Source organism: Gossypium arboreum, chromosome 1, assembly GCF_025698485.1.
Source record: "Gossypium arboreum isolate Shixiya-1 chromosome 1, ASM2569848v2, whole genome shotgun sequence".
Taxonomy (NCBI): domain Eukaryota; kingdom Viridiplantae; phylum Streptophyta; class Magnoliopsida; order Malvales; family Malvaceae; genus Gossypium; species Gossypium arboreum.
The window spans coordinates 2,698,697-2,807,099 of record NC_069070.1 but is presented as its reverse complement, the minus strand read 5'-3'; the positions used below and the strand labels follow the sequence as shown (position 1 = coordinate 2,807,099).

The 108,403-nt window shown below is 31.4% G+C and overlaps 9 protein-coding genes and 1 long non-coding RNA gene across 10 annotated transcripts; 7 read left to right on the top strand and 3 right to left on the bottom strand.

Annotated features, from left to right (window-relative positions):
• Nucleotides 1–28,213: 28,213 nt before the first annotated feature.
• On the top strand, nt 28,214–31,964 carry LOC108483549 (hydroxymethylglutaryl-CoA synthase). Its single transcript, XM_017787005.2, has 12 exons — nt 28,214–28,479; nt 28,977–29,083; nt 29,245–29,377; nt 29,682–29,825; nt 29,936–30,094; nt 30,316–30,389; nt 30,517–30,592; nt 30,697–30,752; nt 30,843–30,930; nt 31,015–31,155; nt 31,249–31,398; nt 31,500–31,964. The coding sequence occupies exons 1-12, from the start codon at nt 28,417–28,419 to the stop codon at nt 31,704–31,706; spliced, it is 1,398 nt and encodes a 465-aa protein (XP_017642494.1). The 5' UTR covers nt 28,214–28,416; the 3' UTR covers nt 31,707–31,964.
• Nucleotides 31,965–38,447: 6,483 nt separating this feature from the next.
• On the bottom strand, nt 38,448–40,382 carry LOC108483598 (bifunctional dTDP-4-dehydrorhamnose 3,5-epimerase/dTDP-4-dehydrorhamnose reductase). The gene is made up of 2 exons (XM_017787081.2): nt 39,838–40,382; nt 38,448–39,209 (listed from the first exon to the last, which is right to left on the bottom strand). Exons 1-2 carry the CDS (start codon nt 40,285–40,287, stop codon nt 38,757–38,759), a joined length of 903 nt encoding a protein of 300 aa, XP_017642570.1. The 5' UTR covers nt 40,288–40,382; the 3' UTR covers nt 38,448–38,756.
• A 9,694-nt stretch (nt 40,383–50,076) lies between these two features.
• On the top strand, nt 50,077–53,184 carry LOC108481329 (putative disease resistance protein RGA4). Its single transcript, XM_017784477.2, has 2 exons — nt 50,077–52,784; nt 53,024–53,184. Exon 1 carries the CDS (start codon nt 50,230–50,232, stop codon nt 52,777–52,779), a length of 2,550 nt encoding a protein of 849 aa, XP_017639966.2. The 5' UTR covers nt 50,077–50,229; the 3' UTR covers nt 52,780–52,784; nt 53,024–53,184.
• A 3,328-nt stretch (nt 53,185–56,512) lies between these two features.
• Nucleotides 56,513–56,902, top strand: LOC108481330 (putative disease resistance protein RGA4). Its single transcript, XM_017784478.1, has one exon. The coding sequence runs from the start codon at nt 56,513–56,515 to the stop codon at nt 56,900–56,902; it is 390 nt and encodes a 129-aa protein (XP_017639967.1).
• A 736-nt stretch (nt 56,903–57,638) lies between these two features.
• LOC128284191 (uncharacterized) lies at nt 57,639–59,464 on the bottom strand. Its single transcript, XR_008274596.1, has 3 exons — nt 59,347–59,464; nt 58,829–58,897; nt 57,639–57,882 (listed from the first exon to the last, which is right to left on the bottom strand). It is a non-coding gene; the product is annotated as an uncharacterized LOC128284191 (long non-coding RNA).
• Nucleotides 59,465–64,357: 4,893 nt separating this feature from the next.
• Nucleotides 64,358–67,765, top strand: LOC108481331 (putative disease resistance protein RGA1). Its single transcript, XM_017784479.2, has 2 exons — nt 64,358–67,148; nt 67,255–67,765. The coding sequence occupies exon 1, from the start codon at nt 64,598–64,600 to the stop codon at nt 67,142–67,144; it is 2,547 nt and encodes an 848-aa protein (XP_017639968.2). The 5' UTR covers nt 64,358–64,597; the 3' UTR covers nt 67,145–67,148; nt 67,255–67,765.
• A 5,338-nt stretch (nt 67,766–73,103) lies between these two features.
• LOC108481332 (putative disease resistance protein RGA3) lies at nt 73,104–75,473 on the top strand. Its single transcript, XM_017784480.2, has 2 exons — nt 73,104–75,118; nt 75,197–75,473. Exon 1 carries the CDS (start codon nt 73,104–73,106, stop codon nt 75,111–75,113), a length of 2,010 nt encoding a protein of 669 aa, XP_017639969.1. The 3' UTR covers nt 75,114–75,118; nt 75,197–75,473.
• Nucleotides 75,474–87,255: 11,782 nt separating this feature from the next.
• Nucleotides 87,256–90,446, top strand: LOC108480603 (putative disease resistance protein RGA1). Its single transcript, XM_017783652.2, has one exon. It carries the CDS (start codon nt 87,603–87,605, stop codon nt 90,147–90,149), a length of 2,547 nt encoding a protein of 848 aa, XP_017639141.1. The 5' UTR covers nt 87,256–87,602; the 3' UTR covers nt 90,150–90,446.
• A 458-nt stretch (nt 90,447–90,904) lies between these two features.
• On the top strand, nt 90,905–94,201 carry LOC108482317 (putative disease resistance protein RGA3). Its single transcript, XM_017785441.2, has 2 exons — nt 90,905–93,673; nt 93,803–94,201. Exon 1 carries the CDS (start codon nt 91,334–91,336, stop codon nt 92,069–92,071), a length of 738 nt encoding a protein of 245 aa, XP_017640930.1. The 5' UTR covers nt 90,905–91,333; the 3' UTR covers nt 92,072–93,673; nt 93,803–94,201.
• A 1,760-nt stretch (nt 94,202–95,961) lies between these two features.
• Nucleotides 95,962–100,237, bottom strand: LOC108483606 (homeobox protein HD1). Its single transcript, XM_017787091.2, has 5 exons — nt 99,354–100,237; nt 99,117–99,237; nt 96,722–96,912; nt 96,433–96,564; nt 95,962–96,343 (listed from the first exon to the last, which is right to left on the bottom strand). The coding sequence occupies exons 1-5, from the start codon at nt 99,666–99,668 to the stop codon at nt 96,203–96,205; spliced, it is 900 nt and encodes a 299-aa protein (XP_017642580.1). The 5' UTR covers nt 99,669–100,237; the 3' UTR covers nt 95,962–96,202.
• Between the last annotated feature and the right edge of the window lie 8,166 nt (nt 100,238–108,403).

Below are 108,403 nucleotides of genomic sequence, written 5' to 3'. Positions count from 1 at the left end.
TAGTTTTGATCTTGAAAGCTACTTTGAGAAAATATCATACGTACCAAATTGTAAATTAATAATAATCAGTCAAGACATTGCGTCAATTGCTTTTAATTTTAAAAATTATACTTTTTTCCCACCTACCACCAAATATATTTGGCTTTAATTGAGATAAGGAAAAGAATTTGAACATGTTAGTTTGATGGTTTGAGTGTTCACTGTCTCAGATGTGGTCTGGATTTAAGTCGCACTAATCATGTTATTGTTAAGACTTTACCTTCCTCTTCTAATTCATCAAAAAGAATTCTTTATCCGCCGACTTATTTCATCAATTAATTTCTTTTAATTAATTTAAATGGTTCAAAGTTTACCATGGCTAAAACGCCTAACAAGAAGGGCGGCCCATAAATAGATATAAAATTCATGAAAAAAGAATAAATAAATACAAGATGGAGTAATTTAATTGGTTTAAGATTTTGTACCTCAATTTTATAATAAATGTGAGATTAGCCATTCGTATTATAAATTTCATATTTGAATATGACGTACAACTACGAATTTTGATATGATTTTTAGTTCAATAAATTCATGCATGCCCTGTCAGTTCAAATTAAATTAAATTTAATATAAGATTTGATTAAATCACACATGAGATGGTGTAATCCAAGTTCATTGGATTAAAGTGTACTAAGACTTCAGTTACTAGTATAGATTTATTCAATCTCACCCTCCCTCTTTCTCTCTTGCTCTCCTGGCAATTCTGGATATGATTTTATAGATTTGGAGGACCCATTTTTCGCTTATCGATTGGTTAATATTCATTATTATGACTATGTTTAACCACTCAGATCTCCGGTTGAGGTCTTGAGTGACTAAGATTAGACTTCAGCTCAGTGGCAATATGGTGGCCGGTTGTATAGTAGTTGAATAACTGGGCACCATATCCCCACCACCCCTAGCCAAGTCCTTGAAGCTGGACTTCAACTATTTTTTTTATAGAGAATGGACAGGTTGTCAGAATAATAACATATTTCTAGTCCGTAGTGTGGGCCGTTAGAATAATAATCTAATTTTTTTTACATTATTAAGACAATGGTCAAATTTCAGTTCTGGCCTAACTATTCTACAACTTGAGATTTTAATTTTAACATAATTTGGTCCTCTATTTCTATAATATCATTAGTTAATCTAAATCTTTAATATTGTTAAATTTTCTTAAGAACACTAATCTAACAAGAAATATTTTATCATAATAAATTCGAACAAATATTTTTCAACATTTTTATGACTACAAACTGTTTTTTTTTCTAATTTCAAAATTCAACACCACTGAATTTAATAGAAAATTTTAATGATGGTAACAATTAGACATGAATTTGTAAATCCGAAAAGTAAAGGATTAAATTTCTAAAAAAAAAAGTAATATGACTATATTCCAAATATACGAAATGTATAGAAATTAACTTACAAATAATCAACTCAATACGAAACTTGAGTTGAGAATATATGTCTTGACATTAGCTGTAATGGTCATAAACTTTAAAGATAAAACTATTGACGGAATAAGTACATATTCTAAAAAGATTAATCTCTACGAACTGTAAAATTAAAATGAAATTTATAAAAAAATATATAACATGGGAATGATCCCTAATTTGTTGCGGATGGTTTAGGGATAAACTGAGTGAGTAGAATCGTAATACAAAATGTAATAATCACGTGATTGATGGACAGATTAGTTGGATTTGTTTCTGTCATATTGAAGTTTAGATCTGCATGCCTTAAACCTATAATAATAACACACAAATTAAGAGGATTAGGCCTTGAAAACCCAACCAAACTCTTTTGTCTGCTATTTAATTTTAGATGCCTTTCGATTCAATCCATCTTTGGTCTGTTCTGCTATCTGATTATGTGTTTTAAAATTTTAAATTTAATTAATTGAAAAGAATGTACAACTTATAAATATAGATGTTAGTATACTAATATTATATATAAAGTTATTTAACTCCTAATTAAAAATTAAAATTATTAACTTAATTAACAATTCCAAATATTATAAATAATAAAAATTTTCAGAGTCATAATTAAAGCACTTTTACTATATTTGATGTACAATATAATTTTATTTGGTTTTTCATAAAAATAATATAAAAAGTAAATAATTATGAAAATGAGATTGAGAAAATTATTTACGAGAATCAACTGTTTGTTATAGTAACTGTCAAGTGTCGCCGTTGTGCTACAATCATCCGGCAATCATTAGTTTTTTTTTTTTATAATTTTGGTGCCGCCACTATGTCTGGAGGCACTTTTATGTACTTTTGAAAATAGCCATGAAAATACAAGTATACATGGTGGGAGAAAAAAACGATTTTTTTAATGGTGCCATCAATGTGTCAGGTGACATCATTTTTTTTAAAAAAATTGCTGTCAGCGAAAAGAAGTAGAGAAACTGAAAAAAAAAATTTAGTGGTGTCTCTGACGTGTCAAGTAGCACTGATTTGAAAATCTCATTCTGCGACACTGCTAGGCGGCACCACCTAATATATATACACCTCCCTCGGTCAAAAATTTGTTTCTATGAAGAGAAGAAGAAAAAAAAAATTGTGTTTAGTAGAAGGGGAGAGAATAGAAAAAAGAACTAACACTTTGCTGCCGACATGATCGATCAGTCATGGGCTCCCTCCAATTAGCCTTTAATTTATTATAATATTTTTCTCTTTCTTGCCACTTTTCTTAAAATATAATTGGTGTCGCCTAACACACTGATGGCACCAATAAAAAAAAAAATATATATATATTTTTTTCATCTAAGTTCTTTTTTCTCTAACATGCATTCTTTTTAAAAAATTTAATCAGTCAAAAGTACATACCTATGCCACCTGACACATTGGTGACACAAAAAATTTATTTTAAAAAAAAGAATTATTGCTGGATGTTTGCGGGAGGGTACCGCCGGTGTGTCGGGCAACATTGACGATCATTGTAGCAATCAACCCATTCCTTTAAATAAATTTTCCCCAATCCCATTTTTTAATTATTTAATTACTTATATTATTTTATAAAAAATTGTTTTACTTCAGTATAATTAATACAAAATCATTATTTAAAATTATAACTAATAAATACAATTAACATACATTAATTATTTTGACCATTTATATATACTGTTAATAAAAAAATCCTAATCATTGTCAAAGCATTTGCATAAATTATAAAAGAATTGATATATTGTAAATTAATTCTTCGTTATTAATTTTTTAATATTCAATAAATTAATAATAATAATTCATAGATAACATATAATTTTATATATGAGATATAAAGTTAGTAATTATATAAATAATTAAAATTTATTATTTAAACAAAATTCTTTTTACGTTTTGGTTAAAATATAATAATTTAAATATACTATATAAATTTAAACTTATCACAATATTATCAATTTGAATGAAAAATTCTTAGAATTTTGATATCAAACAATTTTCCTTTTATCTTATGTGAGCTTTTGGGCCCGATAGCATTTTTCCTTTTTTTTAATAAAAGACATTACTATACTAATTTACATAGGAAAATATTAAGGGATATATATATATATATATATATATTTCTTTTCCTATCCGCTTTAGAAAATTCTAACACTTCTCGTGGAGGGCCTCAAACAATTGCAAGTTCTCCTTTTCTGCAAAGGCTAATTTAACTAAGTAGTCTATACTTTGATTGTACTCTCTAAGAATATATTTTAATTGTAGCGACGTAAAAATTTTGGTTTGGGGTCGCTAACTGATATTGGAAATTTGAAAAAACTGACTTTCATTTTTGAAAAAAGGGGAGTCGCCACCGATCTTTTTTTTATAGGTGTGATCGGACACCTATTAAGTCTATTTTTAAAACAAAAGAAGGCTAAGTTCGGGTCTACGTCGAAATCCAGAGAAAAAGTAGGGCTCGGGAGTCGGTTACGCGCAAGGAAGGTATTAGCACCCTCGCGACGCCCAAACTTGGTATCTCACAAACACGTGTTGTCTTGATTGTTTAAAAAAATACGAGTTCAATATTAAAATTTAGTTGTGATCCGATTAAAGGAAGACGGGAAATTTTAGTTTATTCCGGTTTTTGAGAAGGATATATCGCTTTAACACGAGTCAATTGACGTTCACCCAACATAGCGATGAACTCGATGACTTAATGTTAAATCAGTATATTGCCTTGATTGTTGAGATTAATTAGAAGGACATGGATAAGATTCTTGAAGTAATGTAAAACAAAATTGAGATGAACTAAAAAAAATAAATAAATGAAAAAAATTAAAAATATGCTGAAGCAAATAACATATAAGGCAATAATGCAAAAATATTGAAAATATATAATATATAACACATAGGCGATATATGCATATACATTAGAAATAACAACAATATAAAATGGACTTACTAACATCCTCGTAGACATATACATTCATAGATATAAATAATAAGGATATTAGAAATACTAAGTATATAATGTTGGACTAAATACATAATATAAAAATTTGTAGAATGTAGTATTAAAATATGCATACGATATATATATACTTATTTAAAAATAATAATAAAACTGTTGATAATATTTCACAAATATATATATATATGCTAAAATATACATAACAATATATAAAGTATAATATATTAAAAACGTATATAAAGCATATAAAGCGAAAATACACATGTTAAATAATATTAAAATGTTTACATAATGCATGCATATAGGGAACAAGCAGTTAATAATACATGGATATGTACATAGGCATATTAAATATATATACATATACTCGATATAGAAATATTAGAGTAAAGTAATTAAAAAGTAATGCTATGCACAAATAGATATATACATATATAACAAAATATATACTATGGTTAATGATAATAACAATGACGATATAAAGATGTATACATACAACAACACATTCACTACATTAACAACCATAATAATAATGGCATTAAAATACGAAGAACAACAATGTGACACAAAAATACCATATATACATAAATCTATACACATAAATAAAAATATACACTATTATAATAAAGATAATAATAATATATTATTAAAATATATAAAAGCAAGCATAACATTTAAATATTAAAATAAAGTAGCTAAAATACTAAACATAAATACATATATGTATATGCATATAATGAAAATATATAATAATAATAATAATAATAATAATAATAATAATAATAATAATAATAATAATAATATGAAAATGCAAGAAAATTTAAATAAAATTAAAGACAAACGAAAAAGGACCAAAATTGGATTAAAATCGAAGTTTTGGGGCCAAATCTAAAATAAAAATAAACCAGGGCCGTATTGCAACATCGCTTGAAACATGGGGACTGAATCGATAATATTCCGTTCTATCAAAACGCAGCAGCATCAACAGGAGTATATTGCAAGTCGATTAAATTTTAGGGCGGATTATAAACAAAAATAAACTGATTTAAAACATTGAAAATGCGGAAGGATCTAATGCGGAAATATACCATTGAATTAAAAAACACGCGGATCGACACAGTGCGGGTCGGGTCGACCCGACCAGCGTCCAAAACGACGTCGTTTCGTTTATAAGCGAGGGGGACCAAAGCGGTGCGTTTGGTCCCTATAAAACTCAAAAATTTTGTAAAAATCATTTGAGAAAGGAAAGGAAAAAAAAAGAGAGAGAGGAGAGAAAAGAAAGGGAGAGGAGAGGGAGCTCGGTGGGGCTCGGCCGAAACCCGATCACGGACTGACATTGAGCTTCAGCCGTGGCCGAAGCAAACACCACCACCGTACAGTGGTAGGAAAATCAAAAAGGTTAGTTTTTTTTTTTTTGTTTATTTTAATATTGTGTTATATTTTTAATATGTAAGAATGATAAAATGAGCTTAAAAGCGAAATGAAAATGCAAATAAAAACCTTTAGGCTTTGTTAGTTTCGATTCTTGGTCTTTTATCTACTTGCCTCATTGTTTTTTTGTATCTAAACACCGATGATGTTATTATTATTGCTCGGATGGGAAATGATTCTCTTTTCTTGTGTTTTCAAAATGCCGAAAATCAAACCCTTACATTGTTGTTCTGATGGCTATTTATAGCCTATATTTCTTACATACTTTATTATCATTTTGCTATTCTATGCTTCTGCTTTGCTTCTATTGTTTTTGCAGGGTATGGGGCGTGATGGCCGAGGTCGAGGCGTGCTAGTGGGGTTCGCGGTCAGGGCGGCATGGGCGTGGTGGGTGAGTGGGGTTCGGCGCAAGTGGGCAAGTGGGGGCTAGGGTTAGGGTTTCTGCTGGGTCTTGGGTAGGTTAGTTGGGTTTTTAGTCCTTGGGTTAGGTTGGGTTATGGGCTAAGAGATTGGTTGGGTTTAGCTTGTTGGGTCTGTTGTAAAAAGGTAATTGGGTTGTTTGGTTTAGGGCCCAAAATTGGCTTGTACAGCTGCCCCTCTTTGCTCATTGTCGTGTAACGGGAATAGAGCAAAGACATAAAGAAAGGCCAATTTTGCTCCGTCTTGCCGAGTCTTGACTTCATCGGTGCTCTTCTTGTTCAAATAGTTTCCTTCCAGTCCATCTCATATTGTAGCTTTGGTTCAATCCACCGCATTTTCTGATATATGTCTTGTAACTTCAATCTTCTCTAATGTAACTTTAAGGATATGAAATTTGCGGCTTCAATCTGCTCTTTCATCACTTCAGTGAGATGAGATTCGTGATCTTCTCTTCTGTAACTCTAGCGAGGCAAGATCTGATATCCTCGATCAGCTCCACTGAAACTTCAAGGAGACCGGACTTGCAACTTTGACCTACTTCACCGCACTTCAGGGTATCCAAATCTCGGTGGTGAACTGAGGCTCAACTCATTAGTCTTTGCTTGGTGTGTGACCTTGAGTTCAACTCATTTCTCATAATATGAAATGACTCTTTAAAAGCGGACATTAAGAACAAAATTGAAAATACCTCGGTGGTGAACCGAGGCTCAACTCATTTTTCATAATATGGGTTGATTTTTGAAACATAGAAATTAAAAGCGAAATTAAAGGCTCAACTCACCTCTCGCAATATGAGTTAATAATTTGAAAAGTAGATTTGAAAACGGAAATTAAAGGCTCAACTCACCCTCATAATATGAATTGACTTTTGAAAATAGAATTTGAAAATACCTTGGCATGCCGAAGGCTCAACTCGCTTCTCGCAATATGAGTTGATTTGATTTAATAAAATTGGAATTACCTCGGCGTGCCCCAAGGTTCACTCATCTCTCATAATATGAGTTGATTTTTGAAAAACGAAGTTAAAGGCTTAACTCATCTTTCGCAAGATGAGTCAATTTTCTAACATAAACTAAAAATACCTCGGCGTGCCCGAGGCTCAATTCATTTCTCGTAATATGAGTTGATTTTGGAACATAAATTGAAATTACCTCAACGTGTCTTGAGGCTCAACTCACCTCTCATAATATGAGCTGATTTTGGAACATAAATTGAAATTACCTCAACGTGTCTTGAGGCTCAACTCACCTCTCATAATATGAGCTGATTTTTGAAACAACAGAATTAAAAAGTAGAAATTGAAAATACCTCAGCGTGCCCTGAGGCTCAACTCACTTCTCGCAATATGAGTTGATTTTTGAAACATAAATTGAAATTACCTCAACGTGTCTTGAGGCTCAACTCACCTCTCATAATATGAGCTGATTTTCTTGGAAAACATGAATTAAGAAGCGAATTGAAAATACCTCGGCGTGCCTCGAGGCTCAACTCACTTCGCGATATGAGTTGATTTTGGAAAAAACAAAATTGGAGGACGAAATTGAACATCAAAAATATCAAAACCTGTCATTTGGTAGAATTCAAGTGTCTTTTCCTTTGATTCAATGTGACTCTCATTCCAGTTTCTTGCTTTCTTTGGAGTACTGTATATGCCATGCATGATGCACACGTTTGTCTTAAATACCTTTATGCCTACATGATTATGCAGTGCTCTTTAAGTATGTTTGTCGTATGTCTTTTTTCGTCTCGATTCTTGTGATGGTCTACATTCATTACTTCGGCTCTTTGCCATGTACATGTCTTCAAGCTTCACGGGTAATCGACGTTTCTCAGGTGTCACTTTTTTTATCCCCAATTGAACTTTGTTCCTACTTTGAGGCTCTTGCGCTTATTAAATTTTCATCCGGGTAATGCTTAACATTTCTTTTGTTTAGAGCATGTCATTTCACCATTTATCATGTAAATAAACACATAATGATATGCATGAAAATGGTCGAGCGGGGACAAAAGGATATCTCATATTCCTTTATTTCAAATGTGGCAAACAAAGAAAGTTAACTAATGATAGTACAAATGTGCAAAGAAAAATCGTATTCAATGAATACAAATGCTTTAGATATTCGACACATGAACACTTCACGCTCCTCAATCAAGAATCTTTTAGAGTATGGCTCATTCGTAGAAGATTTGAGCTTTGAGAGATGCTTCAAATCTTGTAGTCTCACCTTGTTTGTCGTCTGATTTAGAACGCCTTGCCTTGTAAGCGAATATTTGCTTCATTAGAACGCCTCTTGGGTTTTCATCCTAATCTTTTATGTTTAACCAAAGCGCCTTTTCGGGTTTTCGCTCGATTTTTTTTTTTTTTTTTTTTTTTTAGATGCCCTTTTGGGTTTTCATCTCAAGCATAATATTTCTTCTTTGCATCTCGAGTTTCTTTGGATTGGTAGCTCCTTCCCATCCATCTCATGAAGGATCAAAGCTCACTTTGAGAATGTCTTTTTACAACGTATGGTCCTTCCCAATTTGGTGCCCATTTTCCTCGCAGGTCTTTTGTATTGGGAAAATATTTCTCAAGACGAGTTCTCCTTCATGGAATTCTCTTGGTCGTACCTTCTTGTTATGGGTGCGATCATTCTCTTTTGGTACATTTGCCCGTGACAAATTGCCCTTAGGCGTTTTTCTTCAATGAGGTTCAAGCGATCATATCGAGCTCGAACCCATTCCGCTTCCTCTAACTTTGATTCCATCAATACTCGAGAGAGGGATCTCGACCTCGATAGGTAGCACGACTTAGTTCCATAGACTAGAGAAAGGAGTTGCTCCGTAGATGTTCGACAGATGTGCGATATGCAAACAAAGCAAATGGAAGTTTCTCGTGCCAATCTTTATATGTCTCGATCATTTTCCCAATGATCCTCTTAATGTTCTTGTTAGGCTGCTTCAATGACCCGTTCATCCTTAGGCGATAGGCGAGGAATTATGATGCTTTATTTGGGCTGCCGCACACTTCTTTCATCATTTTATTGTTCAGATTCGTGGCATTATCTGAAATGATTCTTTCAGCAAACCATACCGGCAAATGATTTCCTTTTTCAAAAACTTGCAAGCTGCATCCTCGTCACATTGGCAAATGAAGCGGCTTCTATCCATTTTGTGAAGTAATCGATAACCACAAAATGAATCGATGTCCATTGGATGCTTTTGGAGAAATTGGCCTATAACATCCATGCCCCATATAGAAAAAGGCCAAGGAGAAGTCATGGCGTGAAGGGCGAAGGGCTACATGAATTTTGTCGCCATAGATTTGACATTTGTGACATTTTCGCAAAACTAATACGATCGCTTTCCATCGTCAACCGAGTAAACCGAGTCTCATAATCTTTACGGCCATCTTGAAGCCGTTGGCATGTGTCCCATGATTCCTTCATGGACATCTTCAAGTATCTTTCGGCTTCGACATTATCCACGCATCTCAAGAGTATTTGATCCTTTCCCTTTTATATAGGATATCCCCATCAAGAAGGAATCCTGCGCCATTCTTCGATCGTTCTTTTGTCGTTCTCATTTGCTTGTTCGGGATAGCTTTGATTCTTGATATATTCTAAGATATCGTAGAACCATGGTCGTCCGTCGCCTCTTTCTCAATGCTACAACAAGTTGTGCGGGGACCTCGTATATGCTCATTTTGAGGGCATTATTTCGCTTTTTACTTGCTTTGAACATTGAAGCCAAAGTGGCCAAGGCATCCGCCGATTGGTTCTCTTCTCGTGGGAAGTAATGAAAAGTTATTTCTTTGAATTCCTTGATTAATCCGACCACTAAATTGCTGTACTTAATCAATTTTGGGTCCCTCACTTCCCACTCTTCACGAATTTGGTAAATCACTAGGGCTGAGTCTCCATACACCTCCAAGATCTCGATATTTCGTTCGATAGCTGCACGAAACCCCATGATACAGGCCTTATATTCTGCGATATTATTGGTACAGAAGAAGTTCAGTCTTGCGGTGAAAGGATAATGATTCCCGTCTGGTGATACCAGGATTACTCCAATTCCATGCCCTAACGCATTCGACGCACCATCAAAGCACATCTTCCATGACCTCTCTTTTGATAACTCGGATTCTATTTACGAAATGCACATTAAGTCTTCGTCTGGAAATCGAATCTTAAAGGCTCATATTCTTACATTGTTCGAGTTGCTAGAAAATCAGCTATTGCGCTTCCTTTTATCGACTTCGACTTACATAGGCAATGTCATATTCGAGAGGAGAATCGCCATCGCGCCATTCTTCCCGATAGTCTTGGCGATTCCATCATGTATTTTATCGGGTCCAGACTTTGAAATCAACCATATCGTATAGTACAACATGTATTGTCTAAGTCTCCGAGCTACCCAAACCAAGGCACAACAATATTTCTCAATGGATGAATACTTTACCTCATAATCGGTGAACTTTTTTTGAGGTAGTAGATCGCTTTTCTTTCTTTCTCGACTCGTCGTGTTGCCCCAATATGCAACCCATTGAACTTTCGAACACGGTCAAATACAATATCAAAGGTCTTCGGGGTTGGCGGTACTAACACTGGAGGACTAGACAAATATTGTTTTATCTTATCAAAGGCCACTGGCATTCCTCGTTCCATTCTCCGGGTTATGTTTTGAAGAAGCGAAAGATTGGGTCGCATTGGTTGGTAAGTTGAGCGATAAATCGGGCAATGTAGTTTAATCTCCTAAAATCCTCTAACTTCCTTTTTAGATGCGGAGGTGGTAATTCTTGGATGGCTTTTATTTTATCCGGATCAACCTCAATACCTCTTTTCTCGACAATGAAGCCTAGCAACTTTCCCGAGGTAGCCCCGAATGTACATTTGGTTGGATTAAGCTTTAGTGAAACTTTCTCGACCTCTCGAACAACTTCTTGAGGTTCACCACATGCTCTTCTTCCCTCGGATTTAGCAATCATGTCGTCGACGTAGACCTCTATTTCTTTGTGCATCATGTCATGGAATAACGTTACCATAGCCCTACGATATGTTGCCCTGACATTCTTTAACCCGAATGGCATCACCTTGTAGCAAAACGTTCCCACATTGTTATGAAGGTAGTTTCTCCATATCCTCGGGGCCATCTTGATCTGATTATACCCGAGAATCCGTCCATGAAAGAAAACAATGAATGTTTTGCCGTGTTGTCCACCAACGTGTCAATATGTGGCAAGGGAAAATTATCTTTTGGGCTTGCTCGATTCAGGTCGTGGTAATCCACGCACATTCGTACTTTTCCATCTTTCTTTGGTACCGGGACTATGTTAGCCACCCATTCTGGATATTTGGAAGATTGTAGGAAGCCAGCGTCAAACTGCTTTTTGACTTCCTCTTTTATCTTCAATGACATTTGGTCTCATCCGTCTTAATTTTTCTTTGGATGGGCTTGCATTCGGCTTTAATGGGAGCTTATGGACCACTAAATCTTCATCTAGCCTGGCATGTCCTGGTATGACCATGCGAAAACATCTTTGTATTCAGCGAGTAAAGTGATCAAACTATGCAGTACTCTCTCGAAATAGAAGTCCCAATCTTCACTTCTTGTTTCCTCTCTTGATTGCCCAAATTTATTGTTTCCAGATTCTTCATGAGGCGAATCTGTTTATCCTCTTGCTCCACCATTCTTAACAATTCAGAGGCGAGACATAATCTTGACATTTTCTTGACTTCAAATTCTCCTAAGCAAACAGCCTTCTCAAAATCGATTTGAGGATTAAATAGCGGGCTTATTCATGTCGTCAATATCGAGCACTGAAAGTTGAAATGGAAAAGGAAGTTATAGGGGACATCCAAGTATTGGAAATAACAAACAAAATGTTATGTCATGGTAATGAGGCAAATGTAAAGATAGGCTATGAAATGAGAAAATGATCATGAAATTAGTGATAACGCGAAAAATCGTGACAAAATGCATCTTCATCGATATTCATTTAAATGATAAAGAAGCGAATGAAAGCTCTTACAAAAGAATTCTATTATATCTAAGGACACAATAGAAGGTTAATGTTTAGCATTACTCGAAGACTTATAAACTACAAGAAGCTCCTCATGAGTCAATTGTTCAACATAAAACCGGGAGGGCAAAGGCGTATCCTCGAGACATCTTTACTTGCACCGGCTTCTTTGTCGATGACACTTATCTCGACATTCGAAAACCCTTTCAATTAACCCCAAGCATGTTTCGTGGATCATCTTGTCCGGTACCACATTCCGCAGATGTAAATATTTTTGACAAATGAGGGTACTCTATCGGTTCCCATTCGGTTCTCGGCCTAAAGTTCTTGCAATTCTTCTCTCTTGATCCTTCTTCCACTGTCTTCTTCTTTGACTCATGTCGTTGGAACCCCAAACCGTATCGGGCCTTGTGGTGTGCGCCTTAAAGCCCTAACTATTCCTTGTAGATGTCTCCCTAAACCTCTTCTCTTACGAGCTCCTCTTCCTACTGATCAACTTGACACCCATTCGGTATTTTTCGACGGTTTGGCATCGAATTTTGTTTCCTTCAGCGATGAAAGTGGCATTGGCAATTCGAGGATCGAAAGGAACATTCCACTGCGTCCTTACTTACTTCCGGTATGGCGCATCGGCGAGAGATAGATGCGACAATGTCTTCTTCACCCGACCGTGACCAAACAACCATCCATGATAAATTTCAACTTTTGATGGAGGGATGATGGAACTGCTCCAGCAGAATGGATCCAAGGTCTTCCCAAAAGGCAGTTATAAGAGGGTGTAATGTCCATGACTTGGAACTCGACCTCATAGATGTAAGGGCCCACTTCCAAAGGATTTCGATCTTTCCCATGACTTGGCGCCTCGTCCGTCGAATGCCCTTACCATGGAATGACGGGGCCTTAAGTAGGACAAATCCATCGGATTCGAAAGCGTGGCCAATGGCATGACGTTTAATGCTGACCCATTATCGATGAGTACGTTCGGTATTATGTAGCCCTTGCAGCGAGTCGTGATATGCAGCGCTTTCACCGAGCCTCTACCATTTGGCGGTATCTCATCATCACTAAAAGAGATGAAATTGTCCGCATTCAGATTGTTTACCCATCTATCAAGCTTTTCGACAGATATGTTGTTGGCCACGTAAGCTTGATTTAACACCTTCAATAAAGCATTCCGATGTGGCTCTGAATTTAACGAGAGATAGAGGCGAGATTCGTCTTTGTTGCTTGCTCAATTGTTCCACCACACTATACTCGCTGTGCTTAATAAATTTCAAGAATTCTTGAGCTTCTTCCTCATTCACAGGTTTTTTAGTTTCTTGCACGGGTGGAATTTCTTGCTCGACCTCGACTTCGTGCATCACTGCTTTCCCTTTTTGTTTCAAGTCGCTACTTTTCTTTATCGGTTCAACTTCTTTAGAATAACACCGCAATCACTGCGGGTAAAATGACCTACTTCCCCAATGTCTTGATTGTGGCTTCAAGCTTTTCACCTTCGGTGTAACGATGTTGACATCGTACTTCCAGATCTTGTTTATTGTCCTTATAAGGAAAGGAGATGGTACTTCAATTATCATTTTGGTTTCACGGCTCCTTTTTCGCGTCATAATATATTATTAACGATTCGATCGACGCTATATGGGAAACGATGATTGATTGTCGAGGCACATATTTCTCCTTTGTCGGCCTCTTGCTTTACAAAAGATCTCAATCTCCTTATTGTCCATCATACTTTGCGATAAACTTGAATTTCTTACGGATGAATGTTATGCTCCCCAATACCATGGAGCTTGCAAAAGCGTGACCTTTGCATCTTCTCCTTTGGATACTCCGTTAAAGCGACAGAGCAACCCTTTCTCACTTAGTATCTCCAGATTCTCTGCAGAGGTGTTCGTACTTGAAACCCATCTTCTATTTTGTTGTTTATCCTCCTCTCCTCTGGCTCACATTCCCTTGGTGTGGTTTGGGAATGGATTCGGTCTTCTTGCCGTACCATCGAATCGCAAAATGCCCGCATCGATGAGCCCTTGAACTCTCCTTTTGAAAGCAAGACAATTCTCGTAGAATGCCTGGTTCCCCGCATGGTATGCGCAACTAGCATTTGGATCGTACCATTTTGGGTATTGAGGTTTAAGGGGGCCATGTAATGGGGAGATATCAATTGTTTCTCCGAAGTTTTGGGTACAGTTCCCCATATGATCTGAGAATAGGGGTGAATTCTTCATCTCTCGGATTAGGCCTTGTTGGTCTTGGTTCATTTCAGGTTGGCTTTGAGTGGGCGAGTGTTTTGTGGAAATGCGGTGCGGGCCTTTGGTTATTCATGGCGTATCTGAGGTAGGACGGATGTGATGCTTGGTAGTAAGGTGTTTGAGGAGGGTAATGGAAATTGGGGTGGATAATTTCGAGGTCGGGGTTGGTTAGAATACAAATTGGGACGTAATGACTCCAGTTCCCACCATGTGGGCTTCGCTCTTTCTTCCTTACGGTCTTCGCTTTTCTTGAGCCTTCCGATCCTTCCATTCGCCGCTCTTGACGGCATTCTCTATGAGTTCACCAGATATTACGATATCCGAAAAATCCTTCGTAGCACTTCCCACCAACTTGTCATAGAATGGTGCTTTCAGAGTATTGATGAAAAGGATCATTATCTCGGTCTTAGTCGATGGAGGCTCCACTTGGGCGAGATATCTCTCCATCTTTGCGCATATTGTCTAAAGGATTCTGCTGGTTTCTTCTCCATCATTTGCAAGGTCATCTTGTCGCACCATCTCCGATACATGCTTATCTTGATCGCAAAATCGACGCCAAGTCTTTCCGGGATCGAATCTTTTCTCTACTAAGTTGATTGTACCACGGAGAGTGACCTGTTAGACTATCTTGGAAGCAATGTATGAGTAGTTTATCCTCGTTCACATAACCAGTCATTTTTCGACAAAACATGACCAAATGCGCCTTTGGACATCTTGTCCCATCATACTTCTCAAAATCAGGTACTTTAAACTTTGGGGGCAAAATCAGATCGGGTACCAGACTGAGTTCTTTGGCACCTAGTGCGGAGAAGACTTCAGTGCCTTCTATCGCTTTGAGTCTTTCCTCTAGACTCCTATATTTTGCGTCATGGTTATCCGATTTCAACTTGGCTACCTCTCTTTGGGTCATCCAGTGCGGAACTAGTGGATCGCAGGACTATCCCCGGCTTGACGCGAATATTCCTTGCCCCAAATTAGTGGGTGGAGCGGTGGCATGGGTCGATGTTCCAAGCCGTGGGTTCCCCTGGGTGCACCCTCTTTGTGTTGTATATGCGAATGGTGGAGTGAATCACGGGGATAGAGTGGATCTGATCGTGGTGAATTCTTGATCGAGATTCTTCAATGTCGGGGCTCACATGGGTCCTTTCCCTTTAACTAGAGTGACATCATCTCCATCATTTTGGCCATTTGATCTCTTTGCTCGAGTGATTCCTCTCGAGATCTCATCATTAGGTCTCTCGTCTCTTGTTGTGATTTGGCCATTGCTCTTGTAATTCTTTTGAGTCCTTTCCATCCTTTCAATTCTCTCATTGAATTGACTTCCATCACTCTAGCTTGTCGGTGCGTTTTATCTTGATGACGTGGTTCCATCTTGTGGTATTACAAGCTGCGAATTATATATTTTGTCTTCATGACCGAGTATGGGATATGCAATGTATGGATGAATGCATGAATGAATGTATGAATGTCAAAATGTTAACATGTTAATTATGCAAGGAATGCAAAAAATTGGTGTTAATTTCAAGGTAGCCCCATATTTAGGCATTTCATTGATCAACATAGCCTATTACACAAAGTTTCCATTTTTCAATGGTTACACAAATTTCCTAGCCACATTGTCTTGTTTCTTCACTTGTTCTAAAAACTCTGATATACTCGATCTTGACTCGGAGGAATTGGCGGTGAGGACTTGACTTCATCGATAATTGGACAACTTGCATAGCCGCTTTTTAATTTCATTGATCAAGAAGTCGAGTTGCATTTCTTTTCTTTGAGAGTTCCTTCATACGCGTGAATGTCCCTATCGCATCGCTCACTCTTTTCTCCTAGAGCCTTGAAGGTTATCTAATTGTTGTTGATGAGATTGCAAGCATATCCGTGTTTTCCTTTTTAATTCTTGATGTTCGATCGACTATTCGCCAATTCTACGATCGCTATTTCATACTCGGCGTTCTTCCTTCTTAACTCTATATCACGTATGCAGCCTTTTCCTCCTCTTTCTTTGCTTTTCCTTCCAAAACTCCATTTCTCCCTTGATATTGCTAATTTCTTCCTTCCATTCTCTGTCGACTTGCCCAACCCGCTATTCTTTATAGTGTTTCTTAATTTCTTATTTTCCAAATGAAGGTCCTTAAGTCGTTTCTCACAATCTCGGCTTCTCTTTGTACCTTTTCGATTCGGATCTTTCAACTTTGAATTTCAATCTTGAGTTGATAGTTTTCTTCTTGAAGGGCACTAAGGTCTCGAGACATCTTGGCCTTTTCTCGCTCAATTCTTGTCTTGCCATTTCTAGCTCGACGGCATTTCCTTGAGAAAGGATTCGGATGGGGTGGTTTGTTGACGAGATTTCTCGACTATTTACCGTTGCTTCCTCCATGCGTCGTAATCTTGGGTAAGGTATCGGCATACAAGGCTAATTCCATGAAATGAATTTCCTTCCAAGACTTTGCGATGTCTCGGACTCTCTTCATATATCCTTCACCCGTGAAAGCGAACTCGAATGTGCTAATCCTCCGCTATGGGGAGGAATTGTCAAGAAAATTGCCTTTGGACCAATAGCGGAGCATATCCGACTCCTCCCCATAACCCAAGTAAAGGTACCCAATCTTGGCTTCCACATTTGTATAGCGATCTTGAAGGACGGATCCGAGGTGCTCTCCATGTTATATCCTCTGCTTGAAGGTTACGAAAGATCGATACCCAATGTTGCTCGGTGACTTCCTTGGCCATTCTTTCTTGAGGAAAGCTTTAGCGGGAGAATGTTTTAGAAAACATATGGAATGGAGGCGCTCTACCTTCCGAAGTGACTCAAAATCCAAACATTGAGCAAGCTGCGCAGATCCGATAAATCGTCCCTCCTTTTCTTCGACAACTACTCGGGGACCGAAGGTCTCGGCTAGGATGGTTGGGACGGGGTTGATTCCTTGTTTTAACCTTTCAAGAAATCAACTATCGCCACTTCGAGATGTCCGAGAACCTTTGGGAAAATAACCGGACCATAAATGGCCAGCGAATAGATTTACCCTTTTCAAAGATGTCGGGATGGTTGAGTCAAATCTCGTAGGGAGGACCATGGAATGCAAATGGTTTCGTTCTTCTTCTTCATCTGTTTTTCAGCCCATGCATCGGTCATGTCTGTCAGTCTCACTAACTTTTTCTTGAAGGTCATCGGCTTAGGCTCCTTCACATATATTTTGCCGAATTGTACATTGTCGATGCGGAGTAAAGCAGCATACTCTTCTATGGTTGGGGTCATATCTTCTTGATTGAAGGTGAAACACTGATAAGCTGGGTCCCAGAATCGAGCCATGGCTTGAATCAACTGTTCGTCTACACGGATGGTGATCAGGTGAGCTATATCTCCATACCTCTCAGTGAAAATGTCTCTAGTGTCTGAACCCCACTGATTCCAAATTTGAACCAAATCTTCGAGGTTATTTTGGCGAACATTCGCAGTTATTTGTTCGGGCAAATTGGCGACACACCCTTTCACTAGACTATCCCCCTTTTCTCTCTGAGTTTTTAGAGACCAGTCCCGAACCACGGCATTCTTCTCGGTTATTTGTGTAATTGACTCCTCCATCGAAACCCGTTTTTGGCAACCAACCTTTAATCAACACCTTCCTAATATGATGCCTATGATGCATGATGAAAATAAAACAAACAAACTTGGTTAGTAAACACAACAAATATAATTTAAAAACTAAACTACCCAATCCAATTATTTTGCATAAGCAGTGTAAATGAAAGGTAAAAGGCATTTTCCCGTGTACTTATTTTGGTGACTATAAGCGGATGAGAGGTTCGGCATGGCTCTAATTGGATAGCTCGTATGGTTCATTATATGCAGTCTCGGTTCTAGACAGTACTCGAATTGCTCGTACTATTATCTCGCTAAGATTAGCACGAAGCCTCGGTCATAACCCATCACAGCTCACGAGTTCAATTCGAGGATTACATTTATTTATGCCTATGCGGAGGGACAAGTTAACTCACGAAAGCATAAGTCATATGTAACCCGAAAGTATTCACTAGCTCATGCGGAGGGACGAGTTAACTCACATGGCGAAGCGTTTACTTTCACTTAAACGGACGGGGCCGGGTAAAGAGCTCATGTTATGCGAAAATGCAAGTGCATGGTGTGTGGGGAAAACTCATGAACCTTTACGTTTTACTTAAACCAAACCAAAATTAAAACCATAAAAATCGAAAACTAAAAAACAACCAAATAAGCAAGTTAGAAGAAACATTTACGACATGATACAAATGCATGAATTTTGAAAACGAGATTTTCGGATCACGACCAAATATTTACTTTGAACAAAGAAATTTGAAAATTTTGACAAAACGTGTTTGATTCGACTCGACTCGCAAGGCTAGGTCCCCAGTGGAGTCGCCAGCTGTAGCGACGTAAAAATTTTGGTTTGGGGTCGCTAACTGATATTGGAAATTTGAAAAAACTGACTTTCATTTTTGAAAAAAGGGGAGTCGCCACCGATCTTTTTTATAGGTGTGATCGGACACCTATTAAGTCTATTTTAAAACAAAAGAAGGCTAAGTTCGGTTCACGTCGAAATCCGAGAAAAAGTAGGGCTCGGAGTCGATTCTGCTGCAAGGAAGGTATTAGCACCCTCGCGACGCCCAAACTTGGTATCTCACAAACACGTGTTGTCTTGATTGTTTAAAAAATACGAGTTCAATATTAAAATTTAGTTGTGATCCGATTAAAGGAAGACGGGAAATTTTAGTTTATTCCGGTTTTTGAGAAGGATATATCGCTTTAACACGAGTCAATTGACGTTCACCCAACATAGCGATGAACTCGATGACTTAATGTTAAATCAGTATATTGCCTTGATTGTTGAGATTAATTAGAAGGACATGGATAAGATTCTTGAAGTAATGTAAAACAAAATTGAGATGAACTAAAAAAATAAATAAATGAAAAAATTAAAAATATGTCAAGCAAATAACATATAAGGCAATAATGCAAAAATATTGAAAATATATAATATATAACACATAGACGATATATGCATATACATTAGAAATAACAACAATATAAAAATGGACTTACTAACATCCTACGAGACATATACATTCATAGATATAAATAATAAGGATATTAGAAATACTAAGTATATAATGTTGGACTAAATACATAATATAAAAATTTGTAGAATGTAGTATTAAAATATGCATACGATATATATATACTTATTTAAAATAATAATAAAAGCTGTTGATAATATTTCACAAATATATATATATATGCTAAAATATACATAACAATATATAAAGTATAATATATTAAAAACGATATAAAGCATATAAAACGAAAATACACATGTTAAATAATATTAAAATGTTTACATAATGCATGCATATAGGAACAAACAGTTAATAATACATGGATATGTACATAGGCATATTAAATATATATACATATACTCGATATAGAAATATTAGAGTAAAGTAATTAAAAAGTAATGCTATGCACAAATAGATATATACATATATAACAAAATATATACTATGGTTAATGATAATAACAATGACGATATAAAGATGTATACATACAACAACACATTCACTACATTAACAACCATAATAATAATGGCATTAAAATACGAAGAACAACAATGTGACACAAAAATACCATATATACATAAATCTATACACATAAATAAAAATATACACTATTATAATAAAGATAATAATAATATATTATTAAAATATATAAAAGCAAGCATAACATTTAAATATTAAAATAAAGTAGCTAAAATACTAAACATAAATACATATATGTATATGCATATAATGAAAATATATAATAATAATAATAATAATAATAATAATAATAATAATAATAATATGAAAATACAAGAAAATTTAAATAAGAATTAAAGACAAACGAAAAAAGGACCAAAATTGGATTAAAATCGAAGTTTTGGGGCCAAATCTAAAATAAAAATAAACCACGGGGCCGTATTGCAACATGCGCGAAACATGGGGGACTGAATCAGTAATATTCCCGTTCTATCAAAACGCAGCGCATCAACAGGGAGTATATTGCAAGTCAGATTAAATTTTAGGGCCAGATTATAAACAAAAATAAACCTGATTTAAAACATTGAAAATGCGGAAGGATCTAATGCGGAAATATACCATTGAATTAAAAAACACGCGGATCGACACAGTGCGGGTTGGTCGACCCGACCCGCGTCCAAAACGACGTCGTTTCGTTTATAAATAGAGGGGACCAAAACGGTGCGTTTTGGTCCCCTATAAAGCCAAAATTTTGTAAAAATCATTTGAGAAAGGAAAGGAAAAAAAGAGAGAAGAGGAGAGAAAAGAAAGGGAGAGGGAGAGGGAGCTCGGTGGGGCTCCGGCCAGAGGCTTGGTCGTGACGGACGCCCGAGTTTCGCCGGCCGTGGCGTGGCAACCGCAAACCACCGTACTGATGGCGGGAAAATCGAAAAGGTTAGTTTTTTTTTTTGCTGTTTATTTTAATATTGTGTTATATTTTTAATATGTAAGAATGATAAAAATGAGCTTAAAAACGAAATGAAAATGCAAATAAAAAACCTTTAGGCTTTGTTAGTTTCTGATTCTTCGGTCTTTTATCTACTTGCCTCGCTGTTTTTTTTGTATCTAAACACTGATGATGTTATTATTATTGCTCTGGATGGGAAATGATTCTCTTTTCTTGTGTTTTCAAAATGCCGAAAATCCGACCCTTACATTGTTGTTCTGATGGCTATTTATAGCCTATATTTCTTACATACTTTATTATCATTTTGCTATTCTATGCTTCTGCTTTGCTTCTGTTGTTTTTGCAGGGTATGGGGCGTGATGGCCGAGGTCGGGCGTGCTAGTGGGGTTCGTCGCCGGTCAGACGGCATGGGGCGTGGTGGGTGAGTGGGGTTCGGCGCAAGTGGGCAAGTGGGGGCTAGGGTTAGGGTTTCTGCTGGGTCTTGGGTAGGTTAGTTGGGTTTTTAGTCCTTGGGTTAGGTTGGGTTATGGGCTAAGAGATTGGTTGGGTTTAGCTTGTTGGGTCTGTTGTAAAAAGGTAATTGGGTTGTTTGGTTTAGGGCCCAAAATTGGCTTGTACATTAATATTCACTGATCTTCTTCAAATAAAATACGATAATCTCTTCATATGAGTATGCCGTATTATTTTTAGAGTGTTTGATTTTGTATATGGATATTTCTTACAATTAATATTTTAATTGGATGCATTTATATGAGGATTGGCCTATCAATAAATTGAAGAAAAAAAAGCATTGACTAATTGAATGAAGGCTCCACAAGTCTTTTCCTTCGCCTAAAAAAGTTAATGACATCTTAAATAAATTTCGTTAAGTAGTTATGAGTATAATCGCTATATTCATTCGTGGTAAAAGGTGTATCATAAACCTCTAAACAACCCAATAAATTGCTAAATGATTCTTTTTAATAAAGTTTTTATTATTATTTTTTTAACATTAATCTCATTATAGATTCTTGTCATATCTGTTCATTTTGATACAATATTTAGAATTATTTATGGCCCATCCTCAACCCTTGAATAGGAGAATAATGCGTTTCAGCACACTCGAACTTATGTTTTTTTACATTAACAACAATATAAATACCAATCAAACTAAAAGTCAATCAGCTACTATTGTTTTTAAAGTGTTGCACTAAGCTTATGTTTAATTTCTTGGTGGATATATGATATTAGCAAGCTTATGAAAAATATTTTCCAATGCTTTAATTTGAAATTTCGTTGACTTAATAGAAATTGTAAGTTTATTGAGTTTATTCCTATTGCATTTGACTTCAAGATTTTATTAGGAATTTTTGCTATAGGTTGCTATTTTCTTACCTCTAAATGATTTGAGTTTTTCAAAGTAAAATGATTTGGGTGAACTAGAAAGGGAAATTGAAAGATAATGTGAGAATCCATTACTTTGAACTATTGTATACTTAAGGACAAATATAGTTTAAATGTCCTCAAATGTATGAGTTTTACTTTTATATTCTTTAGTATTTACATATGTTCTGCTTTAATTATAAATATTCAGATTTGTTGAATATATATATGGTATTCTACAATTTAGAATATTTATCTTGTCAATTAAATTTTTTTAAATCTGTAATTATTATTGATTATTCTAATACTTGTAATGAATAATATGATTGAATATAAATTATTTATGCAGTTCATGTCGCGTGGATATGTAACATTTATCTAAATAAATCTGAGTTATGTGTGTTTTTAGTTAAAATTAGGCTGGTTTAAATGTTCATGTTATTAATAAATTAAATTCTAGTTACTTCATTTCAAGGTTATTTGCTAGTAAGCGAAATAATTTCAACTAGATTTCCTTTATTATATATATATATATATATAAAAGAAGAGATTAATAACTTTAGCTAATATATTAAATACGATTGAAATTATCTTTGCATCAATAATAAAAAACATGAATTAAAACTAAGATTTCATCTTTGACTAATTTCTTATTGTATTGATTTCTTAAAATTTATTTGTTATCTTCCCTTTTAGTAATTTTAATTTTAAACCCCTTTTTTTACTTTATGTGTTTTTATTAAAGAAATAACCCAATTATTGTGGATATGACAATCCTTATTATTATCTACAAAACTTTATTTTCTAATTATTTTTATAAAATTTGATACATTTTTTAGTAATTGTAAAGGTGATATGTTTTTATAATTAAAATTTTAATATTTTGTTCTTAAAAAACCAAAATTTCAACTATTTTTGCAAAATAGAAAAAAATAAAAACAAAAAGACTTGAGGAGATTTGTTTTTTGAACAATCTCATTATAATTCTGATTATATCTGCTCTTTTTTATATAATATCTAGAACTACTCATAATCTCTCCTCAACTCATAAATAGGAGGATAATGTGTTTCAATACACTCAAACTCATGTCCTCTTATATTAACAACAATGTCCATATCAATTGATTTAAAATTCAATGGGCAAAATTTCAAAATCCATAGTCTCAAGTTTCAATTATTTGCCTTTACAGATATATCACATATTCAAACTAATCCCAATTCTCAAGTCAAAGTCACCTACAATTTCCATTATTGAAAGTCTTTCCTTTTAGCACTATAGTGTGTTGAGATACACACTCCTTAACCTTGGCATAATGACATGTTTGCACTTAGGTTTTATAAAATAAAAATTATTTTAGGTTTTTATTGATTTTTCGTCTCTTTTAATCCTTAAAGTTTTATTTTTTTTTTTGGTTAAATCACCTCAAAATAGATAAAAAAAAATTAACGTTTGTTAACTTTATTGATGTGGCATACACCTAAATTGTCATGTGGATGGTATGTCAAAATTTAATTATTTTTTATAATTTTTAAATAATTTTTCATTTTTAAAATAATTCTTATAATTTTTTGAAATTTTAAAATTTTAAAAATTAATTAAATACTGATGTGGCATACACATTGACACATCAATAAAATTAGCAAACGTTAAATTTTCCATTAATTTTGAAATGATTTGACAAAAACTTAAGCTTAAGAGCTAAAATAAAAATAAAAAATTAAATGGAGGCTAAAATAAATTTTTCTATAAAGTTATAGGGCAAAGTAAATATTGCACTAAATTAGTTCAAAAATTTCCTTTTAAAATTTATTCCACACAGTGATAAAGAATTTATATGTAAATTTTGCGATTTTTAATTCTTTTATTTAAAGATTATGTAAAAGTATAAAAGAAATATGTTTAAAATTGAGATAAAGTTTTACAAATACAAATTTACAAATAATATATATGTGAAATGTAATAATTATTTAGAGCTACATAATAATAAATTAGAATAAGATTCATATATTATAAAACTTAAATTAGAATATATTTAAATTGAGAATAACACACAGTTTTACATTAATTGAGACTTAAATATAGAATCTTTGAAATTTCATTAACTTAATATTGTCATTAAATCAATATCTTATCAACAATATTAAATTGGATATAAGTCTGTAGAAGTCTTATATTAGGAGTCAGATTGCATTTTGTCTCCTGGTTCTTTCTGTTAAAAATTTCATCCATTTATACTATTAAAAATTAATGTAACTGACGAAATAACTAAACATTAATACATGGTGTGTGATGCGTACCTTATGCTAACGTACTAAGATCAATTGTTCACAATAAAAATTGATGAAATTTTTAACAAAAGAACTAGTTTGCTCCTGGGTCTAATATACATGAACTAATTTACTCATTTTTAAGTTGGAAGAGCAAAATACAATTTAACTACTAATACAAAGACTTCTATAATACTTTTACCTATTAGTACGAAGAATAAGAAGAATTCAAGAGGAAAATAAGAAAAAAAAGAATAAACCCTAAATCCCATAAATAAAATAAAATAAAAATATGGTCAATTAATATTTTGTTCAACAAAATATGCTGAATTAGATCGTCATATGTTTGATTTTGTCGACGACTTGCTGGACTTGAAGATAATCTATTTTTGATGCTTCCAAGTTTGGACTTTCAGACTGCGTATTTTACCAACCAAGTCAGCCGCCTTTGTTTTTCCCTCAAAGTTATACCATCCTCATCATCTCTCTTAAACTTCTTTCACCATGCAATTTTTTTAATTACAATTATTTAATAATTATTAGAGTTATGTGATTCAAATCTTATTTGATTCGGTTTGAAAAGTTCAAGATGTAATTCACTAGTTAAAGAAAATAAAATAGAGAAACAAAATTAAGGATTTGTGAGAGTGACGGATCGAGGGCCAATACAAACCTTGCTGCACAAGTTGAATCTATGTAGGATTATTAGACATTGATTATAACATGGTCGTTTAACCCTTAAAAACGTGTGTAATCGAAAACCTCTTGCGTTGTTGTTTTTCAACATTAGTAAATTTCTCTTCCTTTGACCATGATTTTCCTCAATAAAAATTTTCTACCCTTAAAAATATATGTAATTGAAAACCTCTTGCGTTGTTGTTTTTCAACATTAATGAATTTCTCTTCCTTTAACCATGATTTTTCTCGATAAAAATTTTCTATGTAAAATTTACGTGTGTAACTTTTTTTTTATTATTTTGCGATCATTCCTACTATCATTTTCAACGTATAATATAATAATAATAATTATAATAATAATAATATAAACTATGTGTTACTTAAAAGCATATGTTTTTAATTATAACGTGAAACTATATATAATAATTCTACGTGATATGTTGATCTTTGTAATTTAATAATTTTGAAACATCCAAGTTTTTAAGTACTCTTTTCTTTTTATTTTAATTAATTAAAGTTTTAATTGCTCCTGCCAATTTGGAAAAATATTACTATTGTTTCAATGAGAGTCAAATATATTATGCCATGATCAACATTGGTATGCTTATATAGTCATTTATATATGTGTGTTGTGGAATTTCTTCCAGCCCCCTTATTGAACATATTAAATAATCAAAGCCAAAATCCAAAACAAGGTTTTGGATGTTAAGACTTCGTTGTTTTTTTATTAGATTTTTAATCCTTTATATTATATATATTTGACTTACAGAGTTTGAGTAACTGCCATCTTGATATTAAGTCAGGACATATCACTAATTTCATAAAAAGTTAAGTCAAGCTAACAATTTCATTATAAGTTCTGATTATATATGATTCTTTTTGACATAATATTTAGAACTAGCCATCACCTCTCCTTAATCCATAAATACAAATATAATGCGTTTCAGCGCACTTAAACTCACGTTCTACTGTATTAATAATAATACCAATGCCAATTGAACTAACACTCAATTGACATTAAATCAAAATATCTTAGAATAAATTTAAATATGAAATAAACTCGGAGAATTTGAATAAGATATCATAATTCCTAAATCTCTTCCTCTTTTCTTTGGGAGTCAAGGGATCTTGACTTCCAAAATTTTAAATTTTTTTCAAGCCTCTTAAATATATTGAAAATTTCATTAAATTTTCTAAAATTTTAATTAAATCCTAAATTTTATTGAAATTATCATTAAGTCCTTCATTTTTAAAAAAATCATTTAACTCTTAAAATTTCAATTAAGTCAAAATCCACCACTAAATTAAAGTTTGGTCAATTGAGTTACTAATAGATTAAGCAATATAATGATGTCATCACATGAGAAAATTCAAGATGAAATGTCAATTAAAAGTACGAGTAATACTAGTTTAGTATTGAATGAAAATGTTGCCATTTATTATTTAATTAAAATAATGTCGTTATTTACGATTTTATTTTTAAATTATTTATTTTCTCACTTTAATACCTAATTTTTGGTCTCATTTTAATACTTAAATTAATTTTCTATTATAGATTTTAGTCCAAAAATTTATCGGAATAATGAAAAAAATCAGAAAGATTTTGTTTGAAAACAAAGCATAATGAAGAAGAATTTTCTCATTCTTTTTTATTTTTGGGTTTTCTGAACGCTCTTAAAAATTTGGACTAAAACCTATAATAAAAGATAGTTTAGGTACTAAAATGAAAAATAAATTAGATACTAAAGTTGGAAATCAGACATAATTTAAGGACTAAATAATGAATAAAACCTAAAATAAAAAACATTTTAATTCTTAATACAAAATAATTTTTAAAGAAACAAACAAAGCATATTTGTTATTATAATTTATCATGAAAAATAAAAAGTGAAATACAGCGATCAGTCCACGTGCAGTTTGAAGCATAGTCACGTGCTGTCATGCTTGACCTAATTTTCCCAACAACCCCCAACTGGGTCCTTTCTTTTCCCTCATACATTAAAATAAAATTTATTAAATTGTAAAACATTCATTAATTTTAATTAATATATAACTTTAATGTTTAATATTTTTTCATTATTTTAATATATTAAATGAAAAATATTATTTTTTAAAATTTAAAATAATTTTTTAAAACCCTAAATTTCAACACTCAACGGCTTAGTTTTGGGATGGGCCGTTCAACACTCAATAAAAAAATTAATTATTTCTTAAAATAATTATTATAATGCTGTCAATTTTGAATGCCCACAAAAATATATATTTCATCTGATTTACAAATTCAACCAATTTGGCTATTATTTATTTATTTTATTATCCATCCATAAATAAATAAATGGGTTTTTTAAATATTATTATTTTTTTAATAAGAGAAAACATTATTAATGCATATTAAATATATTAATTAATAACTTTTATGAGAACATGATTTTGGCCTTATTAATTATTTCATACTACATGATTTCCTTTAAAAATTTCGGATTCAATTAGAATGGTTATTGTAATTAATTTTAAAAATTTCGATTTAAATCTCAACTTAAATTTATTTAACTAATTTAAAATTTATTTCACATTAAATTTTTGAATCAAATTTAAACTCGAGTTTATTTTACGAGAAAAAACATCAATCATGAAAAAAACTTTTAAAGGTATAGATTCACTTTTTTTGTTACAAACATATTTTTCCTTTATTTTTATTAAAATAAAAAAATAAAAAAAAGGGACAAAAAGACAATGAAAATGCTGGCAAAACCAGACAAACAAAAATCTAAAAAAATACCATTTTCCAACCTGACATGATGGCAATCAAAGTAAATAATTAAACGGGAAAGGGTAGAAAAGAGAATCATAATATCTTCCAACAGTGGCCAAAGGGGGAATAGTAATACGAATTCATGAAGTCTGCATTTTGCCTATAAATACCGGAAAACACCGCATCTGATTTCCCTCATCAACGGTTCTCTCTGCGAATTTCGGGGATCAAATACTCTTTCACAAAAAGGAGAGAATATAAGTAATTAATTAACACAACTTTTTTTCGTTGTTGTTGAAAAAGCTCATCTTTTTTTTGATAGTTAGAGTGAGCAATGGCTAAGAATGTGGGAATTCTTGCTATGGAAATCTACTTCCCTCCTACCTGTGTTCAACAGGTGAGTTCATCTCTTCCCTTTTTTTTTTCCTTTTAATTTCTTCGAGTTTTTGAGTTCTGGGTTCTGGTTGGGTAGCTGATTCAAGTGAGAAAAATGGGTCAAAGGTGGAAATTTTTTTTTTGGTTATTTATGGTGAATAAACTGATTGCCTCCAAATTTAATTTTCTTGGTGTTTTTTTTCTTGTTTCAGAATTTTTAATTGTATATCTGAAAAGTTCATCTCATTTGAACTCTATAATTTGGTGAAGTCTAATTACAGTTAAAGTGTTATGTTTGATTCCTTACCGTTTGATGTGAATATATGTACTGGATCAATGGGTGTTAATTATAATTTTCCCTAGAAAAAAAAATTCTAGTTTTGCATGATCATATGGTTATGAATACTTGTTTTAGTTTATAGTAGAATGATGGCTTTTTATTTGATATGTTATTTATTCATAGATTAATGTAATATGAGATTAATTTTATGATATTCATTTCTTTTTCCTACAAAACAGGAAGCATTGGAGGCTCATGATGGTGCTAGTAAGGGGAAATACACCATTGGACTTGGACAAGATTGCATGGCCTTTTGTACAGAAGTGGAAGATGTTATCTCTATGAGGTTACAAATTCTACATTTTATATCTACTCTTCTTATATGTTATTAGCATCACGTAATACTGTTTTACAGTATGTATAATAATGACTAAGATTTGCATTGTATGGATGGTTGAAATGAACACTTTCTTCGATTTTACTAATGTGGTTATGTTTGATCTGCAGTTTAACAGCTGTTACTTCACTCCTTGCAAAATATAAGATTGACCCCAAACAAATCGGCCGTCTTGAAGTTGGTAGTGAGACTGTGATCGACAAGAGCAAGTCCATTAAGACCTTCTTGATGCAAATCTTTGAGGTACCCCCGATCATCACGATTTCTTATCTAGGATAGTTGTCCCTTGCTAGCTGCTAGCCATTATATGGGGTCATTTTGTCAAAGGCGTTATCTCTATACGGTCGTTGTGACCTGAACTTTTTTCTTGGGAAAATCCATGGTCCAACCATGTTTTATTGCACCCGTATCACTCTTAGATATCATCCTGTCCTGTTTGATTGCGGTTCTGTAATGTGTTGTTTATTTCTTAGGATGAACTTTGGTGCAGTTTATGGTGAAATGCATGTTCTTCACATTATGCTCTTTTCTCGTGTTAAACAAGCAGAAATCTGGAAACACTGACATCGAAGGGGTTGACTCAACTAATGCATGCTATGGAGGGACTGCAGCTCTATTTAACTGTGTCAATTGGGTTGAAAGTAGTTCATGGGATGGACGATATGGTCTTGTTGTTTGTACTGACAGTGCGGTATGCTCGTTTCCTGTACTGTTATTGCGAAATTTCCCTATCTTTTTCCGGCTACGGTCTACAAGCGCAATTTTTTGTTTTTGGTTTTCTTACCGGACTTTTGTTTTCAGGTCTATGCAGAAGGACCTGCCCGGCCGACTGGAGGAGCAGCGGCAATTGCCATGCTAATAGGGCCTGATGCTCCTATTGCTTTTGAAAGCAAATTACGGGGAAGTCATATGTCCCATGCCTATGACTTTTACAAGCCTAACCTTGCTAGTGAATATCCGGTAATGCAACCAAATTGCCTGTAAAGTTTTTCTACTTGTATGGGAAATAATTGTTCATATCATTGTCGTCATTAGGATTATGTATATGATGAAGTTCCGAGGACAAATTTCAAAAACGACTGTTTATAGCAATCATATAATTACATAATAATCAATTATGCTATTCTTGTTCGTTAAGAATTCTTGTTTCAGTAAATGATTCTATCCATTGACATGCATAGGTTGTCGATGGGAAACTTTCTCAAACATGCTATCTCATGGCTCTCGATACTTGCTACAAATATTTCTGTCACAAGTAAGTCATTTTAGAAGTAATCGAAGCATTTTGTCTTTTTCCTTTTCGGCCGATATATTCTGTTTTCTTTGTAAATGTGGAATTTAGACTAGTTATGCTTGGCTAAAGCCACTATGTGTCGCTGCAGGTACGAGAAACTAGAGGGCAAACAGTTTTCTCTTTCTGATGCTGCGTACTTCGTATTCCATTCTCCTTATAACAAGGTAGCTAATTTGAGCTGCTATTGATAAATCAATAAATTTTCTTTCATTTAATAACGGGAATTTTGGAATGTCTCTGATAACTTTTTCTGTTTCAACTGCTGCAGCTCGTGCAGAAAAGTTTTTCTCGTTTGTTGTTCAATGACTTCTTGAGGAACGCCAGGTTTTTTCCTTTTCTTTGATGACTTCAAAGATTATACTTACCATATCATCTCTGTTTGGTGTTATTTACTCGGTTTACCTAAATTTGTAGTTCTGTCGATGAAATTACCAAGGAAAAACTGGCTCCATTTTCAACTTTGACCGGTGACGAAAGCTACCAAAACCGGGATCTTGAGAAGGTCTATTTTGAACTTTCATAACAATTCTAAGATTTGACATAATAGAACTTCATGCTGATACCGATCATTACTGTGCATTTGCAGGCATCCCAACAAGCTTCAAAGTCCCTTTACGATGCCAAGGTGCAACCAACTACCTTGATACCAAAGCAAGTTGGCAACATGTATACTGCATCTCTTTATGCTGCCTTTGCATCCCTTATTCACAACAAACACAGTGAATTGGTAATTTATTGCATCTCTTTTCGAAAATAAAAATGAAAATCTTCAATCTCTGCTCTATTTCCATTCACATCTGATATATTTAATAACATGCAGGCAGGAAAGCGGGTGATTTTATTCTCTTACGGAAGTGGTTTAACTGCCACAATGTTTTCATTGCGATTCCATGAAGGTCAACATCCCTTTAGCCTATCGAACATTGCATCGGTGATGAATGTAGGTGGGAAATTGAAGTCAAGGCACGAGGTAATTCTTGCACTTCTGTTCTAGCCTGTATAAGAAGTACATGGTCATTCTACAACCTTCATTGCCTGAGTTTTGGATTGTAACCGAGTTGTTTTCTGCAGTTTCCCCCTGAGAAGTTTGTTGAGACTATGAAGCTCATGGAGCATAGGTATGGAGCCAAGGATTTCGTGACAAGCAAAGACTGTAGCCTTTTGTCTCCCGGAACATACTACCTCACCGAAGTTGATTCCATGTACCGGAGATTCTACGCAAAGAAAGACGGGGACTTTGCTGCTTGCGACAATGGTTCCATTGCCAACGGTCATTAGTGAACAGATTTATCATGCCCCCAATGCAATGAAGAAAGCATTTTTGTTAGATGTGTTTGTGAGTACCAAAATACTGGGTTCCATGTGTATGTTAAAAAGCAAAAAGCAAAAATAGTTTGATTCAGCATCAATTTCAGCATTAATTTTCTTTTCATTTTATCTTGTAATAAGTTATTTTTCTAGAGCAAGATATGTTAAAACCCAAAGCTAGTTGGCAATCTCTTTGATGATAATATAAGATATTTTTATTTCAGCAAAGCTCCATTGTTGTAGGTTCAAGGGCTATTATCTTGGTAATAAATATTTAGTGGTAATGAAGATTGTTATGTTTTCATGGGACCACTTTAGATTTCAGAATGAAAGAAAATCAAGTGATTAAAACTCTGTAAAGGACATTTTTGATACCATTCTGACACAGCTCTGCAAATATATTGGTGGAGAGTAGACCCTGTCTGTGTTGTTGACAGCTGATGGTCACATGTTCATGGTCATCAAGAGGGACCCTCCACTTGTCATTCTTACACTTCCAGCTCAGCTCCCATGCCATGTAAAGTGTCTTAAACCAATGAAAAAAACCGAATCTCTCATTATAATGAGAGTGCAATGTATCTTCAAAGAAAAGTGGGGTAACTCTATTCAAATTTTAGAAATGGCATTGTTACGTTGAGGAAGAGGTTGTCATGAGCCTCAAAAAATTAATCTTTACAGGATACCTTAGTAAAAAAAAATTAAGTTAATTTTGTTCTCATAAATTTGATTTTTGTTCTAATAAATTTGATGATTATATCTATTTTGGTGGTGCATTTTAATATTTGAATATGAAAATTGTTTAATCATTCAACCATTAATACATTAAAAAAAGCTTATTTATCCATCTCAGCCAATTAGCTCTTTCCATGAATAATATCATAATTGTTGGCTCAAATAGTTGTTGAGGCTGAGTTATATGCTGGGTAGAAGTGGTTGAAAATGATCATTTCATCAAATATTGCGATAATTAGGGGTGAATGTTCGATCGAATCGAGTTGAATGAAATGAAATTGTTCGAGTGACAACGCAATATTGATTGAAACTATTCGTAACGGGTTGGCTACAGTAAGTAGTGTTGCTGAAGTTAAACAAATTCACGATTGATGTTCCAAAAATTGGGAAGTCAAATTTTGATATATTCAGAGGAATGTCAATAAAGTTGCTGATTGCATAGCTAAGGCAGATGGAGGTGTAATTGAGCAGCTGGTTATCTTGGAAGATCCTCCGCATTATGTGAGAGAGTCACTGGTGACTGATGATAATTTTCATTAGGATGAATGCTCGCTTAATTTTCTAAGCTTATGTTCAACAATAAAAAAAAAATTAAACATGTTAAATTAAAATCTTGTTACAGTATAATTAATTTCAGATTAGAGCACATAAATTTAAAACTATATATATTTGAAAACTTTTTCAAAACAAAATAATAATAAAAAAGATACTTTAGTATATAAACTTGAATCATTAATTAACTTATTTAGGTCCCAAAATTATTATTTTAGAAATTTTTAAAATTTAACTTTCTTTATATATTTTTAGAATTTTTTAAAATTTTAGAGTTTTTTAAAAATAAATATTAAATTTTATAAATATTTTGAATTTTAAAATTATTTTGAAATTTTTGCTAAGAGAAAGGCCAATTTGCTCATTTTCAAAATTGATAGGGATCAAAAGGATATTTACATCAATATGTTATTTGAATTATTCGAATTGTAAAATTCAACTCGACTCGAACTCGAAACTCAAATTACTTATTCGAGTTTACTCAAATAACTCAATTCGATTAACTCAAAATTTGAAAAAAAATTAATTTTTTCTCATCAAATCGAGTTTTGCTCACCTCTAAGGATAACAAGAATAAAATAGGGACTTAAAAATTGTTTGTACAGTTTAGTTTCTCTATATTTGCAAAGCCTAATTTAGTGAGAAATATTCACAAATTTCAACACTTATAATGACAATTTTCTCACTTTTACACCTTGAAGATTGATGTAGCCATTAGATTTCCCCTATGAACTTAGCATGTAAAACCACAACATAATACATTTTACAATCACAATGCACTTATAAAAAATAAAATTGCTCACTTGAACAGATTAAGTGTTCTATCTTTCTGTATAATAACCTATACAAGTCTATCAATTATATAGAATATTTCAATACTTGTTAACATAGGGGTAACCAAAACTCAATTTGATTCGAAAAATCGAAAAAAAATTTGAATTTCGAGTTATTCGAATTATTCAAGTCAACTCGACTAAGTAATTCGAGTTTAGAGTTCGAATTGAATTGAATTTTACAATTCGAATAATTCGAATAACAAATTAGTGTAAAAACCCTTTTGATCCTTGTCAAGTTTGAAAATGAGCAAATTGGTTTCTCAACAAAATTATAAAATAATTTAAAATAATTTTAAAATTCAAAATATTTAATATTTATATTTTAAAAATTATAAAAATTTCAAAAAATCTAAAAATATGTAAAGAGAGTTAAAAATTAAAATTTTTCTAGAACAATAATTTTGGGATCTAAATAAGTTAAATAATGATGCAATTTTATCATACTAAAGTAATTTTTATTATTTTGCTTGGAAAAAGTTTTCAAATATATTTGGTTTTAAATTTATATGTTATAACATGAAATTAGTTATACTCTAAAAGATTTTAATTTGACATGTTTAATTTTTAATTTAACTCGAACAATTTCACTTGATTAGGTTCGACTCGACTCGAATTTTATTTCATTCAATTCGATTCAAAAAAAAATTCAAATCAAATTAGGATGATAAAATAGGACTAGTAAACTTGATTAAATTGAAATTTTTTCATTCGATTCGATCGAACGCTCACCCCTATGCTAACATAAAGAAGACATACCAAGCTGAATACAATATAATAATAACAAACAATGTAAATAAGGACTCTTGGCATCTAAGTAGAGGTGATCATGGGTCGGGCCGGGTCGGGTTTGGGCCGGGCTCAAATAAAATTTTAGGCCCGTATACTAGGCCTGGGCCCGGCCCGGCCCGAAATATGGGCCTAAAATTTTGCCCAAGCCCGGCCCGAAATAAAATTACTAAGCCCGAGCCCGGCCCATATTATTTTTTTTCTTATTTCATTAAATAAAAAATTTAAAATATAATAAATCAAATATATTTAAAAACATAAAATAAATATTAAAACAAATAAAAATAATACTAAAACAATTCTTAAAACAATACACAAATTAACAATATAATAAAAATAGTTATATTAAAATTTAAAATAATTAAAAATAAAATAAAAAATATATTAATATATAATTGGGCGGGCGGGCCGGCCCAGCCAAAAACTCTTACCGAGGCCCGGCCCGTTTTTAAACGGGCCTCGTTTTTGCCCAAGCCCATTTTTGGGCCTATATTTTACCCAAACCCTCCCATTTTTGAGGCAGGCCTTGGCCGGCCAATTGGCCGCCAAACCCATGATCAGCTCTACATCTAAGATATCAAAGTTTCAATCCAATATCTTCGATCCAAGAGATTTGATAAGTATGATCCAATGTGATCCAATTCTCTATAAATATTTTTTTAAATAATATGATTTTTATTGATGGGCTAAATACATTTCACAATATCAACATAGTCTAAAAATTCAGTTTAATAAAATTACCAACAACACAAATATAGAAACAGTCTCGATTGTCTTTCATATTTTTCAACAATAATCACTAAATTTTAAATAAAAAAGAATTTTGTTGCAATTGTTGGAGATGGTAACGATTGGTTTGTTAAAGGGATGACGAGTTTTACGTTGGTTTTGATGGAGCCCCATGTTGTTGAAGTTGTTTCGATAGGAGAAACTTTATCTTGACTAAAATCACTGCACTTCGATAAAATTTATTATTGAGTCACATTGCATGGGGGCCATTTAATGCTTTGGGGATGCCTAGCATAAATATTTCGAAGGTTGGTTTATTAATTAAGGATTACTTAATGTTGAAATCTGATTTTCTTCGCATCGGGATGCTAATAAGACGGTCGACTTCGTGTTTAGGTAGCTTAGTTATATACAAACCATCATGATTGGAATACTATTCCCTCTAATCTTGCCTTTGGTTTAGATGCTGATATTTCTGCTACACAATGAGAAGCAGAAGTGAAGAGAGTGATTCAGTTCAACTCTTTTGAGTTTTGAACAAAAGAAAACAAGAGTCCCATTCAGATGAAAGGCATCAAAATCACTGACCCAATCATAGAAAACAAGGAAAGCAGTCAAGGACTTCAGTTTTGTAACCAACGAAGCCTCAAAACGCCAAGAAATTCTCTTCCTAAACGATTTGAAATAAAAGATGCAATAAAACTCTAGATAAATTCAAGTTTTCGTAGAAACTCGATAGATCATAAGTTGCTGAGGACTTAGAGAAAACGGGTCACTATAAGATTCAGGTATCACGAAAAATACCACATGACACAATGACCCAAACCTAAATTCTCAATATCCATTTTAAGGTAGTTAGTATTGTACCGAATGACATATCATTTTTACGTACAACTACTAATCTATTTGGGTGTACTATTTCAAATTCAAATATCAAATAATGAAATTAAATAAATATAAAATATAAATGCTAATCAATTATATAAAATATTTTTAATAAGGTTTGCAAATACAATTTATCGATAAACAAATTCATAAATAAACAAGTGAAAAATTATTCCTTAAATTAAAAATGATATCATCTAATACTATGCATATAATAATCCGTGATTGAATAAATTCAACGTAAATAATAATAAAAATAAATTTAAAATTCATTTTTATTTGTACTGACCGTACATCATATTCCAATTGGTACAGGTAAAATCAATCGATACATACCAATACAATAAACACCAATCAAAATTTACACCAAAACAAAACTTAAAATTTATTATTTTGATTTACTATCGAATCGTTTTGTCCCGGACCAATATAAGTAGTACAAAAATAGAATTAACAATCTCCATCATTACATTAACATCAGTATTAGGGTGTTAACCTTTTGAATTTTGTAGGTGTAATGATTTTATGTTCAAATAACAAAATGGACCACAAAAGATTTAGATTTCAATGTTGAAGGTAAAAGAAAAAACTGGTCATCCCTATAGGATTTATCTCAGTGCGACAAACAAGGAAGAATTTAGACTGTCGGCAGAGGCCAGGCTAACAACCTAAATGTTGTTAAATTTCATTTTAACCCCTATTAAGTTTTATTTTTTCCAATTTTATTTTAACTGTATAATCATTATCTAAAATTGTGGCAATTTTATGTATGCCCTCTCAAAGTTTTCAAAAAAATTTAATTTGTCTTCTTGTATAGAATTTGTAAATTTTAATGATAATTTTGATAATATTTATAGTTTAATTTGATAAACTAATACAAAACAGTATTTAGATAAAGTCGGCATTCTCTATAACAACCACTCTTTGTAGCGACATTTTATTATAATAATTAAGTCTGATGTAGAATTAATTTTTATGTTTTATTTTTATTATCTATAACAACTTTTATCTATAATAGTAACAACCGTATGAAGTACACTCTTTATTAAAATAGTTCTTTATATCGCCTCTTGTCACATGTTTTAGTAAAATTAATTTTATTTCTAAGTTAAAATAAAAATAATAATTTTTAGTTGAAATGCTATTTTAATAAGATTTTTAAATTTTATATAAAATATATTAATAATATTTTATTAAGTAAATATAATATTTAATAAATGAATTTATATTTATAAAATTTATTAAAGATATGATCTAAATCTCACTAATTAATAGTATTAATAATATATTATAGATTTTAGATTTGAAATTTTAAGAAAATTTAAATATGATCCAAATATTAAATATTTGTTATAAATGTTTCAGACGTTGTTATAGGTGTATAACTACTTCTCTATAACATCAAAAAATTTGGGTATACAAATGAAGTTGGGGTTGCCTATATTGAATTGATAAAAAAAATTAAAGTTAAATCATTGTGGTATCAATATAAAATAATATCTAAATATTAATTTGGTAAAAGATTAAATCAAATAATTGCATTATCTAATATAAATTTGTTCTACAACTTGGTTTATCTCCGAGGTTTGTGATTACACCTCTCAATAAAATCATATTCAAAGTTCGAACTTGTATTCTCTCATTGGAAATATAACGTGCCTTACAATTGAAATATTACTTTTGATGGTAATTATATAATTGTTAAAATATATCATAAGCCAATGTATTATTTATAAATTTAGAATTTAATTTTTGTATTTTTATTTTTAAAATTCAATTGTTTTACTTTTCAAATTTCAAAATTCAAGTTCAATTGTTAATAATATTAAAATTATTTTGTTAAATTCAAAAATCACATTCTAACCAAAAATTTTAACCATCTTAATGATTGAACTTTAGAAAATAAAGAGACTACATTCTTAAAAATAAATTTGTGAAGAATATAAATAATGAGGGCATATTTTAACCTTGAATAAATCTATAAAGAGGCAATTTCCATAACCTTTAAGGAAAGTGGTTCTAGTTTATGGTATTAAATTGGGTATTTTGCAAACCCAATTTCAATTCAAAATGAAACGTTTTGACCAAAATATCTACCACATTAAGGTGTTGTGCTAAATGAAACAAGAAAAATAGACTAAATTGAACACGAGCCAAAAGATGAAGCCAAGCAAAGGAGGCAAATACCAAATATAAAACTCAAAATGCATATTCATTACCAGATAAAACCATTTCCAACTGACTTATTCAAATGTTCATATATGAATACAACATTCAAATACAAAATACCAGCAATCTTTCGAGTCATCTGGGAAGAGGCATGCGTGCGTATCGGCCGAGGTTATCACCATCCATATCGACCCACACGAACCAAATTCATAAACAAGATGATAAAAAAAAGAGAGGAAAATCAATGAATTCATAACCTAAAATCTCAAGCTCAACTAGTCTCACATAGTTTACCTTTGAAGACAAACTTTTTATCAGGCAAAGTAACTGATCAAGCTCCACCAGTCTTCTTATTCGGTTCGAATACATACTTAATAAGAGACTCTTTAATCGAAAGGAGCTCAGGGAATTCTGTCTTCAATTTGGTGGCATCGAGTTCGTTGTTGCTTCTAGGGGCTACGATAACTTTGGCCTGCTCCTCGAGATTGAAGTTCTTCCAGGTGAAGTTAGGGTCAATGTAGTCACGGTACATTTCTAATATCTCATTGTGACTGACCACTCCCGGGTTTGTAAAGTTCCAAATGCCGGTCAAGTTCCTCTTTCCCATCTCGATGGAAATCGGAAGAAGCTCATCGAGGATGGTCATCGAGTTAGGAATGTTAACCACTTTATCGTACCGAGTTATTTTTGTGATGAAGTTTCGGGGATTGGCTAAATCCGATGAAATAGGCATTCTAACTCGCAAGGTACATACATTTTCATAATTCTTGAGCAATTCCTCCACCTTTTTTTGAATCATTAACAAAGATCCCATTATTAGAACAAGAGCACAATTCAGATCTAAATACATTAAACTACAACAAAAGGAAGGCAATGCTAAAAGTTCAATAAAGGCCCCTGTACTAAGAGTCGAGTTGCATTTTACCCCTTTACTCAAAAAATGAGCAAATTAGTCCCTATATGTTAAATCAAAGAGCAAACTGATCTTTTTGTTAACTTAGTTTTTAAAAACTGATCTTTACAATACAAATAGATGAAATTTTAACAAAAAAGACCAGTTAGCTCTTTGATCTTATTTACAAGGACTAATTTGCCCATTTTTCAAATAGCGGGGCAAAATGCAATGTAACTCTTTAGTATTAAGATTAGTACAGGGCCTTGCAATGCAGATCCAAGTGAGATCAATACCAATAGATGCAATAAGCAAATATGAATACTTTGAATGTGAAAACAATGAAATTATCAATAAAGATTAGAACTTTCTTGCATTAAACAAACAAATCGATCAATCATAAACAAAACCCAACAACATTTCAATGAAATCACAAGATCTGAAAGGATACCCATATGAAAAAGAACAGATCAAATAAACAAATTATCAGATCTAATAACATAATTGAAGCTTTGCTTACCATAGCTTTGGTCTTAGAATAAAAGGAACCGATGAAATTCGGAGTATCCTCTTCCTTAAACCCGATACCCGTTCCGATCTGATGAGTCTCATCGTACTCAAAGATACAACCTGTAGCATAATTAATCAAGATGAGGCCTTTGTCTCTGCAAACGTCAGCGAGGGTAAGGGTCCCGACCACATTGGTTCTGATGGTCTCGACCTTATGGGATTCGCACCAATCGACGTTCGGACGACCGGTGACACCGGCGGCATTGAATACATGGGTCGGTTTCACGTTGGCTATGTCGGACTCAAGTGAAATCCGGTTCTCCAAACGGCCGGAGCCATACTCGTAATCGATTCCCTGGGATTCGCAGAGTTTGCCTAATAAACCACCGATCCAACCGGTTCGACCGTAGATCAGGAACTTCAATGGTTTGTCCGATGAGCCATTTGCCGGAAACCCCATCACTTATTTAGAATTTTTTTTTTTGAATTTTTTGGTTGAAAATGCAGGGTTTGAATTTGAGGGAGTGGGCAATTCACAGATATGTATTTATATACAGAAATGATGAGGCCATTAATTTTTTACTTAATTTTTCTCTTAGTCCCTATACTCTTTATAATTTTAAAATTAGTCCTTTTTCCCAAAAATTTACTCCCTCCCTGCTAATTAATTTTAATTAAATTTAAATATGTAATATTTTAATATTCAAATATCTGATTTAAAAAATTAACATCTATACTTATTTAAATTTAACAAAAGTCAATTAATAATATTTTCGACCAATTGGGGGATCGAATATCAAATTAGGCTTTTTTTATATAAATATAAATAATTTTAATTAAAATATACCCTAAATCATTTTTTATTCCAAGTATTTAGTTTTTTTATTTTAAAATTTAAAATACAAATCTAATTATTAATATTGTTAAAAAATTTAGTTAAAGTCATTCTCGTTATTACATGACAATCTAATGAAATTCTTTTTATTTCATAATGTCATATTAATAAATTTAACAAAAACAAAATTTACTTCATTACCAATTGAATATTCTAAAAATAAATAAATCAAATTCCTAAAATAATAATAAATTAAATTTCAAATAATAAAACGAATTTTAGTGTAAAATTGTAAAGCTCATCATGATTAATTCATGAGCTTAAGAGTCGCTTCCACATTAGTTTTCTGTTGTTAAGTTTTTCTTTATGGGAATAAAAGTGTCCTCTCTTTTTCTTTCGTAAAATATTAAATATTAGATTTTTAACATTAATTCCATTATAAATTATTATCTTTCGTAAAATATTAAATATTAAATTTTTTAACATTAATCTCATTATAAATTATTATCATATATATATATATATATATATATATTTATATAATGCCTAAAACTAAGCATAATTCCTCCTCAACCTTTAAATAAGAGAATAATACGCTTTAGCACACTCGAACTAAAATCTTCCTAAATTAATAATAATACTAATATCAATCGAGTTAAAATTCATAATACACTAACTTTATTTATCACTTGCTAATCATAATTAATTTATATAAACGAAAAAGAAATACTAATATTTGAGTTGATATTTGCCTTCCTACCTCTATATTTTAATTTTGTTTTCGTGTTCTTTTTATTATTGTTTTCTAATAAAGTTGACTAAATATATATGAGGTAGGGGAGGACGTAATTTGTATAATTTTAAATGTGATCATTACATCATTATAATAATAGAGTAAATTATACTATTAATCATTAAATTATAGGTAAGTTTTTGTTTTAGTCACTGAATTATTTAAAAATTTTCATTTAAATCACAAACTGTTAAAATCGTTGTTATATGACTTTTTACTATTTATATTGTCTGCACCAATCGAAAGTTCTCTTTTCCCTTCTCTTTTACAATTCAATTTTTTTATGAAACAACTTTGGACGTCACGAATCTGTAAACTAAAATTCGAACAATTTTTTTCTTCGATCTTCGACACTGACTGTCAAATCGACTTGGATTTAAGGTATGTTCTTCTACTCATCAATGGGTACTGATCTACTGTACCAATTATTGAATCGTCGTTTGAATCTCGTTTGTGAAACTTGTAAAAAAAAAAACTTAAACATCCAAATAATTTAAATAAAAACTTTTGAATAGTTCAATGAGTTAAATAAAAAAATTTAATAGTTTAATAACTAAATTATTAATTTTTTTAGTTAAATGACCAAAGTAAAAATTTACCTATAGTTTAGTAACTAATAGTAAAATTTACCCTCGTTAACAATTAAAAATATTTAAGATCGAAGATTCATAGTTTTTGTTAGATTTCATATCGTACACACCAAAAAATTGTCATATAATTAATTAATAAATTATTATATATATTGTTGGGTGTCGGCTTGGTGCCTTTTTTGTAGTTTTGTTTTGAAACCTAACAAGAAAGTCAGTGGTCTATAAAACATATGAAGACATCAGCGATCAGACACACATGTTTAATGTTGTTTCAGCCGTTGATCTCTTTGTGGTATATATGAGCTTAACTACGGCACGACACTGGAATATAACCCAATGGCGATCTTGAATGGGTCCAATTATGATTTTTGAAGATTTGATTTTGTACTTTAATTGGGTTTAATTGCACCATATCTTTCTAAATTATGACTTTTTTTAAAATTAGTCCCTAAAATTTTTAAAAAAATTAATTATACCATTCCATTAGTAAAGTTGTTAATTTAACTATTAATTTACACATCAAATCTCATATAACATAATTTAACTATTAATTGAAAAGCTTCTGAGCAGATGAAGAGATGTCAAAGGGGCTTCTTACTTCCTAAATGGATCCTCCTACATCAATATATAAACGCTGGTTTATCAAGAATACGCAAGAAAAGCACTTCGAATTATTGATTCATCGCCAGAGATGGCTTAGAACCAATAGTTCATTATCTAATGGATTTTTCCGTTCTAATACTCCATCCGAAAGTTATCAGTATATATCAAATCTGTTCCTATCTAACGGAAGACTATTGGATCAAATGACAAAGAAATTGTTGAGAAAAAGATGGCTTTTCCCGGATGAAATGAAAATTAGATTCATGTAAGAGGAGAAAGGTTTCCCATTACTTAGCCGGAAAGATATGTGGCCATGAAATAGGGATTAAGTGGAACGAAATTGACTGGGTGTTAGAGTTGTGGAAACACCTGTTTCTTCCATATTTTGGACCTTAGCTCCATGAAATAATATGCTACTGCTGAAACATGGAAGAATTGAAATCTTAGATCAAAACACTATGTATGTATGGTATGAACTGCTCTTCGAAAATTTTAAAACAAAGATTTTTACCATATTCATTTTCATAGTATTTATTTATTTTTTAAACGTTTTATTTTAAATTATGTCATATAAGATATGACGTCTAATTTAACATTAAATTAATGATTTTAATAATAAAAGGAACTTAATTATTATATAATCTCGATAGTTTAGAGATGTAATTAGAATATTTTAAAAATTTGAGATTAATTTAATATAAAAGTAATAATTTGGGATGTCTTATGTAATATAATACAAATGTGAACAAAATTAAAATTTAAAATTATATAAAATTAAAATATAAATAGTGAAATTTCAAATTAAGGACAGAAATGATCTAAAAACAATAGGTGGTTGAAAGAGCTTATACATAAAACAAGGAAGAGCAGGTTGAGCTGGGACCAGCACCCGCTTTTCAAATTCTTGGTGTAACTTATTTATTTCATGCATATCATAAAAATATTTAAGCCACCTTCTTTAGGTGAATTTGGTTAATCAGATTACGTTTTGTAATAAGATTATCGGAATATAAGACTACAAATAAAATATAAGATTACTTTATTTCATTCATTTCGCTGTAATATAAAATTTAAGTGTTTGGTTGGCGAGATATAAAATTACTTAGAAGCACATTTTATTCAATTGTCACTTTGTTATAGAATTTTTTTAACGAGTTTAGTTCCTTTAATATTTTTTAGTCTTAATTTTCATAAAATTTTGATAAATTATTATAATTATTACTTTTTATTATAATTTAGATATTAATAAGTAAATATATTATGTTGAAATAAATTTATAAATCATAATTATAATAATTCATGAAAAGTGATTGTAATATCAACCATAAATATGGTTATCACCATAATTAATATATTAATAAATAGATTATTAAATAAAATATAATAATTTTAATTTTAATGTATGATATCTACTAGTTCAATATTAAGAAAAAATATATTTTTATTTTTAATTAGCCTTAAATTTTATTTAAGAAAAAAAGTCTAAGTTGATTAGAATAATAAAAACAAAAGGTAAATAGGTCCAAAATTTATGATTACGCCCGTAACCTAATATTACTTAAGGAATGGGCCGTAATGAGATTACACTTATATTATGGGATGGCTATAATGTGAGATTTCGAGATGATTGGAATGTTGAAATCTAAACAATGTAGTCTCATTCTGGAATGTAACATTATGGGCTGTAATGTTACATTTGGCGAACCAAACACCCCATTATAATGTTTATTGTTTTATTTTCAAGGTAAACTACACCATTAGTCACTAAACTAGGGGTCAGTTTTCATTTTGGTCACTTAACTAAAAGTTTCAATTTGGTCATTGAACTATTCAAAAGTTTTCATTTAAGTTATTGAGCTACTAAAATCATGCTATATGGCTTTCTCTATTCGCACTGCTTACACTAATCGAAAGCTCTCTTTCCCTTCTCTTCTACAATTCAATTTTTTTATGAAACAACTTTGGACGTCACAAAACAATGAACCAAAGTTCAAATAACTTTTTTCTCCCATCTTCGGCATTGATCGTAAATCGACTTGGATCTAAAGTATGTTCTTCTACTTGATGATGGGTATTGATCTACCGCACTGATCGTCAAATCATCGCTTGGAGCTCACTGGCGAAGCTTGAAAAAAAAAACCTTAACAACCCAATGACTTAAATAAAAACTTTTGAACTGTTCAATGACTTAAATGAAAACTTTTGGATAGTTTAATGGCCATATTATAACTTTTTTTTTAGTTAAGTAACCAAAATGAAAACTTACTCATAATTTAGTGACTAATGATATAGTTTACTCTTATTTTTTTATACAATATCTATTACTAATGATATAGTTAAGTCTCACCATATGCAATTACAATGTGTAACTCTCCACACCACTTTGTGCATGTGCCATGTGTGGGTTTTCTCCAATTATTTCCAATTCTTTATTTGCTGTGCTTTGTACTAGGTTGATTTTACATGCTATTGTAGTTGGTCGAATATGTATTTGTGCTTATACTTACAATTTGTTCCTATGTTGTGCTTGTAACTATACCTTCTTGTATTAGTGAAACTTTCAAAAAATATTTAAATCGGAAGATAACATGTATTTAAGCGTGATTAAATCTGCATCCTTCTACATACATGTTACAACAATAACGATACCAATTAAACTAAAGCTCAATTAGTGCATTTTTTTTTACTTCTTATTATATCTATTGTAAATAAAGTTGTACTTATATAAAGCTCATAAATTATGCATTATATAATTATTTCTAGTTATGCTGGGTTAAAATTCCATTCTGGTTAAAGTTAGTATATATTGATTTGATAATTATAAAGAAAATATGTCTGAATGAGTACATAAAAATATTATGAAGGTTTTTGTAGATTATATTTTTTCCTTTATTAAAAAAAATGGTCAAATTTTCCTTTATACATAAGATCAAAGCTCAAACTAGTATTTCAATTAAAAATTCAATACATTTTTACTATCAAATGTTTATGTAGTTGATGGAACCACCAAATAGTGACGCTTGGCATGTCACATGTACCTTATACCGATACAAAGGAACTAATTCAAACAAAACGAATGGAAATTTAATAGAAAAAATAGATCAAACTTTTTATAGATAGTGAAATGGATGAAATTTTGACATAGAGAGACTAATTCAAACAATCGATAATAAGTGAATAAAATTTTTAACGAAATATCAATTTACTTTTTTTTATCTAACTTACATAATTTAATTATTATTTTTAATAAAAAATGAAATTTGACTATTAATATATAAATTTTCATCATATTATTACCGAATTAATGATTACAAGACATAATTACGTAGGATTAATTGAAGGGATAAGTTACAAAAATAGTCACTTTTGTTTGCCTCATATTACATTTTAGTCACTTATGTTTGAAATGTTACGATTTAGTCACTTACGTTATCGTTTTGTTACGAAGTGGTCACTCTGTCTTTAAGTTTCGTTACCTCACTAACGACAATCCTACGTGGCAATCCAAATGAGTTTTAAATGTCAACTTGGATGCCCAATTGGGACGAGAATAGGTTTTTAATTAAATAAATTTAATTAATTAAAAATTTTAAATTAATTACACCTTAAACTGAAAAAGAAAAACCGTTCGTCTCCTTTTTCTTTGAGTTTTCTTTTTCCATTTTGACTGGAAAACTATTCTCATCCCAATTAGACATCCATTTTGACTGCCACGTAGGATTGCTATTAGGGAGGTAACATAACTTAACGGTAGAGTGACCACTTTGTAACAAAACAATAACGTAAGTGACTAAAACATAACATTTCAAACATAAATGACTAAAATGTAATATGAGACAAATAAAAATAATTATTTTTATAGTTTACCCTAATTGAAATGAATTTTTAAATAGAGAGAAAGAGGGGCTCTTAAATGCAGTCCAAATCTGATATATTATTATATGGTTTATTAGACAAGCTTAGGTTTTAGTCATGTGAAGTTTCATGGGAAAACGTGGCCTCCCCAAATCACCACTTTCAGGGTTTAAATCTGAGGGTCTTTCATTGTGGGTGGTGTGGTTAGAATGTGTACACGTGAATTTACGTCCCCAATAGAAATTTTAATCCATCCCTACACCAACTTACTAAACTTTTGGGTAAACTACGTTAATAGTTATTAATCTATAAGTAAATTTTCATTTTGATTTATTTAATTAAAAAAATTATAATTTAGTCATTAAACTATTTAAAAGTTTTCATTTAAGTCATTAGATTGTTAAAATTGATATGGCTTTCTTTATTCGTACTGCTTGCACCAATTAAAAGTATTTTTTTCCTTTCTCTTCTACTGTTCATTTTTTTTTTTGAAACAATTTGGGACGTCATGAATCTGCAAACCAAAATTTAAACAATTCTTTTCTCCGATTTCCGACATTGATTGTAGATCTACTTGGATATTAGGTATATTCCTCTACGTGTTGATGGATATTGATTCACTGTTCCGATCATCGAATTGCCGCCTGGAGCTCACTGGCAAAACTTTTTTTGTTAAAAAAACTTAATAACCTGATGACTTAAATAAAAACTTTCAAATAGTTTAATGACCAAATTGAAACTTTTTTAGTTAAGAGACCAAAACCAAAACTTACCCATAATTTAGTAACTAATGATATAGTTTACCCTAAACTTTTTTAAAAAAAATTCAGAGTATTAGATGTAATAGTGAGGTTGATTGCACTTTGGGTTAAATCCAAGGAAGTCAATATCGTATTAGTAGATGTACTATTTTTCTACTAGTATTGGTAGGTAGCAGTATTAGTGTGTTTTGAATTTATCACTATTTTTATAAAAGATTTGATATATGCATATAAAAGGTATTTACAAATATCAAATAATGAGGTTAAAATAAATCCCAAATACAAAATGCTCATAAAAATAAAACTTTAATTGGAGTGGTAAAAAGGATTTTATAAACTTCACAAATACAATTCATCATAAAACAACCTCAAAATAAGCAAGTAAAAAATTATTGCATAAATTAAACAAAAAATTATATCTCATTCCATACATATAACAATTTATAATTCAACAATTCCAAAAACAAATAATAAAAATTAATTTAAAATTAAAATATATTTTAAAATTATTTTTGGTACAAATAAATAATTTAAATTTAAAATTATTTTTTGTTACTGATCGATACACCATATTTCGGTTAGTACGAGCGAAATCAGCCGATACGCACCGATATGGTTGGTACCAATAGGAATTTGCATCAAAATGGAACCTAAAGTTTATTGTTTCGGTTTACTACCATAACAAAATGTTTTGGCTTATACGGGTAGTACCAGAACGATACCAACTACCATGTGGGGTAAACTTAACAATTACTCTTATATTGGAGTTTGAACTTTTTTTTAGTTCAATTTTGTCTCTAAAGTTGACAATTATTATCATATTGAGACTTGAACTAGACAACTCCACTCACATTGAGGCCAAAACTTTATTTTATCCAAGTTAGTCCCTGAACTTAACAATTATTCTCATATCGGAGTATAAACTTGACAATTATTTTCATATTGTGCCTGAACTTTATGGTTTTCAAATAAATATCAGGGATTAAATTGGACTAAAAAATTCAACCCCAAATATTATTATAAAAATATCATGGTTTTCAAACCTATATATCAATTATGCATCAAATATTATTTATTATTATAAAATGAAATTTAATAAATTTTAATATTCATAATTATTTTTAGAAATAACATTTTATAAATCTAAACCTTCAGTATAATACATTCAAGCATTTACACATTAATGTAATGTCTATTCAATATATTAGAAAAAAGTAGCATAGCAGTCAGTATAATATATCTCAAATTGTATTTTGGTCCTTTATTTAAAAATGGTCAAATTGGTCTCTGTACAATGAGTAAAATAATCAATTATTAAAATTATGATGTTAAATGCTTCTTTTCATGTTTTATATATAAGATAAAATAATATAACTAGCTCTCGACTTTCACAATTTTATTTGATTTGACCCTTATTCTTTTATTTGGAGCAAATTAATTATCTATCTTTCATTGCTAATATAACACCATTTTATTGCTACACCAACAAACAATTTAAAAATTATGAAAAAGCTCTTCAAAATTAAAAAAATTAAAATTTTCTTAAAAATAAAATAATTATAAAATTTTTATAATTTTCAATAAAAATTTAAACCCTAAACCCCAAACATTATTAGTCTTTTTAAAATCCACCATAACAAAATTTATTAGAATCATGCATACTAATGCAATTTCTATTCAAAATATTCTCAAATTCTCGCATAATATTATGTATAACATATGAGAGTAAGTGGCCATAAAAAAAGGTGGTTTTTGGATCATTAATTTCCAGAAATGTTGCTTAGAGGGATCAAACAAAGAATTCAATCCCCAACTTTCTGATCTTTAGTTGGTGGATTAATGCAAATTAAAGATTTTAGACATTATAACTTATATGATCCTCTAACATTAAATTTTTTTTATTTTAGTCCTTTATTTTAATTGTCTCTTTTAGCTCTTAAATTTGCGTTGTTTGTCAAATCACCACAAAATAAATAAAAAAGTGAACGTCTGTTAACTTTGTTGACGTAACATACTCGTGAATTACCATGTGTATGTCATATTAACAATTAATTAATTTTTAAAATTAAAAATATTTTTTACTTTTTCAAATAATTTTAATAATTTTTATTTTTAATATTTGTTTATAATTTTTTTGAAATTTTTAAAATTTAAAAAATTATTGACGTGACATCCACGTGGTAATCCATGTGTATGCTATGTTAACAATTAATTAATTTTTAAATTAAAACATTTTAAAAAATTAATAATTTTTATGCTTTTATACTTTTTAAAACGATTTTAATACTTTTTTATTTTTAATATTTTAATATATTTTTAAAAATTTTAAAATTAAAAAATTAATTATTCACGTGACATCCATGTATATTGTCACATCAGCAATGTTAATGAAGTTAACTTTTCATTCATTTTAAGGTGATTTAACAAAAAAATAAATTTAAAGATTAAAAGAGGTAAAAATTCAAAATAGGAGATTAACTAACTTTATTTTAAAATTGAGGATCAAATAAATAATTATGCCAAGATTTTAATCCTATTGAGGAATTTTAGCTAAGAATTTCTCAAATAAACTTTTATATTTATAGTTACATTTACTTAATTAAAATCTTAAAGTGTCTTCAAGCAGGAAAGCTTGATATAAAACCTTCTAATTTCATGAATTCAGGGTTTTGTAATATTTAATTTTGTAATTTTAGGATGCCCCATCCTCACCAATGAATAAATCCTTTACCCAACCAACACTTCAAACCTTATTTTGCACCAAAAGGAAACATTAAGAACATATGCCTCACTTCACAAACTTTGCAATCTATGCTGCAACACACACAACCCAAATCATTCCTTTTTATGTTCCTACATATATACCTTCAACAATGGCCCCATGTCCGCTTTTATTACCTTTTAATCCCAAATTTCCTACCGAAAACAATAGCCCATATTACTTCTATTCCTCCACCTAAACAAAATGGCTCAATTCTTTGCATTCGGGATTGCCGGAAAAGTATTGGAGAAACTAGGCAATGTTGCTTACGAAGGAATTTGCTCCGCATGGGGTGTTCGAAATGAGTTCGAAAAGCTTAAAGACACGCTAGCTGCTATCAGAGCTGTGGTCCTGGATGCTGAACAAGAACAGGCTCTTACCCAGGAGCTCAGTCTTTGGCTACAAAGGTTCAAAGATGCTTGCTATGACGTGGAAGATTTGATAGACGAGTTCGAGATCCAAGCATTGAGGAGGCAAGTCCTGGAACGGGGAAGCACTGGAAGGAAGGTACGCCATTTCTTTTCTGGCTCTAACCCTTTGGCATTTCGCTTTAGGATGGGCTGTAAGATCAAAAAGGTAAACGAGATGTTGAATGAGATTGCGGCTAACAAGGCCAAGTTTCATGTCACTCAAAATCATGAAACTAACGTCATACATCGTGGGAGGGAAACCTACTCCTTTGTTAAGACATCTAGTGTCATCGGTCGAGATGAAGCTAAACAACACCTACTAAACTTCTTAATGAATCCAACTGATGGGGAAGATATCCCTGTCCTTCCCATAGTTGGGATCGGAGGTATTGGGAAAACTACCCTTGCCCAATTGGTGCTTAACGAGGAGAGTGTGAAGTCGCATTTTGAATTGAGAATTTGGGTGTGTGTTACAGAGGATTTTGACATCAAACAACTGATGATAAAAATCATTAAATCTGCCACTGGTATGAACTGCAAGGAGAAGAATAAGGAGGAATTACATAAAGTTTTACACGATCGTTTGGATGGTAAAAGATTTTTGATGGTACTAGATGATGTCTGGAACGGGGACAAGAAGAAGTGGAGTGAGCTGAAAGATTTGCTGTGTGCGGGAGCCCAAGGGAGTAGAATAATTGTCACAACTCGTATCCGCAAAGTGGCTACAATCACAGGTACAATCCCTCCATATGATTTAGAGCATCTTTCTTATGACAATTGTCTATCATTGTTTCTTAAACTTGCCTTTAAAGAAGGCGAAGAGAAACAACATGACAATCTTGTAAGAATCGGGGAAGGAATTGTTCAAAAATGCAAAGGGGTTGCTTTGGCCGTGAAGACTTTAGGCAGCCTACTCTGTTCAACTAGGGAACAACATGATTGGGAACGTGTCAGAGACAGTGAGCTATGGAAATTGAAACAGGAGGAAGATGACATACTGCCTGCTCTAAAACTAAGTTATTATCATTTGCCCTGGTATTTAAAGCAATGTTTTGCCTTTTGTTCAGTTTTTCCAAAAGATTTTGAATTCTATCCAATCTATTTGATCCGATTGTGGATGGCAAATGGCTTTTTGCAATCACCATACGAAAATGAAGAGCCAGAAGATATTGGGAATCGGTATATACAAGAGTTACTATCAAGATGTTTCTTCCAACAAGTTGAAGAAAAGTTTTTTTTTTCCACCTTGAAAATGCATGATTTAGTACATGATCTTGCATTATCAGTGGTGCAAAACGAGGAGAATTCATATAACCATTATTCGACTGGGAATGTTCGATATTTATGGTTTGATAAATCAAAGCAAGCTGCTTCCCAGTTGCCAAATAACTTGGGCCGTCTACAATCATTTTTCTTGTTAGATGAAGGCGGCAATGCTGATAGCGAATCTCTTATTGCAGAAGTCATCTCAAGGTCTAAACATTTGAGGGTGCTACATTTGTCTGGCTGCAGTTTTGAGCATTTGCCAACCAATATACGTTATTTAAAGCAGTTGAGAGATTTGAACCTAGCCTACAATGGAAATATAAAAAGACTTCCAAATTCCATTTGCAATTTGCAGAGTTTGCAATCACTTGATCTTGCTGGATGTAGGGGAATTGAAGAGTTACCAAAAGACATAAGGTACCTGATTAGCCTTAGAGAATTAACGGTAACAACAAAACAGACGAGTTTGCAAGAGAATGGAATATCGTGCCTAACTTCTCTTCGAAGGTTGATCTTTTCTGAATGTAAAAATTTAGAAAAATTGTTTGAAGACATTCAAAAGCTCACAGCCCTTCGAGAATTGTTCATCGAAGAATGCAACAACTTGGTTTCATTGCCACAAGGTTTAAAATACCTAACTGCATTAGAAACTTTGGCAATTTTAAATTGTGAGAAGCTTGATCTCACTATGGAGGAGTTGGAACTTGAGAGGAAAGAAGGTGGTAGCCTTAGAAAATTGGCAATCGGAGGTCTGCCAAACCTGGAGTTACTACCCCAATGGATTCTTCTAGGATCCACCAAAACCTTGCAGCAATTGTATATCCAAGACTTACAGAATCTCTCGACGTTACCAACGTGGTTCCAACATCTCACATCGCTTCAATGCCTCTACATTAGAAATTGCTTAAAGTTGTCGTCTTTACCAGAAGAGATGCAACACCTCACTGCACTCAAAAAATTAAGCATTGCAATGTGTCCAAAATTAAGTAAAAGATGTACCGGTGAAGACTGGCATAAGATTGCCCATGTCCCTGAGATTTATTATGATGTTTTTAAGACAACAACAAATGATGAATAGATAAGGTAAGTCACCAAACACTACACTTTTTTTTTTCTTTTTTTTTTTGTGAATAAACACTACACTATTAGATACATATATCTTATTAACTTTTAAATCAAAAAATGCACTAAATATTACTTTATTTCTCATTAACATAATCGAATTTTATCTACTCACCAAATAAAACTTCACTTTGAAGTATAATGCTTCAATTTAATGTTATGGTAGTGTTCTTCTAACATAACTTATTTATCTATTAAAGTGGCAGGTCAATTGGAGGACGTTGAAGTCTTTGAGTTGTTCGATTTCCGTTACTTGTTTTTAATTTGATTTGTATCAAAGACCATTGATATAATAATATGTTCTGTGATATGTTTAAATGTAATCATTCTTTGTTTCCTTCATCACAAATAAATAAAATCAAATTTTATGTTGACTTGACTTGAATAGCTTATTTTATTTTATTATTCATCAAGACTTAATTGAAATAATGGTTATAATTTTTATTTGGTACTTTGATAATACAAATTTAAATATTTCATTTTGTTAATATTATATGATTAAAAAACTCTACTTTTTCATGTATGGCATGTAACACTTTTTAAAATAATTTCTAATGTCTGTGATTTTATGCGTTTAATATTTAATCAATTTTGTAAAGATTATATTTTAATTACAATAATTAACTCGTAAAATAATATTTTTATTTAAATTGTTGAATATAATTAAAACATATTAACTTATCAATTCAAATGTTATAATAGAAAATTTTCAAATCATAATTAAAACATTTTAATATATTCAACATGCAAATATACAAAATAATTTTACTTTATGTAATTAATGCAAAGTAACCTTATTCAAAACAATAATAATTAATATAATTAAATTAATATTAATTAAGTGATAATTAAGATGCTTAGAATTCTATTCAAGTAATAGCTCTATTTAACAAAAATAAAATCAGCACAACTTGTTTTATATATTTTATACTTAGAGTTCTCTTCAAATAATAATTTTATTTTAAAATTAACCCAAATTTTAACTAATAATTGTAAATTAAATTATAGTTTTTTTAAATATGTGATTATCACAGCGGCTATTAAATTATAAATATTTTTAAATGGATAATTATCACAACTTCTATTTTATTTCAATTTTAATTTTAAAATGTAAATTTAGTAATATAATGGAAAATAAAACGTATTCTCGTCAATCCAAATGTTTTTTCAAACTCGTGCTTTTTTAAGTTATATAAATTGTAGCGACGTAAAAAAAATTTAGTTTCGTTTGGTCGCTAATTGTGGCGATTTATTAAACATTTGAAAACCAACTTTCGATTTTATTAACAAAGGGAGTCGCCACCGATCCTTTTTTATAGGTGTGATCGGACACCTAATAAAGTTATTTTAAAACAAAAAGAAGGCCAAATTTAGGTCTACATGAAAGTCCAGAGAAAAATTGGGGTTCGGGAGTTAGTTACGTGTGAGGAAGGTATTAGCACCCTCGCGACGCCCAAAATTGGTATCTCATAAACATGTGTTGACTTGATTTTCAAAAATACGAGTTCAATATAATATTTAATCGTGATCCGATTGAAAAATGAGAATTTTTAGTTTTCGATTTTTTTTTTTAGAAAGGGTGTCCCATTTTTTAACACAAGCCATTTAATTTCACCCAACATAGCAATAAAATCGATGGCTTAATATTAAATCGGTACATTGCCTTATTTTTGAAATTAATTAAAACATGAGAAAAATATTCCTAAAGTGAGAAATTAAAATAGATAAAGGACGAAAAAAAAATGATATCATTAATGAAAAATATTAACATGGAATACTAGAATATTAGAATAACAATAATAATGATATTTACAAAATAAAAACAAATCATGTACTAATAATAAAATAGGAAAAATGATATATCCGTAATAATAATATAAAATAATAATATGTACATAAAAATACATATATATATATATGCATATAATAAAAGTATGTAATAATAATAATAATAATATCTACAATAAAAGAAAATATTAGGAAACGTACATAAAAAATATATACATAAAAAATTTACAACAATAATATAAAATAATGATATGTGCAAAAATATATATATACATATGTACATAAAATATACACTAATATAATAATAGTTATAATAATACTAGCAATAGTAATAATTTGTAATAATAATATATACACAATATGGTATTTAAAAATATATATATATATATATGTATATAATAGTATTTAAGAATATATACATAAGAAATATATAACTAATGGCATTAAAAAATATATACATAATATATATAAAATACCTAAAAAAAAGAAGGGGGAAAGAAGAGAGAAGGGAGGGGGGAAAGGAAATCCGGCCAAGGGGGGCCGGTCACCGGTCGATCATCGGTCGCCGCCCGTCGTCGGCCACCGCCGGCCACCGTGGGCGGTGGCCGGAAAAGGTAAAATTTTTTTAACAATATATGTATATATAAAGAAAGAAAAAAAACAACACAAAAAAAAGAAAAAAGATTCGAAAGAAGAGGAAAAAAGAAAAAGATGCAACCTTTTTATTGATGTTTCTTTTGTGTTCAAAATTTGAAGGGATTTTTGTGTTTTTTTTTTTCAATCTTTGTAAAATCCCCCCTTCCTTATATGATTTTTGAATGGCTTTTTATAGCCATCTTTTACATGATTTTCTATTATTTCTTTTTCTATTTTGTAGGTGGTGGTGGTAGACAATGAATATAAAAAATGGGAGAAAAAATGGGGCAAGTGGGAAAGTGGCTAAGTGGCTAGGGTTTCTTGGTTTTTTTTTGGGGGGGTTAGGTTTTTTTTTTTTTTTTGGTTAGGTTTTTTTTCGGGGGGACTTAATGGGCTTTTGAATTGGGTTTAATATTTGGGTTTTGTAATGGGTTTGGGTAGATGTAAATGGGTCATGGGTTAAGGGTTTTAGTGGGTTTAGAGGTTTGATTGGGTTTTGATATAATCGGGCCCGGACAATTTGGGCTTCTACATAAATGAGTTCAAATGTTTTAAATTATAACTCTTAGTTAAAATATGCTATAAGTCTTTTTACTCTTTGTAATTTGAAATTTAATCTTTTTATTTTTTTAAATTTCAAAATTCAAGTAAAAATATTAACTCTTTTAAAATTATTTTATTAAATTCAAGCTATTATAAGGTTACTTTTTAGTTAAAATTAATTTGTTAAAGTTATTTTGCATTTCAACTACAATATCATGGCAAAAGAAACAGAGATTATGACTTGGTTAAAAACTCGAATCTACATACATATTTTTTTTTAGATCATCCAACTTCCCATATTCTTTTCAGCACCTTCACAGCTCACATAATAAGCTATACCCCATCATCAACATGTTGGAACTTGATGTCTACCATTTCCGCCTGGACTTCAAGGAGTTGACCGATTGAGAATTGCTGTGCCAGTTGCGTTTCCTTTGGTTGATTTGCTTTAGTTGTAATCCAGTTTCTCCTGGTTATTTTTCACCTGTTCTTGAGCACTGCGGTTGTGTCACTTGCTAATTTTTCAGCCATTCTTTAGCGTATATTTCCTTCCTCAATTCTTGATTGAAACCCTGTTGAAACATTTCAAAACAACTATGTTAATCATCAAACTATATCAGTTAATTACCGAATTAATCATTACAAAAGTCAGAATTACATAGGATTAATTGAAATGAGTTACCACTTTCAGAGTTTTAAATTGTGAGAAGCTTGATCTCACTATGGAGGAGTTGGAACTTGAGAGGAAAGAAGGTGGTAGCCTTAGAAAATTGGCAATCGGAGGTCTGCCAAACCTGGAGTTACTACCCCAATGGATTCTTCTAGGATCCACCAAAACCTTGCAGCAATTGTATATCCAAGACTTACAGGATCTCTCGACGTTACCAACGTGGTTCCAACATCTCACATCGCTTCAATGCCTCTACATTAGAAATTGCTTAAAGTTGTCGTCTCTACCAGAAGAGATGCAACACCTCACTGCACTCAAAAAATTAAACATTGCAATGTGTCCAAAATTAAGTAAAAGATGTACCGGTGAAGACTGGCATAAGATTGCCCATGTCCCTGAGATTTATTATGATGTTTTTAAGACAACAACAAATGATGAATAGATAAGGTAAGTCACCAAACACTACACTTTTTTTTTTCTTTTTTTTTTGGTGAATAAACACTACATTATTTGATAATATATCTTATTAACTTTTAAATCAAAATATGCACTAAATATTACTTTATTTCTCATTATCATAATTGAATTTTATCTACTTACCAAATAAAACTTCACTTTTAAGTATAATGCTGTTCTTCTTACATAACTTATTTATCTATTAAAGTGGCTGGTCAATTGGAGGACGTTGAAGTTGTCTTCAATCAATTTTAATGTAACACCCCTTAACCCCAACCTGTCGCCGAAATAGGGTTATGAGACATTACTAGAATTAAGCACTAATAAACGAACAAAACCGAGTTATAAATCTATAATTCAATTTAGAATTTATCAAATTCTACCTTTAAGTCCCTAATATGGACCTACCGGGCCCAAAATATACTTAAGTGTTTTGGGACTAAACCGGGAATTTTGGAAACTTTTCTTTGAGAATAGGGGCACACGCCCATGTGGCCTGGACATGCCCGTGTGGCCTGCCCGTGGGGCTCAACATGGCCGTGGGGCCAGCCCGTGAGCAGATCTGTTTTTCTCACACGGCCGTGAGACTAACCTGTGGCCAATTCTGACTTTGCCACACGACCTGGCGCACGCCCATGTGACTTGGCCGTGTGAAAACATGATTTTTCACCATTTTAAAGCTATTTTCACATGCTAAAAACACCTAATTCATGCCCAAAACATTTACTTATAAATCTTGATCAAATAACATTCATCAAACCTTTCAAACTTAGCAAATATTCATTCATTCATTTCATTACCTCTTAAGGATTATGCACTACATTTACATTCAAAATATAAAACATTTACAAGTGACAAACACCAAATCTAGTACATGCCACATTTCTAAAAGATAGATACATCACCAAAATTGAGTTGAGGTCGGGATTGACTCGGATGCTTAACTGAACTTCAGCTTTACCTAACCTGCGCACGGAAAACAACCGTACGCTGAGTATTGGAAATACTTAGTGCTATTATCATAATTCAAATTATAACAACAATAAAATATCATAACATACATAGATAATTAGTAAATCATACATATAAATTCATACCAAACTATCATATTTCCATTATATCATTTCCAATGTTAGATCTAATAAATCATTAATGTGATTTCAATTAACTCATGAACCTTTGATTCATCTCTCAACCACATATAATTATTCAATTCTCATTTCAAATATAACACTTCATAAACCTTTGGTTCATGCCTTCAATCTCTTTACAAGTTTCATCTCATATTCCATCTTACAATATCACTTTCTCATTTTAATCGACAGCTCGATTAATCAAATTCATTTGATTTATTTATTTCACTTATTTTCCCCTATTAATATGATTCGGACTTTGGCGGATACACGGATCCAACCAAACACACCAGAATGGCGATCAATGCCTCATCGAATAGTTCGAAGCAATAAGTGACGACCAACGTCTCATCGGCTAAGCAGAAGCAAAGTGGCGACCACCGCCTCATCGAATCTATCCTAAGTAAATATGACACACCAAGTGTCTCATCGACTCGAGGTCGAAGAATCCCTGAACTCTTCCTATCCTATGGCATGCCAACTATATCCACTCTAGCCCGACTAGCTAATAGGGTATCAAAATCACATATTCATATCACTTTCACTTTTAGTTAATCGTAATCATTCGAATTCAAATCCATCGCAATAACAATTCATTCACAATTTCAAATTCACCACAAATCATTATACAATTCAATTTCACACATGTATACATTCATCAATCAAATCCAATTTTCATTCAATTCAAATATCACTACTTACCTCACATTCAAATTCCATACACATATATTAAAATTAAACATTTAATAAGAAATAACTTGAATTATGATAATACAAACCGATATTTTTCTCGAGCTATTCCTCAATCACTTTTTCCTTTCCCTTCTCAATCAACGACGATTCCGGTGCTACGTTAGTTACGAACAATTATACAATTAAAATTTATCAATACACTAATTCATAAATCACATTTTCACTATCTATCAAACTTTTACAAAAATTCCAATTTCGTCCTTTTTCCATAGCCAATCTTTTTCTTTAACCTAATCTTCATATTTTCATTTAATCGTCTCATTAATAAATTCTAGCTCATAAAATTCATCATAAAGCATAAATTTTGAGCTCCTTTCTATTTAGTCCCTACTTAAAACTAACTTAAAATTCTTTTAACAATTCACTCATTTTTCACTTCTAACTTAAATTTCTATTAAATTAACCCCTAAATCCTCAAATTATTCATCTAAATAAACATCTAAAAATTCATTATTTTTCTTCATATTAACCTCATACATGTAGAACTTTGAATTAGGATTTCATACACATAAAAATCACAAGAAAAAGAACTAAATCAACTTACCAATCAAGCTTTAAGCCCTTAACCTTGAATTTTCCCTTTTTCTTTTTCTTTTCTTCTTTCTTTCTCTCTTTCACGTTTCTTTCTCTATAACTTTCTATTCTTTTTCTTTTGTTTCTTTATTTCATTTTATTTACTTAATTAATATTTAATTATAAAATATCTATATAATAACAAATAAAATAATACATGTGTGTCCATACACACATGCACATATGTAAATATTCATCGCCACACATTTGTCATTATCTCAATTATTTGATAAAAATAATAATAATAATAATAATAATAATAATAATAAATAATTAAATATCTTTTACTTAATAAATAAGTAAATATATATATAACATACATTTGTACTAATAATTTAAATACACATGTATTTATTCTCTATCTTACACATGTCACTAATTTGGTTTAATTACTAATTTAGTCTCTTGTCATTTTCTCTATTTAAAATTAATCTTTTACGCTCTATTCAATTTAATCTTTTTAATAATTACTTCTAATTAAACTAAATTCACCTAATCAAAATCTAATTCAACCCATAACAAACTTCGTAAATATTTTTAATAAATATTTACGGACTCGCTTTCTTAAGACGGAGGCCCTAAATTCACTTTTTCGGTGCTCGTGAAATATGGGTCATTACATTTTATATATGTTGAAGCCTTTGAATTGTTCGATTTCCGTTGTTTGTTTTTAATTTGATTTGTATCAAAGATCATTGATATAATAGTTTATTCTGTGATGTGTTTAATGTAACCATTCTTTGTTTCATTCACCATAAATAAATAAACCCAATTTTTATGTTAACTTGACTTGAATAACTTATTTTTATTTATTTATTCATAAGACTTAATTGAAATAATGGTTAGAACTTTTATTTGGTATTTTGATAATACAAATTTAAATATTTTATTTTGTTAATATTAAATGATGAAAAATCTCTACTTTTTCATGTATGGCATGTAACACTTTTTAAATTAATTTCTAATGTCACATACGTTGCATGTGATTTTATGTACTTAACATTTTATCAGTATTGTAAAGATTATATTTTAATTACAATAATTAATGTAAAATAATTTTTTATTTGAATTGTTGAATATAATTAAAACATATTAACTTATCAATTCAAATGTTATAATAGAAAATTTTCGAACCATAATTAAAACATTTTAATATATTCAACATGCAAATGTACAAAATAGTTTTACTTTATGTAATTAATGCAAAGTAACATTATTCAAAACAATGATTAATTAACATAATTAAATTAATATTAATTACTATGCTTAGAATTCTATTCAAGTAATATCTTTATTTAACATAAATAAAATTAACACAACTTGTTTATTATATTTTATACTTACAGTTCTCTTCAAATAATAATTCTATTTTAAAATTAACACAAATTTTTAACTAATAGTTGTAAATCAAATTATAATTATTTTTAAATAGATAATTATCACAACTTCTATTTTATTTTTAAATGTAAATTTAATAATACGATGGAAAATAAAGTGTATTCTCATCATGTATATAAATGAGTTCAAAGGTTTTAAATTATAACTATGGGTTAAAACATGCTATAAGTCTTTTTACTCTTTGTAAATTTAAAATTTAATTTTTATAATTTTATTTCTAGGAATTTAATTGTTATTATAAAATTTTCCATTAGGATTAATTGAAATGAATTACCACTTTCAGAGTTTTAAATTGAGGTTCTTTCATTGTGGGTGATATTGTTAAAAGACCTACCTCCAAACTTTTGGGTAAATTGATTACTAAATTACAATTATTTTTTATTTTGGTTATTTAATTAAAAATTATAATTTAGTCATTGAATTATTTGGAAATTTTCATTTAAGTGGTTGGATTGTTAAAATTGATGTTATATAATTTTCTTTGTTTGCATTACCTGCACCAATAAAAAATTCTCGTTCCTCTTCTCTTTTACAATTTAATTTTTTTTCATTAAACAACTTTGGACCTCAAGAATCTATGAATCAAAATTCAAACAACTTTTTTTTCTAATCTCCGACACTAATCATTAGATCGACTTGAATATAAGGTATGTTCCTTTATGCGTCAATGAATATTAATTCAGCAAACCAATTATTGAATCGTACTTGGAGTTTACTGGTGAATCTTTTTTGTTAAAAAACTTAATAGTTTGGTGACTTAAATAAAAACTTTTGAATAGTTCAGTGACTTAAATGAAAACTTTTGAATTATAATACCCTCAAATTTGGGGTTAGAAGTTTTGAGGTTGTGACTAGGGTCATTGAATAGCTCGAGCACTTGAGTGGGTTTTTGCGTTTTAATGTTAGAATGAGTTTGCTAGTCCGATGGTGGTAAGTGTGTTAATTTACCTTTGGGTTTTAGGTTTGAGTCCTCATATGTGTTTTGAGGAATTAATTTATTTTGGTTTTGCTTTTAAAGTTTTAAAGAATTACTTTTAAAATTTGAAAAAGGAGTTTTTTTTAGTTTGACGCTCTTTTCCCATTTCCTTTTTCATATTTTTTCTTTTTGTTCCCTCTGTTAATTGTCGATACTTTCCCCAAATTTTAGTTCTTTTGATTTATTGTTTCTTCTGTTTCACTCACGTTACATGTTGTCGTCAAGTTTGATCGTCCTTGTGTGTTTCATTTTATCGGAGGTGAAGCGGGTAAGTTTTGTTCATGAGGGTTTATGTAACACCCCAAACCCGGCCTAGACATATGACCGAATCTAGCGATGTCACATGTTAGGGTGTTTGAAAACTAAGTGTCTACGATAAGTCCATTTCCATTTAGTTACTTTTCTTATCTCTTATTATTTCCAAAATCCTTACTCGTTTAATCGATTGTTTTAAACATATACATTGCGGAAGCTTTTAAAACCGTTTTGAGTAAATCGCGTGTTTAAAGAAAACTTGCCTTTTTGAAAACTGAGTTTTCCTACGTCTAGCATCTATAAATCCATAAGAATAAATAAAACCAAATTTAAGCAAAAGTCCCAAAAAGTCCCTAAATTACATCCAAATAAACCACGGTAATTAAAACCATAAATAACCAATTTATAAATCGTAATTGTCCAAAAAATGTGGTCACATCGAGTCTTTTGCCGCACCGATCCGGCTAGGTCTGGGGATTACCTATGCACATTAAACAGAGATGGGTGAGTTTACATAAACTCAGTGTGTAATCCTACAGAAAACAAACAATAATAAATACAGTGCACCGTCAAAAACAGTCTTGGGCCTAAGCCCCTTTCAGTATCAATATGCACAAGGGCCTCAGCCCATCACCGTATCAATAACAGATATACAGTATTCAGTAACAAAGTCCTACCCAACCAGCCTCTACACACCATCTCCGTCCAACCCTACATTCCATGTTGGGATTAAATCAACCCACCCATCCCTACATTCCAGGTAGTACCGAATTCGGCACAAAATAGTAGTTTGCAGTTGAGCTACCAGTATATTAGGCTTAAGAGCCTTTCAGTACACTTCCTCCAAATAAAACCAACCCAACCCCATGCAGTGTAACATATAATACGTGACATGCTATCTCATGATATCAGTACATATAATCAGTAAATGTATACATGCATACTATCATCATACTCAATATATACATATCCATCAATCAGTCAGTTCACACAATTAGGGGTCTAAGTAATGCTTACTGACCGTACAGTAAGTTTACAGTTGACTTGGGCAACCTGTGCAACCTTAGCAATCAATTCAGTGAAAATGGGCTCACACGCCTATGTGGCCTGCCCGTGTGGCCCACACGTGGCCCAAAATTCCACACGCCCGTGTGGACTGCTCGTGTGGCCCACACGACCCAAATCAGTCTAACCCGTGTGTCACACAGGGCCGTGTCTTGTGCGCATAGCCTAGCCTCGTCAATCACACACCCGTGTTATGCCACGCGGCCTACTAGGCAACTACTCTCACTTGCCTTAGTCAAATTTTTAGTTGGTTCATGAAGCATCACTTATATTGAGACCTGAACTAGGCAACTACTCTCACATTGAGGCCAAATTTTTCTGTCCAAGTTAGTCCATGAACTTGGCAATTGTTCTCACATTGGGGAATAAACTTGATAATTATTTTCACATTGCCCATTAACTTTAGGGTTTTCAAAGAAATATCAATGATTAACTTGTACAAAAAAAATTTTAAGCCCCAATGTGAGAACAATTGCTAAGTTCTAAGACTAGCTTGGACAGAAGAAAAATTAAATCTCAATGAAGAAGTAATTACCAAATTCAAATCCCAAAAAATATTTAACCCTCAAAGAAAAAAATTCAAATTCAAATTCTGAAAATAATCATAAACTTAAAAAAGAATAAATAAATTGAAGATGAATGATACTATAGAAGAAAACAAAATATGTGTAACGAACTTTCAATCTAGCAACAAGATAAACACACATATGGCCATATATTTTATTCTTTATTTTGAAAACCCAATAGTGTTGGTTGATATTTTGACATACACATGTGCACTAAAATGTCTTAAGAATGTAACCTAATACTCATATGGCCATATATTTTATTCTTTATTTTGAAGATTGGATCTACCTCGGTCAAATTTTGGTTTTTGTTCTTCTATCATACTTGATTTTTTTATTTAAATTATAAATTAAAGTATTGAAGATTGTGGTAAAAGTTTAAATTTATATCTTTGCGTTTTCTTTAAAATTTTATAAAATATATAAATAATAAAAATTCTAATAATAATGTTTATTATTTTATAAAAATAAGTTTTAATAATTTTTAATTAAGTTGAGATTTAGTTGATAGGTGATATTAATTTAGCAAGATTTTTAAATTATAGTATAAATAATTTTGTCTATGTTCAATATGTAACTAATTTTTTTCTTATTTTTAATTAAAAATAAAGAAACAGATAAAATAAATAAAAATACATTAATAAATTATGAAAGTAAATAATTTTAAACGGAGTTTATAAGATTTTCTTCAAACTGATGAAGATAAGTAGCTATTGTTCAACGTAAGTGTACCTATATTAAGTCGAGTGGCTAGAAGTCTTACATTAAGCAAGTATAATTACAGGTTTAAAATTGATTAATTTAAATATCTCACTAATATAATAATTCTAATATGTTCACATAGTTCAAGAAATCACTACTTACTTTTCATATTTCACATTAAAAACTTCTGCTTTTGCCTGTTTTAATATTTTGAGCTTCTTTTCTCTGTTATTCGTGAGTTTCCTGTTTCTTCTCCAAATATGGCTGAATCCTTTGCATTCGAGATCGCCGGAAAAGTATTGGAGAAACTAGGGAGTGCTGCCTATGAAACAATTAGCTTGCCATGGGGTGTTCGAGAGGAGTTTGAAAAGCTTAAGCTGACCCTAGCTGCTATCAGAGCTGTGGTCCTGGATGCTGAACAACAACGGGCTCGTAGCCTGGAACTCAGTCTTTGGCTGCAAAGGTTCAAAGATGCTTGCTACCACGTGGAAGATTTGATAGACGAGTTCGAGATCGAAGCGTTGAGGAGGCAAGTCCTGAAACGGGGAAGCACTGTAAGGAAGGTACGCCATTTCTTTTCTGGCTCTAACCCTTTGGCATTTCGCTTTAGGATGGGCTATAAGATCAAAAAGGCAAACGAGATGCTGAAAGAGATTGCAGCTGAAAAGGCCAAGTTTCATCTCACTGAAAAACATGAAACTAATGTCATACATCGTGAGAGGGAAACCTACTCCTTTGTTAAGACATCTAGTGTCATCGGTCGAGATGAGGCTAAACAACACCTAATAAACTTGTTAATGAATCCAACTGATGGGGAAGATATCCCTGTCCTTCCCATAGTTGGGATCGGAGGTATTGGGAAAACTACCCTTGCCCAATTGGTGTTTAACGAGGAGAGTGTGAAGTCGCATTTTGAATTGAGAATCTGGGTGTGTGTTACAGAGGATTTTGACATCAAACAACTGATGATAAAAATCATTAAATCTGCCACTGGTATGAACTGCAAGGACATGAATAAGGAGGAATTACATAAAGTTTTACAAGATTGTTTGAATGGTAAAAGATTTTTTATGGTACTAGATGATGTCTGGAACGAGGACAAGAAGAAATGGAGTGAGCTGAAAGATTTGTTGTGTGGGGGAGCCCAAGGGAGTAAAATCATTGTCACAACTCGTATCCGCAAAGTGGCTACAATCACAGGCACAATCCCTCCATACGATTTAGAGCATCTTTCTTATGAGAATTGTCTATCATTGTTTCTTAAACTTGCCTTTAAAGAAGGTGAAGAGAAACAACATGACAATCTTGTAAGAATCGGGGAAGGAATTGTTCAAAAATGCAAAGGGGTTGCTTTGGCCGTGAAGACTTTAGGCAGTCTACTCTGTTCAACAAGGGTACAACATGATTGGGAACTTGTTAGAGATAGTGAACTATGGAAGTTGAAACAGGAGGAAAATGACATCTTGCCTGCTCTAAAACTAAGTTATGATCATTTGCCCTGGTATTTAAAGCAATGTTTTGCTTTTTGTTCAGTTTTTCCAAAAGATTTTGAATTCAGTCATCTCCTTTTGATCTCCCTTTGGATGGCAAATGGCTTTTTGCAATCACCATACGAAAATGAAGAGCCAGAAGATATTGGGAATCGGTATATGCAAGAGTTACTGTCAAGATCTTTCTTCCAACAAGTTGACGATGACCTTTTTTTTCCCACCTTGAAAATGCATGATTTAGTACATGATCTTGCATTATCAGTGGCGCAAAATGAGGTGAATTCATGTAACCATTATTCGACTGGGAATGTTCGACATTTATGGTTTGATCTATCAAAGCAAGATGCTTCCCAGTTACCAAATAACTTGGGTTGTCTGCAATCACTTTTCTTATTAAATGAAGATGGCAAGGCTGATAGCGAATCTCTTGTTGCAGAAGTCATCTCAAGGTCTAAACATTTGAGGGTGTTACATTTGGCTAACTGCAGTTTAGAGCAATTGCCAAACAACATACGTTATTTAAAGCAGTTGAGATGTTTGAACCTAGGCAACAATGGAAATATAAAAAGACTTGCAAATTCCATTTGCAATTTGCAGAGTTTGCAAACACTTAGCCTTGGTGGATGTTGGGGAATTGAAGAGTTACCAAAAGACATAAGGTACCTGATCAGCCTTAGATCATTAATGGTAACAACAAAACAGACTCGTTTGCAAGAGAATAGAATATCGTGCCTAACTTCTCTTCGGACGTTGATCTTTTCTGAGTGTGAAAATTTAGAAAAATTGTTTGAAGACATTCAAAACCTAACAGCCCTTCGGGAATTATTCATAGTTGAATGCAACAACTTGGTTTCATTGCCACAAGGTTTAAATTACCTAACTGCATTAGAAATTTTGGTAATTTTCAATTGTAAAAAGCTTGATCTCACTATGGAGGAGTTGGAACTTGAGAAGAAAGAAGACGGTAGCCTCCGGAAACTGGCGATTGGAGGAGTGCCAAAGCTGGAGTCACTACCCCAGTGGATTCTCCTAGGATCCGCCAAAACATTGCAGCGCTTGACTATAGGAGAATTAGAGAATCTCTCGATGTTACCAACGTGGTTCCAACATCTCACATCGCTTCAAACTCTTGAAATTGGTGATTGTCCAAAGTTGTCGTTTCTGCCCGAAGGGCTGCAACACCTTACTGCACTCAAAAGATTACATATTGGAGAGTGTCAAAAATTAAGCAAAAGATGCATTAAAGAAACCGGTGAAGACTGGCCTAAGATTGCTCATGTCCCTGATTTTTATTGTGACGAAACAGATGACAAATAGATAGGTAAGACACCCAATACTATATTTCATATATATATATATATATATATATATATATATATATACACTCTATTTTTCACTAACATGATTGAGTTTTATTTACTCTGAAGTTCATGGGTGCCGAGGTACCGACCCGATGTTGTTGTGAACTGATAGCAATAAGTACATCTTGCGGGCATGTCTGATCATTTATTGAGGTGAAACCCGGAAGGTATAGAGGCTCTTCATTGTCCTCCCCAACATTGATCATGGAGTTTCTTCCTTTTCTTAGCCGCTTAGTCAGTAATTGGGACAACTGACTCATCACATTCCTTTGGGACTCTAACATTTGGTCCCTCATGTCTTGTTGGATCTTCGCCAGTTGCTCTTGCATTTGCAGTTGTAACTGGTCTTGCATCTCTTTTTGAAGTTGTTCCAGTCTTTCCAATCTTTGATCCATATCTTTTGTCCTTTTCCTTGTACCGTAAAGATGCCTAGTCGCTTGACTTTTATCGGTTCCCAGGTTAACTAAAATAATTTTACCTAATTAGGGTCTTTTTAGGGAAAGTCCAATGCAAATAATGCAATGCAAGTGCAAATGCATGGAATGAATACAAAAGAAAGGAAGGCGTTGATTCTGAATTCAATTCCATTAGAACAATTTTTCTAGAAAACAAATTCCTTTACATAAAACAGATTACATATGCGACCTTTCTCTCATATTCCAAGCGAAGATGCCTATCTTCCTCTTCATATCCAGATGTTATGGTTGACTCCAAAAGATGTCCCTATCGACTCCTTTTTGCTTGATCTAGGCCGCCACTCGTTGATACTTATTGTCGCGATACTCGTCAGCTCCTTTAAGAAAGTCGAGATGTGATGAGTATCGAATAATCCTTGTCGGCTTGAATACTCGGGCAATGAAACAGAGTTTTGTATTACTCCATTACATATGCAGTATTGCCCTCATATTCCAGGCGAAAACACCTATCCTCCTCTTAATATCCGGATGTTATGGTCGAGTCTTGTGAAGTTTCCAAAAGATGTCTTTATCTTTTTCTTTCTGCTCGATCTAGATTGCAGCCCATCGCTCATTTATCCCCGCGATGCTCATTAGCTTCTTTAAGACATGACGGCTTTCGAATAATCTTTGCTAGCTTGAATCCTCAGGCGATAAAGCAACATCGTATATTTCTTCATGGATTATCAATCTTCCTTCATTGTGTTTACTTGGACCATATTTAGACAACCGTGTTATAATCCACTTTATCAAGAAATTCGTTTTCTTATGACAAACTGTTCTATCCAGCAATCAAATATGAATCAACACCTCCTTTCTATGATGATGTAATGCAATGCAGTTATAAACAAAACAAAATAAAAACAAAACACGTTAGTACAAGAGAAATAAATGTCAAACAAAGCACCTATTTGGGTGACCACTAGGGGTTCGGAGTGGCTCTACCTAGGGTGGGTTCCTAGGTCTCTCTATATGTTGTTTGGTTCTAAAGTAAAGATACCTGAACCAGCAGATTCCTTGATCCTCGCCCATTATAGGTTCATACGGATCGAGTTCGATTCAGGGGAATACATTTCCCTACGGCTATACGGAGATGAAAACCTCACGAAGACGCAGGTACGGATGTATCCCGAAAGCGATCCACTATCCTATAAGGAGGTGAAGACCTCACGAAAGAGTAGTTTCTCACTTCCACTTAAGAGGGTGAAATTGACCAATAATGCGATGCGATATGCAAAGATACATCAAAGAATTAAACTACTTAAAGCAAGCATATTATGAAGAAAGCAACGAAAATAACAAACAATATGCAATGCAGATAATTTAAAACCGATTTTCAATTTTCGACAAAAGAAAAAAATTAATCAATTTAGTCCAAACCACCACCCTATTTTTTTTTCTTTTTCAACCCCCTAATAGAAGAGCCACACGGTTGGGATCCGACAGTCTTTTTTTGTTGCCCAAAGCCATTAACTCTGAAAATCTAGATCGAAATGGGATTGAAAACAATTTTGGGTCAAATTATTAGTACCCATAACCAAATCGGTGAGGAGAAAATCCTCCAAAGCAACATTCAAGCGATTTAAGAATCAAAATGACTCGGATTCATCGAGATCTTCATGGGATATGATGATATAAACAAAAGGGTCGTTGATTAAGCTAAACAACACTAACTCTATTGCCAACATTATCAAGTTGCATAAAACAAAATCAAAAGCAAAACCAGGGGAACATCCAGACAAACCAAACAATTGATTGAACCCATAATTTTTTGTAACAAAGGAAACGATTCCTCCAAAGGGACAACCAATTTTCAACAACTGAAATTCTGGGTCAGATCAGTGATTAGCAAGATCCCAAAGTCGAAATCGGACTAGGTATTTTAGTAAAGGAGGATAAGAGATGGATTAGAAGAAGAGCGACGGAGATGGTCGGCAACAAAAGTTAGGGTCGAGGTGAGGTAAGCCCAGTCATTGAGATTAAAGTTTAGTGACTATTTTGTCATTTACCCTTATATATTTTTTAGGTTGGAAATAATGGTGGTGGTCGGTTAACCACCATGTCACTTTTTCGTTACGTCTGTGACAGAAAATGGTTAAAAGGGCTATTTTGTTATTTTTCGAAAGTTGAGTGACTAGATTAAAACCAAAGTGACTGCTTTGTTAACTACCTCAAAGTTGAGTGACTGTTGATGCAATTTACCCTAAAATTTATTATTGAGTCACATTGCTTGGAGGTCATTTAATGCTTTGGTGATGCCTAGCATAAATATTTCGAAGTTTGGTTTATTAATTAAGGATTACTTAATGTTGAAATCTGATTTTCTTCGCATCGGGATGACGGTTCACTTGATGTTTAGGGTAGCTTAGCTATATACAAACCATCATGATTGGAATACTATTCCCTCTAATCTTACCTTTGGTTTAGGTGCTGATATTTTTGCTACACAATAAGAAGCAGAAGTGAAGAGAGTGATTCAGTTCAATCTTTTGAGTTTTGAACAAAAGAAAACAAAAGTCCCATACAGATGAAAGGCATCAAAGTCACTTACCCAATTATAGAAAACAAGGAAAGCAGTCAAGGACTTTAGTTTTGTAGCCAACGAAGCCTCAAAAACGCTAATAAATTCATTGCTTGAATCAAGCCTCTCTGACTAAATTGAGAACAAAGAAGAGACCCCAAAACAATATCATGCACTTCTCATCCAATGACACTCACAATAATTAATCATGATGCGATGAGTCTTTAAACAGTTTCTTATTCTCATGGCAGTGTAAATATCTTTGACTTGAAACAAAAAATGCAATGAAACCTTAGATAAATTCAAGTTCTTGTAGAAACTCGATAGATCATAAGTTGTTGAGGACTTAAAGAAAACGAGTCACTATAGGACTCAGACATCACGAGAAATACCACATGGCACAATGACCCAAACCTAATTTCTCTGTATCTATACTAATGTAGTTAGTATAGTACCGAAAGACGTATCATTTTTGTACTGGTATTAGTATGTTCAACTACCAATATATTTGGGTGTACTATTTCAAATTCAAATATCAAAAAATGAAATTAAATAAATCTCAAATCTAAAATACTTATCAATTATATAAAATATTCTTTAATAAGGTTTGCAAATACAATTCATCATTAAACAAATTCATAAATAAACAAGTAAAAAAATTCCTTAAATTAAACAATAACACCATCTAATACCATGCATATAATAATCCATAATTGAATAAATCCAACGTAAATAATAAAAAAATTAAATTTAAAATTCATTTTACTTTTATCGACCGGTACATCATATTCCGAATAGTACAGGTAAAATCAACTGATACATACTAGTATAATCAATACCAACTAAAATTTACACCAAACAAAACTTAAAATTTATTATTTTGATTTACTATCGGATCCTTTCGTCCCGGCCAATACAAGTAGTACCAAAATAGAATTAACCATCTTCATCATTACATTAACATTAGTATTAGGGTGTTAACCTTTTGAATTTTGTATGTGTATTGATTTTATGTTCAAATAACAAAATGGACCACAAAAGATTTAGATGTCAATGTCGAAGGTAAAAGAAAAAACTGCTCATCCCTATAGGATTTATCTTAGTGTGACAAACAAGGAAGAATTTAGACTATCGGCAAGGGCCAGTCCAACCACCTAAATGTTGTTAAATTTCATATTAACCCCTTTTGAGCTTTATTTTTTTTCAATTTTATTTTAACTATATAATCATTATCTAAAAATGTGGTAATTTATGTATGCCCTCTCAAAGTTTTCCATTTTTTTTAATTTGACTTCTTGTACAGAATTTGTAAATTTTAATGATAATTTTGATAATATTTGTAGTTTAATTTGATAAACTAATATAAAGTAGTATTTAGATAAAGTCAGCATTCTCTAAAACAATCACCCCTCTGTAACGACATTTTATTATAATAATCAAGTTTGTTGTAGAACTAATTTTTCTATGTTTTATTTTTATTATTTCTAACAACTCTTCATTTATAATAGTAACAACCATAAAATATGAAGTACACTCTTTACTAAAATAGTTCTTTATAACAGCTTGGTTTTAGTAAAATTAATTTTATTTCTAAGTTAAATAAAAATAATAAATTTTTGTTGAAATGAGAATTTTAAATTTTATATAAAATACATTAATAATATTTTATTAAATAAAAATAATATTTAATAAATAAAATTACAATTATTAAAGATATGATCTAAATCTCACTAATTAATATTATTAATAATATATTATAGTTTTTAGATTTGAAATTTTAAAATTTCAAATATGATCAATATATTAAATATTGGCATAGGTGTTTCTTATGCTATGTTATTATAGGTATATAACTACTTCTCTGTAACATCTAAAAATTTGAATAAACAAATGAAGATGTTATAAATAGAGATGTCTATATTAATTTAATAGAAAATAAATTAAGTCATTGTCATATTTAAATATAAAATAATATTTAAATATTAATTTGGTAAAATATAAAATCAAATAATTGCATTATCTAAATATTGGAGATTTAGAAGTCAAGGTCTTCCGTTGTCTCTTTCGGGGCCAGTTGCTACAGTTGGTCGGCCATGAGGACATGACCCACGCGAAAACCATTGTTGTCTTCATGCTGTATTTCTTCATTAATAGCATTCCGGGAAACACCCTCGAAAAAGGATGGAGGGTCAGATTGAATGGAGTAACAATTTAAAATAAAAAAAAATAAAAGGAACAATATTTTCTAATAAAATTACTAATAATTAATAAATTTACTAATAAAAAAATATGGATAAATCTCAAAATTACTCGTCAGCTTTTGTTTAATATGTAAAGCTTCAAGAACTTCCCTCCTTGGCATCCGAAAATTATTACTAAAATTCATACAACAAACAATTACTATGGCTGAATCCTTTGCATTCGAGATCGCCGGAAAAGTATTGGAAAAACTAGGGAGTGCTGCCTATGAAAGAATTAGCTTGGCATGGGATGTTCGAGAGGAGTTTGAAAAGCTTAAGCAGACCCTAGCTGCTATCAGAGCAGTGGTCCTGGATGCTGAACAACAACAGGCTCGTAACCATGAGCTCACTTATTGGCTGCAAAAGTTCAAAGATGCTTGCTATGAAATGGAAGATTTGATAGACGAGTTCAAGATCGAAGCGTTGAGGAGGCAAGTCCTGAAACGGGGAAGCACTGGAAGGAAGGTACGCCATTTCTTTTCTGGCTCTAACCCTTTGGCATTTCGCTTTAGGATGGGCTATAAGATCAAAAAGGCAAACGAGATGCTGAATGAGATTGCAGCTGAAAAGGCCAAGTTTCATCTCACTGAAAAACATGAAACTAATGTCATACATCGTGAGAGGGAAACCTACTCCTTTGTTAAGACATCTAGTGTCATCGGTTGAGATGAAGCTAAACAACACCTAATAAACTTGTTAATGAATCCAACTGATGGGGAAGATATTCCTGTCCTTCCCATAGTTGGGATCGGAGGTATTGGGAAAACTACCCTTGCCCAATTGGTGTTTAACGAGGAGAGTGTGAAGTCGCATTTTGAATTGAGAATCTGGGTGTGTGTTACAGAGGATTTTGACATCAAACAACTGATGATAAAAATCATTAAATCTGCCACTGGTATGAACTGCAAGGACATGAATAAGGAGGAATTACATAAAGTTTTACAAGATTGTTTGAATGGTAAAAGATTTTTTATGGTACTAGATGATGTCTGGAACGAGGACAAGAAGAAATGGAGTGAGCTGAAAGATTTGTTGTGTGGGGGAGCGCAAGGGAGTAAAATCATTATCACAACTCGTAGCCGCAAAGTGGCTACAATCACAGGCACAATCCCCCCGTACGATTTAGAGCATCTTTCTGATGAGAATTGTCTATCATTGTTTCTTAAACTTGCCTTTAAAGAAGGTGAAGAGAAACAACATGACAATCTTGTAAGAATCGGGGAAGGAATTGTTCAAAAATGCAAAGGGGTTGCTTTGGCCGTGAAGACTTTAGGCGGCCTACTCTGTTCAACAAGGGTACAACATGATTGGGAACTTGTGAGAGATAGTGAACTATGGAAGTTGAAACAGGAGGAAAATGACATCTTGCCTGCTCTAAAACTAAGTTATGATCATTTGCCCTGGTATTTAAAGCAATGTTTTGCTTTTTGTTCAGTTTTTCCAAAAGATTTTGAATTCAGTCATCTCCTTTTGATCTCCCTTTGGATGGCAAATGGCTTTTTGCAATCACCATACGAAAATGAAGAGCCAGAAGATATTGGGAATCGGTATATACAAGAGTTACTATCAAGATCTTTCTTCCAAAAAGTTGAAGATGAGATTTTTTTTTCCACCTTGAAAATGCATGATTTAGTACATGATCTTGCATTATCAGTGGCGCAAAATGAGGTGAACTCATGTAACCATTATTCGACTGGGAATGTTCGACATTTATGGTTTGATCTATCGAAGCAGGATGCTTCCCAGTTGCCAAATAACTTGGGTTGTCTGCAATCACTTTTCTTATTAGATGAAGAAGACAAGGCTGATAGCGAATCTCTTATTGCAGAAGTCATCTCAAGGTCTAAACATTTGAGGGTGTTAGATTTGTCTAACTGCAGTTTAGAGCAATTGCCAAACAACATACGTTATTTAAAGCAGTTGAGAAATTTGAACGTAGCCTACAATGGAAATATAAAAAGACTTCCAAATTCCATTTGCAATTTGCAGAGTTTGCGAACACTTAACCTTCTTGGATGTAGGGGAATTGAAGAGTTACCAAAAGACATAAGGTACCTGATTAGCCTTAGATCATTAATGGTAACAACAAAACAGACGCGTTTGCAAGAGAATGGAATATCGTGCCTAACTTCTCTTCGGATGTTGATCTTTTATGAGTGCGAAAATTTAGAAAAATTGTTTGAAGACATTCAAAACCTAACAGCCCTTCGGGAATTAATCATAGTTGACTGCAACAACTTGGTTTCATTGCCACGAGATTTAAAATACCTAACTGCATTAGAAATTTTGATAATTTGGGATTGCGAAAAGCTTGATGTCACTGTGGAGGAGTTGAAACTTGAGAGGAAAGAAGATGGTAGTCTCCGGAAACTGGCGATTGGAGGAGTGCCAAAGCTGGAGTCACTACCCCAGTGGATTCTTCTAGGATCCGCCAAAACATTGCAGCACTTGTGGATCAGAGAATTGGAGAATCTCTCGACGTTACCAACATGGTTCCAACATCTCACATCGCTTCAAACTCTTGAAATTGATGATTGTCCAAAGCTGTTGTTTCTGCCCGAAGGGATGCAACACCTCACTGCACTAAAAAGATTAAGGATTGAAAGGTGTCCAAAATTAAGCAAAAGATGTATTAAAGAAACCGGTGAAGACTGGCCTAAGATTGCTCATATCCTTGACTTTTATTGTGACGAAATAGATGACAAATAGATAGGGTAAGACAGCCAATACTATATTTGATATATATATACTCTATTTGTGACTAACATGATTGAATTTTTTTTACTCTGAAGTTCAATGCCTCAATTTAATGTTATGAGAGAGTTATCCATGGGGGAATATTTCCGCGATAATGGAGCGGGATCAGACTTTCCACAAGATAGCATCCCGTTCTAACATAATTTATTTATATATTAAAGTGGCAGGTTAAATTAGAGGACGTTGAAGTTGTCTTGGATTCATTCTTTTATATATTAAAGTCTTTATGTTATTCGATTTCCATATTTGTAATTTGATTTATATCAAAGACCATTTATATAATAATTTGAATCATTTTATATTTAAGTGTAATTTACTTTTTGTGTTTTCTTGGCCACAAATAAATAAATAAACTCAAATTTTATGTCTACAAAAAGTAGTTATGTATTTGAATAACTTATTTTATTTTTCTATTCATAAAGACTTAATTGAAATAATGGTTAGATAACACAAATTTAAATCTTTTATTTTTTAATATTATATGATAAAATAATATTTTTATTTGAATTGTTCAATATAATTAAAATATATTAATTTATTAAATCAAATATTATAATAGAAAATTTTTAAATCATAATTATAATATTTTAATATATTCAACATATAAATATACAATATAATTATTTTTAAGTGTGTAATTATTAATATATTTATTGATTATTAGAAAAATATTTGAAATTCATATTTTTATTAATATGTTTTTAATTATTAGTAATTTTATTAAAAAACTTTGTTACTTTATTTATTTTTATGGATTTATTACTGCTAATTTTAAATTGGTTGGAATATTTGCTGGAAAATTAGAAAGAATTTTGATATCTTTTACTCTTTCTAATATAAAAAAATGTTATTATTGACTTTTTTTAATAACTTCAGACATTATTATTGACTTTTTATTTGATTGTATATGCTTGAAATAATTCACTAAAATTTAGGACTGAAATTATTTTAATTCTTATATTTATTATATAAGTTGTAGTTGTCGTCAATAAAACCGTTAAAGTTATGTGATTTGAATCATGTTTGATTTAGTTTGAAAAGTTTGAGGTATAACTCAATTGTTAAAAAAATAAAAAAAATTGTAAAATTTTATCAACATCATAAAAGAATTAACGATCCCTAATTTTTTTTCGAAATTTGGTGTGCAATACCATGAAAATGAGATGACCTACCACATGGCCGTATGGCTGAGCCATGTGGAAGGGATCAGCCCGTGTGATTCCTGTAGCTTGCTTCGATTTTCCAATGTTTGCTCGTTTTGTCCTCAAATGTTTTCTTAAGTATAAAAACATGAATTTAAATAATTAAGAGCATAAAATTCATCATTAACATTAAATAATTACTCAAAATCACTTTAAAAATCAGATTTAAACATATTACTTTTAACACTTATCATCGAGTTTAATAATACCCAAATTAAATGTAAGAATTTAGATTAAGTTAAATAATATATGACGTGAAGATATCACATCAATTAAAAATACAAATCCATATATAATAATATAAACTAATCACACATCGTTCAATTAAAAATCTCATAAAATTAGCAAGTTTATTGCTGTAGAAGTCAAGGTCTTCCATTCTCTATTTTGGGACCCAGTGGTTACATTAGTCAGCCATGAGAGGATATGACCCACGCGAAAACCATAGTTGTCTTCATGCTGAATTTCTCCATTAAGAGCATTCCAGGAAACACCCTCGAAAAAGGTTGAGGGTAAGATTGATGTTATGCAAAATTTAAATGGGGGTGTTTCCAAGGATGCGCATCTATTTCCAACTATTCTAGGTTTTTGCATTCACACTCATTTATATCAACAAAATTTTGGATTGGGTAGCTTAAATTGGATTTTTTGAAGGTGTTGAAGGTCTAGTAACCAATATTTTTTATAGTTTTAATGAGTTTCCTTTTATGAGGGATTACATGTTTCAACTCTGGACATGGAGTGTTCATATGCACCCTTATGCTGTTCATTAACGAGTTATTTTCAAATTGTTTAACTATTAATCTGATTCAAATTATTGTTTTAATGAAAATAAAAAAATATTGATTAAAACATTAAAGTTTTAACGATGTTGATATAACAATTCGCATAACGGTTCACATGTACTTCATGCTTATATACCATGTCAATAAATAATTTAAAATTTACAAAAAAAATTCAATAATAATAAAATGCAAAATTCAAAAATAAAAAACAAAAAACTCATAAAAATTTAGTATGAAGTGCATGTGGATTGTCATGCAAGCTAATATATTTTAAAATTTAACATTTTGGCCGGTATTTACATTAATATAACCTGGCAAATCGACTTTTTTTTATGAGTTAATGGTAAAATTTGACTCTTTTTAAAAGCTTGTGGGCCAAAATTTAGCTAAAAAAAAATGAATATGGATCAAACTGACAAAAGATTTAAACATTAAGGACTAAATTTTTTATTATTCGTATTTTTCATACAAATCATAAACTACACATAATCTTTTTAAAACCCTTAAATTGAAAGATAATATGTGTTTAAAAGTGCTTGAACTTATATTCTTTTACATGTTGCAACAACAACAATATCAAATCGAATTAAGGTTGATTAAAAAGATTCAATAATTTTTACCCTTTTCCTATATAAAAAATTATTATTGACTTTTTATTTGATAATATCTATAAATTTATAACTTAAAATGATTCAGAACTGAAATCATTTTAACTTTCATATTCTTAATATAAAATTTTTCAAACATTAAAAGAAGATAAATTTAAAATAGTGTGAGAAATTGGAGTTAAATTATATGTTGTGTGAGAAATTCGCATTTTTTTTCAGGTTTGGGCTAGAATAATATAACAAAAATATAAAAATCGGTTTATCCAATTTTCGGTTTATGGCCTAAAAGCGATTCTCACCGGTTGGTGGCTTGCAAGATTATATATAGCTTACTCCGAATTGGTCTATCTGTTAGTTTTTTTTTATTAAATCGATTCTATCAACTAATTTCATCCTATCCAAATCTGAAATCATTGACTTATACATCATCATTGAAGATGGTAAATAAATTCTCAAATGATAATAAAACTATATGTAAAACTTAATTTTGCAAATGAGATCCACTTTAAATATAATTAATTTTGTATTTTTAAATATATACGTATGATTTGAGTGGAAATCTATGTCTCATTATTAAAGATAGCAGATATTTTTGTATAAAGTAGGCTATAATTCAAGCACCAGTCATGATTCTCATCATTGACAATATTTTCTTGTGTAAAGCTTCAAGAACTGCCCTCGTTAGCCTCTAATACCTTGGAATGAGGGGCGTAGTCAGGGGTTGGCATGAGCCCCGGCCCCTTTAAAATGTAAAATTATATTTTAGGCTTTTGAAATTTTTTAAAAATTTTAAATTAGTAAAAATAAAATTACACTTTGGTCCCCCCTAAAATTATAAAAATTTAATTTAATCCTTACAAATTATAAAAGTATAAACTATAAAAAATTAAAATTTCATCCGACCCCCCCTAAAAAAATTTCCTGGTTTCGCCCCTGCTTGGAATCTGAAAATTATTACTAAAATTCATACAACAAACAATTACAATGGCTGAATCCTTTGCATTCGAGATGGCCGCAAAAGTATCGGAGAAACTAGGGAGTGCTGCCTACGAAAGAATTAGCTTGGCATGGGGTGTCCGAGAGGAGTTGGAAAAGCTTAAGCAGACCCTAGCTGTTAACAGAGCAGTGGTCCTGTATGCTGAACAACAACAGGCTCGTAACCATGAGCTCACTCATTGGCTACAAAAGTTCAAAGATGCTTGCTATGAAATGGAAGATTTGATAGATGAGTTCGAGATCCAAGCGTTGAGGAGGCAAGTCCTGCAACAGGGAAGCATTGGAAAGAAGGTACGCTAAGATTTGATAGACTGCTGGAATGTCGGTGCTCCCAGGGTGCAGCGAAAAAATAAAATTTCGGCAACCCAAACCATGGATCCATGTGCAAGGAACGAATCGGGAAAAATGAAATTATGATAATGGTTTCGAAATTACTGAAACTTCAATCTGAGTAGATAACGACGCCTCGACAACGAGAATTCAGAACCACTATCGAACCAAGTCGCAACTTATAAATTGGTATATTTATAACGAATTTTAATTCACAAAATTTTAAAATAAATAAATATAATAATGTTTTAACCGAAAATTATAATTACATTAATTATAACAAAGATTTTGGTAAACTATATTTATTTAAATTTATATACGAACCAAGTTCATATATTAATAGAATTATGTTCTCATTATGTGTACAACATCCTTGTACATATAATATGTTCAATATTTGATTGCCCAATTAAATTAATTCTATAATTAATTTTATTCATGTGACAACCAAATACAATACCAACTATGTTTTATTCCGATTATCTCAACCATATGGTGTGACCCTGTAGGCTCTTGTAACGTTAGCAGTAATACTAGAACGATTCTAATGTTATATACAATGAGTGGCATCTAGCAATGAATTATTGTTACCTAAGTTATAAGAAGTCATGATTTGACATAACCTTTTGTGATTTACCTTTCATGCATTAATCCTTAAGTCCTTTATCTTTGGAATGAACACAAGTCATGGAATAGTCACACTTGCATAGTCCATCTCATGTTTCTTGATATCTTGAGTAGACTATGATATACAAATAAGTATGACATCTCATATCAACTTATTTGAGCATGACCATGCATTTCTAGTCTCACTCAATCAAGTGGCCTAAGATATTACTCCCATTATGTAGGAGAGACTTATTCTATATGGATCAACCATATCCCTCTACATAGATTGTGGTATATCCAACATCAGCCTTCATAGAACAACCAATTACGGTGTCCATTTGACTGTATCAAAATATACAACTCACGATGTTGGGATAGTGATGATCTCAAGTCTGAGGATCATATACATATTAATCACTATGAGTAATGTTGTGACAATTACATAATAATCCAATTAAGCAATTGGGTATTTTTAAATGATTTAAATAATTAAATATAAATTCTTATGATCATAAAAACAATTCAAAAATAATATTGTAACATAAAATAGATAAAAAATTATAATTTAAATAAATAACTGTGATGTTATCTTTATTCTATTTATTTATAAATTTGATTGATTTAATTTAATTAAAGTAAATATAAAAATAATTAAAAGTGAATATACATTAAATAATTAAATTCATAAATTTGATTAATTAAATTAAATTAAATATAAAAATTAAAAGTGAAGGTATATTAAATATGTATTAATTTTTTTTTTGTATCTTTGATCCCACCCAAATTTCAATTAAATAATTTTTAATATATTTTCATTTAAATTTAATTATAAAATATTGATAATAATATAAAATTATATATTTATTTTTAATATTTTAAATTATTAAAAATCAAATAATGGTACAACAAAAATTTTTTAATAAACATGACACCATTATTTTATTATTAACTAAAATGTGGTAAATAATATATTTGCTTTATTGCATTTATTAATACCATTTATTATTGAAATTTAATTATAGAAATGAAACTCACTTTAAATATAATTAAAAAATATTTTAGAACTCAAAGAATTAACTTAGAAGTTTATGTTTAGTTTCTTCTTTTATATTATATATACAATATATGATTTTTATTTTATAAAAAAATAAAAATTAATTATTTCTTTATAAATTGATGTCATTTTCTATTGATGTGATGTTCTATGTGGTAATAAATTATCAATAAAGTAAATATAAAATGGGTAAAAATTTGAAATTAAGGGGACTACCTCAATTATTGAAGGGTGGTTAAGAATACTGTGTAGAGCGTCACCCGTCGTGCAATTTTGTTGAACAATTCTCCTTATTCGTTGCTTCAAAACCTTGTACTTTTCCTTTTCAACACAAAATAAATTTATGGCACACTATTGTGAGTAAAAAAGCACCGAGTAAAACCATAATATTATATAAGTAATTTCGAAACTATTTTTAAAATTTAATGAAAAAACGGTCGATCGACTTTAAAAAACGAAGAATGTGGAGTCGCCACTAATTTTTTTGTTTAGGTGTGATTGGATCACCTAAAAATTTGATTATTTTAATAAAATATTTCTTTTTACTAAAACAACGATTCTGACCTACGTAAATATGAGAAAACGGGTTCGGGAGTCGGTTACGTATGAGGAAGGATTAGCACCCTCATTACGCCCAAAATTGGTACCGAATTGATTTAATACTATCCTTGTCTAAGATTTAAAAATGTTTTTTGAAGTATGGTTCCTTTTATAAACATTTGAATAGCACAAGTTGGTCGTCCAAATTCTCTTGTTTCAGAGGAATACAGCATCACATCCAGCACGATAGGACACGATCCTTTATACCCTTGAAAACACGATAGATTTCAACTTTCAACAGTTTACATGTTGAAAATCACGAAAGGATGCTCAATTATTTAGTCCAACAAAAAAATCTAAACCCAGCACAGTAGGGCACGATTCCTCGAATTTCTAGGCATTGAGTATTGCTTTGTTTTAGAATTTTGAAAACATGAGTGAAATTCTAAAGGGATATTCGATTATCTTGAACAAACGGGAAATTGCAACCCAGCACGATAGGGCACAATTCCCTGAATTGCCAAACATCGAACATTTCCTTCGTTTTAAAGAATTTTTTTAAAGACATGACTGAAATTCCAAAAGAATATTCGATTAATTTGAACGAATGAGAAATTACAACCCAGCACGGTAGGGCACGATTCCTCGAATTGTCAAACATCGAACATTGCCTTCGTTTTAAAGAATTTTTGAATAATTATAAAACTAGCTTAAAACGCCTTAATTTTACTTGAAATAAGATGGAATAATTAATTTTAAAGAGTTGAACCTTACAAAATAACGCTTCGTAAACCAAAAAGAGCATGGGATAATATATGCATGCATAAAATATGACAATGGATGAATGAAGATAATATAACTTATTTAATCAACTAACAAAACAATTAACTATAATTAAACTAAAATTATAACTCAATGTTCAATAATGCATAGAGAATAATCGATGTAATAATAAAACGAAAATAATATGCCACTATAATATACATAGCCTAATACATTACAATCAATATAAAATATCCAAAACAAAATAATAATAAATTAAAAAAGGACTATGGTATAAGACAGATTTGAAATAATGATGAACACAATATATACATTGATGGATTGACAAATTAGAAACTAGAGATATACATGCAATCAATAACATATGTATTATAGAATGAATATTTTGAATTATGAAATATTAAAAAGAAACTTATTAAAATACGCTCAATAAAAGAAAATTTAAGTAATATTTAAAACTTGACAAGATAGTAAGAAAATACGTATATACTAAAAATATAATTTTAAGAAATAAATTATATACATAATGTACAAAGCTAATCTTAGGCCCAAAACCTAAACCCTTAACTAACCCAAACAACAATAACCCATTCAGCCCAATAACCCCAACAGCCCAAAACCCAGTAATTAAAAAAACCATTACAAATCTATTACAACAGCCCAATATAGGCCCAAAATTAAAAAATTTTGGAAAGCCAGAAACCCTAGGGTTTCGGCGCCATGTTCTATGTCTTGTGCCACCACGCCCTACTTTCCTCTGACAATAGCCCCATACCCTGGTACACCACTCCCCATGCACGCGCCCGATCCTCCATGCCCCGCAAAAACAACAGAAGCAAAGCAGAAGCAGATAGCAAAAAAATAATAACAAAATATGTAACAAAACAAAGCTATAAAAGCCGAATGGAACATCAGAACGGGCCTTTTTTAGATCTTTGAATACACATATATTTCGAAAAAGTCAGTAGATATAACAAGAATACCAGTCCGAGATAGATATCAACACAAAAAAACAAAATCAACAAATCAGGAGCTAAAATCAGAACCGATCTAAGGTGATTGTTTTTTTTTCTAATTTCGTTTTTTGGCCGAATTCATACACATATATTTATCAAAAAATACAATAAAATAACAAAAGAATAAAAAAGAATAAAAAAATAAGATTTTTACCTTTCCGGCCACCGCATGCGGTGGCCGACGCTGGTGCCGGCGGACCTCCGGTGGCCGTCCGGTGACCGGCCCCCATGACCGGAGCTTCTCCCCCTCCCCTCTTTTCTTTCCCCGTTCCCTCTTTTCTCTCCCCCCTTTTCTTTTTTTCTTTCTTCTGTTTCAAATGAAAACAAAACAAAAAAATTTAACTTATATAGGGTCCAAACGCACTGCTTTGGACCCCCTTAAAGCGTAAAACGACTCGTTTTGATGCGGGTCGGTCGACCCGACCCGTCCAAACTGAGGATCCGCGTGTTTTTAAGGGAGGGCTATTTGCAGCTTGGCCCTCCGCTTTTCAACGCTTTATAATCAAGTTTTTATACTTTGAATTAGGCCCGTTGTTTTGCCCTCGATTTCATTCTCGTCCCCACGCTGCAGCGCTTTTAACATATGGATTTATTGTGCTTTTGACCCTTCTAGTTACGCGTGTTGTAATTAAGTCCCTCCACTTTATTTCTTTTTAAATTGGCCCTATAACTTCGCTTTTATTTTAATTTCATCCTTTTTCCGCTTATTTTCATATATTTATTAAATGTCCTTGTTATTTTTATAATTAGCATTGTTATTATTATTATTATCATCGTTGTTACTATATATATTGGCATATACTCTTATTGTATGCGTCTGTATGTATGTGTTCATATTTAGTTTCTTTCTAGTTATTTTATTTTGGTGTTTTAATGCTCTACTTGTTTTCATATTTCAATACTATTATTATACTTATTATTAATATTGATACTATTATATGTATGCTTAAAATATATATATATATATATATATATATATATACTCTTGTATGTAGGTTTATTCCCATTATTTTATTACTTTTATTGTATATGGTGTTTCTATTATATCATACTGTTTTCTCTTTGTGTCTCAATACTATTACTATTGTAATATACGAGTGTGTGCTTTGTTATATATGTATATATTATGTGTATTCTATATCTATCATACATACACTACCTTTTTTGTATTATGTATATATTAAATATTGTGTTATTTATGTATTTTATTCTATAGGTATATGTCTCTTATGTATATATATAAGTACATCTTTATGTAATATTATTACTACTAATATTAATATGTTTTGAACATTGAAATTATGTATACATGTATATATATTTTAATTATTTACTACCATGTATATACTCCAATATTATTAATTATTTATTTTATCACTACTAGCTCAAATAATATATGTAGTACATTTCCAACACTATTATTACTTATATATGTGTGCAAAATATATTATGTATATATTCTTAATATCATGTATATATATTCATTGTTTTCTCGTATTTAATATTATTATTACATTTAGTCTTGCATGCACGGTTATTGTTTTAATATTTTTGTTATGTTTGTCATTTACTTCAATATGTATACCTAGTCCTTTCATTTGTTTATTTATTTCTGTATTCATTATGTCTTACACGTTTTAAAAATCACGTTCTTGTTTCTAAATTAAATTCGATAATCAAAGGCAACATATCGGTTTAATACCAAGTCGACGGTTCCATTGCTATGTTGAGTGGAATTTGTCGGGTCGTGTTTAATCGGTATGCCCTTCTCAAGAAAAGAAATCAAAAATTGAAAGTTTTAGTCTTTCGAATCAGATTACAATTAAATTTTACATTAAACTCGTATTTTTGAAAATTAAGACGACACGTGTTTATGAGATACCAATTTTGGGCGTCGCGAGGTGCTAATACCTTCCTCGCAGAACGGACTCGAACCCCAATTTTTCTCGGCTTTTAACGTAGACCTAAATTCAGCCTCCCTTTTGTTTTAAAAATGAATCTAATAGGTATCCGATCACACCTAAGAAAAAGGATCGGTGGCGACTCGGTTTAATCTAAAATCAAATTTCAAATTCCAAGTTTTAATCATACAATTAGCGACCCCAAACTAAAATTTTACGTGCTACACATAATAGATTAAAAAACACACACATATATATATATATATATATATATATGTAAATTTAAAAGCAATTATATGTAACAATAATATATATGGCATAGTATAAAATAATCAACACATAGTGTACCAAACGAAATAAAACTAAGAGCCCATATAATACGAACAATTTTAAAATGATGAATTGATGAACAAATAACACATGCTATAATTTAAAATAATTTACATGTATATAAAAAACTTCAAATATATAAATGACTATTAAAAATATATATATTATAAAAGAAGAAATTTGAATCAAACAACATATAAAATATATTGAAAATTAATACATCTCTTTAAAATTGACATTGCACATACAATAACAAAAATAATTAAATATGTAAGGCTTTAAATAAAATATATTCTTAAAGAATGAATTATGTACATGATAAGTTTTTTTAAAATAATATATATATATAAATAGATTTAAAAAGAATTTACTTATATAGAATAATATGAGATTAATAATATTCACAAAAATACAACTAACTTTTAAATAGACTATATATATATATATATATATATATATATATATATATATATATTAATGTAAGGATACTTTAAACTAATGATTATACAGAAAGTTTAAAATGATATAACATAACAGGAACTTTAAAATAAAAATTTTTATAAAACAAGATATAATTATCAAGGTAATTCAAAATATACAAACAATAAAAAAGTGAATGTCAAGTGAATTTTAAAATAAATAATGAATTATGAAGATTAAGAAGGCTCAATTAAAATAAGATTAGGATAAAAGAGATACTTAATAAATAAAATAAAACATTGGAATAAAAAAGGGACTAAAGTGCAATGCGCGCAAACATATGAGGATTAAAAATGTAAATATTTCAAGTCGTAAAACGCAGTGTTTAATCATGGGCTAATTTGAAACAATATTTAAATTAAGGGGAGAAATTAAAATAAAAAACAAACTGCATTAACACACAACAGAAATGTGAAAGCACTACACCCGAAATTATCCCCTTCCCAAGAGACGCGCGGATCTAAGAAGAATCCGGGTCGGGTCATTAGGTTTGGCTTCAAAATGGTGTCGTTTTGAAGGATTTTTGGGGCTGGACGAAACGGTGTCGTTTCTTGGTTACCATAAAAACCCCAAAATTTCCCAAACCCTCATTTGAAACCCTAATTCTAAAAAAAACTTAGAAATCCTCCATTTTTCTCAGTTTGGCCGACTCAAAAGTCTCACCGGCATCCCATGCGCCTCCACTCATTACGGCTCAAGACTCGGGAACAAAGGAGACGAGATGCGTCCTTTGGTCCGAATCCATGCCGGAGAAAGGGTCTCTGATGGCCGAAACCGAAGGTAGGTTCCTTTCCCCAATCTCAAAAGGTAACCTCTTTTTCGCTTTCTTTTTGAATATCTATATATATGTGTTATATTCGAAACTGGACTTGAAAAGGAAATGAGAAAACAAAATAGAAAGAAACACCTTGATTCTTTCTTGTATTCGATTGCTCTTTTTTTTTGTATATTATGCGTGTATTCCCCCGATTACAAAGAACATAGGGCTTTTATATAGCCGAAATAAAAAAAAATATATACAAAGAATTTCTTTTTTCTTTTTTTCTCTTTGCTGCTGTTTTTGCTGTGCTGTTCTTGTCCTTTGCTTGTCTTCTTTTGCAAGTACGGAGGAGAACATGGAGCACGTACGGAGGCTATGCGCTGGCGTATGGAGGTAGTTGGCGATCAAGGCTGCGGCGCAAAAGGGGAACAAAACCTTAAGGTTTCTGTTCCTAAAATGTTTCGGGCCGTTTGGGCAAATATAACTTTGGGTCTGAGTTAATTTGGGCTCGTATTGGCTTTTGAATTTGGGCTATATAATTGGACTTTGATTTAATATTTGGATTTTTTTTTTTAGTTTGTAACGGGCCGAGCAAATTTAGCCCACTACAAGTAATAATAGGTGTACCATAATATTTATTACATAATAATAACACTTGATGTTTTTTCAACAATTTTTATCATTTTTCAAGATATATGTGAACACAAAAACATGTGAAGGATTGCAAATATGTGAACACAAAAAGTAGATACATGTGAAAACTTTTGCTTTACCTATTTTAATATTTCAGCTTTCAAGCCTTTCCTTTTCATTAATTGGGTAGCAAGGCATAGAGATTAGTGATTATTAGTTGGCATGGCCGCTTTCCGGATTTGTTTAATCCAATCTTGACATTTTGGATTTGTCGGCTTGTAATTTCAAGCACCAGTCATGATTCCCATAGTCGATATCATTTTCCAGTGTAAAGCTTCAAGAACTGCCCTCCTTGGCATCTAATACCTTGGTATCCAAAAATTATTACTGAAATTCATACCAGAAACAATTACCATGGCTGAATCCTTTGCATTCGAGATCGCCGGAAAAGTATTGGAGAAACTAGGGAGTGCTGCCTATGAAAGAATTAGCTTGGCATGGGGTGTTCGAGAGGAGTTTGAAAAGCTTAAGCAGACCCTAGCTGCTATCAGAGCTGTGGTCCTGGATGCTGAACAACAACAGGCTCGTAGCCTGGAGCTCAGTCTTTGGCTACAAAGGTTCAAAGATGCTTGCTACCACGTGGAAGATTTGATAGACGAGTTCGAGATCCAAGCGTTGAGGAGGCTAGTCCTGAAACGGGGAAGCACTGGAAGGAAGGTACGCCATTTCTTTTCTGGCTCTAACCCTTTGGCATTTCGCTTTAGAATGGGCTATAAGATCAAAAAGGCAAACGAGATGTTGAATGAGATTTCAGCTGAAAAGGCCAAGTTTCATCTCACTGAAAAACATGAAACTAATGTCATACACCGTGAGAGGGAAACCTACTCCTTTGTTAAGACATCTAGTGTCATCGGTCGAGATGAAGCTAAACAACACCTACTTAACTTCTTAAAGAATCCAACTGATGGGGAAGATATCCCTGTCCTTCCCACAGTTGGGATCGGAGGTATTGGGAAAACTACCCTTGCCCAATTGGTGTTTAACGAGGAGAGTGTGAAGTCGCATTTTGAATTGAGAATCTGGGTGTGTGTTACAGAGGATTTTGACATCAAACAACTGATGATAAAAATCATTAAATCTGCCACTGGTATGAACTGCAAGGACATGAATAAGGAGGAATTACATAAAGTTTTGCAAGATTGTTTGAATGGTAAAAGATTTTTTATGGTACTAGATGATGTCTGGAACGAGGACAAGAAGAAATGGAGTGAGCTGAAAGATCTGTTGTGTGGGGGAGCCCAAGGGAGTAGAATCATTGTCACAACTCGTAGCCGCAAAGTGGCTACAATCACAGGCACAATCCCTCCATACGATTTAGAGCATCTTTCTTATGAGAATTGTCTATCATTGTTTCTTAAACTTGCCTTTAAAGAAGGTGAAGAGAAACAACATGACAATCTTGTAAGAATCGGGGAAGGAATTGTTCAAAAATGCAAAGGGGTTGCTTTGGCCGTGAAGACTTTAGGCAGCCTACTCTGTTCAACTAGGGTACAACATGATTGGGAACTTGTGAGAGATAGTCAACTATGGAAATTGAAACAGGAGGAAAATGACATCTTGCCTGCTCTAAAACTAAGTTATGATCATTTGCCCTGGTATTTAAAGCAATGTTTTGCTTTTTGTTCAGTTTTTCCAAAAGATTTTGAATTCAATCATCTCTATTTGGTCTCCCTTTGGATGGCAAATGGCTTTTTGCAATCACCATACGAAAATGAAGATCCAGAAGATATTGGGAATCGGTATATACAAGAGTTACTATCAAGATCTTTCTTCCAAAAAGTTGAAGATGAGATTTTTTTTTCCACCTTGAAAATGCATGATTTAGTACATGATCTTGCATTATCAGTGGCGCAAAATGAGGTGAACTCATGTAACCATTATTCGACTGGGAATGTTCGACATTTATGGTTTGATCTATCGAAGCAGGATGCTTCCCAGTTGCCAAATAACTTGGGTTGTCTGCAATCACTTTTCTTATTAGATGAAGAAGACAAGGCTGATAGCGATTCTCTTATTGCAGAAGTCATCTCAAGGTCTAAACATTTGAGGGTGTTAGATTTGTCTAACTGCAGTTTTGAGCAATTGCCAAACAACATACGTTATTTAAAGCAGTTGAGAAATTTGAACGTAGCCTACAATGGAAATATAAAAAGACTTCCAAATTCCATTTGCAATTTGCAGAGTTTGCGAACACTTGGCCTTGATGGATGTAGGGGAATTGAAGAGTTACCAAAAGACATAAGGTACCTGATTAGCCTTAGAGAATTAACGGTAACAACAAAACAGACGCGTTTGCAAGAGAATGGAATATCGTGCCTAACTTCTCTTCGAAGGTTGATCCTTTGCGAATGCGAAAATTTAGAAAAATTGTTTGAAGACATTCAAAACCTAACAGCTCTCCGAGAATTGTACATATATGAATGCCACAACTTGGTTTCATTGCCACAAGGTTTAAAATACCTACCTGCATTAGAAAATTTGTCAATTTTAAATTGTGAAAAGCTTGATCTCACTATGGAGGAGTTGGAACTTGAGAGGGAAGAAGATGGTAGCCTTCGAAAATTGTTTATCGGAGGAGTGCCAAAGTTGGAGTCAGTACCCCAATGGATTATTATAGGATCCACTAAAACATTGCAGCAGTTGTTCATCAGCAACTTGGAGAATGTCTTGACATTACCAACGTGGTTTCAACATCTTACATCGCTTCAAAGTCTTGAAATTTTAAATTGTCCAAAGTTGTTGGTTCTGCCTGAAGGGATGCAACAGCTCACTGCACTCAAAAGATTAAATATTGAAGGGTGTCCAAAATTAAGCAAAAGATGCATTGAAGAAACAGGTGAAGACTGGCCTAAGATTGCTCATGTCCCTGACTTTTCTTGTGACGAAATAGATGACGAATAAATAAGGTAAGACACCAAATACCATATATATATACACACTCTATTTTTCACTAACATAAATGAATTTTATTTAATCTGAAATATAATGTCTCAATTTAATGTTATGGCAAAGTTCTTCTGATAGAATTTATTTATCTATTAAAGTGGAGGATGTTGAAGTTGTCTCAATTTAATGTTATGTCATCGTCTTTCAGTTGTTCAATTTCCATTGTTTGTTTGTAATTTTATTTGTATCAAAGACCATTGATATAATATATTTACTTTATTTTATTTTGAAATTCAAAGAATTAATTTACAACTCTATGTTTCCATATATATTTTAGTTCTTTCTTTTATATTATATATATGATACATGATTTTTATTTTACATAAAAGTTTTTAAAAATAATTGTTTTTATAAGTTGATGTCATTATCAATTAATGTGTTGTTTCATGTATTAATAATTCTGAGTTTAAAATTGATATATTTATATATCTTACTGTTATAATTATACCAATATTCTTAGAATCAAACCAATGATCGAATCGATCATACCATCAATATATGATTCAGCTAAATCATAAATTATAAAAACTAAGAGGATTGTCATGCTCCATATTATATATATATGACTTAAATGGTAATTGTATGACTCATTATTAAAGATAATAGATATTTTTGTATAAAGTAAGCCATAATTCGTAAATAAATATCTTACTATAATTGTTTAAATGAATTAACTTAATATCGGGTTTCTTCTAATGGTAATATATTAGTTGGCATGGCCGCATTCTGGATTTGTTTAATCCAATCTTGACATTTTGGATTGTCGGCTTGTAATTTCAAGAACCAGTCATGATTCCCATAGTCGACATTATTTTTCAGTGTAAAGCTTCAAGAACTGCCCTCCTTGGCATCTAATGCCTTGGTATCCAAAAATTTTTACTGAAATTCATACCAGAAACAATTACCATGGCTCAATCCTTTGCATTCGAGATCGCCGGAAAAGTATTGGAGAAACTGGGGACTGGTACCTATGAAAGAATTAGCTTGGCATGGGGTGTTGGAGAGGAGTTTGAAAAGCTGAAGCAGACCCTAGCTGCTATCAGAGCAGTGGTCCTGGTCCCCTGGATGCTGAACAACAACAGGCTCCTAACCTTGAGCTCACTCATTGGCTGCAAAAGTTCAAAGACGCTTGCTATGAAATGGAAGATTTGATAGACGAGTTCGAGATCCAAGCGTTGAGGAGGCAAGTCCTGGAACAAGGAAGCATTGGAAGGAAGGTACGCCATTTCTTTTCTGGCTCAAACTTTTTGGCAATTCGCTTTAGGATGGGCAATAAGATAAAAAAGGCAAACGAGATGTTGAATGAGATTGCAGCTAAAACGGCCAACTTTCATCTCACTGAAAAACATGAAACTAATGTCATACATCGTGAGAGGGAAACCTACTCCTTTGTTCAGACATCTAGTGTCATCGGTCGAGATGAAGCTAAACAACACCTAGTTAACTTCTTAAAGAATCCAGCTGATGGGGAAGATATCCCTGTCCTTCCCACAGTTAGGATCGGAGGTATTGGGAAAACTACCCTGGCCAAATTGATGTTTAACGAGGAGAGTGTGAAGTCGCATTTTGAATTGAGAATCTGGGTGTGTGTTACAGAGGATTTTGACATCAAACAACTGATGATAAAAATCATTAAATCTGCCACTGGTATGAACTGCAAGGACATGAATAAGGAGGAATTACATAAAGTTTTGCAAGATTGTTTGAATGGTAAAAGATTTTTTATGGTAATAGATGATGTCTGGATCGAGGACAAGAAGAAATGGAGTGAGCTGAAAGATTTGTTGTGTGGGGAAGCCCAAGGGAGTAGAATCATTGTCACAACTCGTAGCCGCAAAGTGGCTACAATCACAGGCACATCCCTCCATACGATTTAGAGCATCTTTCTGATGAGAATTGTCTATCATTGTTTCTTAAACTTGCCTTTAAAGAAGGTGAAGAGAAACAACATGACAATCTTGTAAAAATCAGGGAAGGAATTGTTCAAAAATGCAAAGGGGTTGCTTTGGCCGTGAAGACTTTAGGCAGCCTACTCCGTTCAACTAGGGTACAACATGAGTGGGAAGTTGTGAGAGACAGTGAACTAGTGAAGTTGAAACAGGAGGAAAATGACATCTTGCCTGCTTTAAAACTAAGTTATGATCATTTTCCCTGGTATTTAAAGCAATCTTTTGCCTTTTGTTCAGTTTTTCCAAAAGATTTTGAATTCGGTCATTACCGTTTGATCCGATTGTGGATGGCAAACGGCTTTTTGCAATCGCGATACGAAAATGAAGAGCCAGAAGATATTGGGAATCGGTATTTGCAAGAGTTACAATCAAGATCTTTCTTCCAACAAGTTGAAGATGATATTATTTATTCTGCCTTTAAAATGCATGATTTAGTACATGATCTTGCATTATCAGTGGCGCAAAATGAGGTGAATTCATGTAACCATTATTCGACTGGGAATGTTCAACATTTATCGTTTGATCTATCAAAGCAAGATGCTTCCCAGTTACCAAATAACTTGGGTTGTCTGCAGTCACTTTTCTTATTAGATGAAGAAGGCAAGGTTGATAGCGAATCTCTTATTGCAGAAGGCATCTCAGGGTCTAAACATTTGAGGGTGTTAGATTTGGCTAACTGCAGTTTAGAGCAATTGCCAAACAACATACGTTATTTAAAGCAGTTGAGATATTTGAACCTAGCCTAGAATGGAAATATAAAAAGACTTCCAAATTCCATTTGCAATTTGCAGAGTTTGCAAACACTTGACCTTTATGAATGTAGGGGAATTGAAGATTTACCAAAAGGCATAAGGTATCTAAATTAGCCTTAGAAAATTAATGGTAACAACAAAACAGACACGTTTGCAAGAGAATGGAATATCGTGCTTAAGTTCTCTTCGGACTTTGGGTTTTTTTAAATGTGAAAATTTAGAAAATTTGTTTGAAGACATTCAAAACCTCACAGCCCTTCGAGAATTGTACATCGATGAATGAAACAACTTGGTTTCATTGCCACAAGGTTTAAAATTCCTAACTACATTACAAACTTTGGCAATTTCAGATTGTGAAAACCTTGATCTCACTAATGGGCAGCTGGATCTTGAGAGAAAAGTAGATGGTAGTCGCCGGAAACTGGCGATTGGAGGATGCCAAAGCTGGAGTCACTACCCCAATGGGTTCTTCTAGGATCCACCAAACATTGCAGCACTTGTTCATCAGCAACTTGGAGAATGTCTTGACGTTACCAACGTGGTTCCAACATTTCACATCCCTTCAAATTCTTTACGTTAGAAATTGCTCAAAGTTGTCGTCTCTACCAGAAGGAACGCATCACCTTACTGCACTTAAAATATTAATGATTGAAAGGTGTCCAAAGTTAAGCAAAAGATGCATTAAAGAAAACGGTGAAGACTGGCCTAAGATTGCTCATGTCCCTGACTTTTATTGTGAAGCCATGAAGACCTCAACAACAGATGATGAATAGATAAGGTAAGTCACCGAACAATACTCTAATTGAATCAACTTTTTAAATACTAACATTTATAAATAAAATTAGGTATCGAATACTACTTTATTTCTCATTAGTATTAAAAATTTGTATATCTATTAAAATGACAGGTCAAATTTGAAGATGTTGAAGTTGTGTTCGATGTTTTCTACATATGTTAAAGTATGCATTGTTGATTCCTAAGGTATATGTGTTTGTAATTTGATTTGTGTCAAAGACAATGATGTAATTTCGTGATGATTGGATAGACATTAGGGAAGGATGAAGTGTTTTGGGTTGAAGCAAGTTCGATGTGAGAGGGGCTTCAACTAGCTTGAGATAAGGGCTATCGACAAATTGAGCTTGAATCGAATAATGCTTTGTTAGTTGAATTAATGTTAGCCAGTAACTCTTCTGCTAGTCATATTGTAGAATGACTTGCTATTCACAAAATATTTTATAGAAATTGAAAAGTTTGGATCCGTTACATTCCCAAAACGCATAATGAAGTTGCAGGCTTTATGGCTAAACATGTTGCTCCAAGTTTCACAAGTATCTAGGTGTTATCCATCCCTTCTTAAGCTATACCGAGTTAATTAAAAAGGATAATTTGAGTTTTGATTTATGATTTTATTATAATCGCTTAGTGCTGTTTATTATTTACTAAAAAAGACAATGATAATAATTAGATTTTTTATGTGTAAGTGTAATTATGCTTCTTATTTCTTTTGTTATAAATAAATAAACTCAAAATTTTTTGTTGCCACTAAAAAGTTATAGGCTTGACGAACAACGAAATTTTCCATGGTATGTATGTCTTTTCTTTTATCAACATAAAAGGGAGATAGCATTACGAATATTATTCTTGATATTAAAAAAGTTAAAATATTTTTATTTATATCATTTTCATTTTTATATATGAATTTTGGAAAGAATTTTATTTATATAATTAGACACGGTCAGATTATTTGGTTCAAAGACTTGCCGAAAAAGTGAGAGAGTCTAGGTAAAAATATAGGGCGAAAAATGGGATTAGATAAAAAACGAGGTATGTTTTATAAATGAATTGGGCCTTGGGTAAGCTTTTTTGGCTTGTGCCAGGTCCGGCTCGAATTTACAAAAAAAATAAATCTACTACTGCTTCCATTGTTTTGCTACCATTTTGCTATTATATGCTACTATTTTATTGTTATTATTTGGATATTACATAACTCTTATTTTATTTTGCTACTATTTTAGAGAAATTTGTTTAATAAGTTACACTTATCTTATTGTTATTTAAGCATAAATATTAAATATTTTTAATTAATTTTCAATTTGTTAGGAAATAGTTATTTTAATGTTTTTAGTGTATTTGATGTATTATATTTTTAAATCTGTTTTTATATAAAAATAATAATATTAAAATTTTAATACGGGCGGTTGGACCGGACTTGGGCAAAATTTTAGGCTTATTTTTTAGATTGAGTCTAAAAAATGGGCCTAAATTTATGTTGAAGCCCGCTCGACCCATAATCACCTCCAGGGTAACATTTATTACTTTTATATTGTTTTTAAATCATTGGACCAAAAATGATTTAGGGACAAGATTAAAATACATCTTTCCTAATTTTTATTCATGATAAAAATGATTTAGGGATGAGATTAAAAAATGGTTGAAATTTGAGTATTTTTCAAAACAAACCTAAAAATTATTTTTCACCTACAACAAAAAATAATAGATAAATAAATAAATAAACAATTTTAAGAGAGCTTACTTTGAAACTTCATAATTTTCAATCCTTCTCTGATGTCATTTTTATTCGAATATGACTCAATATCGTCTCTTTAAAGAACTATGACTCTAACTCTCCATTCCTTTTTATATAATTCTAGTTTATTAATACTAAAATCTCCCTTTTGCAAGTAAATTTTAACTAATAATTATAAATTATATTATATTTGTAATTTTCCCAATTTTTTCTATATTTTATGCAGAGTTCTATCCATTCGATGAAAATAAAAATAAAAATATTCTTTATCAGTCTAAATTTATACTGATATATATATATATATATATATATATATATATATATATATTATAAACAGCCAGCATGATTATGTCTACGAAGAACGCAGTCGAAGAGGAAAACCAAAATTGGAAGAAAAAAGGACAATTAGAATCATATCAACATTAAGAAAATCAGATTGCATGAACCTCTGTTTTCGAGTTTAGAATCGTAACAATGGCTTGCATGGCAGCTACTATATGAAACATTAGAAATTTGAGACATGTTGAAACAAACAGAGATTCTGATAGTAAGAATGCAAGTTTACTTCGTTAGAAACTTCAATCAAAACACTTATATGTGTAAGCAACATAAAACTCATTACCATTACAACCTATATACTTGGTTTTTTTTTTAAAGAAAAAACATCATACTTCCGAAATTCTTTTCAGCACCTTCACAAAATGTTAGCCCATAATTATTTACCCCCCCCGCAGCTTACATGATAAGCTGTACCACCATCAACACGTTGGAACTTGATGTCTACCTTTTCCGCTTGGACTTCAAGGAGGTGACCGACTGAGAATTGCTGTGCCAATTGCGCTTCCTTTGGTTGATGAACCAGTTGTTGATTTGCTTTAGTTGCAATCCAGTTTCCTCCACAAGTTTGGCCTTGTCATCTTCCTGTATTTTGTCAACTCATTAATTTATTTAAAGGTTTTTGTTTTGGCAAAAAAAAAATTTTAATTGGAAGTTGATGTTTAGTTGGTTACAGTTGGGTATGGCCACTTTGAGTGCTGTTGCCACCAGTTCTTGAGCACTGCAGTGGTGTCACCTGGTAATTTTCCAGCCCTTCTTTTGCGTAATATTTCCTCCCTCACATCCTCAATTCTTGATTTGAAACCCTGTTCAGACATAAAAATAATCTATGTTAATTGTTGTTGGATTGATTTAATCTGATTCGAGTGATTTCGGTTTGAGTCAATTTTCGTTTTCAAAATATTTGGATTTAAATATCAAAATTTTCATATTGACTTATCTCGATAAAATAATAAAAAGCACCTGTTTGAGTTCAATCTTGAGCTCTTGACGAACCCTCTCCATTAAAGATCTTTCAGATTCTGTGGGAAGTAAGGGACCAAAACCCATTAAATCATGGCCTTCGGGCCCAGATTGATCCATGGAGAAGTCCATTTGAAGTTCATCCTCATCGTCTGACATTGTTGCACCTGTGCCTTCACCCAAGGTTACTCCTACAAAATAGGAAAAGTAATACATACAGTCAGCCAAAAATGAAAAATAAGAGATGAATTTATTTTTTTTTAATTTTTCTTTCAATTGTATTTTTAAATAAGGGAAAAAGCATCTATAAAAATAGAGGGGACTCTTGTCCCACTTCTTAAATGAGGCAATAAAAGGATTAATCTTTTTCTTTTATTTATTAAACATAGAACATGATGATAAAATTACATAGAACATGATGTCCCTATTACTAGATGACCATGACATATGATAAATTTATACTTTATTAACTCATCATACAAACATGTCATGTCATGTCATGTCATTATCCCAATCACTTAGACTACCATGATGATATATGTATCTGTTCCACTAATGTTTTAATTTCTACAAACATCCCATGTTCTCAAACCAATGCATGAAATATCTGATTTTCATTTATAAACTTATGACGTCAATTTTTTTTCCCAATAATTATAATTGGAAATGCAACAATTAAGGTTTTTAAATAAATTTTAAATAATAATAATGACATACAAGTGACATCATAAAATTTATAATAAAATAATTAATTTTATTCTTTAATTAATATACATGAGTTAATTTACATATTTTTAATAAAAAATAAAATACAAGGGATTCTTTATGTTATTTTTAGCCTTCAAAATATTAATTAAGTTGTTTATGTAAACACAACATGGTAGCTTTTTAGACTTGAGTAGCCTGCAGTCATCGTCAAGGTCAACAACTGTTATTTTAGAAACGACTGTCTCAGGCTATGTATATGTATATGTTACGGCCATTAAAATGGTCTGGTTGGACCCCTATTGTCTGTCAGCATTGAAGGTGTAATCAACGCGAGGCATGACTGTCAAAAAAACTGTCTTTAATGATATCTTCAAAGCTTTTCCAAACCCTAAAAGCATCAATATACCATTACAAACTGCCTACTTTTTTTTGTAGACTTCTGACAGAATTTAGCACCAAATTGTGAAAGACACGAATATCGTTGCATTAACTTGATCCAATTTAGCCACTTATATATGTCATTGGGACAACCATTTCATCATTTCTAGACTCTACACCCTACTCTTTGATCTATTTACATATATAGCTTCATAATTTAAAATCATTGGTTGTATCCCAAATTCAACTTTAATTGGGTTGATATTTTCTTTATTTTAATAATTAGTGAAAGGTGAGGTGAATTAGTTTAAGTGTATATTATTTTTTTATTTAAAGATTAAGAAGTAAGATTGTATTTTAAAAATATATGTGATAAAAAGTATCGACTCATGTATTAAAAGTGAGATTGTATTTTATCCCATCTACTAAAAAAATGAGTAAATTAGCTCTTCTATATTAGATCAAAGAGCAAATTGGTCATTTATGTTAAAAGTTTTATCCATTTCTACTGTTAAAAATTCGTATGGTTGATAAAATAACTAAATAGTAACACGATGCATGTCATGTATATCTCATACTAATGTATAAGGACATTTTTTAAGGAAAAAACAAATTTACTTTTTGATCTATTAGATAATAGATAAGGACTAATTTATTCATTTTCTATTAGAGATGACAAAAAGCAATATTTAGATCTTCATGCTTCTTTCAGCAAAAAATATTGGTTCCACCCATATGATGGATATTTTCATGGTAACATTAAATTCAAGATTTAATTTTTATCGAGTCAAGAGTGTTTAAAGCTAAGCCCTCCCAGCAAGTAAGTTTTCATGAGTTCAGTTTATGTTATCATACTTAGGGGCAAAGCAACTATCACCTCGATCAATAGCTTACTGGTACATTTAGAAACTAAACTCGAAATTGTAATATGGATAAAAGCAACTCTAGATTCCAAATATGGTGATGAAACCTTAGAATCAAAGTATTGGCTATGGTGGTTGTGGTGGGAGCGAAGGTAAAATCTTCTTCCCCAAACTATAACTATTTTGCAGCCAGCCTACCTATATTTTTATGTATATAAGCTAATATTGTATGACTTTTATTTGTAGGTCCTACGGCACCCACATGTTGGTACGGACTGTTAACCTTGTAAGAAAATTAACCCAAATAATCAATCCTTATCCCTTCATGCCTTGCTACCAACCGCACCAAAACACGACATTATTGAAATCTTCATATAAACAAATAAAAAAAATCATATAATTCTATGAAGATAATTATTTTATCAAGAGAAAGAAAAGGGACAAACCAGTAAGCGCTTGTAAGTTATTTTCAATTTCACGGCAAGCCATGACAGCTTCAACGGCATGGACTCTGACATGTTGTTGAAGCTGTTCTTTGAAAGTACACAACACTATCAAATATTGTGCCTGCACCAAATATGTCAAACAACAAAAAGAAAAAGAAAAGAAAAACCCTTTTCAAAAGGACAAAAGACAAAACAAGAAAAAAAGAAAAAAATGGATTTAAAACAAGATGAACTGACCAAGAAGTTATCAAGCTCTTGTCTTTCATGTGGTGATAAAGAGTGACCTTGTTGTTGTGAAGCATAGGATCTCAAAATGTTATGCGACTCCGCTAACTGTGCATCAATCAAAGACAACTGATCAATCGGTGTAGCAACACGAAGACAAGACACATGAGCTGCTAAAAGTTGTTCATAAAGTGGATGTGTAGCTATCTCCGCCTTGAGATGACGGTTCTGGTCACCGGTAACTGATACTTCACCGCTACTTAACCCTCCAATCGTTTCACTTCCACCACCACTACTCATCATACCTAACCCACCTGGTTCTTGCATTTTTATTTTTTTTTTGGCTTTTACCCAACAACAACAAAAAAAAGTGGGTTTTTTTTCTATTGAGAAAAAGAAAGGTTTTTTGATATATATATATATATATAAACGACCACAAGGGAAAGAAAGAAGGAAAGAAAGAAAGAACTCTTTGTGCTTGAGAGTGAAATAAAATTTTTTCTCGTTAATGGTGTAATATAGATTGGACAGTGTATTGGGATCTGAGTCACAAGACTTTCTGCACCACCCTCTTTACTGCTGCTATATGTTGCAGGGTTTTAATTTTTACTTTTACATATGCAGGGAAAGTTAAAGAAGCATGAAAAAATTTTCAATATATATGTCTGTGTGTGTAAAAAGAGAAAAGCATGGATATGGGGAGAATTTTTCAAAGCTTTTGTTTGGTTTTGAAGGTTAAAGAGAAAAGGGTTAATCAGAGAAAAAGAAAGGAGGTGTGCGAAGCTATTAGAATCATTATTGTTTGGAAGAAGAGAGCTCAGATAATAAAGCAATGGAAATTTTTGGCCGTAGCCAATAGATAAAGCTGGTTCTATGTACTGACAATTTGATTTCTTTTTGTTTTTCTCTTTTATTGTAATTTTTTTTTAAAAATGGAAAAATATTTGTTGTGGTCCTTGATAGATCTAAAAGTTACGATTTAGTATTTATTTCATAATGAAATTGAAAACCAAAATTATAATTTGATAAACAAAAAGCTAATTTTGGGTTTTTATTTCTTTTACTTTTATTTCAAGATAATTGTTTTATTTAAGCAAATAAGCAAGTGGGGCTTTGATTTGAGTTTGGTGAATTATGTAATTAATAATCAACCTTGAATTTTCTTTTTTCATAGGGTTGGTTGATTTGATTCAAGGTTATTAATCATAATTTTCTTCTTCTATTATACTTTATTATAAATTTTATTTTAATTATCATTAAAATTAATCATTATAACTAATAATTATCTCAAACTCACCAAAATAAATCTCAATCGATTAATGTTTAATTGAATTAAATGTATTATGATTCTTTTAAGTATTTTTACGTATCTATCTTTAAAGGGTATTAATATTTTTATTTATATGATAAGATTCTTAGATAATATGACGTCGTATGTATTAATTAACACGTATTTTTTACATGTGAATTTATCTACATAATGGTACAAATCCACCCATATAAGCTCATAAAAGGATTTATTTTGGTTTTTTCTAAAATTGCAAAATGAAATTACATTATTAATTAATCATCCAGCCATCCATTTAAGAAAAATAAAGTTAGTAAAATAATAATTAAAAGAAAAAAGAAGAAGAAGAAAATACAAGTGATAAACGCAACTTTTAATTAACATCGTCTTTGTTTAGTTATTTAAGAAAGTCGGCTAAGGGTTGAGCTGTCACTTGTCACTGTTCTGCCTACTTTCTCTGGTGCTTTTCTTTTATTATTTTTACTTAATTTAGATTTAATTAATGTTTTCTCTTTGCAAATTAAATGAATATTTTATAATCTTTGAACACTGTTGTAACAATGCTTGTCCGTACAAATTTTAGTCAGATTTATATGTTAAAATTCATATAAAATATATTTTCTGAAAATAAAATTAATTAATTTTAAAATTTAATGTCACCTACTTTTGGATTCAGATTTTTTTTTTAAATTTTTTTATTTTAAAAATTTAAGTACTAATTGTTCAATAATGTAGTTTTATTATTATTAGAATATGAGTGGACTGACCACCAGAAAGGGGTGGATAAGGATATTGACGTTTGATTGGAATCATTTCATATGTTATATGCAAAAAGGTTTATGTCAATCAAATATTTGTATTTGTTACCCAGAAATTTCAAATGTTGATGTAATTGGTAAAGGTGGAAGGTTTTGAATTTTGATTGTTTATTTAGATTTATATTTGATTTAAATTTAGGATTTTATTCAATAAGAGCAGAGTTAAAAAAAAAAATTCGACAGATTGAGATAAAATTAGTCAAGCTAAAAAATTGAGTTAAAAGACTTAAAATAAATTATTAGTTTTTTAAAATAGGCCGAAATGCATTTTTTAAATTTATTTAAAATATTTAAAAAATTAAATTGATAGTTTCAATTTTTTAAGGGTTTAAAAGTAAAAAATTTTATTTAGTTAGGGGTTCAAGACCCTGCCTACCCTTTTAGTTATGGCCTACCATCCAAAGTTATTCTGGTTTATGGTAGATTTGGGGATAAATTTTTTGAATTTGATTTTAGGGTAGATTTGAATAGATAGTATATTTACCTGTAATTAATATAAAAATAATAGTAGCAGTAAAATTAAATATTGTGGTGTGAGACAAAAAATAAGTTAAACGCACCGCACAGAAATCTCACCGCCCATCCAAACCCAACGTTTTGTGTACAAATTTATTAATTAAGTTGGATTTGTATAAGAAAATTTCCATTAAAGCATCGTATGAAGCGTTGCAATCTTGGTGGGTTTGCTGGAGGAATGCTTTTATGATACTCTTTAATTTTAATTAATATTTTGTAAATAAGAATATATTTGTTGAGGCGAGGTCGATGTGTCCGTATGTTTTTTGGTGGGGAATTTTGCTTTCTAATTCTTCTAAAACTTGAAGAGGCGATAAGTTCATAAAGTACAAAACTCTCGTTAAATACTTTGTTGATTGCTTGATAAGGAAAATCATAGGCATTATGAGAACAATTCGTAGACTTCTTTTTTATGGTTAACGTTATTGTAAATACTTTAAATAAAGTTAACATTGTTATTAAGATAATTTTGTATAATATATGTTTCTAAAATGGTCCTTAGAGTGAGAAATTCTTATTTTCGAATGACTCAATTTATTATTGACTTAAAATTCGATTTTATTAATTCAAATTGAAACCATTAAAACTTTGTTATATATATATAAATTTCAAAATATGAATTATTTAATTAAAACCAAGTGAATTTAAAATATTTTGAAAAAAATCATTTGCAATGATCCAAAATCAAGTGTCGAAATTGAATAAAAATATTTTCAAATGACCTAAATTGAAAAATTCGATTAACAAATTCTAATATTGTCTGAATCCAAAATTTTATAACCTTACTTCACTCAATCAATATTAATCTAATCCAAACTCATTTTTATCATAAAATAGAAACCGTACAAGAAAATAAGATTCCTAATTAACGATCCCTAACATATTGGCCAAATAAGATTCCTTGTGATTTCATCTTTGTTAACTTTTTTTCGTTAATTTTATCAAATAAACTCTACATAATTAAATTATATATAATATTATTAAAAAATTTTAATAAAATATATCATAATCTGACCCATCCGACTTACTCTAGTGACTTAGTATCTAACTCGAAAAACCTTCCTTAAATACATTTCCAAAATCCTTCTTTGGGATCTACTCTCCGGACAATCCATTTCTTATCTCCTTCTTCTCCACTTCCGTTGATATCATGTATCAACAAATATATTTGAGTTATTATTATAATTATCATTATTATCTTTTACAATGGACTATTCTTCATGGTGGTCGGTACTGGGTATATACGAAGTGGGAAATTTTATATATCTCCAATTGTTGGTGGTAGGCAACTTTTAGGACAATTTTAGGCATTGGGTCCTACTAATCACTTTAGGATTTTAGCAAAAAAAAAAAAAAAATAGTTGTTATTCAAGCAATAAAAACATGTAAAGTTATTGTAGCTTCCTTTGTTTACTTTTGTTATTTTGGTGGAAATGTTTGGTTTGGAAGCAAAGAAGTATATTTTTCTTTAATTATGGTTTTATTTACTAAATTTTCTTATATGAATGTTTCACAAGTAATGTCTCATTTATAGAATATTATGCAATTTTGTACATATGATTTTCTTTTATAGCATCAATTTTCTTAAGAAAGATTAAACAATGTGAAAATATGTTTCAAGTCCATGTACTCTTTGTAAATTTAAAATTTAGTCCATTTACTTTTTAAATTCTGAAATTCAGATCCAATTGTGAACACTTTTAAATTTTTGTGTTAAATTTAGATTAATTACAACGTCATTTTTTTTTTGCTACATGTCTATCGAGTGAGTAATTTTTTCTATTTCAAAATGTCACACCAGCGAGTATAATAAAAGAATTTCACGATGTTCTCAATTGAACTGAATTTAGAAATTTGAAAAGTAAAAAAACTAAATTACTTAAAATAAAAATTGAGAGACTAAATTCTAAATATGTAAAGAAAATAGTGACTTAAAGCATATTTTAACCATTAAATAACAACATATATTATGTATTGTTATTTGAAAAACTATCTCTTTAATTTAATAAATAAGTCTAGAGCTAAAAAATTATAGGCATAAAATACATATTTGATGATTGAATTATGCAATTTGGATCACTTTGGCCCTAGTGTTTTATTGGGGTCCATCGATATTCTATTATTTGTATTAAACTATTAATTCCCTAGAATTTAACTGATCACACGTGGGAGCATGTCTCTAACAATTTTTTTAATTTAAGTTAAAAATCATCTAAATCGATCCAGACTAACGAATTATTAGTCTGACTAGTTCAATTACCGTCCAATTCTAAAAGCATCCCAGCTATAGTATTAAGGCTTGCTTAAATTTAAGATTTATTTCACAATTCCCTTAGGATTGAAAATTGTAGTCATCAAGATCCATTTAAAAATTCCAATAAAACCCTAACCCTAAACCTCAAAAAAAAAATCTCATTCTACTTATTTATTTATCACCATAAAACCAAAAGTCCATATTACATACCCTAATTATCCTATCTATTTATCTTCTTAAAAAAAATCCTTAAAACCAAAATCCAAAAATTTAAGATGGCCTCCTCCTTAATGAGATTTCGAGGACATGCTACTCAATTTACAACAACAATGGATCAGAAAAGAGCATTATAGGGCCATGAAAAATAAGATTTTAAAAGAACTAGACGCGTGAATCCGTGATGACTTAAAGGATGTTAGTTTCTATACTATTAGTCAAATCTGCTACTTCAACCTAATGTCAGAGTTTGTTTCTTCTCTCGTTGAAAGATGGAGGCTCGATCCCTATAATTTTGATTTTCATGAGGCGTAACCTTGATAAAGCCGAAACATGTAGCTCTATTGATGGGTCTTCGATCAATGGAGACTCTATAACTAGAAGAAGTGGTTTTACGATTCTCGATTTACTTGTTGGATTGTCAGGTTTATGCCCCCAGAAACAAGTTAGACGTGGATGGAAAGTTGGTTAAATTTTCATGGTTAGGGAGTCAATTTCATAAACTCCGACGAGATGAAACATTTTTTAGTTGATTGGAGTTGTATTGATGCTATAAGTTTAGCATTTTAATTCATTGTATGTACCTTCCATTTTACCCAAAACTACTAAAACATACAATTGGGGTTAGCACTCTTGACATAGTTATAGAGTAGTTACAAGTCCGATCTAAAATATAAGCCTAAAGCCTTAACAATAAAGCAACTAGCGCGACTTGAAATCAAACCACAACTTGGGCGGTGAACACCCTAGCTATCAGGCCAACACACATGGTTCAAAGTTTATTTTTTAAAATTGTGTTATAAATTACATAATATATAAAAATAACCTAATATAAAATATTATAAACTTAAAATGGGTTTGGCGGGGTTGAGCTCGAGCCTTGAATGTTCACGCTCAAGCCTGACCCATATTTTAAATGGGTTTATTTTTTTGCCTAGACCCATTTTTCGAGCCTAATATTTTTGTCCAAACTCTCCCAAATTAAATGTGTAGGTCTTCAAGTCTCACCATGTGTAGGTTTTAGTCCAATTAATCAATTCATTTCCTAAATTGTTTTCAGTTATAATTTACTTGTGGTGTAATAGCTTAATTATTTGATCTATCGAACCCAAATAGGCAATATAAGAGTTAAAATGATCCAAATGAAATAAAAACCAAAACAATTCCAATTATATTATTCAAAAACCATATTAATATTCATGCCAAAATACTTTTCCCATTTTCTAGAAGATGAAGCTAATCAAGAACTTAACAAATATGTTAATAGTCAAATATCGTAGCAATATATATGATTATTGCACGAAAAATTAAAAAGAAGATCATTAGAAAAGAAATAAAAATGTTAGATATAATTGAAAGAAAAATGAAAAAAAAAAAACCCCAAGCAAAAGCAAAAGAGATAGAAGGTTAATGACGTAATTCCAAAGGAAGAAAAGAACAAAAAAATGAAGCATCGGCGTTGGGGGTGGTGGTGGAAGTAGAAGTGGGTTCAACGTCACAGCTGTAACTCTGTCCTATTCCCCTACCTAAGATCGTGACAGGCGACACCCAACGTCAGGGGACCACACCTCACCACACTATTCATTTATTTATGTTGTTTTTCTTTTTTACTTGTTTATTTATAGTTTGGTTAAACTATTAAAATAGTCATTTTTATTTGTTTTAAATTATATTTTAATTATTTATATTTAAAATATTAAATTTTAGTTACTTATATTATTATTTTGTTCCGAAATGATTATTTTGTTGTTAAGATCTGTTACCTCCCAAATGATAATCTTACGTGATAGATAATAAATGCCAACATGGATGTCCAGTTGGGATGAGAAAAGTTAATTTTTTTATAAAAATAGAATACAAAATTTTACCCTAAAACCTAATCTTTTCCGGTTAAAAAAGAAGCAACAATTGAATTTTTCTTTTTACCATAAGAGAAAAAAAGAAGAAGAAGAAGAAAATGACACACCAACATCTATACCTGCTTGCTATTGTGGTTGCCCACAATACACAAATAAAAAAAAATGAAACATGTCCGTTATCCATATACAAATACAGAAAAACATGAAAAGATTGACCGTCTTGTTGCAAAAAAAAAAAACCATAATATATTAACCCAAAACCCAAGTAAAGAACAAAAAAATCCATTACTTACTATAATTCATGCTTGAACCCTTTATTGAATGGATCCTTTGTTCTTCCAAAATCCAACCGATTGATGAAGCATTTAATTTGATTTTTATTGTTTTGATTCAATAAAGATGACTATGAAAATGAATGGTTTTTTCAGTCAAAATGGAAACGAAAATTAAAACAAAAAGGAGATCAAAGGTTCTTTTTTTCAGTTAAAGGATTAATTTAATTATTACGGGAAACTAAATTAATATTTTCCTTTAATTAATTTATAAAATTCAATTAATTAAATTAAAAAAATTATTTATTTATTTGGCTGAACATCCACGTTAGTATTTAAACCCCATTTTAACTACCACGTCAGACTGTCATTTGGGAGATAACAGATCTTAACGACAGAGTGACCATTTCGAAACAAAACGACAATATAAGTGACTAAAATGTAACATTTCAAACATAAATGATTAAAATGTAACCTGAGACAAGTAAAAATGACTATTTTGAAATTTACGAATGAACCCTCAAAGTATACATATCACATTAATTAGGTCATTCCATCAAATTAGTTGTAAGCTTGGTTGTTAATTTTAGATCAAATTTGATGTGTGGTATTTTTTAAATATATAGATTAAATTTTAAATACACCTGTACTTACCATATGTACAACTTAGATATGACTTGTTGAAAGTTAAAATATTTTTATTATTATTATTTTTTTAAACATGACAACTTGCATGGCAATCCACGTGTACTTCATGTTATTTTTTAACTTTGTTATATATTTTTTGAATATTTTTATAAAATTTTAAATTATTTTGTGACGTGACAAAATAAGATAAATAGTGTTATATCAAGATAAAGTATACATGGATTAGCATTCGTGGTGTCGCACTAATATCATTAAAAAATGAATGCGTTAGCTATTGTATATATGATTTGATTTTTAAAATATTAATAATCAAATTTAACTAAGAATCAAATTAAAAAATTGTTTTATTATTACGCTTAAATAATACTAATTTATTCTCCAATTACATATACGTGTATGGTTGAAAATACACAGTGATTTAACTTGTCAAGATAGGAAAATCTACAATATTATTAAAAGCAATAATGTTAATAATATTCTAAGATATCCATTGATTCTTTCCTCGATCTTCCTACATTGCCTGATTCTTCTCTAACATTACGATTTATACGAACCTTCAAAGTGGAAAGTCATGATTTTGAGGATAACCCACAAAAGATAAAAGCAAGATTTTTGTAAACAATTTCCAACTACCCACCTAAAATAACAATATAATATGATGCAGTTTATCTAATTTGTCGGTGTGGCATATCGTGTCGGTTATTAGCTTTTGTTTTCGGTCATAAGTAGAAGACAAATTCAACTCTAAATCGATTGATTTTTTTAATTTAATAATTAAGGATAATCAAAAGCAATCTAAAGTAATAGCTTTAGTTTTTAAGTATGGTTGATGCAAGATTTTGTGATGGAGGTCGTGTGTGTTTTATATTCTACTGGTGTTGAAAGCCACTACAAGGGGTGCTTAAAAGTTTGAGGTGCTTTGGGAGAGGTTGGACAGAGTTTTGGTATCTTGAACATGTATATCCACTTAATGGTGGTAAGAGTCCTATTTTAAGAGTTTTAAGGATCCTTTGTTCTATGACAAGATGTCAGCAATACGTTTGGTGGAGAACTCGAGTTTTCATACAAGAACTAAACATGTGAAGGTTGATTATCACTTCATCAAAGAAAAAGTGTTGTAAAATGAGATTGAGTTGTAACATGTTAAGACCGAAGAGTAAGTTGCAGACTTATTCACAAAGAGCTTGAGTG

Excerpts from the sequence above, each read along its gene's own strand:
- LOC108483549 (XM_017787005.2), top strand. The coding sequence starts at position 28,417 with ATGGCTAAGAATGTGGGAATTCTTGCTATGGAAATCTACTTCCCTCCT. Across the intron at positions 30,593-30,696 it reads TCCATTCTCCTTATAACAAG|CTCGTGCAGAAAAGTTTTTC; the intron begins GTAGCTAATTTG and ends CAACTGCTGCAG. Across the intron at positions 31,399-31,499 it reads AATTGAAGTCAAGGCACGAG|TTTCCCCCTGAGAAGTTTGT; the intron begins GTAATTCTTGCA and ends TGTTTTCTGCAG.
- LOC108483598 (XM_017787081.2), bottom strand. The coding sequence starts at position 40,287 with ATGGGGTTTCCGGCAAATGGCTCATCGGACAAACCATTGAAGTTCCTG. Across the intron at positions 39,210-39,837 it reads ATTCTAAGACCAAAGCTATG|GTGGAGGAATTGCTCAAGAA; the intron begins GTAAGCAAAGCT and ends ATTCAAAAAAAG.
- LOC108481329 (XM_017784477.2), top strand. The coding sequence starts at position 50,230 with ATGGCTCAATTCTTTGCATTCGGGATTGCCGGAAAAGTATTGGAGAAA.
- LOC108481330 (XM_017784478.1), top strand. The coding sequence starts at position 56,513 with ATGGAGGAGTTGGAACTTGAGAGGAAAGAAGGTGGTAGCCTTAGAAAA.
- LOC108481331 (XM_017784479.2), top strand. The coding sequence starts at position 64,598 with ATGGCTGAATCCTTTGCATTCGAGATCGCCGGAAAAGTATTGGAGAAA.
- LOC108481332 (XM_017784480.2), top strand. The coding sequence starts at position 73,104 with ATGAATCCAACTGATGGGGAAGATATTCCTGTCCTTCCCATAGTTGGG.
- LOC108480603 (XM_017783652.2), top strand. The coding sequence starts at position 87,603 with ATGGCTGAATCCTTTGCATTCGAGATCGCCGGAAAAGTATTGGAGAAA.
- LOC108482317 (XM_017785441.2), top strand. The coding sequence starts at position 91,334 with ATGGAAGATTTGATAGACGAGTTCGAGATCCAAGCGTTGAGGAGGCAA.
- LOC108483606 (XM_017787091.2), bottom strand. The coding sequence starts at position 99,668 with ATGCAAGAACCAGGTGGGTTAGGTATGATGAGTAGTGGTGGTGGAAGT. Across the intron at positions 99,238-99,353 it reads AAGAGCTTGATAACTTCTTG|GCACAATATTTGATAGTGTT; the intron begins GTCAGTTCATCT and ends TATTTGGTGCAG. Across the intron at positions 96,565-96,721 it reads TCAAGATTGAACTCAAACAG|GGTTTCAAATCAAGAATTGA; the intron begins GTGCTTTTTATT and ends ATGTCTGAACAG.